This window comes from Stegostoma tigrinum, chromosome 45 (genome assembly GCF_030684315.1).
Source record: "Stegostoma tigrinum isolate sSteTig4 chromosome 45, sSteTig4.hap1, whole genome shotgun sequence".
NCBI lineage: Eukaryota > Metazoa > Chordata > Chondrichthyes > Orectolobiformes > Stegostomatidae > Stegostoma > Stegostoma tigrinum.
In genome coordinates this window covers 7,691,930-7,813,825 of record NC_081398.1, presented here as the reverse complement: position 1 = coordinate 7,813,825, position 121,896 = coordinate 7,691,930, and the positions used below count along the sequence as shown (strand labels likewise).

The 121,896-nt window shown below is 44.3% G+C and overlaps 3 protein-coding genes across 10 annotated transcripts; 2 read left to right on the top strand and 1 right to left on the bottom strand.

Moving 5' to 3' along the window:
* Positions 1 to 3,984: 3,984 nt before the first annotated feature.
* LOC125448780 (chloride channel protein ClC-Kb-like) lies at positions 3,985 to 71,082 on the top strand. Its single transcript, XM_048524311.2, has 23 exons — positions 3,985 to 4,301; positions 5,090 to 5,218; positions 20,448 to 20,576; positions 24,351 to 24,490; positions 25,862 to 25,939; positions 26,072 to 26,150; positions 27,789 to 27,914; positions 30,018 to 30,102; positions 31,830 to 31,931; positions 34,123 to 34,207; positions 36,147 to 36,326; positions 40,329 to 40,398; positions 40,948 to 41,058; positions 45,552 to 45,765; positions 46,648 to 46,781; positions 49,672 to 49,808; positions 50,957 to 50,990; positions 55,614 to 55,678; positions 56,105 to 56,173; positions 57,703 to 57,741; positions 60,081 to 60,185; positions 65,606 to 65,692; positions 70,368 to 71,082. The coding sequence occupies exons 1-23, from the start codon at positions 4,076 to 4,078 to the stop codon at positions 70,485 to 70,487; spliced, it is 2,544 nt and encodes an 847-aa protein (XP_048380268.1). The 5' UTR covers positions 3,985 to 4,075; the 3' UTR covers positions 70,488 to 71,082.
* Positions 71,083 to 84,291: 13,209 nt separating this feature from the next.
* On the top strand, positions 84,292 to 94,699 carry ufsp1 (UFM1-specific peptidase 1 (non-functional)). Of its 4 annotated transcripts, none has more exons than XM_059642712.1 (4): positions 84,326 to 84,404; positions 89,335 to 89,463; positions 91,046 to 91,112; positions 93,901 to 94,699. In XM_059642712.1, exon 4 carries the CDS (start codon positions 93,924 to 93,926, stop codon positions 94,572 to 94,574), a length of 651 nt encoding a protein of 216 aa, XP_059498695.1. In that variant the 5' UTR covers positions 84,326 to 84,404; positions 89,335 to 89,463; positions 91,046 to 91,112; positions 93,901 to 93,923; the 3' UTR covers positions 94,575 to 94,699. The 4 variants fall into 4 exon arrangements, with proteins under 4 accessions (XP_048380345.2, XP_059498695.1, XP_059498694.1 ...); XM_059642711.1 differs by having other exon boundaries at positions 91,040 to 91,112; XM_048524388.2 differs by lacking the exon at positions 89,335 to 89,463 and having other exon boundaries at positions 84,292 to 84,404; positions 91,040 to 91,112.
* A 4,661-nt stretch (positions 94,700 to 99,360) lies between these two features.
* On the bottom strand, positions 99,361 to 113,179 carry LOC125448746 (uncharacterized). 5 transcript variants are annotated; one of them, XM_059642709.1, is made up of 8 exons: positions 113,122 to 113,179; positions 111,060 to 111,263; positions 109,685 to 109,868; positions 107,806 to 107,918; positions 105,682 to 105,806; positions 104,310 to 104,529; positions 103,030 to 103,124; positions 99,361 to 101,029 (listed from the first exon to the last, which is right to left on the bottom strand). In XM_059642709.1, exons 2-8 carry the CDS (start codon positions 111,196 to 111,198, stop codon positions 100,373 to 100,375), a joined length of 1,533 nt encoding a protein of 510 aa, XP_059498692.1. In that variant the 5' UTR covers positions 111,199 to 111,263; positions 113,122 to 113,179; the 3' UTR covers positions 99,361 to 100,372. The 5 variants fall into 5 exon arrangements, with proteins under 5 accessions (XP_059498692.1, XP_048380201.2, XP_059498693.1 ...); XM_048524244.2 differs by lacking the exon at positions 113,122 to 113,179 and adding an exon at positions 112,932 to 112,973; XM_059642710.1 differs by lacking the exon at positions 113,122 to 113,179 and adding an exon at positions 112,882 to 112,901.
* Between the last annotated feature and the right edge of the window lie 8,717 nt (positions 113,180 to 121,896).

Sequence of the window (121,896 nt, the reverse complement as noted above, 5' to 3'; positions counted from 1 at the left end):
GATAAGCGCTGAGGTTAAAGGCTCTTTATGATCCAGCATCCATCTCATTTAATGTTCCGTTCCCAAATAGAAACATTTGATTGGTCAGACCTAGACTGATCTGTTTCAGTGCTATTTCCTGCAGCAGGACGGAGGAGTCAGCGTCTGTCCCACTTACTGGGGTGGACTGCCTGAAAGAGCATTGCAAAGTAATGGGACAGTCACCTCTGGAAAGGGAGTTTGAACCAGATGCTGCAGAATAGTGGCTCAGTGGGTAGCACCACTGCCTCGTGGTGCCAGGGACCCCGGTTCAATTTCAGCCTCAGGTGACGCCTTGTGTGCAATTTGCACATTCTCCCTGTGTTTCTTCTGGATGCTCTAGTTTCATCCCACAGTCCAAAGATGTATATGTTAGGGTGGGTTGGCCGTGCTAAATTGTCCCGTAGTGCCCAGGGATGTGCGGGTTAGGGTGTGTTGGCCGTGCTAAATTGTCCCGTAGTGCCCAGGGATGTGCGGGTTAGGGTGGATTGGCCGTGCCAAATTGTCCTGTAGTGCTCAGGGATGTGCGGGTTAGGGTGGATTGGCCGTGCTAAATTGTCCCGTAGTGCCCAGGGATGTGCGGGTTAGGGTGGATTGGCCGTGCTAAATTGTCCCGTAGTGCCCAGGGATGTGCGGGTTAGGGTGGATTGGCCGTGCTAAATTGTCCCGTAGTGCCCAGGGATGTGCGGGTTAGGGTGGATTGGCCGTGCTAAGTTGTCCCATAGTGCCCGGGGATGTGTGAGTTAGGGTGGATTGGCCGTGCTAAGTTGTCCCATAGTGCCCAGGGATGTGCGGGTTAGGGTGGATTGGCCGTGCTAAGTTGTCCCATAGTGCCCAGGGATGTGTGAGTTAGGTGGATGGGCCGTGCTAAATTGCCCAGTGTCCAGGGATGTGCAGGTTAGGTGGATTAGCCGTGGGATAGGGTGGCTCTGAGTGGAATACTCTTCCGATAATGGCTTTTGGACTCATTGGGCCGAATGGCCTGCTTCCACACTGTAGGGAGTGGCCACCTCTTATGCTAACATTTTGGTGGCCTCCAGTCTCATTATTCCTGTACTTGCGCTTTAAATCATCTCAATTTTATTACTTTCGCCTCCTCGATTTCCCTTGCCCCTACCATTGTCTTCAGCTGTTTGGGGATCCAAGCTCTGGGATTCCCTCCCTCTCTGCATTCTCTCAACCCTACTTTAAAATGCTGTTTAAAGCCTACCTGACGTGAGACCACATGTTGTAATATGTGGCTGATACAATTTTCGGTTTTCTTTGCGCCCTGTGAAATGCTTTTGGGATGGGTCACGTTGTTAAGGAGGCTACATAAATGTGGTTGTTGTTGACTGACCCTTGACTAATGTCTTTACTCTCTGCCATCGAGCTGGCTGATTGTGTGTATCTGGCCAATGGTTGGGTCTGTATAGATGCCACTGAGGCCCTCCTCTCATGGCAACAGCATTGACAGTAATGACTGGGTGCTGTTGTTCAAAATGGTTCCCAGTTGCCTATCAAGCTGCTTCATGCTTTTAAATCTGAAAGTCTTTAACGAGGAGGCAGAGTGGCAGTGGAAAAGGAAGGATAATCCTGAAATGCAGATCCCACCACCCCATCAGCCCAAAGACCCACAGGCCTGTTCTGTCACTTGAAGATACTCAACAGAGACCCGTGATCTCAAGTGGGTCTTAAATCAAGACATGGCTGATGGTAGATCAGCCAGCAGCATGTTCCAGCTCTGCCCATCCCCGCTTTGGTCAGGAGGCTCGCACACTCAGTGCTAGGACACGTTCTGCTTGGGTAAGGTGCAAAGTGGCACTGGCAGTAAACAGTTCCCGGGCCACGGGCAGAGGAGCAGGGGTCTCAGGATTTCAAGCATAACAAGTTTACAGGCGCTGCAGCTGCAGCCAGGAATTTGAAGATTAAATGGCTGGAATTTGTTCACTCAAATTCTGCAGGGTCTTAATCCTGCTTTCAATTTTCCCAGGTGTAATAAATTCGGAATTAAGTCTTGGCCAAAATTTCCCCTCTGACTCTCCACAAAAATCTCTCCGGCACTTAAATTTTTTCACTGTTTTAAGGACAGAGGTGTTTACTGTGAGTCTCTCTCTTTCTCTCTATTGCTGTCCCTATCTCTCCCCCTGCACTCCCCAATTCAAACACAGAGGGATACTGAGGCATGCTAACCCAGCTGGTTCGAGACAAAGTGAAAGGCAAAGCAAATCAGCCAGGGCTTTGAACCAGATCACCAGTGCAACAAATGTGTGTGTGTGTGTGTGTGAGAGAGAGAGAGACGGTGTGTGTGTGTGTGTGTGTGTGTGTGTGTGTGAGAGAGAGTGTGTGGGTGTGTGAGAGTGTGTGTGTGTGTTTGTGTGTGTGTGTGTGTGTGTGTGTGTGAGAGAGAGAGAGAGTGGAGCTGGAGCTGTCTCATCTCTTACCCAATGTTGTGTGTTCAAGTCTACTCCAGAAAGAAACACAGGTGCAGAGAAAATAGGAGCAGGAGTAGGCGATTCCTCCCTTCAAGCCTGCTTGTCCATTCAATATGATCATGCTGGATCATCCAACTCAATACCCTGTTCCTGCTTTCTCCCCATGACCTTTAATCCATTTAGCCCCAAGAATTATATCTCACCACTTCTTGAAAACATTCAGTGTTTTAGCCTCAACTGCTTTCTGTGTCAGAGAATTCCATAGGCTTCCCACTCTCTGGATGAAGACATTTCTCATTGTTTCAGTCCTAAATGGCCCACCGCCTATCCTTGAGTCATACAGTCCAGAAGCAGACCCTTCGGTCTAACCAGTTCATGCCAACAATAATCCCAAACTAAACTGTCCCACATGCCTGTGTTTGGTCCCTATCATTTCTTATTCAATTACTTATCCAATTGTTTTTTTAAACATTGTAACTGTACCCACATCCACCACTTCCTGTGGAAATTCATTCCACACACACAACACTCAAAACTCGCTAACACAATACTATGTGAAAAGAATTGCCTCCTGTCTTTTAAAAAACTTTCTGCCCTCACCTTAAAAATATGCTTCCTAGTCCCGAAAACCCCAACCGATCCAAAAGTCATCTGCCATTCAGCCTTACTATATTTCTCATGATTTTATGAACTTCTATAAGGTCACCCTTGATCCTTAGACCGTGACCCTCTGATTCTAGGCTAACACTACCAGTGGCAGAACCGAGGGAGCTCCACACTCAGGGTGGATTTGTAAGATCCTGTCCAGCAGAGGGTTTTTCCCAGGGTTCCTGTGCCAACATTCGTCCCCTTAAACGCGATGTCCGCCCCTCCCCCTCCCAGCCAACCAAGAGAACCCTCTTTGAGCTGTGTGTGAATCATCAGCCCGCTTCAGCAACACGTTGCTTGGTCATGTGGTACCTTGGACGTCCTGAAGAAGCAGGATGCAGGCTGGGGGGAAGGTGGAGGTGATGCTGTAAGTGTTACATTATTATGAACTCCTCGATTCCAGACAGAGGAGGTGGAGTGGGTGAGGCGATGGAAACAGGCTTAGGAGAAAGAAAAGTGGAGGCTGCGCTGTGTCACTGGGTACCATGGTGGTGGAGGGAGGAGAGGGGGTGTTTGGGGGAGAGGGCTAGGGGCAATGGTTACCATGTCACGGGCTCTGGGGAGGATCAACTCCTTCTTGTAATGCCGGCTGCTATTTGTGCAGGATTATCACGGTGGAGGGCTGTTTAGACGCCAAGGCAAAATTAATCAGAAGAGCTCAGGCATGTAGTTAATGTTCAGCAGTGACTCCTGACTTGTTCTAACTTCTGCACTGAAGCACTTTGTAATCGGACTAACTCTTGTGATAAAAACACACACACACACACAAACACACAGAGTCCTTGCAGCAACCTGTTTAAAAAAATCTAACCAATCAAGCGAGGCCAGGAGGTCAGAATGGGCTGGTTTGATCTGGAGTTTGATTACTGAGGCCAGGTTATATAAAAAAGGGATCAACCATTACACCCTTCTGCTGCAAAGACACCGAGAGGATTTCAGGCCCCAGGCCAATCACAGTCAGGAGTGTACTCCAAGACCGGAGTTCCAGTCTGGAGATGCCTCCTTATTCGGAGAAGAATGACCTGAACAAGGATGAGACGCAGGACGAGGTGGGGGAGCTCAGTAGCCCATGCCAGGCCGGTGGGCCAGAGAGGGAGGGTGAAAAGTTGGAGCAGGAGAATGCTGAGGAGGGCCACGACTCGTACAAACGCTACTTTACAGCTGATGAGAGGCACAGCGGGGCCAGGAGGGCAGTGCAGAGAATGCTCAAGATCTTGAAACGTAAGTTGGAAGGCTTCAGGAGGCATCAGTTAGGAGAATGGTGTCAGGCCCCATAACAGAGAGAGTGGTCATTCGGCCTGCCTTCTCTTTGTTGGCACCTGCAAAATCCAGAATGAAGCGCACTGGCTCCACTTTCTCCCTGTAGCTCTATATCAATTCCGAATCTAATCCCTTTGACCCACTCTCTCTCCATAGCCCGATATCAACCCCCAAACAAACCCCAGTCTCTGCCCATAGCTGTGTAATCCGCAAACCATTCCTACTTGCCCCTCTATCTCCGCATAATCCTGTATCAATCCCCAATCCAATCCCACTGCCCCACTCTCTCTATAACCCTGTATCAATCCAAAACTAATCCCACTGACCCATTCTCTCTATAACCCTGTATCAATCTCAAACTAATCCCACTCTTCTACTTTGTCCCTGTAGATGAGTTTCAATCCCAAAGCAATCCCACTTCCCCACTCTCGTCCATAGCCTTGTATCTCACTCTGTTGACAGTCCCTGCATATTCCTGCAATAGTGGAGGAGGTTGGTAAACTGATAGTTTCAAAGTTCTTCGAACCTGATCTGAGTCAGGGACTTGAAGTGATGTAAGGTATTGTGAACTGTTATGCAATTAGACTATCGTCTGATTCCTTGTCTCCAGTCTAAAGATGTATAACATGGCTTGAATCAATGAGTGATCCAAGCATTGCTCAATGCATTAATTTGAACTGACAAGAGCCCAGAGTTTGATCATGGTCTGGGAGCTGATCCTGGCTCTGATATGTCCTGTTTACTTACAGCATTCATACTGTCTGTACGGAAGCAGATCCTGAAATTCGGAGAGGATTGGATCTTTCTTTTCCTGCTGGGCATGTTCATGGCCACCATTAGCTTCAGTCTGGATGTGATCACTTCAAAGTTTCAGAGAGGTAATTGAGGACTTTCTTCTGGATGAGAAATTCCTCAAAGCCTTTACTTCCTGTCATTAAACAACAGCTCGGAAATGCTACGCTGAATGTTCATGTCAGGGATAAGTTAATTTAATTCTACCATCGAATCACACAGCACAGACAGAGGCCAATCAGGCAAGACTTCTTGTGACAGCTCAGACTGGTGCCAGCTCTGCCAGATCTCACCAATCAGTCCCACTCACCTTGCGCTATCCCTGGATCCTGAATTGTTTCCCTTTTTTCTAAATTATTTCTCTATCTCCTCTTCAGGCAGTGCATTCCAGATTATAACAACTCACTACTTTAGGAAAGAGAAATTGGCCTTACCTCAAATCTGGATTATTGGCCACTGATTGGAAACTGTGTCCCCGTGGCTATCAATCTCCTTGCAAGTGGAAGCAATTTCTCCTTGTTTATCCTATCAAGAGCCCTCACAATTTTAACACCTCTATTAAATCGCCTGTTAGCCTCCTCTACTCCAAGAACATAGAACAGTACAAGCGAGTTTTGAGAAGATTTGTAGCTCAGGTTGAGGTTCTGGATGTGAGTTTGCTCGCTGTGCTGGAAGGTTCGTTTTCAGACTGGAAGGTTCGTTTTCAGACGTTTCGTCACCATTCTAGGTAACATCATCAGTGAGCCCCCGACGAAGCGCAGGTGTTATGTCCCGCTTTCTATTTATTAATAGAAATATAAATAATATATAAATAAAATTATAAATATATAAATAGAAAGCGGGACATAACACCTACGCTTCGTCAGAGGCTCACTGATGATGTTACCTAGAATGGTGACGAAATGTCTGAAAACGAACCTTCCAGCTCAGCGAGCAAATTCACATCCATAGAACAGTACAGCACAGGAAGGGGCCCTTTGGACGACGATGTTGTACTTAGCATGAAGCCAAATTAAACCAATCCCTTCTGCCTACCATATCCCTCCATTCCTTGTATATTCACGTGCAAATCTAAAATTCCCTTAAAAGCTCTGATTGTGTATTTGCCTCTACCACTATTCCTGGCAGTGCATTCCAGATTCCTACCACTAAAAAACTCGCCTCTCACATCTCCCTCGAACTTGCCCCACTCACCTTAAATGCCTGCCCCCTACTTTTAGACATTTCAACTCTGGGAAAAATATTCTGACCGTGAACCCCATCTATGTATCTCATAATTTTATAGACTTCTATCAATTCTTCCCTCACCCTCAGCTGCTCTAGAGGAAATAACCTGAGTTTTTCAAGCCCCTCCATATAGCTTGTGCCCTCAAATCCAGGCAGCATCCTGGTAAACCTCTTCTGCACCCTGTCCAAAGCCTCCACATCTTTACTGTAATGTGGCAACCAGAATTGAATGCAATATTTTAAGTGTGGCCTAATCAAAGTCTTGTAAAGCTGCAACATGACATCCTGATTCTTGTACTCTGTTTCCTGATCAATAAAGGCAAGCATGCCATAAGCCTTCTTTACCACCCTACCTACTTGTTGTGGTCACTTTAAGGCAGCTCTAGACTTGAACCCCAAGATCCCTCTGTAAATCAATGCTGTTGTTCAGGGTCCTGCCCAAACCCAACTTCTGCAATTTCTCCACGTAGACAAAGACCCTCATTAATGGTATCTCTACCTCCAAAGGATTGGCATTCTTCCTAATGTATGGTGCTCAGATATGACCACAAAACTCTAGCTGCTTAGAAGTAGTAACAGTCCTCTATAATCAAGCATTTTAATTTGGGGGAGACAGTGTCATGGTGGGAGTGACACTGGGTTAGTAATCCACAGATCTAGACTTATACTGTGGAGATGTGAGTTCATAATCCCACCACAGCAGATAATGAAATTTAAATGCATTTCATAAAATCTAGCATGATGAGCCATGACAACTGTCATTAAAATATTCCAAAGTTTATTAACGTCCTTTAGGGACAGAAATCTGTCGCTTGGGTCACTTTTTCCGAGGAAGGATGCTCTTCCTCTTGAGGGAGTGCAGAGAAAGTTTTCCAGGCTGATTCCGGGGATGGCAGGTCTGACGTATGAGGAAAGATTGACTAGGTTAGGATTGTTTTTGCTGGAGTTCAGACGAATGAGTGGGGATCTCATAGAGACTTATAAAATTCTTACAAGACCAGACAGGGTAGATGACGGGGATGTTCCCGATGATGGGTGTGTCCAGAACCAGGGGTCACACTATGAAGATTCAGGGTAAACAATTTAGGATGGAGATGAAGAGACATTTCTTCACCCGAAGATTGCTGAGCCTGTGGAATTCATTGTCACAGGAAGTAGTTGATGCCAAAACATTGAATGTATTCAAGAGGTGGCTAGATATAGCACCTGGTGTGAATGGGCTCAAAGGCTATGGGGAGAAAGCAGGATTAGGCTATTGAGTTGGATGATCAGCCATGATTGTGATGAATAGCAGAGCAGCTTCAAAGGGCCGAATGGCATTTTCTTGCTCCTATCTTCTATGTTTTTATGACCTTACTTGGTCTGGCCAACACGTGACTTCAGACCCACAGCGATGTGGTGGTTAATGGTCGACACGTTCAAATGGCCGAAACTAAATGGTGAAACTAAATTTCAATTAAGCCATCTGGGAATTGCATGTAGCTAGTCTCGGTTATGGTGGGCATGACAACCTTCATGCCAACCACCACACAGAGGGTGGTGAGTGTCTGGAATGGGTTGCCAGAGGTAGTGGTGGAGGCAAGTACAATTTTGTCACATAAAAAAACATTTGGACAGGTACATGGATGGGATGGGTATGGAGGGATATGGGCCAAACGCAGGCAAATGGGACGAGTTTGATTGTGAAAACTGAGCAGCATGGGCAAGTTAGGCCAAAGGGTCTGTTTCCATGCTGGAGACCTCTGTGACCCTCAATCATCAACTTATAACCCATCTGGTTCACTAATGCCCTTTAGGGAAGGAAATCTACCTGCTCTGGCCTACGTGTTTCTCCAGGCCCACAGCAATTTGGTAAACTGTTTCTGTGATTTGGAAGGGCAACAAATATTGGCCTTGCCAGAGATGCCCAAATCTTGTGAAAGGACTTAAAAGAAAACTTTGGTCAAATCAACCCTGGTGGATCTCTAACGGGTCATCTGAAGGGCAGATCACACCAGTAAGATGACCTTGCGGTGTGGGTCATACTGGTTCTGCTGGATTTGAGTACTGGCAGTCATCCTGAAAGCTTTGTGCCAGGGCTTTCTCCTCTATTCTTCATGTGATATGGTCATGGACCAGCCTTTGTTGCCCATCCTTAACTGCCCCTTGAACTGAGGAGCAAACCAGGTCCACTTCAGTGAGCAGTTGACAGTCAAGCTCATCACTATGGGTCTGGTGTCACATGTAAGCCAGACCAGGTAAGGTTGATAGATTTCCATCCCTAATATTCTTCAGCGTAATAACCTGGGCCTCAGGGTTACTAACATTACCACAATACCAGTACTGCCACTTACCCTTTCCATGGTCAAGATATTAAGGGGAATAGATAGGGGAGGACAGGAATGAGGTTTTATTGTCACGTGTACTCAAGCACAGGGATGCAGGAGTACAGTGAAAAGTTTACAAAGTTGCCATTCCCAGTGCCATCTTAAGTACAAAGGTACCTAGGCACAAAGCAGAAAAAAGTTCAACAAGTAGTTAAAAGTTCAACAGTACAGTCGTTCTTTAGCCATGGTCCCATAGTCATGCAATGCTGGCTTTCCCCATAAGATCTCACTCTCCCCACGACAGCTAGATCTCTTCCCCCATGCTGTGCCCAAAGACATGGTTTTGGCTGTTTGGGGTGAGCAAGACTAGGGAAATGTAGCCTGAAACTTAGGATTAGACCCTTGAGATGTGAAATTGGAAACACTTCTGCTCACAATAAGTGTGTTAGGGGATATGACGCTCAAAATGCAGTGACCATCTGGCCATGGTCTGATTGAATGTGGTATAGATTCGAGGAGCTGAACGACCTCCTCCTGCCTCTATATTCCCGGTTTACAGCAATGAAGAACACCACACTTTTGGCTTTAGCTGTCAGGATAGGCAAATATTGGCCAGGAGCTGAGGATGAGGATTATAATGAGGGGAGTGTTGCTGGAAATAGGGCTGGGAACTCAACTTTTTACAATCTATTCCAGTCATTTGGATGAAGGGACTAAATGGTTGTTCAGTTTGTGGTTGGTACAAACTGGGCCACTGATGGAACCCCGTGAACAGGTGCAGAAAATAGAGAAGGAGGCTAACAGAATGCTGACCTTCATACTCTAAAGAGCTGGGGTGTAGGGATGCAGTCATTATGCTGCAATTATGCAGAAGATGGTTGTGGGAGGGGGCACTGTTGGCTGTAGGAATGAATTATGGTGTGGTGTTTGTAATAGTGGAAAGTGATATGTTCAGGGTGCTGCTTATAATGAAGCATGTTAGGTTATAAACCTAGATCGTAGAAGTAGGGTAGAGCATTTGGTGCTGGGAGCCTGCTCTGCCATTCAGAATGATCATGGCTGATTATCCAACTGAGTGCCGTCTGTAAAGACCAAACCCCCACGGTTTAATTTCCAATTAAATTCCTAACTTCTGTTAGGGCCTGATGATGTGGAAAGGGTTGGTTTGCATGCTGCTGACTGATACAAGAAGAAGCTAACAGAGACATGGGTTTCTCATGGGCAGGAATGGTTGCTGGATGTTCCAGGGTTTAGAACATTTAAAAAGAATAGGGAGGGGGGAAAAAGAGGAGGGGGTGTAGCACTACTAATCAGAGAGGGTATCACAGCTACAGAAGCTTCCATTGTCGAGGAAGATCTGCCTACTGAGTCAGTATGGGTGGAAATTAGGAGCAGCAAGGGAGTAGTCACCTCGTTAGGGGTTTACTACAGGCCCCCCAATAGCAGCAGGGAGATTGAAGAAAGCATAGGTCGACAGATTTTGGAGAAGTGTGCACGCAGTAGGGTTGTTGTAATGGGTGACTTTAACTTTCCTAATATTGATTGGAACCTCCTTCGAGCAGAAGATTTGAATGGAGCTGTTTTTGTAAGGTGTGTTCAGGAGGGTTTCCTAACGCAGTACGTTGACAGGCCGACGAGGGGAGAGGCCATTCTAGACTTGGTGCTCGGAAACGAGCCGGGGCAGGTATCAGATCTTGTGGTGGGAGAGCATTTTGGTGATAGTGACCATAACTGCCTCACATTCTACATAGCTATGGAGAAGGAGAGGATTAGGCAGAATGGGAGGATATTTAATTGGGGAAGAGGAAACTATGATGCGATTAGACATGAGTTAGGAAGCATGGACTGGGAGCAGTTGTTCCATGGTAAGGGAACTATAGACATGTGGAGACGGTTTAAGGAACAGTTGTTGGGAGTGATGAGTAAATATGTCCCTCTGAGACAGGCAAGAAGGGGTAAGATTAAGGAACCTTGGATGACGAGAGCGGTGGAGCTTCTAGTGAAAAGGAAGAAGGTAGCTTACATAAGGTGGAGGAAGCTAGGGTCAAGTTCAGCTAGAGAGGATTACATGCAGGCAAGGAAGGAGCTCAAAAATGGTCTGACGAGAGCCAGGAGGGGGCACGAGAAAGGCTTGGCAGAAGGAATCCGGGAAAACACAAAGGCATTTTACACTTACGTGAGGAATAAGAGAATGGTCAAAGAAAGAGTAGGGCCGATCAGGGATAGCATAGGGAACTTGTGTGTGGAGCCTAAGGAGGTAGGGGAAGCCCTAAATGAGTTTTTTGCTTCTGTCTTTACGAAAGAAACCAACTTTGTAGTGAATGAAACCTTTGAAGAGCAGGTGTGCATGCTGGAATGGATAGAGATAGACGAAGCTGATGTGCTGAAAATTTTGTCAAACATTAAGATTGACAAGTCGCCAGGCCCGGATCAGATTTGTCCTCGGCTGCTTTGGGAGGCGAGAAATGCAATTGCTTCGCCACTTGCGAAGATCTTTGCATCCTTGTTCTCCACTGGAGTCGTACCTGAGGACTGGAGAGAGGCAAATGTAATTCCTCTCTTCAAGAAAGGAAATAGGGAAATCCCCGGCAATTATAGACCGGTAAGTCTCACGTCTGTCGTCTGCAAGGTGTTAGAAAGGATTCTGAGGGATAAGATTTATGACCATCTGGAAGAGCATGGCTTGATCAAATACAGTCAACACAGCTTTGTGAGGGGTAGGTCATGCCTTACAAACCTTATCGAGTTTTTTGAGGATGTGACTAGAAAAGTTGATGAGGGTCGAGCTGTGGATGTGGTGTATATGGACTTCAGTAAGGCATTTGATAAGGTTCCCCATGGTAGGCTCATTCAGAAGGTCAGGAGGAATGGGATACAGGGGAACTTAGCTGCTTGGATACAGAATTGGCTGGCCAACAGAAGACAGCGAGTGGTAGTAGAAGGAAAATATTCTGCCTGGAAGTCAGTGGTGAGTGGAGTTCCACAGGGCTCTGTCCTTGGGCCTCTACTGTTTGTAATTTTTATTAATGACTTGGACGAGGGAATTGAAGGATGGGTCAGCAAGTTTGCAGACGACACAAAGGTCGGAGGTGTCGTTGACAGTGTAGAGGGCTGTTGTAGGCTGCAGCGGGACATTGACAGGATGCAGAGATGGGCTGAGAGGTGGCAGATGGAGTTCAACCTGGATAAATGCGAGGTGATGCATTTTGGAAGGTCGAATTTGAAAGCTGAGTACAGGATTAAGGCTAGGATTCTTGGCAGTGTGGAGGAACAGAGGGATCTTGGTGTGCAGATACATAGATCCCTTAAAATGGCCTCCCAAGTGGACAGGGTTGTTAAGAAAGCATATGGTGTTTTGGCTTTCATTAACAGGGGGATTGAGTTTAAGAGTCGTGAGATCTTGTTGCAGCTCTATAAAACTTTGGTTAGACCGCACTTGGAATACTGCGTCCAGTTCTGGGCGCCCTATTATAGGAAAGATGTGGATGCTTTGGAGAGGGTTCAGAGGAGGTTTACCAGGATGCTGCCTGGACTGGAGGGCTTATCTTATGAAGAGAGGTTGACTGAGCTCGGTCTCTTTTCATTGGAGAAAAGGAGGAGGAGAGGGGACCTAATTGAGGTATACAAGATAATGAGAGGCATAGATAGAGTTGATAGCCAGAGACTATTTCCCAGGGCAGAAATGGCTAGCACGAGGGGTCATAGTTTTAAGCTGGTTGGTGGAAAGTATAGAGGGGATGTCAGAGGCAGGTTCTTTACGCAGAGAGTTGTGAGAGCATGGAATGCGTTGCCAGCAGCAGTTGTGGAAGCAAGGTCATTGGGGTCATTTAAGAGACTGCTGGACATGTATATGGTCACAGAAATTTGAGGGTGCATACATGAGGATCAATGGTCGGCACAACATTGTGGGCTGAAGGGCCTGTTCTGTGCTGTACTGTTCTATGTTCTATGTTCTATGTTCTAAGCTTGGGGTATGCAAGAATTAATATGATCTTGCGTCCAGAAGGTTGCTGGTGCATTGTAACTGGGACTGCTGAAAGCTTCAGGTGCTCCGAGATTGCATCTGCTCAGTGGTCAGGTGATTTGATGTTTTGGAAACTTTCTCAAAGCAGCTACATCTTGCCAAAAATGTTGTGACAACAACAGTGGAACAGTAACAAGCTGCACAAGATAGCTTCACAAAATGTCTTTAGCAAGCTGTTGTCATAACAATCATAGAATCCCTAACGTGTGGAAGCAGGCCGTATTGCCCATTGAGTCCACACCAACCCTCCTATCCAGACCCATCCCAGTACCTGCGGAAGTTGGATAAAGGGGTGCCGATCCCTGGAACGTCCAGGATCCTGGAACCAACTGGATGGGGTTCCAGGAAACAGGCAGCTGGTCCGTGAGCACAAGGGGAGATGGAGTGATTTAGCATGGCCAATCCACCCTAAACTGCACATCTTTGGACTGAGGGAGGAAAACAGAGCACCTGGAGTAAACCCAGGCAGACATGGGGGCTGTCACCCAAGGCTGGATTCAAACCCAGGTCCCTGGTGCTGTGAGGCAGCAGTGCTAACCAATGTGCCACCTTGCCACCCAACAATGTGCATTGTCCAGTTATGGACACAATGAATATTCATTAATGACTGGTTAAAGCCTTTTTGTATAGAATATTTGTTTGCTAGCAGCTGTCTCATCCTGTGCATCAGAATGCAGGTACCAATGTACAAACAGTATCTCTATCCACAGGTAAAGGATGGTTTTTAGCTTAATGAAAAAATGCAAACCAGTCAGTGATTTGAATCTGAAACAAACAGTACTTAAAATATTGATCTGTGATTGGCCTCAGTGGTTTGCACCTTGGTTTTTTCATGCTTGGATGGCTTGCTCCCAATCCATTTCAGTGGGTTTTGAGATGGCTAATAAACCCAATGGGCAATGTACAGAGATAATGGGAACTGCGGATGCTGGAGAATCCAAGATAATAAAATGTGAGGCTGGATGAACACAGCAGGCCAAGCAGCATCTCAGGAGCACAAAAGCTGACGTTCCGGGCCTAGACCCTTCATCAGAGAGGGGGATGGGGTGAGGGTTCTGGAATAAATAGGGAGAGAGGGGGAGGCGGACCGAAGATGGAGAGAAAAGAAGATAGGTGGAGAGGAGAGTATAGGTGGGGAGGTAGGGAGGGGATAGGTCAGTCCAGGGAAGACGGACAGGTCAAGGAGGTGGGATGAGGTTAGTAGGTAGGAGATGGAGGTGCGGCTTGGGGTGGGAGGAAGGGATGGGTGAGAGGAAGAACAGGTTAGGGAGGCAGAGACAGGTTGGAATGGTTTTCGGGTGCAGTGGGTGGAGGGGAAGAGCTGGGCTGGTTGTGTGGTGCAGTGGGGGGAGGGGACGAACTGGGCTGGTTTTGGGATGCGGTGGGGGAAGGGGAGATTTTGAAGCTGGTGAAGTCCACATTGATACCATTGGGCTGCAGGGTTCCCAAGCGGAATATGAGTTGCTGTTCCTGCAACCTTCGGGTGGCATCATTGTGGCACTGCAGGAGGCCCATGATGGACATGTCATCTAAAGAATGGGAGGGGGAGTGGAAATGGTTTGCGACTGGGAGGTGCAGTTGTTTATTGCGAACCGAGCGGAGGTGTTCTGCAAAGCGGTCCCCAAGCCTCCGCTTAGTTTCCCCAATGTAGAGGAAGCCACACCGGGTACAATGTACAGACTCTGCTACCCACACAGCGTGCTTGATGGTTCAGGTGGACAGAGTATTTTGGGGGTAGGATATGTGCTCCTTCTAAGCTCCAGGCTTCTCTTCTGTACATTCCCGATGAGGTCTCTCTTTCCCGAATGAACCTCCTCCATCTCTTGTGGGCCTGCAACCAGAGTCTCCCATGAATCTGCTGCAGAAATGTTCATTTGGCCTCTTTGGGAAGATGGAATTTGAATTCAATTTTTTATTTTTAAAAATCTGGAATTAAGAGTGTAATGATGACCACAGAAACTGTTGTCAATTGTTGGAAAAACCCATCAGATTCACTAATGTCCTTTAGGGAAGGAGACTGCCATCTTTGCCAGGTCTGGCCTACATGTGACTCCAAACCCACAGCAATGTGGTTGACCCTGGGCAGTTAGGGATGGGGAATAAGTGTTGCCTGGCCAGTGATGCCCATATCTCATGAATGAATAAAAAAAAAGTTGGCTTGGGAGATGCCATTGCTGTTGAACTGTCTTTCTGGCAGATTTGGAAGGTCTTGTGAAAGCACTGTAGTGGGTTACCAGGTACCACTGACTCAGATCAGTGGCCTTTACAGGTCAGGCAAGTTAACTGGGAATCTCCACATCCATGATCCAAATGCTAGGCAACTTGTGAGCTCCTGTCTGGTGAAGAACCCAGCCTTACAAATGTGTTGATGAGGCACAAGAACATTTTTAAAAAATCTTCAATCTTTCACAGGATGTAGGCAATGCTGGCAAGTCCCGGATTTGTTGCCAATCTCTAATTGCCCTTGAACTGAGTAGTATGCTACAATCATTCCAGAGGGCAATTAAGAGTCAACTGCATTGCTGTGGGGCTGGAGTCACATGTAGGCCAGACTGGGTAAGGATGGCAGCTTTCCCTCCCTGACGGCATTAGCAAACCAGATGGGTTTTTACAACAATCGACTATCACCATCATTGAGACTTGCTTTGAATCTCAGATGTATTAACTGGATTAAAACTCCACCAGTTGCTATGGTGGGATTTAAACTCATGTCTCCATGACATCAGCCTGGGCTTCTGAATTACTCATTCACTGATGTTGTCATCACACTACCATTTCTCCTTGGCATGTTGGATGGATCAAGTATATCCGATTAAATTTAATGCTGCAAAGTGAATAGTCAAACATCTTGGTCTGAAGAAAGGGAAAGGCAATATAAAATGGAAGGTATAATTCTAAACGGGTTGTACAATCTGAGAGACCTCAGGATATATATACCCTGTTGCAAACCAATAAAACAAATTAACATATTAACTTTAAAAATTAGTCCTTAAAGGGGAACCGTGACAAAAATATTAAATCATTTCAGAAAACTTACAACTTTAAGTTAATGCATCAATGGTGCACTCTAGCCCCAGTGGTGCCTACTGAACGCAGAAGGCCTTGAGTGCGCTGCTCAGGGTCATCCGTGCATAGACATAGCATGGAAGAGAGACGTAGGCGCTGTGTTCCAGTAATCTTGCTCATGTGCTCATGAGCTTTTCCCTGGACTTATAACTTGGTCCACACCCAGAAACAGAACCTTGAGAAGGCCTTGTGACTTACCAGGCCCTTCACAGGGTGGTCAAAGATCAGAAGCATGCAGCTGATGCATGAACAAAATTTGTTAAGCACGCCCCTCCAAATAATGAGTAACGGGCTTTAGCCTAATGCACTGTGTATGCACACCAATGCTTCAAGGCTACAGGAGTTCCAGGTGGCCTTGAAGTCTGTGAACTATCCCCAACCTTCTTTAGCCCAGGGCTGCCCCAGGCTATACTCTCCACACCAGTTCACTGATGGTGAAGGGGAGATTTCCCAATTACAGAGCCACCCACTGGGGCCACCTCTAAGTAGCAGGATGAGCCTGGGGATAGATTATTCAAGGTGGCAAGACAGTCGAGAAAGTAGTTCATAAAACATATGGCGTCCTGGCCTTTTTCAAGAGATGCAAAGACGTAATTAGAAATCAAAACAGTGACGACTGGGAAGACCCACTTCCATTAGCAAAGTGGTCAATTATCAGCGGGTACAGATTAGTTCTGTTGAAGGATTGGAGGGTCACATTGAAAAAACTTTTAACCCAGAGGTTGGTGGTTATCTGGGATTTGCTGCAGAAACCCATAACTTATTTAATCGGACCCTGGGCCTGACCTGAAGCACTGAGTTTTGCAAGGCTATGGAGCAGTTGACAGAAGATGGGATCAGTTTCATTTCTTTTGACCACGCAACTTGATAGACTGAATGGCCATAATCTTCCTACAGTTTCTTAAGTTTCTATGAACTGTCAAAAGTCGATATAAATGCAAGTCTTTTTCTAATTTCCCTTCAAGGAGAGACTGATTGGAGCAAAATCTACCATGCCTGATTAATATATAACTTCAGTAATTGGTGTGATAAACAAGCCCAGAGTGACCAATTAACCATTGTAAAGATTGGGTAAACAGCTTGGTTTTTGCTAGGGTCAGAGAGCAGATAGATAGCAAAAACTATAAAGTCCACCACTGAAATCAACAACCAGGAAGGTGTTTTTTTTCACAGTTAGTTGGAGAGGTTGACAGAGAGAAAGGACAAAGCTACTGTCTAGTGTATAATTTGATTAGCTCTGTTATGAGGTTTGATCTGCAGGCTAGAAGCCCGTGCTAATTCTCTGGGTTTAATCCCACCCCAGGACTGGCAAAGTTTAAATTCACCTAATGTATGCATCGCTGGCAGGGCCAACATTTATTACTCAACCCGATAGCCTTTGAACTGGGTAACATGCTAGGCCATTTCAATTAATCGACTACATTGCTGTAAATGTGGAGTCACATGTAAGATAATCCTCCCTAAAGGACTTTACTGGACAAGATAGGTTTTCTGAAAATCAACAATGGTCATCATTACTGAGACGAGCCAGATTTTAATATCATTGGTAATTGTTAATCACTGTGGGATGTTGAAGAGGAGGAACAAAGGCCAATATTTAGCACTCTGTTTGTGGGATCCTGCTGTGCATTATTTGGTTGTCATCATTTCCACATTATAACAGTGACATCACTGGCCATAAGGCATTTTGGAATGCCCTGTTACAAATCCACTGCCCTTCCCCAGAAAGCACTAGAGTAGCAAGGCAACCTGTATTGAATTGATAGATGGGCTGGTTAAGCCGGTGCATGGGATACTTGTCTTTATTATTCAAGGCATTGAATACAAGAGCAATGAGGTTATGATGGAGCTCTATATAACATTAGATAGGCCACAGCTAGAGCACTGTGTGCAGTTCTGGTCACCACACTATAGGAAGGATGTGAGTGCACTAGAGAGGGTGCAGAAGAGAGGTCTGCTGTGTTCATCCAGCTCTACACCTTGTCTTCTCAGATTCTCCAGCATCTGCAGATCCTACTATCTCTGCAGAAGAGATTTATCAGGACCCTTCATCAGAAAGGGTCCAGACCCAAAACGTCAGCTTTCCTGCTCCTCCGATGCTGCCAGTCCTGCTGTATTCATCCAGCTCTATACCTTATTATCTCAGACTCCAGCATCAGCAGTTCCTACTATCTCTAGATAGACCGGTGTTGTTTTCCTTAGCGCAGAGAAAGCTGAGGGGGAACCTGATAGAGGTGTTCAAATGTCTGAGATGCATAGAAAGGGTAGATAGGGAGAAACATTTCCCCTTAGTATAGAGATCAATGACCGGGTGCACAGTTTTAAGATCATGAGATAGAGGAGCAGAATTAGGTCATTTGGCCCATCGAGTCTGCTGACATTCAATCATGGCTGATAGGATTAGCGTTGGGGTAATGTCCTAGGATTAGGGTTGGGGTAATATCCTGAAAGGTGAGGAGCAGGAAGCTTAGAGGGGATTTGAAGGAAAGGGTGGTGATTATCTGGAACTCACTGCCTAACGTGTGGTAGAGGCAGGAAACCTCAAGACATTTCAGAACGTTGCAGATGAAAACTTGCAGCACCATAACAAACTTGACCATGGGGCAACTGCTAGGAAAGGGGATTAGAGCAGATGAATGTTTGATGAACAATGTGGGGACTATGGATCAAACAGTCCCTTCCTCTTCAGTAAAATCTCAATGGCTATGTTGCAGGAAATATCATTTGGCAAGGTTGATAGCTGGTGGAGGAGGAGCAATACGATGTTGTGGCCATTTCGGAGACATGGATAGAGCAGGGACAGGAATGGTTGTTGCAGGTTCCGGGATTTAGATGTTTCAGTAAGAACAGAGAAGATGGTAAACGGGGTGGAGGTGTGGCATTGTTGGTCAAGAACAGTATTACAGTTGCAGAAAGGATGTTTGGGGACTCGTCAACTGAGGTAGTATGGGCTGAGGTTAGAAACAGGAAAGGAGAGGTCACTCTGTTGGGAGTTTTCTATAGGCCTCCGAATAGTTCCAGAGATATAGAGGAAAGGATAGCAAAGGTGATTCTTGATAGGAGTGAGAGAGACAGGGTAGTTGTCATGGGGGACTTCAACTTTCCAAATATTGACTGGGAACACTATAGTTCGAGTACTACAGATGGGTCAGTTTTTGTCCAGTGTGTGCAGGAGGGCTTCCTGACACAGTATGTAGATAGGCCAACAAGGGGCGAAGCTGTTTGTCATTTTTATAAATGACCGGGATGAGGGCGTAAAAGGATGGGTTAGTAAATTTGCAGACGACACTAAGGTCGGTGGAGTTGTGGATAGTGACGAAGGATGCTGTAGGTTGCAGAGAGACATAGATAAGCTGCAGAGCTGGGCTGAGAGGTGGCAAATGGAGTTTAATGCAGACAAGTGTGAGGTGATGCACTTTGGTAGGAATAACTGGAAGGCAAAGTACTGGGCCAATGGTAAGATTCTTAGTAGTATAGATGAGCAGAGAGATCTCGGTGTCCATGTACACAGATCCTTGAAAGTTGCCACCCAGGTTGACAGGGCTGTTAAGAAGGCATACAGTGTTTTAGCTTTTATTAATAGAGGGATCGAGTTCCGGAACCAAGAGGTTATGGTGAAGCTGTACAAAACTCTGGTGCGGCCACACTTGGAGTATTGTGTACAGTTCTGGTCATCGCATTATAAGAAGGATGTGGAAGCTTTGGAAAGGGTGCAGAGGAGATTTACTAGAATGTTACCTGGTATGGAGGGAAGGTCTTATGAGGAAAGGCTGAGGGACTTGAGGCTGTTTTCATTAGAGAGAAGAAGGTTGAGAGGTGACTTAATTGAAACATATAAAATAATCAGAGGGTTAGATAGTGTGGATAGGGAGAGCCTTTTTCCTAGGATGGTGACGGCGAGCACGAGGGGGCATAGCTTTAAATTGAGGGGTGAAAGATAGAGGACAGATGTCAGAGGTAGTTTCTTTACTCAGAGAGTAGTAAGGGAATGGAACGCTTTGCCTGCAACGGTAGTAGATTCGCCAACTTTAGGTACATTTAAGTCGTCATTGGATAAGCATATGGATGTACATGGAATAGTGTAGGTTAGATGGGCTTGAGATCGGTATGACAGGTCGATACAACATCGAGGGCCGAAGGGCCTGTACTGTGCTGTAATGTTCTATGTTCGATGTTCTATATAAAAGCTTGGGATAATCTATGAAAAGTGGATGGCTGGGCAAGTCTCAATCCAGAGGCAGTCTTCACTTTTGTTATGGTCTGATTGAGAGAGTTTACCTAGAAGGACTCCATGTGCAGTGTATTCACAAGGTTGTAACTCTACCTGCCAGTTAGTCTGCACACGCACTGGTAGTTGCAATGCCTACTTCATCACTGCTTTACAGTTTGAAATAAACTAGCCCACAGAGTTAATTGGACCCTGGTGAGCAATCGATTATCATCACTAACGGGAACAACTTCATGTAAAATTAGCCGCCAATTTTCACTGAGATAACAAAGTGTGGATCTGGATGAACATAGCAGGCCAAGCAGCATCAGAGGAGCACAATAGCTTTCCTGCTCCTAAGATGCTGCTTGGCCTGCTGTGTTCATCCAGCTCCACACTTTGTTATCTCGGATTCTCCAGCATCTACAGTTCCCATTATCTCTGTGCCAACTTTCACTTCCTCCTTCTTCTTTTCTCTGTATTAGCCAACCTGTGGGTCTATGACACACTGGAAAATTATCGGTACCTGCAGTACTTCTCCTGGGTCCTTTATCATGTCATTCTCACCATGGTGTCTGCTGGCGTGGCCAAGTACATCTCACCACAGGCCGCAGGTATGTGCTCTCTGCCAACATCCACGCCCCTGGGGGAATGGGCTGAGGGTCCATGAGTGGGCTCAGTGCGAAAGTGGACTTTGCCGAGCAGGACTGCTCAAGTTCCGCAGCCACTTGAATGGTCACCCCTGAGGCAAAGGGTCAGCAAATCTGACTGCCACTCCCTGTGCCTGATGAGGTGCTGTGTTCGGGATGAGACATTAAACAAAGGACCAGTCAGTGTCATTACAGGTGACTGTATAAGAGGCCGTATCACCATTTGCGAACGAATAAAGGTCTCAAATTTTTGTTGTGCCTCTCAAAACCACAAGACACGTCAAAGAGTTTCACAGCTAAGTCTACACTTTTTGAAGCAGTCACAGCTGCAGTGTAGGAAAATAGCAGCCAATTGGCATACAGCAATGTGATCATGTTTTTGCAGTATTGAGTGATCGGCCACAGCGTTGGTGGGATCTTTTAGAACCATCCAAGCAGGATTTTAGGTTATTCTTTCCCTCCACTTGGGTGGGTAAGGATGACCGATTTCCTTCTCTCAAGGGCATTAGTGAACCGGATAGGTTTTTAACAACAGTCAATCAGCCAATGTTAGTTGTCACTTGTCACCATTATCATTTGTACCAAAACACTAAAGTAGGCCTTCTCAAAAAAAGAGTCAAGTCCCTAAACATTTAGGTTCACCAGGATCAAGGTGATGATAATCGTCTTACTGACAGGACAGACCCAGCAGAGGGGGCGGCACAGTGGGATACAGTCGGGAGGGATTTGCTCGAGGAGTCCTCAACATTGACTCTGGGCCCCATGAAGTCTCGTGGTTTCAGGTTAAACATGGGCAAGGAAACCTCCTGCTGGTTACCATATACAGTCCTCCCTCAGCAAATGAATCATTACTCTTTAATGTTGAGCAACACTGAGAGAAAGCACAGAGGGTGGCAAGAGCACAAAATATACGCTGGGTGGGGATTTCAGTGTCCACCACCAAGACTGGTTCTGCAGCAGTACTACTGATCGAGTTGGTTGGGACCTAAAGGACATAACTGCTCGATTGGGTTTGCAGCAGGTGGTGAGGGAACCAACAAGAGGGAAAAACATACTTGACTTCATCCTTACTAATCTGCTGGCTGCAGTTGCATCTGCCCATGACAGTATCAGTAAGAGTGACCATCACACAGTCCTTGTGGAGACAAAGTCCTGCCTTCACATTGAGAAAATCTTCGATTGTGTTGTGTGGCACTATCACTGTGCTAAATGGGACAGACTTCACACGGATCTAGCAACTCAAAACTGGGTATCCATGAAGCACTGTGGGCCCATCAACAGCAGAATTGTACTCCAGCACAATCTGGAACCTCACGGCCCAGCATATTCCCCACTCAACCATTACTGTCAAGCCAGGGGATCAACCCTGGTTCAACGAAGAGTGCAGGGGGGCATGCCAGGAGCAGCACCAGGCATTCCTGAAGATGAGGTATCAACGCGGTGAAGTTACCAAACAGGACTACATACATACCAAACAGCAGAAGCAGCAAGTGATAGACAGAGCTAAGCGATCCAACAACCAAAGTATTAGATCTAAGCTCTGCAGTCCTGCCACATCCAACTGTGAATGGCGGTGGACAATTAAACAACTCACTGGAGGAGGAGACTTCACAAATATCCCCATCTTCATTGGTGGAAGAGCCCAGCACATCAGTGCAAAAGATAAGGCTGAAGCATTCGCAGCGATCTTCAGCCAGAAGTGCCGAGTAGATGATCCATCTCGACCTGCTGTAGTGGCCCCCAGCATTACAGGTACCAGTCCTTAGCCAATTCAGTTCACTCCATGTGATATCAAGAAATGGTTGGAGACACTGGATACTGCAAAGGCTATGGGCCCTGACAACATTCTGGCAATAGCACTGAAGACTTGTGCTCTAGAACTTTCTGCTCCCCTAACCAAGTTGTTCCAGAAGTGACAACCCTGATACCTACCCGACAATGTGAAAAATTGCCCAAGTATGTCCTGGACACAAAAAGCAGGACAAATCTAACACAACCCATCAGTAAAGTGATGGAAGGTATCATCAACAGTGCTATCAAGCAGCACCTGCTGAGAAATAACCTGCTCAGTGACCCCCAGTTTGGGTTCCGCCAGGGCCACTCAGCCCTTGATCTCATTACAGCTTTGGTTCAAACATGGACAAAGGAGCTGATTTCCAGAGGTGAGGTGAGAGTGACAGCCCTTGATATCAAATCTGCATTTGACCAAGTGTGGCATCAAGGACCCCCAGCAAAACTGGAATCAATGGGTATCGGGGAAAAATGCTCCGGTGGTTGGAGTCTTACCTGACACAGAGGAAGATGGTTGTGGTTGTTGGATGTCAATCATCTCAGCTTCAGGATATCTTTGCAGGAGTTCCTCAGGGTAGTGTCCTAGGCCCAACCATCTTCAGCTACTTCCCTCCATCATAAGGTCAGAAGTGGGGATGTTCGCTGATGATTGCACAATGTTCAGCACCATTCGTGGCTTCTCAGATACTGAAGCAGTCCATGTTCAAATGCAACAAGATCTGGACAATATCCAGGCTTGGGCTGACAAGTGGCAAGTGACATTCATGCCACACAAATGCCAGGTTATGACCATCACCAATAAGAGACAATTTAACCATTGCCCTTTGACATTCAATAGTATTACCATCTTTGAATGCCCACACTATCACATCCTGGGGGGTTTTCATTGACCATAAATTGAACTGGACTCACCACATAAACACAGTGGCTACAACAGTAGGTCAGGAGCTATGGATACTGCGGCAAGTAACTCACCTCCTGACTCCTCAAACCCTGTCCACTATCTACAAGGCACAAGTCAAAAGTGTGATAGAACACTCCCCACTTGCCTGGATGAGTGCAGCCCCAACAACACTCAAGAAGCTTGACACCATCCAGGAAAAAACAGCCCATTTGATTGGAACCACATCCACAAGCATCCACTCCCTCCACCACGGATGCTCAGTAGCAGCAGTGTGTACTATCTGCAAGATGCACTGCAGAAATGCACCAAAGATCCTCAGTCAGCACCTTCCAAACCCATGACCACTTCCATCTAGAAGGACAAAGGCATCAGACATATGGGAACACCATCACCTCCAAGTTCCCTTCCAAGCCACTTACCATCTTGACTTTGAAATATATTACCATGCCTTCAGTGTTGCTAGGTCAAAATCCTGGCACTCCCTTCACCCGGCGGGGGGTGACCCAAGGACTGCGGTGGTTTGGGAAAACAGCACGTCATCACCTTCTCAAGGGCAATTACGAATGGGCAACTAATGTTGGTCTTTCCAGCAATGTCCACACACCATGAAGTACAACTAAAATTGCTGGCATTTATATACAACATCACCTTCCTCCCATCCCTCATCATCAAACTCTCTCTCAGCAACCCTGAGACATGCTCCTTCTCCAGCACTGAAAGACTGAAAACTTGCCCTTTCAATCTTTCCTGATAGCTCTATCTAGTTTAGTCTCAAACAGGAAGACATTTGACCCAATAAGCCATGACACCAAACCTTTGACATTCGGCTCTTAATATAAACTGTAGTTCATTATTTCAGCCAAAGAGAATGCCTTAACACTAAATCAATCCACGGGTTAAAATTCAAACACATGTTAGAATAACTTTTGCTCACCTTCTCCAGACATGTATCAAGATAACTGACTGTTTTGTACATAGTGTCAATGCGGTTTTATTTTCCCTGAGCTGCTGGTATTTGTTTTTGGTTCTCGTTCTTGTGCCAGGGTCTGGCATTCCAGAGCTGAAGGTTACCTTGCGAGGCGTGGTGCTGGATGAGTTCTTTACCTTCAGGACCTTTGTAGCCAAACTCATCGGTGTCATCTGTACCCTGGCAGCTGGAAGTACCATTTTCTTAGGCAAAGTGGTAAGCGGGCACTACATTTCAACGGCATGTTAATTTCATTGCTAAGATACAGTGGCAAAGGGAATTGCTTAATTGAGTGCCTAGAAAACCTACAGAGGGTGACTGCTGGAAAATGGGAGGATAGAGATAGGAAATTGCTACATTTTCATGAATGAAAAACTATTATCAAGGAAAGCATTTGTCTCTCATTTCATGTTACATTGATTGGCTTGGTATTGAATTAACACTGATGGCTGGTATGCATTGTCCTTGCATTTTTGGAAGGGGTAGTTTATGATGTTGTGGTCATACCTCTATCTTATTGGGGTCAACCCATGTTGGTTAATGTTCCTTCCTCATCACACACTCATTATTATGGACTGGAAACTTAGTTGGACCACATTGGCTGAGTGTTAGCCATTTCCTCTTTTCCCAGAGAATAGTGAGCCTTGAGAATGTGTTGACAGCTATTTGGTTGGTATTGACGCACTGTCATAAGACCGTAAGACATAGAAACAGAAGTGGTCATTCAGTCTGTCAAGTCTTCTCTGCTGTCAGTGAGATCATGGCTCATCTGATCATCTTTGACTCCTGTGCCTTCTTCTGCCTTCTCTCCAAATTCTGATTCCCTTCCTGATTAAAAATGTGTCCATCTCAGTCTTGATTATACTCCCACTACAGCCTCTACAGCCCTTTGAGGTTAAAGCAGTAATGGGCCATTTGGAGAGTGGTAGGCCTGTCAATGGTGTATCTTCACTGCCCATGTCCAGACAGCCACCGTCTCACACAGCACTGACGCTGGACATCTTGTGCTTTTTTAAAAATCTCTTTATTGTTCAATGCAATTGGACATCCCTGGCAAGCCCAGCATTTGTTGCCTGTCTCAGGTAAGGAGTTACCAGGTAAGGATGGCAGATTTTCACCCCTAAAATCAATTTTGCAATGATTGCACCACCGTTGCTGAGAGGTAACTTTCAATTCTGGATGGTTTGTTAATTGAATTTAAATTCCACCAGCTGCCATGGTGGGATTTGACACCATGCCCCCAGAGCTTTAGCTGAGACCTCTGGATTTCTAATGATATTAACCACCACGGCACCATCTCCTCATGTAGTGTTGTGTTCCTATCTCTGGACCAGATGCCATACTGTGGGACTGGATGGACACAGGATGTGTGTCATAATCTGGCCAAACAGTCTGTGAATCCAAACAATAAGCTGCTGGCAGATAGTGGAGAGTTCTCCAGTCACGTAGAACCATGTTGTAGCGACCTCACCACAGCCTGCTCCTGTTAAAGGACACTAGGAGGAGTGTTTTACATGCAGTACAAAGCCTGACCGTATCATTGGCGAGTGGCAGTATTCACACTGACTGGCTTCTTGTTGTTTGCAGGGTCCCTTTGTTCACATGGCAACCATCCTCGCCACGTTGCTGGGAAAGGTCATGGTCAAATTCGCAGGAACCAAAGAGGTAACCCCAGACTAAGAAACATTAGCTAGTAAGAATTAGGTCGTAGATCAGCAACTGAGGAGCTGAATGGACTGTTCCTTGTTTCTGAGTCATGCAAGAGGCCCATGACTTTTCTTCCTGTCCTTTGTGCAGAATAAAGGACGCAAGTATGAAATGCTGATCGCTGGCGCAGCGGTGGGTGTCGCTTGTTGCTTTGTGGCACCCGTTGGAGGTAAGGACCTTCTGACTCAATTCCTCCCATTCTTTCCAACCATTGCCCTATGACAAAAGGATGTACAGGCTAGGCCTATATCTGCTGGAATTTAGAACAATAAGAGATGACCTGGTTCAACCCAATTAGAACAGATAAGATAGAAGCAGGGAGGCTGTTTCCACTGGCAGGTGAAAGTAGAACTAGGGGGCATAGCCTCAAAATAAGAGGGAAGCAGAGGACTCAGATGAGGAGGAACTTCTTCACCCAAAGGGTTATGTATCTGTGGAATCCCCTGCCTAGTGAAGCAGTTGAGTCTACCTTGAGACAGAGGCAGATTTTTGAGCAGTAGAGGAATTAAGGGCTATGGTGAGCGGGCGGGTTAAGTGAATTATGAAAAAGATCATCCCTGATCTTATTGAATGGTGGAGCAGGCTTGAGGGGTCAGATGACCTACTCCTGCTCCTATGTCTTACGTTCTTATGCTCAAACATCTTGATAGGGCAGCTGAGGAAGAGATGTTTTGTCCTCTAGAAGATCCTAGAACTAGGGCCACTGTGTTCAGTTTTGTAAACCTGGCCAGCATGGACAAGTTGGGCGAAAGTTCTGGTGAAGTCCAAAAACGAACATGCTGGAGAAACTCTGACTGCATCTACAGAGAGGGAGAGAAACCAAGTTCAGCTTTTGAGTCCAACATGACTCTTCTAGTGATGCCCTGCTCCACCATGTTTCTGCAAGTAGGATAATGGCCAATAAATGTTACTTCCTCACACCAACACAGTGTCTGCAAAAGACGCATGAAATTTATGCAGGTGATTGCAGGCAGCAGAGTCTGGAATCATACATAGATCTTCTCAGGAGAGGATGATCAGACTGGGTCTCTTTTCTTTTAGAATGACAAAGCTGAGGGCTGACCTCATACTGAGCATGCAAATGATGAAAGATTTTGATAGAGTGGATCTAGAAACAGAGTTTCCTTTTGAGCCTGAAAAGCAGAACTAGAGACCGTTAGGATAAGATAGTCCCCATTTGGGAATCAGGAGAAATGCGTCCTGCCACAGAATGTTACCACAAGGAGTACAGATGAGGAAGAGTTTATATAAGCGTGTGTGGGATAAGGGGAGTGTTCTCCAAACCTTTTCCCAGCATGACCCATTCTAATTCCCCAGAATTCACGTTATTGGGGGTGGAGGGGAGATCTGATAAGGTGGGGGGCATGCAGACATGACTTTGAGCTTTAGCCATTGAGCAGAGTGTTGGGGGGACCACAGGGAGGCTGTGCGAGTTTTAAGCTGGAGAGTGTTTTCACTGACCCTTGCTTTGCAGCAGCATTCAGGCGTCAAAAGGCTGTCTGTTGGGCCATGCCAGCTTGTAGGAAGGAAAACAAGGATTTTTTATTTGGCTGCCTCGGAGTTCACAGGCAGTAAGAGAAAGGGAGAGTTTCCTGGTCAGCCAAAACCGTGAAATACCCTCGGGGGGTTGGGGGGGGGGGGGGGGTAGAAAAGCTCCAAGTCCTGGATCAAACATTCCCCCCATACTCAGCCACTGTAAGAGAGAGATGCCTCTGTTAAGAAGTGTACTGTGTCCCTTCATTAGCTGTTGAATTGTTCCAATTGCTCCAGTGACGGACCTTTTTTTCCTCTCCTCTCCCTGCCCCAGGAGTCCTGTTCAGCGTGGAGACGACAGCCACTCACTTTGCCGTACGGAATTATTGGCGGGGATTCTTTGCTGCGACCTGTGCTGCTCTGATGTTCCGGGTGCTGGCAGTGGTAAACAATGAACATGGTACTGCTGTGGAGTTACTGGATATCTAGGCTTCAGATACAACGGAAGAAACGTGGTACCGGGTGGAAATGTCCCTGCTTCAGACCCTGGCCCATCTTGTTAAAAATACCTGTGGAGTGACCACTCACCCCATCTGGGGAAATACCCTCGACTCATCTTCAATCTTTAAATAATTGAATGTTGCTGCAAAAGACACATTTTGTCAAAGTTTTGCCCCTTGCACTATCAGGACAATTTGCAAGAGTATCATTTATGCTGAATGAGAGATGAGGGCTGATTGGTTGGTCAGTAAACCCCAACTGGTAGAGATGTTGCCTTGGAGAATGTACCAGTTAAAGATGACCGAGAGCCAAATACCTTTGTTTTAACACAACAAATTGGATGGCAGCCATTTGCGGGGTGCATTTCTCAGGGCATGCCTTAACCAAACAGAAGCAACTTTCTGCTTTAAAATTTAAACACAGCTTGGCAGTAAATTGTCAGTCATGCTTTGTCCAGGGCAACATCGCTACCAATCAGGGTTTATGAGCCAACCAATCAGCACTCTTCTCTGTCCTCTTGCAAATTATCCTGATCTGTGCAAGACAAAAAGCTTTGTTAAAATGTGTTCTTTTTCACCAATACTCAAATTCTACAACACCAAACAATTGTCTCTAATTCTTCATAATCAAAACAAAATGGGGGGAAATAGCACTCCAATTTTTTCATTCTTTCACATGTCACTTGCTGCAATGTGTATCAATTTGTAATTCCCGGAGATTATTTAAGACCTCTTTCTCAGACTCACACCATGTGTGCCATCTAAAATCCCACTATGAATGGACAATACCACTAAGGTCAGCAGTTGTTGCCCATCCCTAGTTTCTCTCAAATTTGGTGGCTCACTTGGCCATTGCAAAGGGCAGTTGAGTCAACCCCATCTCTGTGGGTCTGGAGTCATGTGTAGGCCGAATCTGCTAAGAACAGCAAATGCTCTTCCCTGAAGAACATTAGATGGGTATTTGCAAACATCAATGATAGTTGCATGGTTACCATTACTGAGATGGATTTTATATTCCAGATAATAGTGAGAGGTTTAAACCCATGTCTCCAGAACATTAGCCTGAGCCTGGAGATTCCTAGTCTGCTAGGCTTCCCACTAGACTGCCACCTCTGTGTAAAATTGAAAATATTTGGCTGTTTTACGAGAATTCCATATTTAATTGCCATTTGGAACCTGCTGACCCAGTTGGAAACATATTGGAAATAGGCCATTTGGATCATCTAGTCCATACAAATCCTCTAAAGAACATCCCACCCATCCCCATAATCCTGCATTTACCATTGGCCAATCCAACTAGCCTGTAGTTCACTGGACACTACAGGGCAACTTAGCATGGCCAAACTTCCTAACCCGCATATCTTTGGACTGTGGGAGGAAACTGGAACACCCAGAGGAAATCCACACAGACACAGGGAGAACATGCAAACTCCACATGGACAGTCACCTGAGGGTGGAATTGAACCCAGGACCCTGGTGCTGTGAGGCAGCAGTGCTAAACACTGAGCCACTGTGCCACCCAAGTGATGGGGACAGATTTTTAAATCTGACTTTACTTCCCCTTATTCATGGGGACAGGGCCTTGATAAGATGGTGGGGGGCAGTTTTCTTGAATCTCAGAGCCCTTGAGTTGTAGGTGCACACATACAGTTTTATTCTAATCCATTCTTCCATGGGACATGTGCACATGTCTAACAAGGAGAGCATTTGTTGCCCATCTCTAGTTGCCTTTGAACTGAGTGGCTTGCTGGATCATTTTAGAGTCAGCCGTTTTGCTGAGGGAGACAGATGTGGGATTTTTAACTGCATGAAGGTGAAAGAACGGTGATATATTTCCACCTCAGGATAGCATGTATGATTTTGAGGGAACTTTGTCTGGGGTTGGGGTTTCCCGGATGCTTGCTGCTCTAGTCTGCCTCAGTGGTGCAGACTGCAATGGACGCTTATTAGTGTCACCTTTGAAGCTGAATTACTTGTAACGCCCAGCGCTTGTCCTGAATTTTCCTTATAAAAACACACTGGTGAGACACTTTAAGTGGAATTCAACCTTCTTGTTCCCTCAGAAACGGTGGCCGTGCTTTTCACTACCAACTGGAAGGTGGAGTTCCCCTTTGACCTGCCAGAGTTCCTTTCCTTTGCCATTCTTGGGTAAGTTTGAAAAAGTTTCACTCTTCATTGAGAAAGCGGGTGGTCTTGTGCCATTGGGGGATCGCCCCTTCCTATGAGCCAGAGGCTGCAGATTCGAGTCCCACTCCAGGGCTTGATGGCCAAGGAAGGTGTATTCATAACACAGGCAAACAGCTCAATTATCAACCCATTAATCTTTCCAAGATGTGTATGGCAGGCACAAAGATTGGCTGACAACCTGTTCTGGCAAATATGAGCCAAAGAAACAGATATTCTGTCTTCCTGTGCAGATTTGGGAATTTTTAAAAATTCTTTCATGGGATGAGGGCGTTGCTGGCTAGGCCACTATTTATTGCCTATCCCAGAGTGCAATTAAGATCAACCACATTGCTGGGATCTGATAGAATCCCTACAATGTGGAAGCAGGCCCATGAGATTCACACTGATCATCTGAAGAGCATTCCACCCAGACCCACCCTATCCCTGTATTTCCCATGGCTAATTCTCCTAGCCCTGCACATCTCTAGACACTATGGGCAAATTAGCATGGCCAAGCCACCTAACCTGCACATCTTTGGACTGTGGGAGAACACCAGAGCACCCAGAGGAAACCAGAGCAGACACAGGGATACCGTGCAAACTCCACACAGACAGTCATTTGAGAGTAGAATTCAACTCAGGTCCCTGGTGCTGTGAGGCAGCAGCATCAACCACTGAGCTACCGTGCCACCCCACATTTACTCCAGGCCAGGTAAGGATGGCAGCTTCCTTCCCTAAAGGACGTTAGTGAACGAGATGTGTTTTTCTGACAATCGACAATGGCTTCATGGTCATCATTAGATTCTTAAATACAGATTCTTCGTTGAATTCAAATTCCACCACCTGCCGTGGTGGGATTCAAACCCGGGTCCCCAGAACATTATTTGGGTCTCTGGATTAACAGTCCTGTGATAATACCACTCGGTCATCACTTTCCCATTGTGCCAATGGGGAAATCCGTAAGGAAAGAGTCTGCATTTGCACCTCAGCTTTCACAAGCTCAGCATACTTCCAAAGCACTGTGCAGTAAAGAATTAGTTTGGATGGGTACCCTGAGCAGACATGGCAGCCAATTTGTGCACAGCAAAACTCCACACGCTGCAAACTACTACATTGCCTGTGTGTTTGCTGTTGGTTGAAGGGATGACCACCAGCCCAAAAACCAGGGGCAGCAGCAAAACTGATGTTTCGCAGAGAGGCTCTCTGATGAAGGGTCTAGGCCCGAAATGTCAGCTTTTGTGCTCCTAAGATGCTGCTTGGCCTGCTGTGTTCATCCAGCTCCACACTTTGTTCTCTCGGATTCTCCAGCATCTGCAGTTCCCATTATCTCCTCTCACATCTCCTTCCTCTTCCCTGAATAATGCTACGAGTTTTTATGCCACTCACCCCACCTGATAAGACTGATGGGGTTCTAGCATCACTGCCGGGGACCGGTGTGGGGGCATCATAATTCCCAAGGAATATCTAAAGCGAAGTGGAATTCACGACTGGATCAGGCTCAACTTTGATGCCCTTGTAGTTGAACAGTTAACTGACGCTAAGGCTAGGAGTGAAGTGTAAAATGAGATATTAACTCGGCATATGGAGTTGTCATTTTTTCTTTACCATGGGGTGCAGGGATGGAATTTTGGTGAGAAAATTGCTGCAGATAAAACAAAGCTGAAATATCCATGCTGTGAATTACCTGCTAAACTGAACATTTCCTATAGGGTCATCTGTGGATGCCTGTGCTGTGTCTACCTGTTTTGCCACCGGAACCTCACCATATTTATGACCAACCACAAAAAGATCTCCAGGTTCATGGCCGACAAGTAGGTAACCCAAGGAATGTCAAGACCCTGTGTTGATTTCACACTTGGCTCTCTGTAGAACCAGACCAGTCATTAGCACCATTCCTCTAACCCTGTTCATTTATCTCCTCAAATGGTCATCCAGTTTCATAGAACATAGAACAGTACAGCACAGAACAGGCCCTTCAGCCCACGATGTTGTGCCGACCATTGATCCTCATGTATGCACCCTCAAATTTCTGTGACCATATGCATGTCCAGCAGTCTCTTAAATGTCCCCAATGACCTTGCTTCCACAACTGCTGCTGGCAATGCATTCCATGCTCTCACAACTCTGTGTAAAGAACCCGCCTCTGACATCCCCTCTATACTTTCGTCCAACCAGCTTAAAACTATGACCCCTCGTGTTTGCCTTTTCTGCCCTGGGAAATAGTCTCTGGCTATCAACTCTATCTATGCCTCTCATTATCTTGTATACCTCAATTAGGTCCCCTCTCCTCCTCCTTTTCTCCAATGAAAAGAGTCCGAGCTCAGTCAACCTCTCTTCATAAGATAAGCCAGGCACCATCCTGGTAAACCTCCTCTGAACCCTCTCCAAAGCATCCACATCTTTCCTATAATAGGGAGACCAGAACTGGACGCAATGAAATCGTTCAATATCTCCACTTCCACACCGCTTAAGGCTAGCGAATTCCAGCTCATTCCTACTTTATACATAAAAGCATGTGTATCTGTTATGTGAAAGCTTAAATCCAGGCCCACCCATGTCCTTCAACTATCAACCAATGGGAAAACCTTTTCCACCTGATCTAAACCCATCATAATCTTCAATTGAATTGCTCCTTCACCCCAAGCAAACGACTGTGCCTTTTACAACCTGTAGTTAAAAGTCCTGAATCCTCTGGTAAATCTACCCTGCACCCTCTCAACTGCACCCACATCCTTCCCAAAGTAGGCTCAGTTGGAGGATTGCAAATTCTTGGGATTCCTTATCTCAGAGAGCTTGTTGATTCAAGGGTGAAATTGATAGACGTTGGACGCCAAGGTAATCAGAGGATGCGGAGCACAGATGAGAAGGCGGAGTTGAGATAGAAGTCCAGACCCGATCATATTGAATGGTGGAGTGGGCTTGGAGGGCTGAATTAAAACATGAGAAATAGTAGGAAGAGAAGGCTATTCAGCTCCAACAAGCCAACTCTGCCATTCAATGAGATTATGTCAGATTTTCTACTTTAACACTGTTTTATCCCATATCCCTTGATGCTTTCAGGTTTGATAAGTTTTTGATTAGTAAGGGAATCAAGATCTATGGAGAGAAGGCAGGAGTGGGGTTTAGAAACATATCAGCCATGATCGCATGGCGGAGCAGACTTGATGGGTTGAATTGCTTAATACAGCTCCTATATCTTATGGTCTTTTCATATATAAATATCTATCAATCTCAGTCTTGAACTTCTCAATAACTGTACCATTCACATCTCTCTGGAGTAAAGAGTTCCAAAGATTCACCACTGTCTGATTCATAGGGTCATACAGCAGAGAAACAGACCCTTTGGTCAAACCAGTCCATGCTGACTATGTTTCCAAACTAAAATAGTCCCACCTGCCTGTGCTTGGCCCATATCCTTCCAAAGCTTTGCTATTTATGAACTTATCCAAATGTCTTTTAAATATTGTAACTGTACCCACATTCACCATTTTTTCTGGCAGTTCATACCACACATGAATCACTCTGTCTGTAAAACGTTGTCTCTCATGCATTTTTTAAATCTTTCTCCTCTCACCTTAAAAAATACCTCCTTGTTTTGAACATCCCCAGAAGACCCTTGTCCTTCCATGACCCTCATGATTTTATAAACCTCTATAACACCACCTCACAAGCTCCTACACTCCAGTGAAAGAAGTCCCAGCCTATCCAGTCTAGGAAAAACATTCCTCTTCATCCTACTCCAAAATTGCCTGCTCCTGATTCTGAGACTGCGGCCCTAGTTCTAGACCCCCACCAACCAGTGGCAAACATCTATCATGTTAAACCCCTAAGAACTTTGTAAGTTTGATTGCAATCACCCCTCATTCTTCCATACTGCAGAGGCTCAACCTCCTCAATTGCTCCTTGGAGGAAAATCCTGCCCAGGAATTAGTTTGGTGAATCTTTGTTGCATTCACTTAATGTCTTAAATTGCAAAAGAAGACAGTATTTTTGTTTCTGCAGTAAGATTCTATTCGCTGGACTTGTGGCTCTTGTATTGGCAAGTGTAACCTTTCCCCATGGAGTGGGCCAGTACATTGGTTCAAGGGTAAGCAGTGAATACTTCTCCAACATAATACAGTAGACCTACTGCTTATTGCCCATGCACAGTTTCTATTCCTCTGTTTGCCTCTCCTTCATGTATCTATCAAGAAAGGCCTTAAACATGGCTGATGTGGCAGTTTCCACCAGCAGTGCGTTCCACACACACACCACCCTCTGTGTGAAAAATTATCCCTGCATTTCTCCCCCAAACTTTCCCCCTCTCACCTTGTATGCCCTGTTGTGGTTGACCTTTCCACTCTGGGAAGAAGCCTCTGACTATCCACCCCATCTCAGCCCCTCAGCATATGTCTTTCCAGCGAAAATAATCCAAGTTTATCCAACCTCTCCTCACAACTAAAACCCTCCAGACCCAGGCAACATCCTGGGAATCTTTCTCTGCACCTTCTCCAAAGCATCCATGTCCTTCTGGTAGCGTGGCAACCAGAACTGCATGCAATTCCAAATGTGGTCTACGTAAAGTTTTGTACAGCTGTAACTTAACTTGCCAACTGTTATATTCAATGCTGTTAGATTTTAGTGTGAAAATTCAGTGACATTTGAAAGCATTAGTTGCGTCCGAAACCAGGCGCTATAATGACTCAGTGCAGGTTTACATCCAAATCTGCCCCAAGACCAATTTTCTGTCGATCCTCACACCTCACTGATGACAGTCACACACAGGATCATACACCATCTCTGATTGCTCTGCCATAATCAGAAATTAAACTCTAACCTTCTTGAGCAAGCCTGGGCAAGAGTTTCAGGAGCAGTTCATTAAAATAAATTGTGTGCTGTTCTCAGTATTTTTCTGGATGGTTTTATTAGTTGATGGCGTTTTAGAACTTGAGGTGGGGAGAAGCAGATTAGCTGGTGTCAGAAACCCGGTACAGCCTCCAGGATTAGAGCCAACCACTAACAATTCCTGGGCACACAAGAGGAGCCTAAATGGCCTTAAAATCATACGAATGCAGCCACGCATAGAAACTGGTGTTATCGCAGTGTAACTCCAAGATATATATAATCAACAGGGAATCACACAGCTTCTTCCTTTGTTAAATTTGTTTAGCTTTTCAATTACGTGCACTTTTGATACTGCAATGTGATTATTTTAATCAAACTTTTAGCAACAGATTTGTAAAACTGCTGTTACACTGTATGTGGGGAATTACGGGTTGAAATTTCCTTGCCACTGTTCTCATCAATTTGCTGGAATTTCCTTCTTGTGAAATTTCAGTGGAGTGGGAGACAGACTGGGGAAAGCATCCCAGACTCCGGGTAAAGAGGACTGAAAGAGTGGCGCGTAATTGGACAAGTGTGGGCATGCATAATCTGTTTCTTATTCCATTATCAGGATTCCTGTGTTCCCATTACAAATTTCTATGTCTCCCTTTACAATGGGAAAGCTTATCATTGAATCACTACAGTGTGGAAGCAGGCCATTCGTCTCATCGAGTCTACACTGACACTCCAAACAGCATCCCACCCCAATCCCTGTAACCCTGTATTTCCCACCTAGCCTGCACATCCCTGGTCGCTATGGGTAATTCAACATGACCAATCCAAATAGCCTGCACATCTTTGGACTGTGGGAGGAAAACACAGCACCCAGAGGAAACCCATGCAGACACAGGGAGACTGTGCAGGTCCCTGGTGCCATGAGGCAGCAGTGCCAACCACTGAGCCACCATGCCATCCTATGATGCTGTGTTTACACTCTCTGGTCAGTGGTGGTGCAACAACGCCTCCAGTGAGTGGGTTGGTGAGTTGTGATGGCAACCTGGCAAGTTTACAGAGGTACTTTGCATTGTAGGGGGCATGTCAGAATTAAAAATGATTGGAAGGATACCCGCCAGCTGATCTGTACCTTAGTGTGGATAGATGCACATTTAGCGATCAAAGCTGACATAATCTCTCTATTTTAAGCACAAGTCCTTTGCTCACAGCTGTCCATGAAGGAACATTTGGAAACATTCTTTGACAACCGTACCTGGGGGTCTGATGAGCAGATGTTGCAGAACAATACCAGGCAGCCTCCTGCCCCAACCTACAACGCCAACTGGCTTCAGTGGACCCACATGAGACTTTCGTCTCTGGAAATGTTAACGTTCTTTATCATCCTTAAGGTAAATAAACAATTTCTGTTCCAGTGACAAAAAGTGCAGTTTGGAAGGAATGAGCTTTGAAGTTGCTTTAGTGTGAGGAATGGTCTGGTCTATACAGGAACACAAGATATTAGAACAGATGTAGACCATTCGTCCCATTGAACCCAATTGATATGATTCCCCCAATCAATGTGATCATGACTGATCTTCTGTCTCAACTATGACTTCCCATTTGCTCCCCATATCCCAAGATCCCCTTAGACACCTGTCCATCTCAGACATACACATTTTCAATGATGGAGCTTCTACAATCCTCTGGTGTAGACAATTCCAATAATTTATAATCTTCTAAGTAAAGAAATTTCTCCTCATCTCTATTTTGAATGATCAACCCATTATCCTCAGATTGCATCCCTGTGTTCTATTTTGCACAGTTTCTGTCACCCCTGTTGGAATATTTCAATCGGGGAGGTGATGGCCTAGTGGTATTATCACTGGATTGTTAATCCAGAGAAAACCAAAAGAACTGAGGTTCTGAGGAAGGGTCACTGGACCCTAAACATTAACTATGATTTTTCTCCACAGATGCTGCCAGATCTGCTGAGCTTTTCCAGCAACTTCTGTTTTTATGTGTGTTAACCCAGAGACCCAGGTAATGATCTGGAGACCCAGGTTCGAATCCTGCCACTACAGATGGTGTAATTTGAATTCAATAAAATATCTGGAATTAAAAACCTAATGATGATCACAAATCCATTGTTGGTTGTTGGGAAAAACCCATCTGGTTCACTAGTGTCCTTTAGGGAAGGAGTCTGCCATCCTTACCTGGTTCTGGCCTACATGTGACTCCAGACCCACTGCAATGTGGTTGACTCTTAACTGCCTTCTGGGCAATTAGGGATGGGTCATAAATGCTGCCTGGCCAGTGACATCCTCATCCTGTGAAAGAATAAAGGAAAAATAGATCAGAACACCTCTTACTCTTGAGCTCCAGACACCATCAAATCCTTTTATTCAGCCTCCCAATACCGGACAACTCTCCCTGATCCCAGGAACCAATCTAGAGAACCTTCACTGTATAGGGCAATACAAGTACATTATTTAATTGACCAAAAACCGAAACTGTGTACATCTTGCAGCTACAAGAGCAGATCAGAAGCTGGGATTCCTGTGCTGAGTAATTCACCTCCTGTCTCACATAGGAATTCCACCATTTACAAGGTATCAGTCAGGTGTGTGATGGGATACCCCACACTTGCCTGAATGGGAGCAACTCCAACAACGCACAAGAATTTCAACATGATTCGTCAAAGTAGCCACTAGTTTGGGCACCCCATCCGCTATTTTGAACATTCACTGCCTTTACCACTGACACAGTTACAATGTTTAGAAGACATTTGAATAGGTACGTGAATAGGAATAGTTTGGAGGGATATGGACCAAAAACAGGCACGTGGGACTATTTTAGTTTGGGAACATGGTTAGCATGGACAAGTTGTACTGAAAGGTCTGCTTCCATGCTGCATGACTCTATATCTCTATGACCCTCTGACACACAGTGACAGCAGTATGTATTATCTACAATATGCACTGCAACAACTCACCAGGATTACTTTGGGCAGCACCTTCCAAACCTGTGCCCTCTGTCACCCAGAGGGCTAAGGGAAAATGACACATAGGAACACCAGCCCTATGAGACCCCTCCAAGCTGCTCACCATCTTGACTTGGAAATATATTAATGTTCCATCAGTGTCGCTGGGTCAAAATCCTCGAACCCAGCCTCTAACAGCATTGTGGGTACATCTGCCACCATATGGACTGCAGTGGTTCAAGATGGTAGCACACCATCACCATGGGCAATAAATGATGGCCTGAGATGGTAGCCAATGCTTTTTTTCCTGAGAACCACTGACAGTTCTTGGGCACTCACCCATTCCCCATGCCACCCTTCATGCCTGCTTCTCTTCATACTGCAATGCTACTACTTCATACCCATATTTCTGCCTCCATACCAACTCTATTCCCTTTGCCAATTTCACAGCCATTCATGGAATATTTGCAATAGATGAACTGCAGGAGCCACATGGAGATGAAAAAAATAAATTTCTAACATCTTACTAGGGGGCATAATTTTAAGGCGATTGGAGGAAGGTATAGGGGAGATGTCAGAGGGAGGATCTTTACACAAAGAATGGTAGGTGTGTGAAATGCGCTGCTGGCAGTGGTAGTGGAGTCACATACAATAGGGACATTTAAGTGACTTTTGGATAGGCACATGGATGATAGTAAAACAAAAGGTATGCAGTGTAGCTTGATCTTAGAGTAAAATAATAGGTTGGCACAAAAACTTGGGCTGAAGGGCCTGTCCTGAGCTGTACTTATGATCTTCTATGTTCTACGTTTAAGGCAACTAGTTCTCACATGTGTTTGACACTGAAAAGAATGTCCCATTCACAAAACCCATTTAAAGGTTTTTAATGAAATATTCAATGAGTTATAAAAACAAAATTCTGTTCAGTAACCACATCAGGGGCAGATAATCCTTTAATAGCCACTTTAAATAAACAATCAAAATAATATCAACCCCACACGTCCTCACAAAGCTGAGCAAGTGGCTTTTTGAAATCCTGGAAAACATTCACAATGATGTCAACTATAAGCCCGTGAAAAATATCAAAAATGACTCAATTGAAACTGCAGGAGATAGAATTTCTTTTCTAAATGCCAGATGATTCACCAATCAAAGGAGTTTAGCAGGTAATATAAACTTACAGCTTCAGCCACTTTTTCAGTATTTACAGGGCTGGGAATTTAATAATTGTTAGAGTGTAAAACTTAAACAGACCTTATTTATCCATCACTAGTGTTTATTACTGCTCATGATCCCACACTGTGGGTTACTGGCTTGGAGGAGCAAAAATGGATGCACTTTGAATTCAGCACTAAATGGCCCTTCTGAGTTCAGATTTCCCACCTATGTGTTTTATATAATACATCTTTCATCCGATGGCTAAATGACATTCGGATCTGGGTCCTACCCACTATTTGTAAAAGTCCCAAGAGATGACCTGATTCTACAAAACATACAGCCCCTATATTCCAAATTAGCATAAAATCCAGCATAATTTCCAATGCTATTGTTGTCTGAGGGATAAATGTTAGCCAGAGTGTTCTGAGAGGCTTGACTCAATCCTGAGATGCGGACCCTCTCTGATGGAGAAAGGTTGAACAGTTTGGGTCTTTACCCGTGGAAGTTTAGAAGAATGAGAGCTGATCTTATTGAAACATATAAGATGCTGGATACCAGGAATATCTTTCATCTGCAGAATTGTCTCCCCAAAAGTCAGCAGAAGCTGGAATTTTTGAATAACGTAGAATCCCTATAGGCCACTCAGCCCACACAGACCCTCTGAAGAACATCCCACCCCAATAACCCTGCATTTCCCATGGCTACCTCACCCAGCCTGCACATTTTTGGGAAATTTAACCCGGCCAATCCACCTAGCTGCACAGTTTGGACTGTGGGAGGAAACTGGAGTACATGGAGAAAATCCATGCAAAGACAGGGAGAATGTGCAAACTCCACACAGTTACTGAAGGCTGGAATTGAACTTGGGTCTATGGCATTGTGAGGCAGCAGTGCTAACCATTGAGCCACCATGCAGCCCCAGCTAAGCTGGTTAGATCTCTGATAGGTAAGGGTGTGAATTTTCAGAGAGGAGCAGGAAGTTGAGGCTGCAACCAGATCAGTCATGATCTTAGCAAAGTACACCTGCTCCCGTAGCATTTCTACGTGCTGTTTTACATCTGCCTGAAAGGGCATGGATAAGGTCTCACCCAAAAACAAAAGGCATCACTGATGATGCAGCACTAACTCAGTGGAGTGCATCAGCCGAGATGATGTAGCATGTATCTGGAAGTGATACCTGAGGCCACTCTGTTGGAAGTGAGGGAGCCAGGGTTGACACCTCCTGAGGAAGGTAAGGTTTTGTGTTCTTAATATTTCTTTTACTTTTTCTTAGTTCTTCATGCTGCTGTTGGCCACGACCATGGTTGTTCCTGCCGGTTACTTTCTACCAGTTTTTGTTTATGGTAAGCACTCCAAAATCGAACATTTATTTAAAAAAAACCCCTGTACCACTGTGTGTAACTGCAGATCGTTATTTCAATAGTTTCCCCACGTGAGCTGTTTCAGTGAGGATCTGCACTTTCTGCATACTGTCACTGTGTCGATGTAAATGATAAGTTTTCTACAGCTTTATGAGAATATTGACAGGACTGTACTGTGTATCTAACCCATGCAACACCCAGGCTGATATGTCCACTGGGAGATTGAACTTTCCTCTGTATCTAACCCTATGTTGTCCCTATCCTGGCATTATTTGGTGGGGGATGGTGTAAAGTGAGCTTTACTTTGTATCAAATCCAATAATGTACCTTTTCAGAGAGTGTTTGATGGAGGGTAGTGTAGAGAGAGGTTTACTCTGTATCTAACCCCATGCTGTCCCTGTCCTGGGAGTGTTTGATTGGGGGCAGTGCAGAGAGAGCTTTACTCTGTATCTAACCCCGTGCTGTCCCTGTCCTGGGAGTGTTCGAATGGTCAGATTTCTATTAAAATTCTAAAACTCTCACTCTTCACAGGTGCAGGACTTGGGCGTCTGTATGGGGAGATTATGGCCAAGATCTTTCCGGAAGGAATCATTTCAGAAGGAATTCACATCAAAATTACTCCTTCAGGTTATGCGTTGGCAGGTGACTGGGCACATTTAATTTTGCACTTTCTTTTGGCGAAAATTGGGAGTTATAATCTGCCTCAGTGACTTTCACTGTGACAGTGATGTGGGAAATAATGAGGGAATTCTGAAACAGGAAATTAGGTTATTAGTCTCAGTGAATTCCTTCAGCCCCTTCCTCACACGGGAATTGCTTCAAATCGCCACTTTCTATATCGTGAATTGCACCAAGTCCCATTCACCCATGTTCTGACTGACCTCCATTGACTTCTTGTCAAGCGACTCTCATCCCTGTTTGTTTCATGGCCTCATCCCCTCTTTGCAATCTCATCCAGTACCACACCTTTCTGAAGTCCAACCTTTTTCAGGACCCCTACTTTAATCGCTGCATCTTTAGCTGGTTTGCTGCAGTGTGTCTTATTGGCACACACTGTTCCCATTGGTGGTGATGTTTCAATATGTTTTATATCATTGCATTTGTTTTGTTGCCACTGCTTAGAGTCCCAAATAGCCATGTTCTCTTATTCCCTTTGACAACAGGTGCCAAAGTTACTAACTGCTGTGGTGTTTCCATGATGCATGGACTAGTTCACACTGCTATCCTCCACAAATCTCGCAGCCATTAAATTACTGCTTCCTCATCCTAACATTTCCATCCCTCGCAGCATTGATTGACTGTAGAGCACAAACTTCCTCAGCCCTCAGGACTTTTGGAAGCATTCAACAATAAGTGGCTTCCTTGTGAAGTGTGGTCGCTGTGGGAAGCAGTGTTGTGGGTTCGGACTTCAATCAAGAGATTAGAGAACACCTTTCATAGAAATGTAGGTGCAAAAACAGGCCATTCAGCCCCTCAAGTCTGCTCTGTGATTCTAAATCATGGCCGATCATCTATTTTGTCACCACTTTCCTGCATTATCCCCATCTCCCTTGATATCATTAGTAACTACGAATTCATCAAATTTTGTCTTGAACTTACTCAATGTGTAACTAATGCAATAATTATGGTAACTATAACAAGCAATATAATGCAATTCGTATTCAGTCCTGGCTGACTGTTCCAGTGCAGCACTGAGGGATTGCTTCACTGCTGGAGGTCCATCTTTCAGCCAAGATGTTAGAGTTCCTAAGGTCTCAGAGAGATGTATAAAAATCATGACCATGACCCTCTTTCCTGACCCCTCCTACCACAGCCCCAAAATATTGGCAACTTGCCTTTGGTGGTTAAAGTAGCACTATAGTTCAGGCACCTCTTACAGATACCATCTTGATTATTTTCTGCATTGAGGATAGAACTAATTACCTATAACTTTGCCAAACCTGTTCCTTCAGACGACCTCCTACTGTCCCACAGTCTGGATTTACAGTTCAATATAAGAGTATAGATCTTCAGCACAGCCATCTTGGATCAGAACTCTCCTGGCCCCAATATTTTAACAGATAAATCTTACATCTAGAATTTTCTCTCTTTCGCTCACTCAGAGCTTGGTTATTGCAGAATCCAACTCACTGTTACATTTATCCAGACTTCTTCTTAACCCTTTCAACCTTCGTTCAGAATTTCAACCAAATTCTGGTGAAGAGATGTTCCTGGCATCCAGCTTGTTCTAAGAGTACAAAGTTGAAAGAAATAGTGTGGAAAGACGTAGTGTGGTGGCTCAGTGGTTAGCACTGCAGCCTCACAGCACCAGGGGACCCGAGTTCAGTTCCAGCTTTTGGAAACTGTCTGCGTGGAATTTGCACATTCACCACGCGTGGGTTTCCTCCGGGTGCTCCAGTTTCTCTCACAGCCCAAAGATGTGCAGGTTAGGTGGTTGGCCATTCTAAATTGCCCAGAGTGCCCAGGGATGTGTAGGTTAGGTGCATTAGCCACGGGAAATGCAGGGTTACAGGGGCGAGATGCTGTTCTAAGGGTTGGTGTGGACTTGTGAGGCCAAATGGTCTAAGTCAGAGGTAGCCCTGAACGCTTGGATAACTCCCAAATCAAGCAATAGTGGACTAAAAAGAGAGTAAAGGCCCAGAAAATAAACTGCATGGAAAACAAGCAAGAAATATGAAAACTGACAAGAAGAACTTCCTGAACAATATGAAGAGGAAGGTCAAAGTGAATATAGGCACCTTAGCAAATGAACCTGGGAGATGGATTTGGGGAACATCACAGAGGAGTTAAATAGATATTTTGCATCAGTCTTTATGGTGGAAGACACTTTGAACTTCTATTAATGCTAAAGAATATGGGGAAGAATTAAGTACCATCATTTGGATTAATTGATTGATTGGTTATTAGTTGTCACGTGTGCCAAAATACAATGAGAAGCTTTGTTTGTGAGCGGTACAGGCAAATCATAGTAAGCAAAGAATGTACAGATCAAAGAGACTTAGACAAAGGCATGCTGATTACATTGCACAGGGTGGGCTCTAGGTGAGATTAACGTTAGCAAGATCAGCATTATTTGAGGCTAGAGAAGCCATTCATCAGTCTGGTAATGGCCAGGAAGCAGCTGTTCCTGAACCTGCTGGTGCGTGTGTTCAGGTTTCCGTACCTCCTGCCTGATGGAAGACATTGTAGGAGATCATTACCAGGGTGCAATGGGTCATTGACGATGTTAGCAGCCTTTCCACATTAACGGGGCCCAAGGCAGATGAGTCCCCTGGCCCTGATAGCTTGTCTGGAAAAGATGTTAAAAGAAATAGCTACAGATATAGTGGAAGCATTTGTAGTAATTTTCCAAAAATTGTTGGATTCTGGAGAAGTACTGGAGGTGTTGACTTCTTCAGGTACCATGCTTCACAACATTGGCAGTTATAACCGTCTTAATTTCTCATGGTCTTTGATAGCAATCTCTATCTGGGTGCTCTCAAATCTTGTACCTGTTCTGCTTTTTAAATGGTCATTGTATTTCCTCCTTTTGCATTTGTTCCCACAGTTTCAGTAATTGCTACCAGATGCTGAGGCTGAATAGGCTGGGGCTATTTTCCCTGGAGCGTCACAGGCTGAGGGGTGACCCTGCAGAGGTTTATAAAATCATGAGGGGCATGGATTGGGTAAATAGGCAGGGTCTTTTTCCCAGCATAAAGTAGCCCAAAACCAGACGGCTTAAGGTGAGAAGTGAAAGATTTAAAAGGGACCGCAGGGGAAACTTTTTCATGCAGAAGGTGATGTGTGTATGGAACGAGCTGCCAGAGGAGGTGGTGGAGGCTGATACAATTACAACATTTGAAAGGCATCTGGGTGGGGACATGAACAGGAAGGGTTTAGAGGGATACGGGCCAAATGCTGGCAACTGGGATGAACAAGTCGGGTGGAAGGTTCTGTTTCTGTGCTGTACAGCTCTATGATTCTATGACTCTAAGACCGAACTGTTAGAAAGGGAACTACATCCAGGTATGTACTCCTTCCTTATAACCAACTTCCTGTTCTCCAAATTACATTGCCATTATCTCCCAGGCAGCTTGGACACATGCTCAATTATTGGAAACAAGCTACATTTATTTGAAGTATTTGCCTTTCAGAGAAATCTAGTTTTAAAGGACTATTGCCTCAACATAAACTAGAGATCATCCCCCAGAAACACATGGTCCAACAGTCCCAGCTGATAAAAGGAATAACTATCCCATTAAACCAAAATCCCAGATGAAAAAGTGAACAATGTCACTCGCCAGATTCCAACTATTCCAAGCAATCTCTCAGAGCCAGAATTCCTAAGATGTAACTGCCTTTAATTTCAGACAGTAATAGATGCTGCAGAACCTTTTCTCCTCATATGTAGCATTGTAACCTCCAGGGGTGCAGCCTCAGTGCTAACACATCTTTGCCTATAGTATTAATAAAACCATCTTTTGTGTATATTAGCTTCTGTCAACCGTGGGAAAATGAGTCAGGCCAGAAAAATGGCTCATTCGAGATTTCTAATGAGCTACGTATATTCATACAAATCGTCTGCAGGCAGAAGGAACATGTTCAGGAATTGCATTTTTTTAAATTAAACAGAAGTGTCGGGGCTATAGTTCCTCCCTCAAGTGCCTCAGCCAATCGGAGTTGACTTGCCAACCAATCAGCAACCTTTTCTCATGTAGTATAAATTGTTGCTCCCTTTGAAATTTGACATTCTTGCACCTGTCCTGATGACTAAAAGATGGAAAATGTTAACAACGTGTCAACAAAAAACAAAGAACTATGGATGCTGGAAAGTAGAATGCAAACAAATTGCTGGGAAAATGCAGCAGGTCTGGCAGAGTTTGTGGAGAGAGAGCAGAGTTAATGTTTCAGGAATTCTTAAAAAAGGCTTACTGGACCTGAAACGTTAACTCTGCTTTCTGTGCATAAACGCTGCCAGACCTGCTGAGTTTTCCCAGCAACTACTGTTTTTGTATCAACCACATGTTTTCAGAGGTGCCCAAGTGGGTTTGAAGCTCCTTCAGTTTGAATAAAAGAACATCTGAAGGGACAGAGCCCAGATAGTTTTCTCTGTCTTACTGTGTGTAATTTGTCTCTCTCTCTCTGCCTCTCTGTAGGGGCTGCAGCCTATTCTGGAGCAGTCACCCACACCATCTCCACCGCCGTGCTGGTTTTTGAGCTGACAGGGCAGATGTCCCACATCCTGCCAGTTCTCATCGCTGTGCTGGTCGCCAACGTGATCAGCCAGCGGTCCCAGCCATCTTTCTTTGACGGGATTGTCATCGTGAAGAAGCTCCCCTACCTGCCCAAGCTGACGGTAGGGAAGAGCGGGTGAGAGAAACAATTGACATACCTGGCCCTGTGTCACGCAGCAGCCTGGTCTCAGTGGGTCACACTCTCTGGGTCAGCCAAAACGTGTCAAATTTCAGATGGTCTGGTTGTGATCAAATTGCTGGAGCGGGAATCCTCCTGTGCACACATTGGCTGTTGTCGTTTCTTGCTTTACCGCAATGGTGACACCTCCAAAGCCCATCCTTGGTTGTAAAGCACTCCGGGATTTGGGAAAAGCACTGCAAGTCTTGCGGAGGATGGGAGGAGGTGAGGATTCAGCCGCCAGGATTGGGAAGGGTGGGGTGAAGTAGCATTGACTAGGGTCGGATCTGGCAAAAGGGAAGGTGAGTTGTGGGGTGCTGTCGGAGCCCAGTCATCTTAAGATATCACTTCACCCATTCTTCAGAATAGTGTCTGAAGTCTAACCGTATTCATCAAGCACCTTCCCTGCATCATTGGGAACTATTTGTTGATGATTGGGATAGGGCAGGAGTCTGGGTCTGAGTGGGCTGAATGGCCTCTTTCTGCACTGTAAGGATTCTATTACTCCATGATTGTATGATTGCATGATTGCTCAGTACTCAGCTTCACTCACAATTGTTTGAGTTTACCTGAGTGTGCATACACACACACATGGTGCCTGCACTCGCCTGTAGATAATTGGTGAGGACAGCGTACGAGTTGGCTGTGATGCACCTTGCTGGCAAATAGCCGGACCCTGCTGACCAGTTCAGATCAACAGCTATCTGTAGTATTGAAGTCCCATGGGACTCTGCATGAGTGATGGAGACAGAGTAAAGAAATGAGAAGCCAGGGAACAGCTTGTTGATGACTAGACTTTTACAGGATTGAGCACCTTGAACACGTGGGCTCTTATTTCAGGGCTCATGACATCTATGCAGAAGACTTTATGGTGACAGACCTCAAATATCTGGCAAAGGACCTGAAATACAAAGACATCCGAAACCTACTGAAGAACACAGAGCTGAAACAATTCCCTCTTGTTGACTCAACAGGTACCTCTGTACTTTTCCATCAAATGAGGAGCTCTCACAGTAGAAAGTCCATAGCCATGTAGACATCAAACAATTCTGTATCAATTGAAGATCTTCACTGTCAACAGTGAAGATCTCACTATCAGAACAAGGCAAATTCTATATCCCATTTCTGAAGAAGGGTCCAGACCCGAAACGTCAGCTTTCCTGCTCCTCTGATGCTGCTTGGCCTGATGTGTTCATCCAGCTCTACACCTTGTTATCTCAGATTCTCCTCCATCGGCAGTTCCTACTATCTCAGATTCTATATATATATATATGGATATATGCATTAAAAATTTCAAATTTGATTCTGATCAATTTTAATTGTGATTCTTTACTCTTTTGTGGAGTGTGAGCGTTACTGGCAAGGCCAGGATTGTTGCTCATCCCTAACTGTCCCTTGGTCTGAGTGACTCAGCCACTTCAGAAGGCAATTAAGAGTCAATCCCATTGCAAGTGGGTGTGGTGTCACATATAGATCAGACAGGGTAAGGTTTTTCCTGAAGAACTTGAATGAACTGGGTAGGTTCTTACAAGTAATTATTGTCGTCACAGTTGCCATTATTGAGACTTCCAGATTTATTGACATTCGATTCCACCAGCTGGGATTTGATCCCAGAGCATTAGCCCAGGCCTCTGGCTAGTCCAGTGACACTCCCACTAAGGGACCATCTCTTCCTACTGTGGAGCCAAGGAGGGAAAGTGGAATTAAACAACAATCTGATTGAATGGTCAAACAGGTTCAGGGAAAAGGTGTCCACTATAAAGACCCGTCACTTCAACACGCTACCCTGTTCCCTGGCCAACATCTCTGGCTAAGTGCAAACTGGAAGAACAGCACCTTAGATGACAACGTGTGGAGCTGGATGAAAAGAGCAGGCCAAGCAACATCAGAGGAGTATGGAGGCTGATGTTTCAGGCCTAGACCCTTCTTCAGAACAGCCCTTGTTTTCTGCTTGGGGTCTCTGCAGCCTTCTGGACTCAATGCCAAGTTCACCAACTTTGGAGCTTGAGCACTCCCATGTCCTTACCCCAATCCACCCACCAGGTCTTGTTATCACATAGACTAGTATTACACACCACCCATTGTTCACCACTAACTATCCCCATTAAAGGCTGTTCACCCTCCCAGCCGGATCATTATCCACTCCTTTGTTTTTCCAACTGTTCTTCTCTCTCTCTTTGTACCCTATCCCCATCTATTGTTTACTCCTTACCCTCTCCCTCCATCTTATCTCCTCCATAAAAATCAACATTTTCCTGCCTACCATCAGTTCTGAGGAAGGATCGTTCGATCTGGAGCGTTAACTTTCAATCTCTCTCCACAGATGCTGCCAGAATTGCTGAACTTTTCCAGCAATTTCTGTTCTTGTTTGTGGCTGAGGGGAAATGTGACCTCCTCCTACCCTCTTACGTTTTTTTTTACTCCCCATATGAAAAGAATATCAATTAATAGCGACGATGCAGGATAATCTGGGTGTACATCCATTATCTTTATTTGAGCTTTTGGTTGAATGTTTCTGCCGAAGGCTGGACACTAGTCCTTAGCGCTCAGTCTGAGGACCTACACACAATTTAGTGACCATATTTATCTGAAGGATAGAAAGGCACTAGAGGGGTGTAGCGGGCACTTACACAGGATAATATCAGAAGTACATGTGTATTCATATCAGAAAAGAATAGACAGGCTGGACATCTATGCACTTCAGAGAGGTCTTCTAGAAGAGGTCTTTGAAAAATCTTAAGTAGAGATAGAAAGAATGTTGCCTGTTGTGGGAAAGAGCAGAACCAGGGTCAGTCAGTATAAGATAACATCTGAGATATCCAGTCGGGCGTTCAGGAGAAACTTAAGCATCCAGAGTGTGGTAGCTACGTGAAACTCACTCCCATCATGGAGTGGTTGAAATGAACACCATAGATGCACTTAAGATGAAACCAACTAGGATTGTGAGGGAGGAGGGAATAGAGGAGGGATGGATTGATAGACGGAAAAATAGGTGGAAGCTCAAGTGGAGCAGTTACACTGGCATGGGCTGGTTGGGCTGAATGGCCTGTTTCTCTGCCATCTGCCCTACATATATAATTCTGTGTGATGTGGCTATTCCCAAGGACATTCTACATTAGCAGAAGACGGCCTGCCCTGATGCCTCAGACATTCCGCAGCATTGAGGGGATAATTTAATCTTTTTCCAGCAAGGGCAAGATTGACACGGGCTGCCATTTTGGAGGAATCCTACCCCAGCAGGCACTAATCTGTTCAGGGCAAACACTATGTGGTGTGAGTGTGAGACCCCGACCAAATTTTTAAAGAAGAAATGCATTGAGTTTAGGAGTTGGGAGGTCATGTTGCAGCTGTACTGGACATTGTTTAGGTCACTTTTAGAATACTATGTACAATTCTGATCTCCTTGCTATAGGAAAGATATTGTTAAACTTGAAAGCATGCAGAAAAGATTGACAAGGATATGCCAGGGTTGCAGAGTTTGAGCCCAAAACTACAGGGACTAGGTTTAAAGTGAGAGGGGAAAGATTCAAAAATGACCTAGGGGACAACCTTTTCACACAGAGGATGGTGTGTGTATGAAATGAGCTGCTAGAGGAAGTAGTGGAGGCTGGTACAATTACAACATTTATAAGGCATCTGGATGGGTACATGAACAGGAAGGGTTTAGAGGGATATGGGCCGAATGCTGGCGAAGGGGGCTAGATTAAAGTAGAATATCTGGTCAGTCTGGATGAGTTAGTCTGAAGGGTCTGTTTCCATGCTGTACAACTTTATGACTCTAAATGGTCGGGGAGGGGGACAGATCTGTGATTAGCACAAGATTGTAAAGGTGGTAAAATAAAATTTCATTTTAATTTATTCCAGAGTCCAAGGTTTTGTTGGGTTCCATTAAGCGTAAGAATCTCGCCAAGCTCCTGGGAGAGCAACTTAGCCCAGAGAGAAGGCTAAGATACATTCTAGAACAATCCAGGCAGCCTACAGGACTTTATTCAGGTCAGGAGGTGAGTAATTGAGGCAGGTGGCGGTGGAGTTGGTGATGGTGCTGGTGGTGGGTTGGGGGACATGTTCTGGAGAGAGACAGTCTTGTCATTTTCCAAAAATGAAAGCAACGACCAAGGCTGACAATTGACCATGCAGAGCTCACTCTGTTCGCAGTCTCAGCTTTGTGTCAAAAAAGAGGCCTCTTGGGCAAAGTATTTTGAAGGCTGTGCACATGGTAGAATGCCAGTTGGCTTGTTTCGGAGAGTAGGTGCTCTTCCATTAGGGATTCAACCCGTTTGTCTAAACCCAAAGAACAGAAGGTGACAGAAATAACATTATGGAAGCCTCTATCCACTCCCCATCTCTAGTATGTGTTAATGAGCTCCCCAACCAAACACACCCAACCAGGGTGTAACGTTGGCATTGTCTGAATTGTCTGAAGCTTTGCAAAACTTGGTGAGAGTTCCCATCACTACCTCACCTCCTGACTCCTCAAAAGAGGAACAAAACCTTTGACTAGGCACAAGTAAGGAGTGTGATGGAATACTCCCCACTTGCCTAGATGGGTGCAGCTCCAACAACACTCAAGAAGCTTGACATCATCGAGGACAAAGCAGTCCCCACTTGATTGGCACTATATCCACCACCTTCTCTCTGCTGCCAAAGCTCAGCAGCAGCAGTGTGTATGATCTGTGAGAAACACTGCAGCAATTTGCCAGAGCTGTCTCGACCGCACTTTCCAAACCCATGACCGCTACCATCTAGAAGGGCAAGGACAGCAGGTACATATAACACCAGCCTCTGCAAGCTCCCCTCTAATCCAGTCATCATGATGACTTAGAAATATATTGTTGTTGGTCCAGTATCACTGGGTTAAAACACTGACAAAGGGTTTTATTGACTATCCGCACAGTAATTCAATAGTGTCTATTTTGTCAGAGTTGGGTGTTTTTGATTTTAAAAAAGGTAAACTTATGAGGTTGAACAAATTTTGATTTGAATGTCATGGATTGACAAATTATTTTATAGTTCATAAGGGGCTAGGGATATCACAGTCACGAGTAAACTATCTGCAATTATACCTGTGTGTTTCATAAGAGAATTCCTGTCAGTCACAAAGATGTATCAAAATCAGCTAACATTTCTGCTAATGTTTTATTTAATTCAGAATAATTCATGTTCTGACAGAATTGGCTGTGAAGGTGAGTAACGTACATCTGTGTTTACACGTACATACATAACTATGAATATATCTGTATTCTTTCCTGGGTGCGTACTTGTGCAGCTGTGTCCACAGACTTGGGTTCCCACATAATTTTGTGTTTGTACCTGTATTATATACACATTTTTTACCTTATCTTCTGTGTATGTGTAGCTGTGTCTGTACTCCTTTGTGTGCCTGTGAGTGTATCTGTCTAAGGCATGATAGTATAGTGGCTATGTCACTTGACTTCTAATTCAGAGGCCTGAGCTAATAGCCTGCAGATGGGGGTTTGAACGCTATCACAATTGCTGGATGAGTTTATTTCATTTAATAAAAGCTGCAATTGAAAACCAGGTTAAAGTGCACCGCAACTGCTACAGTTTATTATTAAAAGGTTCTTTAGGGTGGCATGGTGGCTCAGTGGTTATCCCTGCTGCCTCATTCCACCAGGGACCCTGTTTGATTCCAACCTCGGGCAACTGTCTACGTGGAGTTTGCACATTGTCCCCATGTCTGCCTGGGTTTCCTCCGGGTGCTCCAGTTTCCTCCCACAGTCCAAAGATGTGAAGGTTAGGGTGGATTGGCCATGCTAAACTGTCCCGCAGTGTTCAGGGATGTGCAGGCTGGGTGCATTAGCCTTGGGAAATGCAGGTTTATAGGGATAGGGTAGGGGTATGGGTCTGGGTGGGATGTTCTTTGGAGGGTGGGTGTGGGCTCGATGGGCGAAATGGCCTGCTTCCGCACTGTAGGTATGCTATGATTCTATCTGGTTTACTAATGACCTTTAAGGATGGCATTCTATTTTCCTTACTCAGTCTGGCCTAAGTGTCACTCCAAAATACAGATGTAGCTGACTCTAGAATGGTGTGGCAAGAAACCTGTTCACCACCACCTGCCCCAGGGCATTTGGTGATGGGCAATAAATATCAAGCTTACCGTCAACATCGACCCCATGAACGAATGCAAGGGAAGTATTGAATCTATATAAGACGGTTGCCATTCAGTTGTACCTGATGACTTTCATGTTTTACCTGTGGAAGTTTTCGGAAACTGCTCTCATTTTAGTCACGTTCGCTTGCCTGTTCCCTGCATCCTTTGCATTTTTTTTTCAAATATTGTTAAAAGGTAGTTGTATTCTGCACATCCTCAACGTAGAATTCACCAGTTTCAACATCTCCCCACCCCCAGCCTCATCCCATGTCCAACCCTCCCTCTCATGCCCGCCTCCTTGACCTGACACTACCTGTCCATCTTCTCTCCCACCTATCCACCCCATCCTCCCACCCACCGATCCCCATTACATGCCACCTGCATCCACCTACCACCCCCCTCTCTATTTATTTCTATTTCCCCTCCCCTTACCCCATCCTGATGAGGGGTCCCGACCTGAAATGTCACTTTCCTGCCCCTCTGATGCTGCCTGACCTGCTGTGTTCCTCCAGCTCTATCCAAACTGATTCTGACTGCAGTATCTGCAGTTCTTGCTCTCTCCGCTATCCCTCCCTCAATGTTGGTGATCAAACATCTTAACAACCCTCGATGCAGGAAGCTCTTTCTAATTTATGACTCTCTTCCTCTTACACTGGTGGTCTCGACACCCTGACTTTGTGAGACTGTGGAAATTAATCTTCTCCACTTTTCATTTCCATGTCTGCTGAATCTGACTGAAACATAATCCCCATTGAGGGTTGGTCAGAGAGCCAGATGCTAAACAAAACCTCCTTTTCCATCCACGAATCTGTCTGCTTGTGGATAATCTCTTATTTTGAAGACTCGAATGGTGAGGTTTGGGACTCTTTAAATTCCTATCCTGGACCCTCTTTTCCTTTCCCATGCTCTTCCGGCCTCTCATGCTATCGCCAGTTACCTTCCAGCCCACCCCCTTGAAAGTTTTGATGTGCAAATGACTGTAACAATTCTCTGATTCTGCTCCCCACCTTCCCAGACCCTCATGACTCCAATTTGTCCTCCACCTTTGCTGTCATGCACCTCCAACAGTCCCTGGATTTTCTCTCCGCCCCCCAGCAAATCCCCACTGACCCTGTCCACATGCATCAGGCTCAGAACATGAAACCAACACACCAACCAACATATCGAGGCACTGGTGACTGAAAGCATGCACTCGAATGTACAGAAAGCTTACAACACAGAAGGGATCCATTTGGGGCATCATGGTAGTGACAGCTGTCCAAATGAGCACTTTACCGAATGCCCTTCCCCTGCCTCCCCCCCACCCCCACCACCGACTGAACCTGCCTTCATCATGCTCTCAGGCAGCACATTCCAGGCCCTAACAATCCACTGTGTGAAGAAGTTTCTCCTCCTATCACCATTGCTTCTGTTGCCAATGACCCTAAAGTGGTTCTTTCTCATTCTTGATCCTTCCACCAATGGGAAAAATTTTACCCTGTCCACACCCTGCATGATTTTGAACACCTTGAATCAATCCCCTCTCAGCGTTCCCATCTCCAAACAAAACTGACCCAACTTCTCCAATCAATTTATGTGAAAGAAATTCCTCATCCCTGGAACAATTTTTGTCAATATTTTCTATGCTCTCTCTAATTGCTTTGCATTTCTGCTGAAGTGTGATGCCCAAAACTGGAAACAGTACCCCAGCTGGACTAGTGTCTTTGACCAGTTCAACAGAACCTCCTTGCTTGTGAGCTCTATATCTCTATTAATAATGCCTGGGATACTGTATGCTTTACTGTGTGCTCTCTACCTGTCCTAGGACCTTCAATGATTTATACAAGTGCAGATCCTTCTGCTCATGCACCCGCTTCAGAGTTGTAGCCTTTAGTTTACTTTGTCATTCAAATGATGGGAAGAATTAAACTTCTGTGCACTAAATTACATCTATCACATCTCTACCCATTCGACCGACCCATTTATGTCTCTTTGAAGTCATAGAGTCATACAACGTGGAAAAAGACCCTTTGGTCCAATTTGGTCCATGCTGACCAGATATCCTAAATTAATCCAGTCCCATTTGCCAGCATTTGGCCCATATCCCTCTAAACCCTTATTATTCACGTACCCACCCAGATGCCTTTGAAACTGCAATTGTACCAAACTCCACCTCTTCCTCTGGTGGCTGGTTCCATACACACATCACCTTCTGTTTAAAAATGTTGCCCTTTAGATTCCTTTTATATCTTTACCCTCTCACCTTAAACCTATGCCCTCTAGTTTTGGACTTCACTACCCTGTGGAAAATACCTTGGATATTCACCCTATCCATGTCCCTCATGATTTTATGAAGTCAGCCCTCTGCCTCCAACACTCCAGGAAAAATATCCCCAGCCTTTTTAGCTTCTCCCGGCAACATCTTTCTAAATCTTTTCTGCATCCTTTCAAGTTTCACAACATCTTTCCTAGAGCAGGGAGACCAGAATTGAACATAGTATTCAAAAGCCTTTGATTGTCATTAAATGCTCAAAGTCCAAGCAATGTAGAGCCACGTCTCTTTGGGGTGGCATGGTCGCCCAGTGGTTAGCGCTGCTGCCTCACAGCGCCAGGGACCTGGGTTCAGTTCCACCCTCGGGTGACTGTCTGTCTGGAGTTTGCACATTCTCCCCGTGTCTGTGTGTGTGTTTCCTCTCACAGTCCAAAGATGCACAGGCTAGGTGGACTGGCTATGCTAGATTGCCTGTAGTGTTCAGGCATGTGAAGATTAGGTGGGTTATAGGGGGATGGGTCTGGGTGGGATGCTCTGAGGGTTGGTGTGGACTTGTTGGGCCAAAGGGTTCTACGGTTCTCTAGGGGCCCATGTTAAAGTAAAGTCACTGTTGTCCTACAGGACCACAGAAATGCTCTCTCATTAGAGAGAGGAATGACTGGTGGGGTTTTAACCTAAGGGTCAACACATCTCAGGTAGGGGGCAAAGTTAAGAAGTAGAGGCCTACTTGCTGGCATAGGAATTGAGCCAGCACTATTAGGGACACTCACCAGCTGTCCAGTCGATTAGTACTCACCAACCCCTGTATAGAAACCTGCTGGGCAAACTCTTAAGAAGAAAAACAGCTGCAATTACTCCTGTTCTCAATGAGAATGCCAGGACAGCAGGAGGACATTCCAGCCTGCTCTGTCATTCATTTGTCCCAGGGCTGATCGGTATTTTAGCTCCATGTATCTGCCTCACTTCTGTAACACTTACTATACCTTTTACCCAACTACATTCTAACAATCTCACAGAAGCAGGCCTTTCAGCCCATCATGCCTGAACCAGCTCTCCTGATGAGCGTCTCCATTTTGACATTTTCAGTTGACCCTCCAACATCCACACACATTAGAGCGGAAGCTCTAAATTCCCAATCCCTTCTGATTGAAAAACGGTTTTTTGACATCATCCCTGAGTGGTTTGGCTTCAGAATGTCTAGATGTTGCCTTATAGTCTGAACTGCCTCAAAGGGAGAAAGTAATTTCTCTCCATCCATCCTAGCAAATTCAATAATGACCCTAAATGCCCGAATTGGACACATGTGATCTTCAATGCTTGAGGGAACCTGTGTAACCTGTCCTCATTCATTAACCCTTTAAGCTTGCTGACCAGAACTAGACACAGTACTAAATTATTACAAAGGCCACCAACCCCACACTTGTTGGATCTTTATTGCAGATGTCCAACCTCCAGATACCCAGCAGTTCCACCGAGAAGACAACATCTACATTGAGAATGAAGAGGTATGGCACTGGGGGCTTTCCCCACACCCATCCAAGCAGCAACTTCCCATGCCATCTCTGCTGAGCCTCCTCAAAGGGTAACGGGGCTTTGAAGGGGGTGGCCTCCTGGGGCTGTGGTTGCACCTAACCTTGCTCCTGAGGGCTCAATGAGACAGAGCACCGGTCTTCTGTACATTGGCTTCCATTGAGTTACCAGGATGGGAAACCCTTTAAGGGATATGTAAGGGGAACCTGGAGGCTGAGTCTGCCCAGAACAAGCCCTCACCTGGAGGTTATCTCACACCTCGGCGATGGAAGTAATTGTCCCAATCTCCCTCTAAGCAGGGCCTTCTGACAAGGCACAGAAAGGAACAAAGGGCAAACAATATAAGGGAGAGCAGGAGGTTTTTTTAAAAAAAATTCCTCACAAGTCTTTATCTTTGACAGGCCAAAGTGATTCAAGAAATTCGCCCATCAAAATCAAGCAAGCAGAAGAGGTTTCGTTGCTTCACTGTGGTAATGAGGGAGGTTGTTAACTCAGATGGGACTACAGTTCAGGGAGGAATGAGTCTTAATTTCCATCTGGCAGGTCGATCTATTTCCTGCGAGGGGCAGTAACTGGGAGGAGCGCTGTCCTTTGAGTTAAGGGCAGGGAGCTAGTGGTCCACCTGCACTGCCCATTGAAGCCCTGGACTTCACTTGGCTGTGTTGACATTACTGGGGCTCAATGAAAGTTGGGAGACCAGTGGCCTGCAAGGATCTCTCCGTACTGGCCAATCAAACAAGGGCAAAGTAGGTGATTCCCTCGTGGTAGTCTTATGATGCTGGAGGGAGGACCACACTAGAAATTGAACCCACTGCTCCATGTGTCACACCAAGAGTGCAAATGTTTTATTCAGTTACCCAAATGGTCATTTTTTTTTTTGCCTTTATTGCCGTAAACTAGAATAACAGAGACTTTCACCAGACCTTTCCAATAAACTCAAAAGTAGCACATTTACTATAGGTCAGAACTAGTCTTCAAACGAGTGGCAAAACTGTGCAAAGAAGATTTACCAGAATGTTGCCTGGACTGGAGAATTTCAGTAATGAAGACAGATTGGACAATCTAGGGTTGTTTTTCATGGTGAAAAAGAGACAGGGGATCCTGTTTGAGATGTTGAGAATAATGAGGGGCAGAGACAGGGTAGATAAGAAGAGACATTTCACTTTGGTAGAGGGACCAATCCCAGGGGAATAGATTTAAAGTAAGGGGCAGGAGGTTTAGAGGGAGTGTGAGGAAATCATTGTCACCCAGATGATGATGGGAATCTAGAACTCACTGCCTGTCAAGAGTGGGAAAGGCAGAAACTTGTATAACACTTAAGAAGTATTTAGGGGAGGTAATGGCCTGGTTTTATTTTCACTGGACTATAATCCAGAGACTCAGACAACATTCTGGGGACCTGAATTTGAATCCCACTATGGCAGATGGTGGAATTTGAATTCAATAAATATCTGGAAATAAGAGTCTGATGATGACCATGAATTGATTGTCAGGAAAAACGCATCTGGTTCACTAATGCCCTTTAGGGAAGGAAACCTAATAACTATATAACTATAGCAGTGTGGTTGTCTCAGCTACCTTCTGGGCAATTAGGGATGGGCAATAAATGCTGACCAGTGACACCCACATCCATGGATGAATTTTTTAAAAAATGATGTGCACTTGCAATGCCAAGACATACAATACCGTGAGGCCAAGTGCTGGAAAATGAGGTGAGCATAGTTAGGTGATTGTTTTTGACCAGTGCATTCACATTGGGCCAAATGGCCATTTTCTGTGCTGTAGATGTCTATGACTAACCCATTAATGTCCAGAGGTCCATTTTCCAATTCTCATCATCCATAAAAATATGCATTGCTAATTAGTTTGGTCAATTAGTTTGTCCAAACTACGTGCCCCCCTAAAAGCCAGAGGTGAGGAATGGTTTTGAACCTCATAGTGAATGATTGAACAATACTCATTGTCCCAATAAATATTTTCAATTTAACTTCTGTTCCAGGATGGAGAAGAAGTTTTTGACACGATGACCACATGGGAGGTAATGGTGTTTGTATTCAGTAGTGAAGAAAGAGCTAACTTTTATGTAACTTCCATGTCTTTTGAAAACACTTCACAGCATTTTCCTTTTTGTTGTTTGAACTAAGTTGGAAGCAAATTTTGTACATAACAAGATCCAACAAGAATTGAGTGGGAAAGAGTGATGAATTTTGCTTTGATATTGAGTAATATTGTCCAGGAAAGTGGGAGGTCTCTCCCTCCAATAGAGTTTAGAGACTATATTATGCGCACATAGCCGATTTAACAGGGCCACAGTTTTAACAACTTGTCCAAAAGCAGCCACACAGTGCCTCCCCATAGTACCCTAGTGAAATGGCAGCTGAGTGAAACATGCTGAAGTCCTGAGATTTCAGACTCCCCTGACCCAGAGGTGTCAGTGATACTGACCAAGCCAAGAGGGCCACTCAATGGAAGAGAGACTGGACTAATATCAGCTTCACTTCCTGAAACAAAGGGTGTGATAAACCAGGGCCAGGTAGATCAGATCCATACTCACTGTGTGTTATAACTTACCAAACACTGTGAAATTTGAATGGGGAGAGATTCTTTATGGTTAATACTCAAAGGAATGTTCTTCAATCACCTAAACTGAAGAGAATTAATACATTGGTGAATAAGAAGGACGATTTAGGTGCTCCTGAGTGAGTTATTGGAGGTTAACCAGTTAATAACATTCTATTTAACCTCAAAAAGACAGATGGGCCCATTCTGCCTTTTGAGGGTGTTAGTGAGGTTATTGGGTTGAAGGAGTCTCCCACCCTCCTAGGTCTTACAGGCTGAATCAAGGATTTGTTCAGATCTAGTCTCAAACCTTCGTAGGAACAGGAGGCCATTTCGCCCTTCAACCTTTGTTCTGCATTCAGCTAGATCATGGCTGAGTGGTGTTCCAGACAATGTTTCTCTAGGCTGCACATGCTGGGAAGCTCTGTGTGTGTTGGATTCCACTTCTGGAAGCCGCTACCATGCACAAACCTCCAAGGAACATGTGAGGGAATGTTGGTCCTAGCTCCTGTCTCGGTATTGGAACCCTGAATCCTGCTACCCAGTGATAATCGATCAATCTCCGTTTTAACAATTTCAATCAACGCCCAGCCTCAATGTTTCATTTATGAGGACAGAGAGTTCCAGATTTCCATCACCTTTCGAATGCTTCCTTATCTTACCCCAGAATGGCCTGGCTTCAATTTTAAGGCGATTCCCCTTAATCTGGACCTCTTGCCCCACCCACCAGGGGGAGTAATTACCCTTCCTAACAGTACTGTGGCTGTACAGATGCCACAGTGCAAGACGCTGCTCATGCCAACCCAATGGTGCAGCCGTCAATGCCTGTGACAGATGAAAAAGAAATTTAAAATGAATTCCTTCATTTGTCTTAACCGCCATGATTAGGTCACTTTTGCATACAAGGGAATGCGATCCTTGTATTGTAACCCTCACACAATGCAGCCATTCTGTGAGCTGCTCCCTCTCGGGTGTTAACATATCCTTCCTGATGTATAGTGCCTGTTGTGTCCAGGTAACAACTGGCCACAACCAGGTGCCATCAACTCTATGCCTTGGCATTTCAACCTGCCTGAGATAAAGGCCAACAGTCCAATTCTCTTTTACTTTCCTGAATCTGCTCAGGAGCATTTGTGGATGGAGCTTTACTCTGTATCTAACCCTGTGCTATCGCTGTCCTGGGAGTGTTTGATGGGGGACAGTGTGGAAGCTTTACTCTGTATCTAACCCCGTGCTATCGTTGTCCTGGGAGTGTTTGATGGGGGGACAGTGTAGAGGAAGGTTTACTCAGTATCTAACCCCATGCTATTGCTGTCCTGGGAGTGTTTGATGGGGCACAGTGTGGAGGAAGCTTTACTCTGTATCTAACCCCATGCTATTGCTGTCCTGGGAGTGTTTGATGGGGGGGACAGTGTAGAGGAAGCTTTACTCTGTATCTAACCCCATGCTATTGCTGTCCTGGGAGTGTTTGATGGGAACAGTGTAGAGGGAGTTTTGCTCTGTATCTAACCCCGTGCTGTCCCTGTCCTGGGAGTGTTTGATGGGGTCAGTGTAGAGGGAGCTTCACTCTGTATCTAACCCTGTACTGTCCCTGCCCTGGTAGTGTGCTGACAGTGTACAAAGACCTTGAATCTAAGCCATTCCATTCCTGAACATTGATTTTTTTGGGGGATAAAATGCTCACCAATATATTTTTAACACATTGCTTTGATTGATTTAAATAGACTCGCCCCTCCAGTGCAGACTGGAGGCAGCAAACTCCCAGCTTGATTTTGTTTTTTCTAAAGCAAATGTGCAAATCTTCTTGTCTGGGTGCAGGTGGAGAATTGGGAATATGCTCAGCTTCAGGAGGTGCTGAAGTTGGATGAGTGTGTGATTGACCCAGCCCCGTTCAGACTCGTGGAAAAAGAAACCCTATATGAGGTAAGCGCTCATGAGACTGGATTGACCCGAACTGCCCACTGCTGCTCTGATGTCTTGGCTCCCCGTTGGCTCAGTGAGCAGTCATACTGTGTCCAAGTGGAACATGAGCCAACATGGTGCTGGATCCGATCCCCAATCCGCCTGCATGTTTGCCTCACCAACCTCAGTGGGATGCCCCTGGGAGGTATTGTCACATGTCACCACCCTGTGCCCAATTGCTCCTGTCCCTACTGTCCTGCCATTGGTCACCCAACAGGTCCATTCCTCATGGTGTCCCAAACACCCAACGCCTGTTAAAAGACCATGAGATCTCGGAGCAGATTTAGGCTAAATCAGCCCACCAATGGCCCATTTGACCACGGTTGATATGTTTCCCAACCCCATTCTCCTGCCTTCTTCCCGCAACCCTCAATCCCCCTTACTAATCAAGAAGCTATCCATCTCTGTCTTGAAGACAGTCAATGACTTGGCCTCCACAACCCTCTGCAGCAATGAGTTCCACAGAGGCATCCCCTCTGACCGAAGAAATTCCATCTCAACTTGGTTCTAAAGGGTCGGTCTTCACCCTGAGGCTGAGCCCTTAGGTCCTAGTCTCTCCTACTAGTGGAAACATCTCCTTGTCCGCTCTATCCAGGCCTCTAAGTATTCTGTAATTTTCAATGAGATATCTACCACCTTCAAAATTCACTCCCTCCACATCAATGCACAGTGCCAATGTGTGCACTATCTACAAGGTGCCCTCACCATCACTCTTTCGACAGTATCTTCCAAACCTATGATCCCTACTTAGAAGGACAAGGGAAGCAGATGCATGGGCCTGCATGTTTCTAAGCCACACACAATCCTGACTTGGAACTATATTCTTTCCCTTCACTGGGTCAGAATCCTTGAACTCCCTTACAAACAGCACTTAGCTATAACATATGGGCTGCAGTGGTTCATGGATGTGTCTCCCCACGATCTTCACAAGCTTAAACAGGAATGGGCAATAAATGTTAGCCAAGCTCGTGGCACACACATGCTGATTGGAAGGTGGGGTGGGTGAGTGGGTGGGCACAGTGCCTCAGTGGTTAGCACTGCAGCCTCACAGCACCGAGGACTCAAGTTCAATTCCACCTCTGAGAGACCTTGTGGAGTTGGCACATTCTCCCCGTGTCTGAACACAGCAGAAATGAAGAAGGGTCTAGGCTCGAAACGTCAGCTTTCCTGCTCCTCTGATGCTGCCTGGCCTGCTGTGTTCATCCAGCTCTACACCTTGTTATCTCAGATTCTCCAGCATCAGCAGTTCCTACTATCTCCCCGATCTGCATGTGTTTCTTCCAGGTGCTCTGTTTTCCTGTCACAGTCCAAAGATGTGCAGGTTAGGATGGATTGGCCATGCTAAATTGCCCCATAGTGTTCAGGGACGTGCAGAGTAGGTGGATTTGCCATGGGAAAAAGACAGGTTTGTATAATAGGGGATGAGTCTGGGTGGGTGCTCTTCCAAGGGTCAGTGTGGACTCAGTGGGCCAAATGGCTTGCTTCCATGTTGTACGAATTCTAATTATAATTCCGTGAGAAAATGAAATAAAACTTTCTTGGCCGTTCTAAAAGATTTTGATTTAACTGCCCAAACTTTTGTTGATAAAAAAAATCAATTGATTTTAATCTTCAATATACCAAATGACTGAGCATCCACGACCCCCCTGGACAGAGAATTCCAAAGGTTCATTAGTGAAGACGTTACTCCCCATCTTAGTCCAAAATGCCTAACCCTTTACCCCAAGATTGTAACCTTTTAGTTCAAGGTTCTTCAGTCAGAAGATGTATGCTACCTGCATCTGGCCCTCAAACAATTTGAGAAGTTTCCTAGTTTCTTGAGATTTGGAGAATCTCATTAGCTTCTTATCTTTCCAATTACAAGAGACAGCAACAGCATGATCAGGGATACCACTTTAACCAGATCAGCCTCAGGGAAGCAGAGGGTACACACTGCTTGAACAACTGCGCCATGCTTGAAGTGTTTGCCCCTTAGTTTGACTAACTGTCCCAATGCAGCTTAAGGAATCTCCAGGGTGAGCTGGAGCTGTTTTGAGTGCATGAGGGAGTCGCAGGGAAGAGAGATGATAATATTGCAATTCAATTTCATGAGCGCTATCGCTGCACCACCCCATGCCAACTGCGCTCATGGTCTCACATATTGAAATATCATGGTGTCCCTGTTTAATGGGCACGATGTTGAGAGGACTCTGCTTTCAGTTTCCTTTTAGTTCAAAGAGTGGAGGAGGCTTTACTCTATGTCTTACCCTGTGCTGTTCCTGTCCTGGGAGTGTTTGATTAGAGACAGTGTAGAGTCACCTTTACTCTGTATCTAACCCCGTGCTGTTCTTGTCCCTGGGAGTGTTTGATTGGAGACAGTGTAGAGTTAGCTTTACTCTGTATCTAACCCCATGCTGTTCCTGTCCCTAGGAGTGTTTGATGAGGGACAGTGTAGAGAGAGCTTTGTTCTGTATCTAACCCCGTGCTGTTCCTGACCTGGCAGTGTTTGATGGAGGGCAGTGTAGAGGAGGCTTTACTCTGTACCTAACTGCATACTTCCCTTTTCCTGGGAGTGTTTGATGGGGGACTGTGTAGAGGAAGCTTTACTTCCACTTTACATTTAGTTGAAAAGAGTGGAACTATCATGGCAGGTTCTAGATGCTTTTGACAGACAAGGTCTGGCAACCAGAACTGGTATGAGCGAATGAATATTTATTTACTGTTTACACGAGTTACAGTGAGATGGTACAGTGTGACTCCTTCAGAATCTTCTTCTCTGAAATCTCTGTACCACACGATGAGGCATCATCAGATACTGAGGCTGATACACTCTGACTGTTACAGTACAAGGTCATGCTCTGCAAGCCTTGATTTAAATCCCCAAGCCTCACATGTGGGAGTGACAACTTACCACACATAAAATGCCCCTCGTTTTATCTCAAAACAGTCGACCACCTTGGGTTCATTGACTGCTCTCATCAGTAGTATATTGGACCTCAGCATTTTGTTATTCCCAGCATGGGAAGTGCAAATATCAAGACTCGATCCTGCTGGGTGGTTCCCTGGGCAGACTGTGGAAGTCATTTGGCAGAATGCCTCATCAACAGAACTTTCCAACAAGCAACAAGACATCACTTGGCTGGTGGTGAGAAGGGCACTGTCTGTGAGATTCTTCGTGCACATTTGGACTCTCTGTGCCACTGCATGCTATCCTCAAAGTGGCTGCAGGCCTAGCGGAAGAGACAGTCACACAAAGAGACCTTGGGTTGCAGGTTCATAGTTCCTTGAAGGTGGATTCCCAGGTAGACAGGTGAGTGAAGAAGAGAGTTCTGAGGAAGGGTCAACGGACCTGAAATGTTAACTCCGATCTTTTCTTCACAGGTGCTGCCAGACCTGCTGAGCTTTTCCAGCAACTTCTGTTTTTGTTGCCAGTGAAGAAGGCATTTGGTACACTTGCCTTTACTGATTGGTGCATTGAGTATAGCAGTTGGGATGCCATGTTATGGCTGTGCAGGACATTCATTAGGCAACGTCTGGAATACTGCATTCTGGTCTCCCGGCTATAGGGAGGATGTTGTTAAAATTCTGAAGCATTCAAAGGATGTTGCCAGGGTTGGAGGGTTGGAGCTGCAGGGAGAGGATGCGTAGACTGGGGCTATTTTCCAAGGAGTGTTGGAGGCTGAGGGGTGACCTTGTAGAGGTTTATAAAATTATGAGGGGCACGGATAGGGTAAATAGACATGTTTTTTTTCCCCAGGATGGGGTAGGGGAGTCCAAATCTAGAGGGCATAGGTTTAAGGTGAGAGGGGAAAGATTTAAAAGGGGCCTAAGGGCAACTTTCCCACACAGAGGGTGGTGAGAGTATGGAATGAGCTGCCAGAGGAAGTGGTGGAGGCTGGTACAATACAATTTAAACGGCATCTGGATGCGTACATGAATAGGAAGGGTTTAGAGGGATATGGGCCAAATGCTGCCAAATGGGTCTCGATTACTTTAGGATATCTGTTTGGTACGGACTGATGGGTCTGTTTTTGTACTGTACAGCTCTATGACTCTATCTCCATCTGGAATGTGTCTTTGCAAGGAAGGTCAGGACAGAGATTCAGTCGAGGTTTTTGTCAAGGTTTGTCCCAAGCAGCTCCACGATGCAGAGCTCTGTGCTTTACGGTCTGTTCCTTGGGACACACATGGAGACAACTACTGGCTGCACTCAGACAGCCATTCAGTGGGTGAAAGGCACTCTGTGATCTTCCTGAAATTTTTTGGTCTCCAACTGTGAGAAGCTGTCCAGGAACAAGTGTTGCAGGCTGGCAGTTTCCTAGGCCAGGACTTTATTCTGAGGGACCCACTGACCCTTAGGGTAGTCACTGCCAAGGTGTGATGGAGAAAGATCACTTTGAGCCCTAATGTACCTGAGGGGCTGGTAACTTATAGAATCCCTAATGAATGCATATTTTTAATGTACAATTGTATAGCTGGATCACAGCACAATAGACTGCACTCTGCTCAACTCAGGAAAGCATAATTTTATTGTATTTTCCACAATGTCCAAATTGATATGTTTTGAACTGTACTTACAGAAATTTCATGAATGAAGTATATTTTTGCGAAAAAGAGTTATTTTACAATGTACCTCACAGTGGAGCCTGCACCCCTGCGTGTGTCTTTTTCAGGCCAGTCTACAACATCACTGTAACTATGGGATAAAGGTGATGGATTTTTGTCAGGGTATACATTAAGAATGTAGGAGCAGGTGTTGGCAATTCAGTCCCTCGAGCCTGTTCTGCTGTTTAATACAGTCATCACTGATCTCACCTTGGCCCCAATTCCACTTTCCCACTTGCTCCCCATAGCTCTTCAATCTGTTACTAATTAATCGAGGGCACAGCGTTGCCAACTTGCATCAATATGTTGTGAAACTAGCGTCCAGGTGCTTTACTCAAGTGCTACCTACCAAAACAGTTGGGAAAGATGGTGAAAAACTGGAGGTTTCAAGAAGAAGAGAGAGTTGGAAGAGTTTCGAAAGGAAATTCCAGAGTCCAGGGCCCCAGGCAGCTGAAGGCATGGCTGCCAACAGTGGAACGAGAATGGCTGTGAGGCTAGAACCGGAGAGATTTCGTCAGGGGAAGTGGCTTTTGTGGAGGTGGGAGAAATTGCGGAGATAGCAAGGTGATTAAGTGAAGGTCGGAGTAAGCCAATCCAGGTCGGTTGGGGGTGATGGATGAAAGGGACTTGATATGAACACAGTGTAGCAGCAGAGATGTGGAAGTTATGGTTTATATAAGGTGGAAGCTACAAAAGTGTTGGAGACGCAAACATCAAGACTCAACTTGTGTGACACCAAGCTCTGTTTATCTGTTCTTTTTAAAATGAAATGAATAAAATTACACCTTTACTTGCAGTGTTACGACCTCTTCAATCTGCTGGGACTGCGGATAGCTTATGTGACATCAACTGGAAGACTTGTTGGTGTCGTTGCTCTGAAAGAGGTAAGGGAAGGCTGAAATCTGTATGCTGCATTTCTCAGGGACTTTCCTCTCATCCAGTTGGTTCAAAATCATTGGGATTCGCAAAAATCAAATACTTGCATTTATATATCACCTTTCACAATCTCTGGAGCCCCCGGAGGGCTTTACAGTGGCCACCCATGAGGTGCTTCATTGCTGCAGTGTGTGAAGCAGAGCAGGCAGTTTACACACAGCAAGATCTCAGAAACAACTGTGCAATATTGACAAGATCAGTCATGACTGATGCTGATACAGAAGTATAGGATTGGCCACTTATTTGCTCTTCTTTCAACTAGCAGCTAGAAGATTGTTTATTTATGACTATCTCAGAGACTAGGCAGGGCTCTCCATTTAACATCTTAGGCAGGAGCAGCAATTCCACAACAGGACTGTCAGCCTTGATGTTGTGCTCAAGTCATAGAGTCAGACAGCATGGAAACAGATCCTGTGGTCCAACCAGTCCATGCTGAATATAATCCCAAACTAAACTAGTACCATTTGCCTGCATTTGGCCCACATCCCGCTGAACCTTTCCAATCCATGTGTCTGTTTTAAATATTGTAACTATACTCACATCCACCACTTCCTCTGGCATTGCACATAGAGTCAGGGAGATGTACAGCATGGAAACAGACCCTTTGATCCAATTCATCCATGCCGACCAGGTATCCTAAATTAATCAAATCCCATTTGATTGCATTTGGCCCCTATCCCTCTAGACCCTTCTGATTCATATACCCATCCAGATGCCTTTTAAATGTTTTAATTGTACCAGCCTCCACCACTTCCTAGTTCATTCCATACACGCACCACTCTCTGCATGAAAAAATTACCCCTTAGGTCCCTTTTAAATCTTTCCCCTCTCACCTTAAACCTATGTCCCCTAGTTCTGGACTGCCCCACCCTGGGAAAAAGACCTTGACTATTCAACCTACCCATGACCCACATGATTTTATAAACCTTGAAAAGATCACCTCTCAGCCGCCGATGCTCCAGATAAAATCCTCCATGCCTATTCAGCCCCTCCCTAAAGTTCAAACCCTCCAGTCCTGGCAACATATGAATCAGAGATAGTGAATCACTCAGTGTAAAAAAAATTGCCTCTCTTTCTCCTCCCACCTTAAAAAGATGCCCCTAGTTTTGAACTCCCCCACCCTGGGGAAATACACTTGCTATTCACCTTACCAATTGCCCTCATTTTATAAACCTCTAAAATCACCCCTCCAATGCTCCAGTGACAAAAGTCCCAGCCTATTTTTATAACTCAAACCCTCCATTCCTGGCAACATTCTGGTAAATTTTCTCTGAAACCTCTCCAATTTAATAATATCCTTCCCACAGAAGGGCGACCAGAACTGAGTCTTTGGAGTGGGACTCAAACACAACCACCTGCCTCAGAGGGAAATGTGTTACCCGCTTAAATACAGCTAAGATCCTAAGACAGGCAGAACACAGTCCAATATACTGCTAGAAGCTGTGGACATTCCTACACAGGGACCAATGCTCTGCAGGCAAAATGACCACGTCCAGGTGCCTCCTCTGGATTAAACAAAAGTGTGGGTGACAGTATTCACCCAGTATGTTCTCAATGGGTATTGCCTCAATCAATCAGAGTTAACCCGCCAAACCAATCAGCATCCTTTTCTCATGCAGTAGAAATTGTTTCTCCCTGTGAAATTTTGCATTCTTACATTTGTCCTGAGTACAAGTTTCATATTTGAATCAAATCTTTGGGAGACAGATCAGAATTGTTTTGAGATGACCTTAGGGTTGGTGATAGCGAATTGATCAGGACTGACATTCACAACATAATTTCAAAACCAAATGACAGGCTTGCACTGTGGGATAGTTGTGACTGCATCTAGATATATTGCAGTTAATTTAAATTACACACAGTTCTGCAGCCTGCTCTCTGATCTTCCCACAGCACTCCCTGTGAGGAGATGTGCAGGAGTGTCACACAACCTGGGATCAAGCTATCCCGTCCCTGAAAATTGATCATTCAAGGTCAGCCCAATATTACCAGCTAATATTACAGCTATAAAATACCAAATGGCTTTTGTTCAACCTTCTTTCCATGTCATGTCCAGCATAGTTCATAAATCCACAGAAACTAATCAGGTATTTCGTGACAGACCTGTCCCCAGTAATACTGTACCCCAGTGTAATACAGTGACAGACCTGCCCCATTAGTATTGTACCCCCGTGTTATACAGTGACAGACCTGCCCCATTAGTACTGTACCCCAGTGTTATACAGTGACAGACCTATCCCCAGTAGTACTGTAACCTAGTGTTATACAATGACAGACCTGTCCCAGTAATACTGTACCCCAGTGTAATACAGTGACAGACCTGCCCCATTAGTATTGTACCCCCGTGTTATACAGTGACAGACCTGCCCCATTAGTACTGTACCCCAGTGTTATACAGTGACAGACCTGTCCCCAGTAATACTGTACCCCAGTGTTATACAGTGACAGACCTGCCCCATTAGTACTGTACCACAGTGTAATACAGTGACAGACCTGCCCCATTAGTACTGCACCACAGTGTAATACAGTGACAGACCTGCCCCATTAGTACTGTATTCCCAGTGTTATACAGTGACAGACCTGTCCCCAGTAATACTGTATCCCAGTGTTATACAGTGACAGACCTGCCCCATTAGTACTGTACCACAGTGTAATACAGTGACAGACCTGCCCCATTAGTACTGTATTCCCAGTGTTATACAGTGACAGACCTGCCCCATTAGTACTGTACCCCAGTGTAATACAGTGACAGACCTGCCCCATTAGTACTGTAACCCAGTGTTATACAGTGACAGACCCTGTCTCCACCGGTACTGTACCCCAGTGTTATACAGTGACAGACCTGCCCCATTAGTACTGTACCCCAGTGTTATACAGTGACAGACCTGTCCCCAGTAATACTGTACCCCAGTGTTATACAGTGACAGACCTGCCCCATTAGTACTGTACCCCAGTGTAATACAGTGACAGACCTGCCCCATTAGTACTGTATCCCAGTGTTATACAGTGACAGACCTGCCCCATTAGTACTGTACCCCAGTGTAATACAGTGACAGACCCTGTCCCCACCAGTACTGTAACCCAGTGTTATACAGTGACAGACCCTGTCCCCCACCGGTACTGTACCCCAGTGTAATACAGTGACAGACCTGCCCCATTAGTACTGTACCCCAGTGTAATACAGTGACAGACCTGTCCCCAGTAATACTGTACCCCAGTGTAATACAGTGACAGACCCTGTCCCCACCAGTACTGTAACCTAGTGTTATACAGTGACAGATCCTGTCCCCCACCGGTACTGTACCCCAGTGTAATACAGTGACAGACCTGCCCCATTAGTACTGTACCCCAGTGTAATACAGTGACAGACCTGTCCCCAGTAATACTGTACCCCAGTGTTACACAGTGACAGACCTGTCCCCACCAGCACTGTACCCCAGTGTTATACAGTGACAGACCTGTCCCCCACCGGTACTGTACCCCAGTGTAATACAGTGACAGACCTGTCCCCAGTAATACTGTACCCCAGTGTTATACAGTGACAGACCTGCCCCATTAGTACTGTACCCCAGTGTAATACAGTGACAGACCTGCCCCATTAGTACTGTATCCCAGTGTTATACAGTGACAGACCGGTCCCCAGTAATACTGTAACCCAGTGCTATACAGTGACAGACCCTGTCCCCACCAGTACTGTACCCCAGTGTAATACAGTGACAGACCTGCCCCATTAGTACTGTATCCCAGTGTTATACAGTGACAGACCGGTCCCCAGTAATACTGTACCCCAGTGTAATACAGTGACAGACCTCTCCCACCAGTACTGTACCCCAGTGTTATACAGTGACAGACCTGTCCCAGTAATATTGTACCCCAGTGTTATACAGTGACAGACCTGCCCCATTAGTACTGTACCCCAGTGTAATACAGTGACAGACCTGCCCCATTAGTACTGTATCCCAGTGTTATACAGTGACAGACCTGTCCCCAGTAATACTGTAACCCAGTGTTATACAGTGACAGACCCTGTCCCCACCAGTATTGTACCCCAGTGTTATACAGTGACAGACCTGTCCCCCACCGGTACTGTACCCCAGTGTAATACAGTGACAGACCTGCCCCATTAGTACTGTACCCCAGTGTAATACAGTGACAGACCTGTCCCCAGTAATACTGTACCCCAGTGTTATACAGTGACAGACCTGTCCCCACCAGCACTGTACCCCAGTGTTATACAGTGACAGACCTGTCCCCCACCGGTAATGTACCCCAGTGTAATACAGTGACAGACCTGTCCCCAGTAATACTGTAACCCAGTGTTACACAGTGACAACCTGTCCCCAGTAGTACTGTACCCCAGTGTTATACAGTGACAGACCTGTCCCCAGTAGTACTGTACCCCAGTGTTATACAGTGACAGACCTGTCCCACCAGTACTATACCCCAGTGTTATACAGTGACAGACCTGTCCCCACCGTTACTGTACCCCAGTGTTTAAGGATGACAGACCTGTCCCCACCAGTACTCTATCCCCGGTGTTATACAGTGACAGACCTGTCCCCACCGGTACTGTACTATGTAGACTGCTGCTACTTGCTGTGACTCTCTTGTGCTTCCATACAGCTGAAAGCAGCAGTTGAAAGCTGTGTCAAGGGGACTTCCACCCGGGGGAGCTCGTCCAAGGAGGAGGACCTGTCTCAGAACGTCACCCTCATTCACAACGAAGGTGCCAAGGAGTGCTGAAGGTCAAATGAACTTGTCAATGAACCGATGTTGGAATCTCCCTCCAAGCCATGCCTCAATGTGAACACTGCTTGAGTGATAACTGTGCTTCCCCATTGACAGAAGCCACTGCCAAAACAGCTAAAGAAAACCATGTGTAAATGGATCCACCACTTGCCTGTTGCATTCCACCCAACTACCATCTCCCCATCCGTGATTCCCCCAGTGCAGGGGTCTGGAATAGAATCATAGATTCTTTACAGTGTGGAAGCAGGCGATTCGATCCATCAAGTCCAAAGAGCATCCCACCCAGACCCACCCCTCTATCCTATCCAAGTAACTGTGCATTTCCCATTGCTAACCCATCTAGCCTACATATCCCTGGACACTATGGGCAATTTAGCATGATCAATCCGCCCTAACCTATACATTGTTGGACTGTGAGAGGAAGCTGGAGCACCTGGAGCAAACCCATGCAGACTCCACACAGGCAGTTGCCCGAGCGTGGAATTGAACCCAGGTCCCTGGCAGTGAGACAGCAGAACTAACCACTGAACCAACATGTCACCAATGCTGCATCTCCCATTTCAGTCCTCGGCTCACAACAAACATGCCTCCAGCCGGCGCAGTCTGAGTGCTGATGCTTTCCTCTCTGCATGACACGAGAGATGCTTTATTAAGATAATAAAATGTGAGGCTGGATGAACGTCAGCTTTTGTGCTCCTGAGATGCTGCTGGGCCTGCTGTGTTCATCCAGCCTCACATTTTATTATCTTGGATTCTCCAGCATCTGCAGTTCCCATTATCACGGATGCTTTATTAAGATGCTTTTGTGGTGCCTGCTGTTCTCAGTTCTGCCACACGGTGACACTGTTTCTCCATTCGGCTCTTGATTCACTGCTGCAGAAAGCACAGCTAAATTATATCATTGAATTCAGTGGCCAATGGGGCAAAGACTCTCCGCTGGATGGTGCCACACTTTGCACCAAAGGAAAACGGTTGTGGTCTTTGGAGGTCAGTTGTCTCCGTCCCATTGCTGCAGGAGTTGCTCAGGTTAGAGTCCCATCTTCAGCTTCTCCATCAGTGACCTTCCTACCAGTTCTGAGGGTGGGTGTCTTCAGCAGACGATCATACACAGTGTTCAGTTCAAAATCCCAGTTATAGAAACAGTCCACGCATGACAAGACGCAATCAATATCCAGGCCTGGGCCAACAGGAAGCCAATAACATTTGTGCCACACAAGTGCTTGGCAATGACCATCTCCAACAGAGAATCTAATCATTGCCCCCTTGACGTTCAATGGCATTGTTGTCATTGAATCCTCCATTATCAGCATCCTGGGGGTTACCATTGACCAGAAGCTGAACTGGACGAACCATATACATACTACAGCTACAGGAACAGATCAGAAGCTGGTGAGTGTGCACTGAATAATTTACCTTCTGATTCTCAGTCCACCATCCGAGCATCACACTGACATTCTCACACGGGTAAAAATCACCCACACAGAAAGTTGGGAATATAGACTGTGTTTTTGGAGAGGGGCAGTTGGAGGGTTTCCTTGATTCTCTAAGAGTCCAGGGTTCAGGACAGAATTTCCAAATGAAGGCATTGTGAATTGCATGTCCAGGTTGTGTGGGACTGAGCTACAAGCAGTTATGGTGCAATCATTTAGCATGGCAGGAAGCCATTTGGTCTATCGTGCCTGTACTGGCCCTTTGCAAGATCTTTCTAATTGCACTGAAGGCAGTTTGGCAAAAGTTCATTTGGCTGCCTGCTGGGGTGAAGGGCTACACGGAACTGTTGTGTAGGGTTGGGCCTGTACACATTGGGGTTTAGAAAAGTGGGAGACGGTCCTTTGAAACACACAAGATTCTGAGTGAGCTTGACAGGATAGGTGCTGTCTCCCCTTCGTTGCATGAGAGTAGGACACAGTTTTCAAAACAAGGGCTCTCTCACTTTTGCGATGGAGATAGAAGAAATTTCTTCACAACGGGTGGTTAATATTTTTGTTTCATTTGTTCAGGAGATGTGGCCAACGCTAGCTATGCCTGCACTTATTCCCATCCAATTGCTGTCTTCTTAGTCGTCTGCAGTCCTTAAAGGGGTAGGGACACTCACATAGTGTTGTTAGGGAGAGAGTTCCTGTTTGACACAACAGTAAACAAGCACTGAAATGGTTCCAAACTTCTCTTCTGTAGAGCTTTCTACAGACCAGTCGAGGCTGAGTCATGGGTTATATTCAAAGCCGAGTTAAACAGATTGTTGCTGGACGGGGGAGTTAAGGATTAATGTGGGACCAACAAGACAGTGGAGTTGAGGCCACAACCAGATGAGCCACAGTCAGAAAGAACAGTGGAACAAGGCACTGCATTAATTATTGTGACTGCCAAAATAGCCAATACAATGCTCACCAACTCCTTTTTCAGTGAATTGAGGACCAGCTCACCAGTGCACCTGTTGACAACAGTGTGCCAACTAATGACTTAGAAACAGGTTGGGTTTTGCAGAAAAGCTCCATAGCAATCAGTCTACTTATTTTCCAGAAGGGAATTCCAGGACTTGTCACCCAGTGACACTGAAGGACCGTGTATGGCTTGGAGGGGAACCTGCAGTTGTGGTACATCTGCTGCTCTTGTCTTTCTAGGTTATAAGAGGTTGCATGTTTGGAATTTGGTGATGAAGGAGCCACTGTGAATTTCAGCAGTGCATGCTGGAAGTGGTACACACTGCTGGTACTGTGCATCGGTGGTGGGGGGACTGGATGTGGTGCTAATCAAGTGGGCTGCTTCATCCTCAACAGAGTTGTATAGAACAGAAACAGACCCTTCGGTCCAACTCATCCATGCCAACCAGATAGCCTAAATTTATCTAGTCCCATTGTCAGCATTTAGCCCACATTCATGTCTCCGCCTCTTCCTCTGGCAGCTCATTCCATACATGCACCACCCTCTACATGAGAAAGTTGTCCTTTAGGTCTCTTTAAAATCTTTTCCCTCTATCCTTAAACCTACACTGTCTAGTTTTGGACTACCCCACTCTGGGGAAAAGGTCCTTGGCTATTTATAATAACCATGCCCCTCATGATTTTATAGATGTCTAATAAGGTCAGCCCTCCAATGCTCCGGGGAAAATAGCCCCAGCGTATTTGGCCTCTCCCTATAGCTCAAACCCTCCAGTCCTGGTAACATCCAGGCAAGTGGGGATTATTCCATCATATTCCTGACATTGTCTCGTAGATGGTGGGCTTTTGGGAAGACACGTAGTTTACACACAGCAGGATTCCCAACCTCTGACCTGCACTTATTGTCACAGTATCTGTACTGAATGTTTAGTTAGGTTTCTGACCAATACTAAACTCAGTCCGACCCCCAGGATGCCAACAGTTGGAGATCAAGTAATGGTAATACGTTTGAACATTAAGAGGATGTGACTTGTGTTGACAGAGCTGTCCTTACCTGGTCTGGCCTGACATAACACGCAGCAGTGTGGTTGACCAAAATTGGTGGTACAGTGGACAATGAAGAACGTTATCTAAGATTACAAAGAGATGGTGGTTGCTCAGGTCAGTGGGCTGAGGAGTGGCAGATGGAGTTTAATTTGGATAAATGTGAGGTATTGCATTTTGGTAAAACAAACCAGGGCAGGATTTATACAATAGGTAGGTAGTTTTGTAGAACATGGAGACTCAGGGGTTCAGGTACATAATTCTTTGAAATTTGTGTTGCAGGTAGACAGGTTGATTAAGAAGAAGCACTCTTGCCTGCATTGCTTAGACCTTTGAGTATAGGAGTTGGGACCTCTTGTTGGGGTTGTACAAGATTTTGGTGAGGCCACTTCTGGAGTACTGTGTACATTTCTGGTCACTCTGTTACAAGAGGATATTATTAAATTGGAGAGGCTTCAGAAAAGCTGGGGGGATGGGGGGTTTGAGTATAAAAGTAGGCTGGGACTTTTTTTTTACTGGAGCATAAAACATTGAGGTGTGACCTTATAAAGGTTTATAACATCATGAAGGGCATAGATAAGGTGAACAGCAAGGGTCTTTTAACTATGGTGGGGTGTTCAAAAGTAGGTGGAATATTTTTAGGGTAAGATGAGAAAGTTTTAAAAAGGACTTTTTAACACAGAAAGCAGTTTATAAAATGAACTGCCAGAGGAAGTGGTGGATGCAGGTACAGTTAAAACATTTAAAAGAGATTTGGGTAAGTACATGAACGAGGAATGGTTCAAAAGGATATGGGCCAAATGCAGGCAAGTGGGTCTAATTGAATAGTGAACGTGGATTAGATGGACTGAAGGGTCTGTTTCCATGCTGTATGACTTCGTGACTCCTGACAGTCCTTTCAAATGACCCAGCCAGCCACTCAGTTAGAGGTCATCTAGGAACCAGCTGACCTTACCAGTGATGTTCACATCCTAAAAGAATTAAAGACAAGTCACGTGGCCTTTTCTTTTGGGTGTGGGCATATTTGGAGGCCAAGTTGACTGTGGTGATTCCTTTTCAGTCTTGTTTAGGAAAGACACAAATCTCCAGATGTGTGTCAGGCAGTTCCGGGGTACAGGTTTCAGTTCCTTGCTCTCCTCCTGGATTTGACTGTTTTGAGTTGTCACATAGTGTGGGTGCTTTAAAAAATGTGTCGCTGATCTCAAAGAGCCTTCAGGAAGGTATTGGGCATTGTCCTCTCTGGGTGTGAGCAGGAAGGCATATGGGAACATAACTGATCAATCAGACTTACCTTCAAAGCCCTCGATAAAGCCCAAGGCCAGAAATAAGTGCTGCCGGTTGAAGCAGAGCCTGGGTCATTCCACTGATGCCCTTGTCTGCGCTCTAAATGTGGAGGCAAGCTACATTAAGCACTGACCTGAAGGAATGTCATTGCATTTGTCCACAACTGCCAGAGGCAGTCATGTGCTGGCACTCTGCCAATTGATAATGGGGACGAAGGTGTACTGTTAATCTTGGGAGTCAGCAGGAATTATAACCCTGAGGCTCATTAAAAGTCCCAAGAGTGTGCCCTCCTCTCCAAAAAAAGAATCTGCTATTGATGCTGCCATTGATAGCATCACCCTCATCTTAAGTGATAAGCTGCCACTTGGACTGCTGTTAGAAGGTGTGCTCCATGTCTAGATGCAGTCATTCTTATCTCACTGCAGATGTCCAAGGGTTTTGCCACTTCACAGTGAGTTAGATAGAATCCACCGTTGCTTTGAACTTGCCATCACAATGTGAAGGAATACTTTGCATCGAAGAGGCTAAAAGGCTCCAGAATCCGACTGGATTGTGGAGATACAAGAAGGGTTTGGAGTCCGTCTGTAACCTGAGTCAGACGCTATTGCAGTGTTAATGTGTCAACTCTGTCATGAGAGATAGCTGAGGCTTTAAATCAGTCAAAGACCTGACCAGTTATTCTCCTGTATTATGTTACCTAGCTGAGCAACTTGGTTGAGTTCTGTATGTGTTTATGTTCTGAAGCTCTGTGCTTCCAATGAGGCTTCAGGAATGAAACTGGGTCTCTAATTCTGTCCGCAAACCTCAGAAAATTCTCTTTACAGATTTGTTGCTTTCTTCTGTCTATCCTTGTCTCTCTCCCCATCTGCCTGTTGGTCTCAAAGAGGCCTACAGCACTGAAAAAGACCCTTCAGCCCATTGTAAACTGCCTGCCTGTCTTTGTGCGTCTCTCTCTGTGTTTCTCCAGCTATGTATCTCTCTGCTTCTCAGTCTAGCTTGCTACCATTTCCTTTTCTCAGCATTTCTCCCTTCACTATGCTTATCTTTCTCTAGCTCAATCTCACTCTGCCCCCTCTGTCAATTCTCTCTCTCCTTTATCTGTCTTGCATTTTTTCCCTGTCTTCCATTGAAACTTACACTGTCTTTTCCTATCGCTATATTTCACTGTAAGTTTATTTCGCGCTGTGCAGATTGATGAATCAGCACATAGGGGCTGTTTAACCAGATACCACTTGTCGACTCTGTCCTTGGGCCTCTACTGTTTGTAATTTTTATTAATGACTTGGACGAGGGAATTGAAGGATGGGTCAGCAAGTTTGCAGACGACACAAAGGTCGGAGGTGTCGTTGACAGTGTAGAGGGCTGTTGTAGGCTGCAGCGGGACATTGACAGGATGCAGAGATGGCCTGAGAGGTGGCAGATGGAGTTCAACCTGGATAAATGCGAGGTGATGCATTTTGGAAGGTCGAATTTGAAAGCTGAGTACAGGATTAAGGATAGGATTCTTGGCAGCGTGGAGGAACAGAGGGATCTTGGTGTGCAGATACATAGATCCCTTAAAATGGCCACCCAAGTGGACAGGGTTGTTAAGAAAGCATATGGTGTTTTGGCTTTCATTAACAGGGGGATTGAGTTTAAGAGTCGTGAGATCTTGTTGCAGCTCTATAAAACTTTGGTTAGACCGCACTTGGAATACTGCGTCCAGTTCTGGGCGCCCTATTATAGGAAAGATGTGGATGCTTTGGAGAGGGTTCAGAGGAGGTTTACCAGGATGCTGCCTGGACTGGAGGGCTTATCTTATGAAGAGAGGTTGACTGAGCTCGGTCTCTTTTCATTGGAGAAAAGGAGGAGGAGAGGGGACCTAATTGAGGTATACAAGATAATGAGAGGCATAGATAGAGTCGATAGCCAGAGACTATTTCCCAGGGCAGAAATGGCTAGCACGAGGGGTCATAGTTTTAAGCTGGTTGGTGGAAAGTATAGAGGGGATGTCAGAGGCAGGTTCTTTACGCAGAGAGTTGTGAGAGCATGGAATGCGTTGCCAGCAGCAGTTGTGGAAGCAAGGTCATTGGGGTCATTTAAGAGACTGCTGGACATGCATATGGTCACAGAAATTTGAGGGTGCATCCATGAGGATCAATGGTCGGCACAACATTGTGGGCTGAAGGGCCTGTTCTGTGCTGTACTGTTCTATGTTCTATGTTCTATATAGAGTCAGAGAGGTCAGCAGTACAGAGGAAGATGTTTTGGCCCATCGGGTCTGCAGTAGTGACAAACAAAACCATGTGTTAGAACAGTTGAATGTAACTGCAGCAAAGCCATCCAGTGAAAGGATCATTTTCCAGCAAAATGCAGTAGGGAATAGTTACATAATACAAAGTTCAAGTGTAGAGTCAATCCCATTCCCTTTGGCAGTGGAGTTCCAGGCATGGTGGATGCTGAAGAGCACAATCTATCATCATAATTATTTTACCGTTTTGCAACCTCGAGATGTACAAGACCTTGATTGGTTAATAAAAATATATTTAAATATGTAAAATGATATTGGTTTAGCTGTCATTAAAGAAGACGAACATTATTTAATTTTTCATTAAATAATAATTGCTGAATTAGGCGCAACATCAAGGGAAAAAGGGCCTGTTCTGCACTGTATTGTTCTATGTTCTATAAAATGGTAATCTGTAATAGTGTGAAATAAAATGGACAAGAAGGACCTCTTTCCCTTAGCAGGGAAAATCATTAGCCAGTAAACCTTTAACAGCACGATAGTCACTGGCTGGGCCAGCATCTATTGCCTATTAATCTGTGATTGCTCTTCAGAAGGTGATGATGAAGTGCCTTCTTAAAAAGCTGTGGCCCATTTGATAATAGGAACACATACAATGCTGCCAGGGAGAGAGTTCCAGGATTTTGACCCAGTCACAGTGAAGGAACAGCAACGTATTTCCAAGTCAGGATGATGTGGCTCAGAGGGGAACCTGCAGGGGGTGGTGTTCCTATGCATCTGCTGCCCTTGTCCTTCTAGATGGTAGAAGTCATGGACTGGAAAGTGCTGTCAAATGAGCCTGGGTAAGTTGCTAAATGCATCATTTTGACGGCACACACTACTGCCACCATATGTCAATGGTGGAGCGGATGTTTGTGGATGTGGTGCAATAAAGCGGGGGCTGCTTTGTCCCTGGATGGTGTGTGCCTTCTAAAGTGTTGTTGGAGCTGTGTTCACCCAGGCAAGTGGAGAGTATCCCATCACACTCCTGACTTACACCTTGTGGATGTTGACCAGGCTTCAAGGAGTCAGAAGGTGAATCAGCTCAGGATTATGAGAGTTTGGTAGCCTCAGTATTTATGTTGGTGGACCAATTCAGTTTTGGTGATAGATTTAAAGTAATTAGAGTAAACATTAGAGGAGATTTGAGGAGAAATGTTGCTCCTGGAGGTTGTTAGGGATCTGGAACACAATGTCCAAAAAGGTGACTGAGGCAGGAACCCTCCATTTAAAAAGTGCTTGGATATTTACTTTCGCTGTTATAACCTAAAGGGATATGGGAACAAGACTGGGAGTTGGGTCAGGTTGGATAGCCTCTGTACCTTGGACTTTCTGCGTTTCCATATTACAACCAGAAAATAACGGACAGAAACAACAACACAGGAGGGAATGGGTGGTGTGGGATAGGATGGTTGCAGGTAGCAAAGTAAGTTTTATCAGAGTGGATTTAATAAAAGAATCCCTCTCAAAGCAAGATGTTTATCTGATAATCATGTTCTCAGTAATCCGGATTCCACTGCAGCATTTTCTAAACCTGTGCAAATCATGTTTTATTAACCTTTTGCAGATATTGCATTTATCTGCCTCCTATCAGCTTGACCACAGGACCAGGAGTAACCTCTCAAACCTGTTCCCCCATTCACTGGTTGATCTGCCACTAACATTATTAACCTAAGTTAGCTCCTCGTACCACAAAAATCTATCATAGTTTTACAGGAACTTCAGCAGCAGAGCAGGCCATTCAGCCCATGGTGTCCCTCCCGTTTTTTTATGCTCCATTTGAGCCTCCTCCCAGCTTCACACATCTAAATCTATCACCCTAATTCTAATCACATGCTTGACTCCTTTTCCACTGAAATGCAACTAAGCTATTTGCCTCAACCACTTCCTGTGGGAGTGAGCGTCACATTTTGACTGGTCTCTGGGGTATTGTTTATTTCCAAAATATACTTTATTCATAAAAATATCTTGATATATATACACATACACATAGTTACTGAAGCAATTCGGTTCTGTTACAGTAGCACATGAGGAAACAAACAAACATTGTGGTTTGTCTATCTTGCAAACAAACCTAAGGCATTTCTTACTTGTACAAGATTATATTTACTTACGTTTGAGGCCCCAGGAATTGAGGGGTGTAGTGATAGTGGTGGAGGAGGTTCTCCATAACTGAATGGACTCCCATTTGTCTTTGGCAGAAAGTCCTTAGACAATGGTCTTTCGCCACTGCGCCTTGCTGGCAGCTGCCCCACAGCTTACCACATCAATGGAGCTGAGGTGGAGATGGTCAAAAGCATCAGGTTCCTAGGAGTGATGATCATCAACAATTTGTCCTGGACCACCCATGTTGATGCAATGGTCAAGGAGGCACATCAACACTCTTCTTCCCCAGGAGCTAAGGAAATTCAACGTGTCTCACCAATTTTTACAGAAAGCATTCTATCTGGATGCATAATGGCTTGGTACTGCAGCTGCTCTGCCTAGGACTGTTAGAAACTTCAGAGAGTTGTGAACACAGCCCCGACCATCACACAGGCCAACCTTTCATCAGTTGACCACATCTACACTTCCCGTTGCCACAGAAAGGCAGTGAATATAATCAAAGACCCCTCCCACCCCAGTTATAATCTCTTCAAGTCTCTTCTGTCAGGCAGAAGATACAAAAGTTTAAGCATTGGTACCAACAGATTCAAGAACAGCTTCTTCCCCGCAGTTATTAGAATGGACCTCTCAAATTTCAAGTCTAATGTTGATCTTGCTTTTAGTACACCTTCTTTGCAGCTGTAACTTTGTAGCCCTTGCCCTGTTCAATCACCCTATCATCTTCGTATCTTTGTATTGTATGATCTCCCTGTACTGTATGCAAAACAAAACTTTTCACTATACTTAGGTACATATGACAATTATGAATCAAATCAAACCTTACAGCAACCCTCAGCACATAGTCCTGGACCTTGGAATGTGCCAGTCCACAAAACTTGGTCGAGATCAATTCCTTGCTCTAGAAGACCAACAAGTTTCAGGTAGACCAAAGAGTATCTTTCACAAAGTTGATAGTCTTCCAGGCGCAGTTGATGTTTGGTTCAATGTGCACTGAAGAGACGGTACAGCACAGAGTCCTGCTTGGGACGAACCACTGCATCTCTCTCCAGACTTCCTTTGCAAAGGCACATTCCAGAGAAGGTGTATAGCTGTCTCTAACTACTCCCACCCCCAACACAGCTGTTTTGAGGGCAGCATGTGGTGGTGCAGAGAGTTGGGGTGTAAAAGAAGGGCCACACAGGTAATGCCCTTCACACCACCTACCAAGCGATGTCTTGGTGCTTATTGGAAAGCTCTGCTAATGAGGCATTCTGCCAAATGACCTTGACAATCTGCTCAAAAAAGCAACCCAGAAGATCCACCCTCTCCTTTTCTTGCAAGGTCTCAAGAATGCTGCATGCTGACCACTTCCTAATGGAATAGTGGTCAAAGTTGTTTTTCTTTACAAATTTCTCCACGAAAGACAGGTGATACAGGACAGTTCAACTATTTGGGCCGTTCCACAGCAACAAGGTCAAATCCAACCTTGTAACACCAGCTACAGATAGAACCTCAGTACATTTAGATGCTTGGTTTTTGCGTATAGAGGGTTTATGCACAGCTTGATGCAGCCGCACACAATGGTGGCCATCATGAGTTTTATTAGTCTCCAGGTAAAAAGGTTCCCTCTGAATTACCCAATGAAGCAGTATGGTAGTGCAGTGGTAATGTCCTTGGGCTACTAAAACCACTGGTCCAGGCTAAAGTTCTATGGTATTGTAAATCTTCCACGTACATTTTCCAGTGGCTCTTTAACTTTTCATAAGATGGTGTTATAGACCTGACCAGACCCCTTTCAAGGTATTTTAAGAAAGGAACCTGGACCCTAACTTTTTCTCATTTTTAAAAGCAAATATGAAGTTCCTATTCCAAATGTAATGTGACTGGTCAAACTGCTCGACATTAAGCAAAACTCAATTTATGTAAACACTATAGTTAAAATACAACAGAAGAAAGAGGAATTTAGAATAACAACTCTGTGGGAAAACTTAACAGAATAATAGACAGAGTAACCATTAATAATTAATTGTTCCAATACAGTAACACCCCATAAACACACCCCTCAGCAAAAAGGACAATTCAGACACAGATTCCCACATGCAGTTCTCCAATCCAGGAGGGAAAAAGTTATCAAGAGAAAATTCAGAGAGAGTGGCAGGCAGGAGACATTCACTGAAGCTTCCAACTCTGTTGAGACCTCAACAGCTTCTGATTAGATTAGATTCCCTACAGTGTGGAAACAAGCCCTTTGGCCCAATAAGTCCACACTGCCCCTTGGAGCATCCCACCCAGACTCATCCCCCTATAACCCATACACCCCTGAACACTATGGGCAATTTAGCATGGCCAATCCACCTAGCCGGCACATCTTTGGACTGTGGGAGGAAACCGGAGCACCTGGAGAAAACCCACGCAGACACGGGGAAAATGTGCAAACTCTGCACAGTCACCTGAGGCTGGAATCGAACCTGGGTCCTTTGTGCTGTGAGGCTGCAGTGCTAACCACTGAGCCACCATGCCGTCCCAAGCCACTGCGCTGCCCCTGATGCTACTGAAATCTAGATCTGTGAGAATTGGCCATACCCTTTCAGGCTGTTTAAAAAAAAAACCAAGGCTTCCCAAACTAACAAAGTGTGAAGCTGGATGAACACAGCAGGCCACACAGCATCTCAGGAGCACAAAAGCTGACGTTTCGGGCCTAGATCCTTCATCAGATCCCCAGCTGCTGACTCTAGTCATTCTGGTAGACTGCTCTGTACTTCTGCCTTAAAACCACCCTTCAAAGAAAAACTCACAGTGTCCTGTTCTTAAAGTCACAGTATGGATGAACCAAGGCTTGATACTGGTTTAGCACAGCTTTCCTAATTTTCAATTCTGTCCCTCTGGAAATAAAGTATGGATTTTGGTTTGCTCATTCTATTTATGCCCTTACCAGCCTGTATGCATGTTTATACCTGAAACTAAACACAGATTTAAAATGATTAATTGAGCTAAAATCTACTTCTTTCATGTGTTCTGCATTGTCAACACCCAACAAGTGAAGAGGTGTTATATAACTTGTCTATTTTGGCTTTAAGATCTTCAGACTTGATGTCTGATTGTGCTAAGTTAGCCAATCTTTGTTAGCAAGGCTGTCTGCAGTGTAAATTCTGAAATTCCCTCCACACCTTTGGAATTCTCAAATCCATCTGTGCTGAGAAGCAAATATAAAGGCTGTAGTGAAAGCAGAATGCTGTGGATGCTGGAAATCTTAAATAAAAACAGAATGTGCTATAAAATCTCAGCAATACTCCAAATCAGATCTGCCTCTTCTTCTGAACTTCTGTTCTTCACGTTTTCCAAGTTTAACATTTGGTTTAAATTATGGTCCCTCCCTTGGTGGTATGTTGATGCGTTCAGTTTGATGTTAGACTGATGCATTGGCAAAGAACTGGGTCAGTCATTTGATGTGGCAACAACTCATCCATTCCTTGCATATTTAAGTGGATAGATTCTTGGTCAGTTGGAAAATCAAGGAAAGTGGATATGAGGAGTGTCAGATCAGCCATGATTTTATTGAATGGTGGAGCAGGTTGGAGTGCCTGAATAGCCGCCTCTGGCTCCTATTTCTCAGCGACTCATCACACCTCGAGTCCAAACGTCTTAATGGCAGCAAAATCCCAGTGTTTCCATTGTTTCAAGGAGCATCCTGCTCCTACGACCCCTGGCTTGTACAGGCCAACAACTGGCATGAAGATCTCAAGTGGATGCTGTCCTTAAGTCGTGGACTGGCTTCTGGGTTAATATGCGGAAGAACTAGGTCAGTGGTCGGTGGGGATTTTGGGGTTGGTTTGGTCAGTGTTTCACCCATTACAGTGTTACCCCTTGCACTCCTCTGAGGTGCCACACCACAGCACCTTGACATTCAATGATGTTACCATCACTGAAACTTCCACTATTGACATCCTGGGGGGGTACCATTCACTAGAAATTCAACTGGAAGAGCAGGTCAGAGGCTATAAATACTACAGCAGGTAACTCACCACTGGGGTCCGCAAAGCCTGTCCACCATCGAAAAGACACAAGTCAGGAGTGTGATGGACTACTCCCTACTTGCCTGAATCGGTACAGCTCCAACAACACTCAAAAAGCTTGACACCATCCAGGATAAAGCACCTCTTTCAACTGGCACCACATCCACTCCCTCCATCACCAAAGCACACCAGCTGCAGTGTGTAGCATCTACAAGATACACTACAGAAATTCACCAAAGATCCCAGACAGCATCTTCCAAATCCACAACCACTTTCATCTAGGAGGACAAGGGCATCAGCCATATGGGAACAACACCACCTCCAGTATCCCTTCCAAGGCACTCACCGTCCTGACTTGGAAATATATTGCCGTTCCTTCACTGTCAATGGGTCAAAAGCCTGAAATTGCCTCCAAATTGGCATTGTGGGTCAATTCACAGCAGGAGAACTGCAGCAGTTCAAGAAGGCAGCTCACCACCACCTTCTCAACAGTGACTAGTGATCGGCAAGAAATGCTGGCCAGCCTGCGATGCCCACATCTCACAAATGAAGAGAAAAATAAGCCCCTGGCATCTCTCCCCACTGCCAGGCCAGTCAAGGAGATGCGAGCACCATGAGCAAGTGAAGTGGTGGTGGTGGGTGATAAGAGGGTAAAGGGAAGAGAGGCAAAGTCGCGGAAAACAGCTACCAACAGTCACGTGGTACTCACGGCTGGGAGTTGTGGGTGACGTGGCGCCGGTGCCACGTGACGGCGAGGGGCGGGGCGGAGGTAGAGTCACGTGGGCGTGTCGCTGCCATTTTGTAAGCGGCACCGGTGGAGGCTTGAAGCTGGAAATGTGAGGTAAAGGAGCTGAGGATAGTCCGGGGGAGTCGATCGATACCTAGATAGGGAGAGAGAGATTCGCGCTCCGAGTTGCGGACACCCCGAGGGGATTTGATAGATAGATAGAGAGAGCTTTCCGAGCTGGGGGTACACCCCGTAGAGAGAGCGCTCCGAGCTGGAGCCGCTTCGTGAGGGGAAGAGAAGGCGAGAGCTCCGTGTTGGGGCCGCCTCGTGGGGGATAGAGAAGGAGAGAGCTCCGTGCTGAGGACACCCCGAGGGGGATAGATAGAGAGAGCGCTCCGTGCTGGGAATACCCCGAAGGGCATAGATAGACAGAGCTCCGAGTTGGGGACACACCGAAGCACATAGAGAAGGAGAGAGAGCTCCGAGCTGGGGACGTCTGTGTGGGTGTTGTGGGCTCCGAGCTGGGGATGCTTGCTCAATGTTACCTGAAACGGCTGGGGGAACAAGCATGAGCTGTTGAGGATCTCCCTCGAAAACAAGTAACTCCCCACTGTCATTAATGTTTCAGCTGCCCTCATTAGCTGGAGTGAGGGGACAGGGAATTAATCCAAAAACTGATGTTATCTGTTTTGAAATTTTTGAATCCATGGCCTCCTCTGCTCGCTCATATCCTTTAAGACTGGACCAGCCAGTCCATCAGAGTGTCATATTCACTTAGTCACGTTCGTGTCAGCCTTTCAGATTAAGCTGAAGTTATAATTTACTGGGAATTTGGTTTAGTTACACTGATTAGGTGAGAAACCTTTATACTGTATTTTTGAGGAAATGGAGATGAGGTGGAGCTCAGTCTTGAATACACTGAACAACTGATTGCAGTTCTCTACTCAAGGGTTAGACAAGTATTCATGTTTCTGTAAGTGACAAAATTAGTGACAGTATCGAGAATTAAATGGCCATCCCCTTATCCCAAAGCTGTGACCACATTGATCGAGATATTGCAGGCAAGGAGCTGGACTAGGGAGGAAGCTGCACTTTTGCAACTCTGTCACCGTGTCGAGGTCCTCCAAGCTTAATGAGATTGTTCTTTAACTTGAAAGTATCTGCCCATCCTCTCCTGATCTGTCAGCCCCCTAATCTCAGGAATCAAACCTCATGATTAACCCAGAAACAGAACCTACAGTCCAACTAGTCCATGCTGACCATAATCCCAAACTAATTAGTCCCATCTGCCTGCACCATCCAAACTGTTCCTTTTCATACATCCATCCAAATGTCTTTGAAACATTGTAATTTTACCTGCATCCACCACTTCATCAGGAACCACCCTCTTTTTAAAAAAAATTGTCTCAAGTCTTTTTAAAATCTCTGTCCTCTCACCTTTAAAAATATGCCCACTAGTCTTGAAATTTCCCATCCTGGGGAAAAAAAACAACTGCCATCAACTCTGCCTATACCTGTCATTATTTTATAAACTTCTATTTGGTCACTTCTCAACCTCCTGTGTTGCAGTGGAAAAAAATGTCCCAGCCTATCTAATATTTCCTTTATAGCTTGAATTCTCCATACCCAGCAACATCCTGGTAAATCTATTCTGAACCCTCTCCAGTTTAACAATATCCTTCCTATAACTGGGCGAGCAGAACTGGACACATGATTCCAAAGGGTTCCACCAATGTCCTGTACAACCTCAACATAACGTCCCAGCTACTATACTCAAAGGACTGAGCAGTGAAGGCAAGCATGCTAAAGCCTTTTTAACCATCCTGTCTATAAAGACACCTCTAGGTCCCTCTGTTCCACAATACTACCCAAGGCCCTGCCATTAATTGTATAAGCTGTACCCTTGTTTGTTGCACCAAAATGCAATACCTCGCATTTATCCAGGTTGAACTTCACCTGCCGTTTTTCAGCCCATTGACCCATTTAATCAAGATCCCATTGTAATCTTAAAAAACCTTCTTCACTTCTACAATGACACCAATTTTGGTGTCATCTGCCACCTTACTAACCATGCCTTCGATATTCTCATCCAAATCATTTGTATAAATGATAAACAAAGGAGATCCAGAACTGATCCCTTTAGAACACGGCTGGTCGCAGACCTCCAGACTGAAAAGCAACCCTCCACCACGACTGAGATAACAAGGTGTAGAGCTGGATGAACACAGCAGACCAAGCGGCATCAGAGGAACAGGAAAGCTGATGTTTCGGGCCTAGACCCTCCTCCACCGCTACAATCTGTTTCCTGCTGTTAAGCCAAATATGTATTCAATTGGCAAGCTCATCCTGAATCACGTGACCTAACATCATTAATAAGTTTACTGTGCAGCATCTTGTCAAAGGCTTTACTAAGATCCAAATAAACAACGTCTACTGCTCTACCTTCATCAACTTTCTTGTTAACTTCCTCAAAAAAACTCAATTAAGTTTGTGAGACAGGATTTTCCTTGCACAAAACCATGCTGACTATCCCTATTCAATCTTTGCCTCGCTAAATCCTATCTTTTATAATCACCTCCAACAATTTACCCACAACTGAAATCAGACTTCCAGATCTGTAGTTCCCTGGTTTTTCGTTACAAATTTTCTTTAAAAAGGTACAACGTTAGCCATCTTCTAGTCATTGGGCATCTCACCTGTAGTTATAGATGATGCAGACATTTCTGCAAGGGTTCTCTTAATTTCCTTCCTTACTTTCCACAACATAATCAGGTCATGGAGATTTATCCACCTTTATAATCTCTAAGACCTCCCGAATGTCCTCTTCTGTAAAGTGAACTGTTTTCAAAGCATCAAGGTTTATTTCTCTGCATTTTCTAGACACTATTTCTTTCTCCACAGTAAAAACTGATGCAAAATATTCATTGAGTATCTCTCCCATCCCCTGCAGTTCAACACAAAGGTGACCTCTTTGATCTTTAAGAGGCCCAATCCCCCCTCTAATTACCCTCTTGCTGTTAATTTATTTGTAAGATCTCTTTGGATTATCCTTAACCTTATCTGCCAATGCTATCTCATATCCCCTCTTTGACTTGGTGATTTCTCTCTTAAGAAAGCCCCTACAGTCTTTATATTGGTTAAGAGATTCAATTGAACCAAGTTGTCTATATCTTTAAAAAAATCTTTTATTCTTGACTAGAACCTCACATCTTTGTTCATTCATTGTTCCTTAACCTTACCAGCCTTACCCTTCACTTTAACAGGAACATAATGCCTCTGAATTCTTGTCATCACACTACTGAACGCCTCCCAATTGTCAGACATCCTTTTACCTGCAAAGTCTACTTCAATCAACTTTTGAAAGTTCTTGACTCCTGCTATTAAAATTTGCCTTACTCCAGTTAAAACCTTTAACTTTCATGGAAGGCTTATCCTTATCCATAACCATTTTGAAACTAATAGAATTGTGATTGATAGACCCAAAGTGTTCCCTCACTTTTACTTGAGTCACCTGCCTTTTGCCCAAAAGAACGTCTAGTTTTGCTCCTTTTCTATTAGGAGCATCCACATATTGATAAAGAAAATTGTCATGAGCACATTTGACAAATTCTTCGCCTTTTACACCATGGTAGTCCTAGTCACTGTTTGGAAAATTAAAATCCCACATTATTACAACCTTGTTATACTTACATATATCTGAGATCTCCCTACATGTTTGTTTTTCAATATCTGTCTTACTGTTGAGGGGCCTAAAGTACAATCCCATCAAAGTAATTTCTCTTATTTGTAATTTCTACCCATATACTTTCCCTAGTTAGAGCAATCCCTAGTTAGAGCAATAACGTGTCCCTTAATCAAAAATGCCACCCCTCCGCCTTTCTTGCCTACTTTTCTATCCTTCCTATCGCATCTAAAACTGGGAACATTGAGCTGCTGGTCTTGTCCATCTCTCAGCCAAGTTTCTGTAATAACTATGATGTCTCAATCGCATGCTCTTAAAATGCCCTTATAAGACCCCTTGCATTGAACTAAATGCAGTTTAGTTCTTCAGGGTTACCACTTTGACCGTCTCTTGTCTTCCTTTTTCTAATTGACATGGCTGTCCTCACATTCAGAACCTATCCCATCAATCCTTTCATTTACACTGCTACTTAGAATTCCTCCACTTGCCTTCTCTGTCAGTATAAAAGTCTCACTTGATAGAATGAGCAAATTGACCTATTGGTCCCTTTCCAGTTTAGGTTAGACCCATCCTTTTCGAACAGGTGTTTTCTATCCCAAAAGACATTCCAATTGTCCAAAAACCTGAATCCCTGAACAGTACACCAGCTGTTCAGCCAGTGACTTATCTCCTTTAACCTTTTCTTTGTTCCCTTGTTAGAGTTTGGCATTGTAAACCAGAAATTACTACTTTTAAGGTTTTAATTTTTAATCTTCTACTAGTGCTTTAATCTTTTCCCTAAAAGTGCCATTAGATTAGATTAGGTTCCCTCATTTCTACCAATGTGTACAGTAATTTGTGGCTTCTCAATCTCACCTTTAGCAATATGCTTGAAATATTTAGAAACGTTTATTCCTAGCACCAGGAAAGCGATAAACCATCTGAAATTTACGCTCACCGCCACAGAATCACCTGTCTATTCCCCTGACAGCAGAGTACCCTATAACAATAATTCTATTAAATCTTGTCAAACGCTGCCTAACATAAGAATCATTCCACGTGTCCAGTAACTGACTGTCCCTTTCATTTTTCTCAGAGAGGCTATCTCCTTCATCTTTCATTTCTACCAATGTGTACAGTAATTTGTGGCTTCTCAATCTCACCTTTAGCAATATGCTTGAAATATTTAGAAACGTTTATTCCTAGCACCAGGAAAGCGATAAACCATCTGAAATTTACGCTCACCGCCACAGAATCACCTGTCTATTCCCCTGACAGCAGAGTACCCTATAACAATAATTCTATTAAATCTTGTCAAACGCTGCCTAACATAAGAATCATTCCACGTGTCCAGTAACTGACTGTCCCTTTCATTTTTCTCAGAGAGGCTATCTCCTTCATCTGTTCCAAAAACTGAACATCTATTAGGTAGAGGAATGGCCACTGGAGACTTTTTGAACGACTGTCTTACCTTTCCTGACAGTCATCCATCTATCTGACTGATCCTGCTGGGTAATAACTTTTCTAAAACTTATAGCCATCTCATTCTGTACCTTATATATGGTCTTAATAACTAAACCTAAAAAAAGGATGTTTCAATAACACCTTTATATATAAAATAAACTACCTTTCATTACCTCCAGAAAATGATGTTAAAGTGGGAAAAAGAATTAAAAATATATATCATACATATAAGAATTAAATAAAATCAATGACTTAGCTGAACAAAAAATGACTCCTCTTCAATAAATTCATTCAGGAAAAGAAATCTTCTCTGGAGCTGACCAGGTGTAGGACTCACTGGAATGAAAGCACAACTCCTTATTTAAACAAAAACTTTGGTTTTTTCAAAGAAGAGTCTTTGCAGTGTTAAAAACAAAACCTCTAAAACATATAAGATAACAAAGTGTGGGGCTGGATGAACACAGCAGGCCAAGCAGCATCTCAGGAGCACCAAAGCTGACGTTTCAGGCCTCGACCCCTAGGTCTATACGTATATAGACATATATACACTTCTTAAATTTGTGAATTAAGAATAAAATAAAAACTCAGCCATTCACTGTAGACCCTTAACAAAAGTTTAAAAAACTGTCCTTTTGAATAAAATATTGTGATTTTTTTGTATGGTTATTTTGTATTTTTGTAATAATAAAAAATGGAAAAGCATCTTCTATTTATAGGCTATAATGACTATAATTATTATTTTTAAAAAGCTATAATAAATCTTTAACTAAGCCTGTAATCCCAGGAGCAGCTGCAGGTTCCATAATTCTCACATTAACGTGCATGACCAACAGTTTTTGTCTGAAAACAGTGATACTCGAGACTTTAATTTGGCTTGAAATAGCTCATTTTGTGCTTCACTCCTCGGAAGGTCAGTCGCACCACGATTTACTGAGTCAAGGAGACCAGTCTTGCTCAATAACCTAGTAGGTGTCCTTGAGAAGTACAGGCCTGCTGTGTAGCTGCCCCACTGTCAGTGCCCTGTGACAGATCCAGGTGTTGGTACCTGTTCTGTATGCACAGTTGAAGATTAGTGGAAGTTAAGCTCATTTTTATAAGGACTATGCTGTTATTCTTGACTAACAAGAAAATTGAAGGGTGTTGCGGACAGACAAGAAAGTAGATTGGCGGTCACAACAGGCTCAACCATGGTCTTATCAGGCTTGAGGGACGGAATAACTGATTTGCACAGTACACGGCAGGGTGTTCCACATTGATTTACTTAGTGCTGCCCAATACCCTAAAAAAACTTCCAACAAGCAAAAAAAAACTCTTGTCTTCTGCTTTTCCCTTAATTTTACTGGTAAGGCATAGAAATCTATTGAGCATCTGATGGCCAGCATTGAGGTCTGTAGCTAATCATTCTTTTTCTAGTTGTAAAGGAAATTCGAGGATCCCTAATTAGCTCCATGCATAGCATCAATTTACTCACTCATGTAACTTCTCTCATTTCACATTGGATGCCAGCAAAGCAAATACTGACCGCATTGTATATCGTGTACTCAGTTGCTGAGGTGTGGCTGTAGGTGTTTAATTGTTTGTTTACTTTCTCTTTTTAATGGCCCATTAATCGCCTCTTGCCAAGGATCAGAGGGAACAAGACTTCATGGCTCCGAACAGAGTAATCCTGACCAACTACTTCCACCAGCATCTGATTTGTGAGTAAATGTGGACTGTTTTTTTGTGGTGTGAGTGTATGAGAGGTGTGAAGGAGAAAGGGACAGTGGAGTCTTTAGTTCCTATTCCCTTGGTTCCCACTCACTTCTCCTCGGAAGCACTGCAGAATAGCGTGTAACTGCTGTTTGGTCTCTATTTTGTGTCTTTGCCTGACTGTTGAATTTGCAGTTTTGTTCAGTAAACAGGGAGAACCTGTTACTGTTTCTCATTGCCAGCAGGAAGCCACTGTTTTGGAGGATTTTCCCCCATCGTAGTTCACTGATATTCAAAAGAATTTAGTGATCAGCCACAGAGAGAACTGACATGAACTGGGAACAATGTCTATACGGTTATGACCTGAAATGTGCTGCCTGAATTGGAGGTGGGGGTAGATTCATGACTCAGTCGTTAAATTACGATGTTGGATAAATGCTTCGGGGAGAAGTATTGGAATGAGCCAGGAGTGTGGAACTAATTTTCAAAAAGCTGATTATCCTCCCCCTGTCATAGAATCGTATGATCTCTATAATGTGGAGGCAGCCCGTTCAGCCCCATGCGTGCACACCGACCCTCTGAAGATCATCCCTTCCTGACCCTGATATTACTTTTATCTCTATTTTTGTCCCTGTACCTTCCCATTTGAGGGCTGATTGGATTAACCAGTGAGAGGCATGGATAGAGTCAATAGCCAGACACTTTTCCCCAGGGCAGGATTGACAGCCACGAAGGGTCATAGTTTTAAGGTGTTAGGAGGAAGGTACAGAGGAGACGTCAGAGGGAGGTTCTTCACCCAGAGTGTTGGAGCGCATGGAATGGTTTGCCAGTGGTAGTCGTGGAAGTGGAGTCATTAGTCACATTTAAGCGACTGCTGGACATGCACATAGACAGCAGTGAATTGAGGGGAATGTAATTTAGGTTATTTTATTTTTGGATTAGGGTTATTCCACGGCACAACATTGTGGGCCAAAGGGCTTGTACTATGCTGTACTTTTCTATGTTTTATGTTCTAACCAAATATTGTGTTGGTTTATGTCACTGGAAATTAATTGAGCCATGTTAATTGTTTTCAAGCTTATAATCATCGCTTGCATGATGGGGTGGTCACCTGTAAATATTGATGCTGTACAGAGGACTGCCCTGTCTCTTTCTTCATGAGCAGGTGGAATAGGGACAGTAGCGGTTGCATTATACTTAAATATAATGGCACACTTCCTGGGACTCTCCATCCACCTTTCTGCTGTGCAATGAGAGTGGGTTACTTTTCTTGTTTAAAAGAAAACAAAATGTACTATTGCCTCAAATCTGGTGCATCCGGGCTGGGGTCAAGAGTTTGTGGAACTATGTTGGTATATTTTAATCTACACTTCATAAAATCTTTAAAACCCCTCTGTAATCTCTGGCAAGCCATCTTTTTCCAGTGTAGGCATAGATCACATATGTAGCCTTTCTAGGGCTTATTGGTTTGTTGTTTAGTTTGTATATCGGTTTGCCTTTCTATGTCCCTTGCCCTATGTACATTGTGGTATAGTGAGAACATTGCCACTTGTAAATTTCCCTCCAAGCCTCATGCCTTCCTGACTTAGAGTCATAGAGATGTACAGCATGGGAACAGACCTGTGACTCCAACTCATCTTTACAACCTGATATCCTAAATTAGTCTAAGATAACTAAGTGTGGAGCTGGAGAAGCACAGCAGGCCAGGCAGCATCAGAGGAGTAGGAAAGTTGACATTTCAGGTTGGGAAATTTCTGAAGAAGAATCCTGACCCAAAACGTCAACTTTCCTGCACTTCTGATGCTGCCTGGCCTGCTGTGCTCCTGTACCAGCATTTTGCCCAAATCCCTCTAAACCCTTCCTATTTATATACCCATCCAGATGCCTATTAAATGTCTCCACCACTTCCTCTGGCAGCTCATTCCGAACACCACACCACCCTCTGTGCGCCAGCTTCGTCCCTTAGGTCCCTTTTAAATCTTTACACTGTCACCTTAAACCTATGCCCTTTAAATTTGGACTCCACTACCCTGGGAAAAAGACTATGGTTGTTAACCCTGTCCATGTCCCTGACTTGATCCAACATAGCAGTTCCTTCCCTGCCACTGGTTCAAAAGTCAGGAGCTCCTTCCCTGTCTGCCTGTGGGTGTATCTACACCAACAACAAGTACAAAGTTTTCAGATGGTGTCTCCCCACCACCTGCGGAGCAATTAGGGATGGGTGGTGAATGCTGACCCAGCCAACAATGCCCATGCACAAGAAGTGATAAAAGAAGTGACTTGAATTACAACATGCGGATTAGCTGCAGCTAATGCTTACGGTGTAACTAGGGTTAGCCTCTCGAGCTAGTGCTGTTTCACTCTGGCCTTCAAGGTGTCGCCTTCCTGTCTTGTTGCTGCCAGACACACTGATCATTTATATTCTGTTTAATTGTTTCTGCCGCTGCATAGACCTCTGAGGTCTGTGTGTGTGTGGGGGGTAACAGCTTCAGGAATCGGATGTCACTGAGTCTGTGCACTGATCAGCATATTAGACCCTCTAAGCAGTTGCATAGCTGATGATTGCTGAAAGTCTGTCTTGCATTGCCACAGCTCTGTATATTACAACAATACCCAGTCCTTTCATTGAATTATTTACATAGGTTTGAGGGTTTCCTATGAATTGGAAGTCTTTGCAAACTGCTATTAGGTTTTTTAAAATTTCTGGGAGCCACTTTAATGCTTTTGATGTTCTTAATTGCAGGATTTGTGTGAATGTTTATAAATAACATGCAGGTTTTTTTTTCCCCTTTCAAGCTTGACCTGTTTGAGGACCAAACATGGAGTTGGTGAAGAACGTTCACTCTGGCCTTCCTCTTCCTGAGCCAGACTCTGAAATCCAGCGGCTCTCTCTGGTCCGTGGCGATTACCTCTACTATCATTATGGCTGTGATGGGACAGATGACTGTGGCTGGGGCTGTGGCTACCGAACGATGCAGACACTCTCCTCCTGGATTATTCTGCAGCAGACAAACATAAAGAACCACCGGGTGCCCACCCTGAACGAGGTGCAGGAGGCACTGGTGGAGATGGAGGATAAGCCCCAAAACTTCATTGGCTCTAAGACCTGGATTGGCTCCTTTGAGATCGCACTGTGCATCGATAAGTTCTACGATGTCCCATGCAAACTGATCCATGTGCGCCGAGGGGGTGAGCTCCTGCAGAAAGTCGATGAGCTCTATCTGCACTTTGACACGCTGGGTTCTCCTGTCATGATGGGTGGTGATAATGACAATGCTTCTAAGGGGATTCTGGGCATGTGCACGGGCATGGAGAACCACTACCTCCTCGTCCTCGATCCCCATTATTCTGGGAATATCTTAGACAAGGAATATGCCCAAAGGAAAGGCTGGGTTGCTTGGAAGAGGCTGGACTTGTTTGACCAGAATTCGTTCTATAACTTCTGCCTCCCTCAGTGCAAAGGTGTGTAACAATGCAACATCACTGCAACACATATCCGTCTGCTCTTGCATTGTGATCTGTTTATTGAACAGCCGTGATAATTGGTTGAAATGAAGCTTCAATTAAAACATGCTCCTGTACAAGGTTAATGTAACATGGTTTTGTGTCCCATGTGATGAAGAGTTGGGATTTGGGAGGAGCAGTCCTTTCTAAGTGAAAGGGTGAATGTGGAATAATGTCCAAGGAATGTCTTATTGCTATTTGTGAGGGCACAGCCAGCATTTGTTGCCTGTCCCTACATGTCCTTGAACTGAATGGCTTGCTGGGCCATTTCAGAGGGCATTTAAGATTGCTGACAATCTGGAGTCACGTGTAGGTCAAACAGGATGAGGATGGTGAATCACCTTCCCTCAAGGCTATCAGTGATCCAAAGGGTTTTTGCAATGCTCAACGATTACCATTACTGAAGTCACTTTCATATTTCAGATTTTATTATTTGAAACAGTCCATATGCTCCCCATAAACCCATGATGCCAGTGCTTTGCCTGGGCCTCTGAGTTACCTCCGCTTAGAGTCATATGAGATATTCAGCACAGAAACAGACCCTTTGGTTCAAGTCATCCATGCCGACCAGATATCCTAAACAAATTAGACCTTATTGCCAGCATTTGGCCCATATACTTCTCAACCCTTCCTATGCATGTACTCATCAAGATGCCTTTTAAATTTTGTATTGTACCAGCCTCCACCACTTCCTCTGGCAGCTCATTCCATACATGCTTTACCCTCTGCGTGAGCATAGTCCTGTTCCAGATATGTTCTGGTCTGTCACTGTAGATTATCAATATTTTTAAACACTTGTGTAGCCTTTTTAGCAAAGCATGTGAAAAGACGCCTAATGGGGAGGCGATGGCCTACAGGTATTACCACTAACCTGTTAATCCAGAGGCTCGGGTAATGTTCTGGGTACCCAGGTTCAAATCCCGCCACAGCAGATGGTGGAATTTGAATTCAGATTTTAAAAATCTGTAATTAAGAGTATAATGATGATCACGAAACTGTTATCAATTATTGGAAAAACCTGTCTGGTTCACTAATATCCTTTGGGGAAGGAAACTGTCATCTTCACCTGGTCTAGCTTACATGCGACTCCAGATCCACAGCAATATGGTTGATTCTTAAACTGCCATCTGGGCAATCATAAATGGACAATAAATGATGCCAGCCAGTGATGTCCTCATCACATGAAAGAATTTTTAAAAAAGCAACGGTACCAGGCAGCAGTTTGAGGTGCCACATTATAGGAATGAATCTAAAGGCATGATCTCAGACAGTGCTTCATGGATGTTTTTGGCTAAAGGACTGCTTTGCAGAAAAGTGTGATCCAAGAGAATACACGGTGTGAAGCTGGATGAACACAGCAAGCCAAGCAGCATCAGAGGAGCATGAAAGTTTGTTGTTTCGGGTCAAGACCCTTCTTCAGAAATGGGGGAGGGGAAGGGAATTCTGAAATAAATAGGGAGACGGACAGAAGATGGATAAAGGAGAAGATTGGGTAAGAGGAGACAGATAGGTCAAAGAGGTGGGGTTAGAGCCAGTGAAGGTGAATGTAGGTGGGCAGTTAGGGAGGGGATAGGTCAGTCCAGGGAGGACAGACAGGTCAAGGAGGTGGGATGAGGGACCTTGATTATGCTATAATTCTCATTCAGTGTGCTGGAAACGAAGTGTTTGAAAGCACTGTATGGCAGAGACAGCTTACTTATTGTCATAGCCCTGAGATGGAGGTACCCACATCTTACTGTCCAGTCAGGAGATAGTAAAAACGCCTGATGCTGGACTCAGACTTAACACTGTGGGGCTGGAGAAGCACAGCAGGCCAGTCCCAAAACATCAACTTTCCTGCTCCTCTGATGCTGCCTGGCCTGCTGTGCTCCTCCAGCTCCACACTGTGTTATCACTGTCCAGTCTATCTGTCTTTTGCTATGCTTTGCTGCTGCTTTCAGTATCAGCCTCATTGACTTGAGTGTATGTGGAGTCAGATAGTTGTGGGTTTGAGTTCCACTTCAGCCATTTTGGGGCAAGACTGTAGGTTGGTGGAGCATTGTACCAGCTGAAATGCTGTTTTCTAGGTGAAAGACTTAATTGAGAGCCCAGAGGCGAGTAAAAGAACCCATGGCAGTATTGTGAAGGGGGGTGGGCTGATGGCATGGACATGGGTGGGGGAGTGGAGTTCTTATTTTCTACTTACTATCATAATCATGGGAGTTTACAATGTAAGTTTACTGCCACGTTCCATTATTCTCCAGCCCCCTTTTCTATAGGAACAATGCTCATTTTGTTAACTGTAGAAATATTTATAGAAGTTCTTGCTGATTGTTTTTATATTTCTGGCTCATTTACCCTCGTATTAAGTTTTTTTTTTAAAAATTCTGTCCAATCTTCTAGCATATCACCTGTCTTTGCAGCATCATATATTTTCCTTCTAAGTCTGAAATTGTCTTCAATCTTTCTCGTCTGCCACCGGTAGTGAGTCTGTCCCTTGGGATTTCCTTTCTTGTTATAATGTATACATGCAGCATATTCTGAAATATTCCCTTAAAGTGTAGAGACTCTGATCCATTCTCTTCTCCTTCAAACGGAATGTAAAATTAAATCATATCTGGGAATCTCACTGACATCACGAATTAATCCTATCTCATTACACAATACCAGATCTAATATAGCCTGCTCCCTGGGATCAGAAGCAAAATAGGCTCTAAGAAACTATCCCGAAAGGATTCTCTGAATTCATCTATGTAGATCAAAATCTCCCATGTGGCTTTCTGACACATTAGCATCGTATCATCTTTTATACCTCAGACTACTGTTAAAGGGCCCTGTATACCACATGACTTCTTCCCTTTATCATTTCATATTCCTATTCAAACTGTCTCCACACCTTGGTTTCCTGAATTTAGGTCATCTGTATCTATTGTAATCATGCCATCATTAGCCTACACTTTACATTTCCTAGCTGCCTGTTCTATTAAATACATGCCTTCAATATTCTGGCCCTAATCCATGTCAACCTGTAGCCAGGTCAATGTAATGGTTACCTGATCACATTCATACTTATCTTTTGTTTTAAATACTATATACATTCACATACAGAGTCTTTAGCTTTATTCTTCTATTCCTTTTGTTTTCCTCTAATCTTACCTGTGTGTTTTTCTATTGGACTTGCACTGGTTAATCATTTCCCCTATTATCATTTTCTCTGTTGCCATGACTCTAATTTACATCTTCCCAAATTTATTCTCATTTCAGTATTATTAGTTTAAAATTCGCTTCACTTCCCAAGTTATACAGTCCCCTAGAACTAGCATGGTTCAGGTGTAGACTGTCCCAAAAGTACAGATCTCATTTTTCTCAGACCTGGAGCCTACTTTTCCCACACTAATCTTGGAGCCACACATTCATTCCTTTGGTTTACTCCATTGGTAGTTTGTGCATGGCTGAGGTAATAGCTCAGATGAATATCTTTGAGGTCCTAGCTACTCATTCTGTCTATGCAGAAACTTTTTGTTCATCCTTTGTTGTTGGACTCTCAAATCACATTCCTGCCACGTTCTGTTTGCATGCTCTCAACCTTAGCAGCTGCTAACTTGAGTTGCCGTTTGTCTGCAAACCCACCTATCCTTGAATGGGGATATGGTTACTCTGATTAGAACTTGAGACAAGGTTCTACCTTCTCTTGGTGTCTGGTTGTAACTTGCACTTCTAGGACAGGATCAGGCTTAACTGCACTTGATACTTCAGTCAAGTACCTAACAACACTTACTAGCCATGACTGCGAGTGACCGTTTAAGATTGTGAAAGGTATCCTGAACCTATAGGAGAAGACCCAGGAGGACAAAATAAAATTGCATTGTCAATAAGTTTAAACATGTTTATTTGTAGATACTGATCACTGTCAAACTGTTTGGTCTCAACTTGCAAACTTGTTACTCCTGAACGTGCAAAGGGTTCTGCATAGGCATAATAAGAGATGAGATTTCACTTGCATTCATGTTTAGCTTTACACAATGTGTGACAATACCAAGGGAACCTAGGTTACATAATTGGTTGCGCTCCTGTCTCTGAGCTGGAAGGCCCAAGTTCAAGTCTTAAACCAATACTGAAAACTTTAGCCACTGGTGTGGGTAAACCAGTCTACATCAATGCTGGTCCTCAGCCTGGATAATTGAGGGGCAAGTAGTTGGAATTATCCATACTCCCCACTTGCTGCTGTGTGCACTTACAGTTAGCATAGTTTCCTCATGAATCCTCTGACGTGTACACTACATAAAAGATGCAAACATTTACACCAAAATAATGTGTTGTAAGTGGAATGAAATATTTGTCAGGCATACAATCTCAATATTATCATTTCTCCCTGTAGCCTTACTGCCCAACCTTGAGAAGCACAAATCAAAAATTTAACATCACTTGCGCGATCCTGAGATTACAATGCAAAATTGCAGACATGTGACTGAAGGATGTTATGCTAAACAAGCCACCCCTGCAAAACTGTGACCCAATTTTAGTTGAAAATTGTTGCAGTCTCAGTAAGAACTGAATGACATCCAGTGGGAACAGGAGCTATTATAACTTGATCTGAACTACACACCATTTTGCTTTGGATCTTGCAATTCCAAAATTTTAGCTTGTAGCCTTGCTTGGGATCTTTGGAAGCTCTGATATGTCTTGTACACAGATTTGTTATGTATGAATAAAGTACCTACACACTTAACACAAAATTAAATCTCATCAATATTGCAGTTGGTTTACCATGGCTAGAGGATTGAAATTCCATTTTTATTAAAATAATTTTGCAGAACAAATAGCATTTTGGGAAATATGTTCCATTCTTTTGTCCAATTTTGTTTAAAACCTGCAGTTCAGTGATCTAGACCACAAGGATGTTTTGCCTGGTAATCTTAACATTACAAATGCTTTGCACCAAACGTTGGCACTATTTACTTCAACACTTCCTCCATCCACAGTTTAACCTTGAATAAACTTCCAAGTTTACAAAATCCCTCAATTCAAAATAATTTTTGAAGTCATCTGCACTTTTCAGCATGTTAAAACTTTGGATTGTAATCCAAACGTAGCTCACATAAACATGGATTCAGGACTTCCCTAGATTCCACTGGTGAAGTCCTGGCATTTTTTCCACATTGTTATGTAGCTCTGTTGTTAGAAACTTGTGCGTTGCTGTTCATCTGCTCACTATTGGTTATGGAGCCATTCAAAAAGCCTAACCAACACAAGACAAGGTAACTCAAAACCAAATCGCCCACTGCTTCACATTCCTCAGGGACGTAAACTCTTTAAAAACAGAACTCAATACCATAAATAATTTCTACTGACCATCTAATTTTCACTTTCTGATCCATTTCCTTTCATAAATATTGAATTCTCAGACATTAAGCCAGTAGAATTTATTTCAGTGCAATTATAGTTTACCAACTACTGTTTGTTGTACCTGATCCCTTCTGAAAGAACTCAGTTTTAATACCTCTCAGCTGTGTCACAGATTAATTCTGAATATAGCTGTTCCATTTCCTGACCAATACTCACGTGGGAGCTGTGAGGGACAACTTGACAAACTGGGCAGAATGAACTTTACTGTGTTGATTTTCTACAGTTGAATTAAAACTATTGTCAAAGTGGGGTAAAATCTTTGGCTGACGAACCTTTTCCTCTGTCTGCCATTGCTGTCCTACTTGGGCTTGATAACTTAACCAAGTATCTATTTGTGGCCCAACTTTTTACAAGATCCTCATGCTTTGACATGGCTGTACTAAGTAGGGAAGTCACAACTGCTGACTTCAGTTTCCTGAGCAACCTCTGTGGGCATTGTGCCAAAGTCTACAGATTCTGTCCCGATACATAGCAACTTTTCAGTTCTAATCTTGGTGTCCGAGGAAGTGCTTGATGGTCTACCTTCAGATTTTGTGGATGATTTAGTGGAATCAGTGTATTTAAGATGTCCAGGGGAGTGTTCACATTTATGCTCAGCTAGGTGTTTGATTTTATAAAGCTCTGTGGTTGGAGAAGATTCCATTGAGGCCTTACTCCAGTTGTTAAGAAACAGGTGGTGTTTTTGTTTGGGGTCAGCACAGTCCTTTATACTAGAGTCTCCTAGGTTGGGTGGTAACTTAATACCATTTGTTCCTACATCTTCATGATCCTCTGACTCGTGAATACATTTGTTCTTCAGTGTGCAGTGCATTGTTCCTGTCCTTGTTTTATCAGTGTGCTCAAACTGGCTAAGGTCCAATGAGGTGCTGATGGCATCACATTCTGCTCTAGATACAGGGCAGTTCTGTTGTTGGCATCTATCCAGAGAGTGAGAAGCATGACTGACTGGGGTGCGATTGTCTCTCTGGACGCTTGGTGGAGCCACACTTGCAGACATGATGGGCGAAGGAGTGTTGAGCCGTAAACCTTGAAGCACCTGCAGAATCAATTGGATTTTAATTGTTAAGTCACGATTAATTCTTTACCGAATCCAGTCACAGGAGAAAACAATCCTCTGTGGTTCTTGCTAAGGATAGCGGGTGAAGATGGGTTTCAGATTCCCTGAAGCAGTTTGTTTCAAAATTACATCCCAACGCTAAAAGTCCAGACTTAGCAGAGTCCTTACTGTGAAAAAGAATTGGTAACTGCAGGATAGGAGAGAGGAAAATCATGTAACTTCCCTCCTATGTTAATAGAATTCAATGAATTGAACAGGCATCTGCAGCTGGAAGTACATTTCAGTTACATTAATGTTCTGCTTAGAGAAAAGTAGTTAAGGAGAGATTTAACTGAATTAATTGAAATGCTAAAAATTGTAGCAGTTTTTGGAGTGTACAGGGAGAAAATTTCCACTGGCAGGAGGGTCAGTCACCAAAGTACACCGCTTTAAAAAGAAGGCAGTCCAGAACTTTTATTTTAGTGAGTTGTGATCTCTAACATGGTGCCCACAAAGGTGGTGAAAGCAGATTAAATGACAGCTGTGCAAAGGGAATTGGATAAATATCTGAAAGGGCTGCAGGGAGCTTTTTCCAAAAAGAGTTGACCCAGATACAACGGCCTGAATGGTCTTTCCCTGGGCTGAGAGATTCTCATACAGTAAATACTACTTAGCAAAAATGCAAAAAAAAGAAACAAACAGATGGTAGAGCCATACCAAGGCAATAAAATAACCTTAAGATATTTAAACATCACGATCAACGTTTATCCTAGAGCTGTGTAGATCACATCAAAATTGCTGAAGCATGTGCTCTTATCCAAAATTGGAATTCTGCCTATTGATCAAGGAGATGATTGTAGTAAAACAAAAGCCATGCACAAATGACTTTCTAAATTCAAACTAAAAAAGTATCTTTTGAAAACCACATTTCTGCTTCTGCATTTTGATTCAATAGTTTAAGAGGTAACTACACTGTGGTGGTATCTTTCAATGCAACCAGTTGGGCAATAGGGAGTTGATGTTGTCTTGGACGAATTGTTGAGGTTCCCTCCTCATGTACATTAACCAGGTGAGCTGCCAGCTACAATCTCCTGCAGAGCCTGCCAGACTGAACAATGGGATGCAGGCTGAAGGGATTCCTAGCAAGGCCAGCAGCATACGACAGGACTCCTGAATGCCTGAGGCCTGGGTTATTTTTGTTGACCTTGGATTTGGGAATATCTTCAGATACTTAAAATGGCGACTGATGTACATTTTACATCATAAGATCCTAATTTCCACATTAGGATAGGACCCATCAGCAAGTGGGTACTTTTAGACACTGTGGTCATTCTCTTCTAAATTGATAGCCACATGGCTAGTGTAAAGGGGACAAATGAGTTACAGACTTCATTATAAAAAGGTGGCTACTATCTAGCCAAAACACTCAAAGCCAATCCCAAATAGCTGAAGTGAGAACAATATACTGAAGAAACTCAGTAGATCTGACAGCATTTATGAATACTAGAACACCGTTCATGTTTCAAATCCAATATTTCTACTTTGGTACTGCAGAGTTCTGAAGGATCATATTGGACTTGGAAACATTAATTGTTTCTCTCTCCTTAGATGCCACATACACCCAGTTTCTTCAGCACATTCTGGTTTTTATCTCAAACAGCATTACTGGAGCATTCAACACATCAACAGCTCGCACTTCTATAGCACCTTTAATGTAGTCAAATGCCCAAGGTGCTTCACACGTATTATCAAACAAACTTTAATATCTCTGTCCTGATGTTAACACTAGAAACTGAAAGCTAGGTCAAAGAGATCATATTAAGGAATACCTTAAATAGAGGAGGAGTTCAGGGAAGGAATTTCAGAGCTGAGCCCAGAGGATGCTGAAGACAGAGCCAATAAATTAATGAATATTAGGGATGTACTAGAGTTCAAGAAGAAACCCTTTGCAAAAGTGTTGCATTTGAACCACCTACATGTTCCAAGGGTTGCAACATTACCTGGCGTGTGGGAAGTGAAAGATGATTGTAAACCCGATAACCAGATGGCAGCATTGGGTCAGTGTAGAAAAACTCACATTGATGGATGGCAGGCACTGAAACACAATAGCAGAAAGTTGATGAGACACTGAGTTAGATGTTCCCTTTTATTTAAGCTTCACCAACAATGTGCATTTAGATAACATCTTCCATGTAATATCACATCCCAAAGTTGTAAGATAAAAATGGTACCAATGAAAATCAAACACTTTTAAAACAAACAAACAGTCCTCCATACCAATATTTATTGTCTATCTCAAATTGCCCTGTGAAAGTGGTGGTGAATCGCCTTCTTCAATGGGATTTATTAGACTGTGTCAGAGGTAATCAGAGTGTCAACTGGTGTAGGTCTGGAGTCACTTGTAGGCCTGACTGGGTAACAACAGCAGCTTTCCTTCCCAAGAAGGACACAAACTGCTGGTTTGTTGGTAAGAAGCCATCTGGTTCATTTAAGTTGCCTTTACTGAGCTCAGCTTTTGAAGCACTGGTTTAATTAATGGAATTTGAAATCCCCAGCTAATTGAAATTTTAAAACAGAGTTGAGCATTCTGGGGCAAAATTGTCAGAGGTACTTGATATGAACATCCAGTATCCAAACAGGATAATTATTTGTTCACAGCAGCTCACTACATCAGTTTGCTTGCAACAGTCTCCTCTAGAGCACTAACTACTGTTGGGGTGATGGTGATGTAGCAGCAGTGTCACTGGACCAGACGCCTAGACTGGTACTTTTGGAATTTAAATGCAATTAAGAAAATTTGGAATTAAAAACTACTCTTGCTGGTGACAACCAAGGACATCATTAATCAATTGTTACAAAAATCCATCAGGTTAACATATGTCCCTTTAGAAAGGGAATTTTCTAACCTGTTCTGGCTGACATTTGACTCTAGATCCATTGCAGTGGGTTGACTTTTTAAATTGGCCTCTAATGGATAAGCAAGTCAATAACTTCAAGGGCAGTGAGGAATGGGAAATAATAACGCACTTAAAGTAACTTACTGATTTTGAACAGCTTAGGACTTTCCCTGTGGAAGAAGTGAAAACTTCCATTTAAATGCTCTTTATGCCTTCTGGCATTCAAATGAGGAAGGTGGAAATGTTAAGCAAAGAGTTCGACAAGAGAGGTCTTCAGTTGCACAATTGAAAGTTGCTTGACAATGCCTTGTACTGGGATCTTAAAAGCATGTAACGTCTGTATCACTGTTTTGGATTAGATTACTACAGAGCTCTTTACTTACTGTGAATCTCTTGGGAACGGAGGACGCTGGCTTCAGATTTTATTGAGAGGTCAGGCTTAGAGTGGGAATCGGTGGAATCTTTGTTGTGAAATCTGGAGTCATCGAGTTCAGCAAGGAAGCTCTGTGACTGCTGAGATGAAACAGCAGCGTAAAAGGAGTGAAAAGATGGGTGTGATAGAGTCCTGTTGGAGAATGGAGCAACAACACCTGAATGGGTCACCTGAACAAAAAGAAAAGGTATGCCTGTGAGTACTCAAACTTCTGTGCATTGACTTAAAAATTGACCCATGGAGATTAATTAATGACTCAAGGTCCAGAAAAGATCTATGTTTCTGAAATTCAGAATCTATTCTGTGCTGCCATGATTCAATACGAAGTGTAAGAGCAGTATGAATTCAGTTCAAAAGTTTCCCAAAATAGTATTACGCATTGATGTTCTGCCTGATTTTTCAAAGAAACTGGATGTTGGATCAGAAGGGTCGGATTGTTAACAGCTGCAGTCAGCCAAATAATCTTACAGGCCTCAAAGTACATTCTCCCAGGACCCAACAAAATAATTCAAAGTTATTCTTTGAATGGCCTTTTCTACTCTCCCCAAACGGAGTTGAGAACAAACAACCCACATGATATTGGCTGTTTTGCATAATCTGACAGGACAACATTGGAAAGTTCAGCACCACAATGGCATCTCGCCATAATTGTGTCTTCGGAAGGGTTAGTTTAAGTTTCCCATCAATAGCCTAATCCACAGGTGGCAGTACATTAAAAGGGAGAAGAAAGCCCAAAACTGACAATTAATGGTTGTGCCTACCTGCAACTTGGATGCACCTACATCAACAGGAGACTGTCTCTCACTGGAAACCTCAAAAGCTCGTGGCCCCAGTTCATTGTAACTGACTGTTGACTCTCAACATCCTGCTTAGCCAGGCAATCAACAGACTAGGAATATTAAATACTGGGAATATGCAAGTCGATTAGCATTCCACAAAAGGATGACATGGCATTTCAAGTGTCTGCCATGGAAACAAACAGTGGCATCCCCACTGACTCCACATACTCAAGTGTAATTAATAATGGAGATCTATGGCAGACACTCCAGGATCAGTGTGAATTTTTCGGGGTTAGATTGCCACAGAACATGCAGAAAATTTTAGACAAAGACAAATTCCTTTCCTTTAGGAGAGAATGGCTGTGAAACAGGAGACTTCCCGAGAAAGGGAGGGAGGAACAGCCATCCAACTGCTTTCATTCACTTTTAAGGTTGAATTCAAAGTGATATTCATGTAGGCCTGAAAACCTGAGCTGAGTTGAAACAAATGCGCCAGTAAGCCACGGAAGTGGGAGAAATGATACCAGAAAGTAAGGTTCAAACCTTCCTGTATTGCGAAACGTTCCCTGAACTGGATGTGCCTGCATCTCCAACGTTGTTAAACGATGAGGATTTATCGCTGTCCGATGACAACACAGAAAACTGATCGTGGACTGTCTCTCCGTCTCCTAGGTGAGGAAGAAGCATTATTACCAGGAGTTCTGTTCAGCCTTTAAGTACAGAATGATAAAGTATTGGGCATATACATCAAGTTAGTCAGATGTCAACATCTGAAGAAAATATACAAGTGACAGCACTGGAGGAGGCCTTTCAGCCCCTTCAGTCCATTCCACAAGATCATGGCTTATCTGACTGCAATCTCAGCTTCACCTTTCCATGAACCCGTGATAATCTTAAGTTACGACCAACAGGAGAATCAGCCTACCTCTGCTTTAAAAATATTAAATGACCCTGTTTCCACTGCAGTCTGGGGAAGTGTTCTAAAGACTCAAAAAAAAAATCCTCTTCATCTGATTTAAGTGGAAGGCTCCTGATTTTTAAATTGTTTCCCCTAGTCCTATCCTCTCCCACAAGGGCAAGTATCTTTTCAGCATCCACTCAGTCAAGTCTTTAAATAAAAAAAAGTACCTGATTGCATTGACATTTCTAAGTGCTCTGCTTGAAAAAGATGTGTTAAAATTAAAGAGATTTACTGATATAATAATTGATCATATATACAGGATTTATGACCATCTGGAGGAGCATGGCTTGATTAAATGCAGTCAACAAGGCTTTGAGAGGGGCAGGTCATGCCTCACAAACCTTAGAGTTCTGAGGATGTGACTAGAAAAGTTGATGAGGGTCGAGCTGTGGATGTGGTGTATATGGACTTCAGCAAGGCATTTGATAAGGTTCCCCATGGTAGGCTCATTCAGAAGGTCAGGAGGAATGGGATACAGGGGAACTTAGCTGTCTGGATACAGAATTGGCTGATCAACAGAAGACCGCGAGTGGTAGTAGAAGGAAAATATTCTGCCTGGAAGTCAGTGGTGTTCCACAGGGCTCTGTCCTTGGGCCTCTACTGTTCGTAATTTTTATTAATGACTTGGATGAGGGGATTGAAGGACGGGTCAGCAAGATTGCAGACGACACAAAGGTTGGAGGTGTCGTTGACAGTATAGAGGGCTGTTGTAGGCTGCATCGGGACATTGACAGGATGCAGAGATGGGCTGAGAGGTGGCAGATGGAGTTCAACCTGGATAAATGCGAGGTGATGCATTTTGGAAGGTTGAATTTGAAAGCTGAGTACAGGATTAAGGCTAGGATTCTTGGCAGTGTGGAGGAACAGAGGGATCTTGGTGTGCAGATACATAGATCCCTTAAAATGGCCTCCCAAGTGGACAGGGTTGTTAAGAAAGCATATGGTGTTTTGGCTTTCATTAACAGGGGGATTGAGTTTAAGAGTCGTGAGATCTTGTTGCAGCTCTGTAAAACTTTGGTTAGACCGCACTTGGAATACTACGTCCAGTTCTGGTCGCCCTATTATAGGAAAGATGTGGATGCTTTGGAGACGGTTCAGAAGAGGTTTACCAGGATGCTGCCTGGACTGGAGGGCTTATCTTATGAAGAGAGGTTGACTGAGCTCGGACTTTTCTCATTGGAGAAAAGGAGGAAGAGAGGGGACCTAAGTGAGGTATACAAGATAACGAGAGGCATAGATAGAGTTGATAGCCAGAGACTATTTCTCAGGCCAGAAATGGCTAACATGAGGGGTCATAGTTTTAAGCTGGTTGGAGGAAAGTATAGAGGGGATGTCAGAGGCGGGTTCTTTACACAGAGAGTTGTGAGAGCATGGAATGCGTTGCCAGCAGCAGTTGTGGAAGCAAGGTCAGCGTTGCCAGCAGCAGTTGTGGAAACAAGGTCATTGGGGACATTTAAGAGACTGCTGGGCATGCATATGGTCACAGAAATTTGAGGGTGCATACATGAGGATCAATGGTCGGCACAACATCATGGGCTGAAGGGCCTGTTCTGTGCTATGTTCTATATGTTCTAATTGGGAAACACACTGACTTCCCTGTAATAACAAGGTGTAGAGCTGGATGAACACAGCAGGCCAAGCAGCAGAGGAGCAGGAAAGCTGACATTTCAGGCCTAGACCTTTCTTAATCTTATCAATTCTCTTACCTTCAGTATGTAGGTATGAGAAAGAACTCTTTATTCCAGGACTATTCATAGCATTCTCAAACTCCCTGTAATACTGAAATGGGGGAGGTTCCCCAATGATCTGCAACAGGGACCTATATCAAAAATAAATAATGACCAGTCACAGGCTCAGATTAGGTTTCATCCCTCCAAAACACCAACCTTATCCTTAGTCGATCTGGCAACTGAATCAGTGGCCCAATTGCTTTGTTCATCAGTCCCTTCCACAGTGAGGCACTAGGTAACAATACCCATTAAGCTTCTCTTGTTTCATTGCTTGGCTGGTTTCATCATAGCCAGAGTTTAATTGGTCTTCAGACAGATAAATGACTGACCCAACTGGAGTAACTTCCAGCATTTTGATCTTTTTATCGTTTCTGTTTCTTTACTTAGACAGCAATGACAATGTGGCACTCACTGCTACAGGGACTGGGTCAAACATACAGCATTTTATGCAGATAAACATGTAGGAGAAAGGAACAGAAGGGTATACTGATAGTGTGACATAAAACGTGGGCAGGAGCAGGCTCCTTTAAATCAAGAACACCAGCACGGTGCAGACATCAAGTCAACTGTTTCTGTTCTACACAATCTGTGTAATAAAAATTAGATTTTCAGCAACCATAGTTTTATTTTTGTTTGTTGTTTATCAAGCACAGATGTTTCTTGTACTTTCTTTCAAAACTTGTCTATATTAAGCTTCCGTTTAACGCAAACCTTTCTTATCAGACCTGGACAGCATCCTCCAAGTCCAATGCCTCTCCCCCACTCCTTGTTCTCCGTTCAAAGCTTGGTCTCACCTGAAAATTTAACTAATGTCGCACTGAAGCTTTGTAAATTTAGAGTCAAATGGTTTTCTCTTATTGTTAATAACAAAATATTGATGAGTGGTGAAGAGAGAAATACCAATTCTAACTGTACTACAACTCTCCAGGGTACTTTTCCCAACTCCCACCCTGTTCTTCAGTACTATACTGAAAAATTGGGAGCTGGCAAGCTAATAGAGGGCTCACCCAGAATTTTCTTTGTAAGCAGGGACAATGGAGTGGAACCAAAGTAGACAGTTCATCCACCCTCAATTCATGATCATGGAACTCAATTGTAATAAGGTTTCATGCTTTTATGCAACTGAATCAATTCTTTGTGGATCAGTGAATTTGAAACTTTACCCTATTGCACTGTTCATAATCAGAATCCCTACAGTATGGAAGCAGGGTATTTGGCCCATCAAGTCGACACTAATCCTCAAAAGATCCTCCCACCCAGGCACACTGCATGGACTGTTTCAATATTTAAGGAATTGCTAGGCTATTTCAGAGGGCAGCTAAGATCAGCTGCATTGTTGAGCATCTGGTATTACATGGAGGTCAGACAAGGTAAAGGTGACAAATTTCCTTCCTTAAATAGAACATTAGTGAACCAGATGGGATTTTATGACAGGTTGCATTCATGTCATTAGGCCAACCTTTTTTATTCCAAGTATTTATTGAATTTGAATTCAAATCCATGGCTACAGAACATTAACATGGCATTTTGGATTACTGGTCTGGTGACATCGTCACTACACCATCACTTAAAGGCCATTAGTGAACCTATAGATTTTTAAGAGTATAGATGATACTTTCATGGTCACCATTGCTGAGATTAGTTTTTTTCTGAATCAAATAAATTTAAATCCACCAACTAATACAGTGAGTCCCATGGCTCTACAGATTTTGACTGGGGCCTCTGGATTACAGGTTTAGCATTGTTAATACAACTCCAATGTTTCCTTAACACAACTCGACTCTACATTTCTCTCCAAAGAAAGAGAACACAGATTTAGGGAGCACTTTGGAAGCCAGCAGTATGTGGTGAGTACCTGAGATAGTCGTGTTCTCCAGTTAATTCCTCATCAGACAGCATATTGTCAAAATCGGAAACGTAGTCATCCGAATCAGAAGATGTGGATTCTGGGCAATCCCAGCTTTGATTACCCCTGCTCCCTGAATGTTGGTCATTTCCTTCACCCATTGCTGGTTCACAACTCCACAGTCCTTCCTCCTCTACAGTTACAGGAATAAAGAAATTACAATTAAGTTAATTTGTGCTGAAAAAAGTGTAGGCAGAGAATTTAAAATGTAGTAAAAAAGATAAGTGCAGATGTGACTCAGCTAGAAACCCTAGAACTGTAAGGAGGAATCTTGTTTCACAAGTGTGTACTTTATGCAATGGTACAGCTCCCACCTTGTGATAGAACAGGCATTAAAATCTGAATGTAGAATATCACTGACTAAATGTCCCCCCACTTATTAGCCAATAGTACCCATGGGGCAGAAATACTAGAATTTTCAAATGATAGAATCCCTACAGTGTGGAAACAGGCCCTTCAGTCCAACAAGTCCACACTGACCCTCAGAACATCCCATCCAGACCCATCCCCCTATCCTTCCCCTGAACCTAGCTAATCTACACATGCCTGAACACTACAGGCAATTTAGCATGGCCAATCCACCTAGCCTGCACATCTTTGGACTGTGGGAGGAAACCAAAGCACCCAGCAGAAACACACACAGACAGGGGGAGAATGTCTGTTCGAGTTTGTACAGTCACCTAAAGGTAGAATCGAACCTGGGTCCCTAGTGCTGTGAGGCAGCACAGCTAGCAACTGAGCCACTGCGCCAATGTAGGTGAGTAAACTCTTCCTGTACGTCTTTCAATTGGACAGAATCATCTCCCCTGTGTATAGCTGTAATGCAAACAGATGCAAAGTTGTTCATACACTAACACGACAATTCTAAGTGTGAAAGTACCCACTCATATAATAGTGAGTTGTACGGACCTGGTGACTGTGCTGAGTCACTCACCATCAGGTGATCAGTTCTACAATTTGGAATCAGTGCCCAAGCAATTCAGAATGGATTCCCACTCCAAATTGCTATTTAGTGCCCCTGCTTGAAAGGGCAAGTAAAGGAGAGGATCAGGTGCGATGCCTTCTATAGTCGAATAGGCTGGCAACACATTCTTTCATGCTCATTCTTGAAGAACGGCCAAGTTACTGGTGCCCATGGAAACAACATGAGCCACTGCCATTAAGGAGAGGACAAACACTCCAGGAAGCAAAATAAAAAGAGAAAAGAACATGCTGGGGAGAAAAAAAAGCAGTGATTTTATTTTTCCAGCTGTCGAGCTCCAGTTTGCAAACCTTGCTGTTCTTCCCACAGCCATCGTTGATAAAAAAAATTGGAATTACTTGCCTCTAGTGCATGCAGAATTGAGGCCTGCTCCTGTCTTGGATGGGCTACAACTGTCTCTGCTTGGAGTGGCATAGCTGGCCACAACACAGTCCGAAACTCTAATGTCGGCCTCGACTACGGCATTATCGGTGTCTTCCATCTCTTGGTCAAAATGTCAGCAAAACCAGGAGTTGCATCATCAGAGGAGGTACCAGCACCAGGAGTCTAAAGGACAATGGCAAGTTACCAATCTCCACCCACATCCTAAATACATTTGCCAAGTAGCACATGGTACAGTGATCTGCAGGTAGGACCAGCTGGACTTAAACTGGCTTTGGACCAACTCTGAAGGAAGTCTCCCCCCCCCCCCCCCCCGCAAGAAGCAAGTGTGGTTTAATGTAAAAGTGATGTAGAACACTCAGATGACAGTGCACCCACACTGTTTTATTGCAGCACACAGACAAAGTTCAATTCCCAGTCTGTGTTAATAGAAGCACCTGCAAGGGTGGCATTCATTGTTAATCCAATGGACACCAGCTCCAGTGGCTACAATAACGGGGTAATTCCTACCCCCACCATTGGAAAACAGAGTGGATGTTACACAAGGACAGGATCAGGTTTGACTGGGGTACCTCTTATGGACTAATCGTGACAAATACATTCAAACATAAGGAACATCTACATGAGTCCTAGCTACCAGCAGAGTGTCAATAATTGGGAAGGGGGGGGGGGGTTGCCAAAGGGCACAAGATGATATTGCTTAAACTCACTAGAGACTTAGTTCCTCACCATTTTTCTCAAAGAGAGAAGAAAATGGCTGAAGATTGAGGTAAACACAATCCCTGGAGCGAGGCACTGAGTTTGATGTGGGGAAATAAAGGGATACAATGTCCAGCCGGAAAACGGGTGAGTGCATGCACCTGATATGCGGAAGATAGATGGGACAGGCCTGAAGGGTGAAGGGGGAGCTTTGTGGAGAAGGCAGGGCCGATATAGATTAGGAAATGGGCCTGAAATTGGCTTGATATGGGTCACAAAGGGTATGGATGAGGAAGGCAGAGGCCTAGTGTTGGCGAGAAAGGGTGTGGATCACAATGTTGTGCATATGGTCTGATATGTACAGTAGCCGGACTGAAGCAGGCGAGAAAGGGCATGGATCACAACCTACGCGCGTGTCTGTGTGTAGGGTCTGATATGGACGAGTAGCTGCCCTGAAACAGGCGATAAAGGGTGTATATGGTTGCGGAGCGGGGAGCAGTGGGAAAACTGATATGGATGGGGAGTAGGGTGGATTAGCCGCCGGGGCGAGCAGCCGGCCCGAAAGGATGTAGCCTGATGTAGGCGAACACTACGCCTGTTTTGTGCAAAAAGGCTTGAGCGGGGACGGTCCCGAAGGTGGATCTACTTGGTCTATGATATTTTTTGGGGGGGGGGGGGGGGGTGGGGGGAAGAAGAGAGGTGAAGTCGGCCTGTCACCGGCTTATAGCTGGAGGAGGGGCCGGATTTCAGCGCCGGGCCTGAAACGGGCGGCCGCCGGATCCTGCGCAATGTTGTGAACGCTTGCGGGGGGCGGGGGGGGAAGACGACCGTTAGCCCCAAACCGCCGGCTCTCGCGCAGCTGTTAGAATTCACCCGCGCGGGGTGGGGGGGGCAATGCGCAGGCGCACGGCCGGCCTAGGGTCCGAATGCGGACCGTGTCGGGTGAAGGCGGCCGACAACGTAGGGTGAAGGCAAGATGTCGTAACCTGCCGGACTCGGTAGGAAAAACAACTGTGGCGTCTTTCGTACACGAACGTACGCTCGTTAACACCACACCCCTCCTGCCCTCAGCTCTTCTTCTCACCGGCCAGCTCCCGAGGGGGGGGGGGGAAGGCTGCCTCCTGCCCTCCTTACCGCGGCTCTAGAGTTGTGGCGAAGTGCCCCTCTAAACTTGTCCCAGTCCCTCAAGAGCAGAATAAACACATTCACACTGGTCCCCAAATTTTGGAGCCCTTATAATTTTATTTCCGTCAGGAACCCCGTGACCCTGATGGGCAATGCTTCCAAACCCCCCCCCCAAAAAAAACACATTAATGGCAGTCACCTGAGGATTGGTCTTGGAGGCATCTTGATGTGGTCAGCCCCTTCACAACCCCCCCCCCCCCCCCGCGGGACAACGTTTGGACGCCTAAGTGCCTTACTTCAGTAATAAAGCACACGGACACACGTGCCCTCAATCAAAACCTAAGCTTTAACAGAAGAGAGAAAGTCCGTTCAGCCCATCAAGCTTGTTCTACACAGAATCCAGGATTAATTTTAGGCACTTTAAAGGCATAAATATGGAGGATTGGCACCAACGGATTACCCTGTATGGAGTTCAGTCCTTTTTAAAACAGTAGGGTCAAGTTCTTTCTCAAACTCTCCCCTCGCTTGAGGCATGGTGACCCTGAGGTCAAAACATCACCAGTCGTTTCTGTCTAATAAGAGGTTAGGACGATGGCAACCTTTCTCTCCCCCCCCCAAGCACCACACACACACACACACACACAAACTCAGTTGGACTAAAAGATGCCTCCTGTGCTGTGAAATTGTGTGATTGTACAGATATAGTGTTCTTAAAGTGGAAACCACTGGAGTCAAAGTCATTACAGTCCATTGAAAACATGTTACCAGAAAAAAAAGTTATCCAGCCTAATTCCATTTTTCAGCTCATGGTCCTGTAAATTATTAGCACTTCAAGGGTGCATGTTTAAGTACTTTTAAAATGGCTGAGGGCTTCTGCCTTTTCTGTACTTTTCGCATGGAATGTTACAGATCCCCTACAGCTGAAAAGCTATTCTGAACTTCACCTTTATACCAATTTTTTCAAATCAGCAAAAGCAAAATGCTGTGGATACCAGATATCTGAAATAAAACAAAGTTCTGGAGAAATTCAGCAAATCTAGCAGTGTCTGTGGAGAGAGAGAGAAACAGGGTTAAGGTTTGTGTCTAATCTGATCATATGTTGGTTGATATTGGACTCAAAGCATTGATTCTGTTCCTTTCAGCTTTCAGAAACTACCAGATCTACTGAGTTTCTCTCACATATTTTGGCTTTATAGCTTTAAATCTCTGGCTAATGATCTCTCTGCTGAGGGGAAGTAGGTCTTCCCTATCCACTTATGCCTTGTGTGCTATCAGTTAGTAAACAGTGAAGATTGAAAACCTTATTTTTTAATTTTATCAAAAAAGTGTTGCTGTTTAAAAAAAGAGACGTAGTGACAAGGTAGCAGTCAGTAATGAGAAAAAGTTTCTAAAGCCAACCACTAAATAAACTACTAATTAACATCAAAACTAAGCACTGATTCTAGGCCCAAAATGTCAGCTCTCCTATGAGAGATAATGGGAACTGCAGATGCTGGAGAATTCCAAGATAATAAAATGTGAGGCTGGATGAACACAGCAGGCCAAGCAGCATCTCAGGTGCTCCTGAGATGCTGCTTGGCCTGCTGTGTTCATCCAGCCTCACATTTTATTATCTTGGAGCTCTCCTATGATGCTGCTTCGCCTGCTGTGTTCATCCAACACTGTACCTTGTTATCACTATTCTGACCACTAACTCTAACCTCAATCTCCATTCTCAATTCTGTCATCTAACCACTCACTAATTTTTATCTCAATCCCAAGTACTAAACTTCACCTTAATCCCCACTGTCAGGTAATAACTCAAACCTTAAGCACTGCTCCTCATCCTAAATGGGTTGGGGTTCATCCTGCTGTTAATAGTCTTGCCACAAAATAAATGGGCTATAACAATGGCTAAGAAAAATTCAGGTGACTGCTTTAATATTAATATTCTAGTGTGGCACAGTGTGATTTCAGGGCCTAAATTCCTTCAGTTTCAAAACAAAGGAAGCCAGTCAGTCTATTGTCACTCTCTTTAACCTCCAGTGCTTCTTCTGAACACTTACTGATCTTTCCCTGATAATGGGAACTGCAGATGCTGGAGAATCCACAATAACAAACTGTGTTCACCCAGCTTCACACTTTGTTATACTGATCTTTCCTGCCTTTAAAGGCATAAAAATTACTTTTCAGTCTGTCATTATCGAAGTGTGGTCCTCACACCATTGGATCTTCCTGTGGTCCACAGACTGGAACATAGTGAAACAGGAACATAGGATTTAGGATCAAGAATAGGCCATTCTGCTGGGATGATTTTGTTAGATTGTTGCAAGTAAAGGTGTTCTCTTGTAGAATTAATATCTGCAATATGAAAATATCTACATTTTTATGGCAAGAATAATTTACTTAGAGTCATTGAATTATACACATGGAAACAGACCCTTAAGTCCAACCAGTCCATGCTGAAACATATTCCCAAAATGAATTTGTCCCACTTGCCTGCATTTGGCTGATATCCCTCCAAACCCCTTCTATTCATTTACTTAGCAAAACGTCTTTCAAACATTTGTACACCATGTCCTCTGGCAGTTCATTCTGCTCAAGCCACTGTGTAATATAGCTGCCCCTCATGACCTTAGTAAAACTTTCTCCTCTCACCATAAAAATATGTCCCCTAGTTTTAAACCCCGACTCCCACCACCCTAGGGAAAAGATCGTTGCTCTTCACCTTTATTATTCCCCACATGGTTTTATAAACCTCAATAAAGGTAATCTCTTGACCTCCTATGCTCCAGTGAAAAAAAAGTCCCAGCCTATTTTTGTAACTCAAATCCTCCATTCTCAGTAACATCCTGGTGAATCATTTCTGAACCCTCTTCAATTTAATAATATCCTTCCTGTAGCAGGGCGAACAGAACTGTACACACTACTCCAGAAGAGGCCTCACTAATGTCCTGTACAACCTGAACAAGACATCCCACAACTCCTTTACACAAATGTCTGAGCAATGAAGACAGGTGTGTTATATGCCCTTTTAACAACCTTGCCTGCCTGTGACAAAAATTTCAAAAAATTATATATCTGAATCCCTAGGATTCTTTCTTCTACAACATTACCCAGGGCCTTGAGTAATTGTATAATTCCTGCATTTGCTTGCTTTGCCAAAACGCAGTGCCTCATATTTATCCAAATTAAACTGCATCTGCCACTCTTCAGTCCATTTACTCAATTGATCAAGATCTCTTTGTAATATTAGATAACCTTCTTCACTGTCCATGAAACCACCAATCTTGATGTCATTTGCAAATTTACCAACAGTGCTTCCTATATTCTTATTCAGATCGTTTATATTTACCCTATCCGTCAAGCCACTTTGTATCCAGTTGGCAAGCTCACCTGAATCCTTTGTGATCTAACTTTACTATGCCTACCATGCAGAACCTTGTTAAAGGCTTGACTAAAATCCATGTAAACAATGCCTACTGCTCTGCCCTCAATCTTTTTGGTTTTTTGTCAAAAAAACTCAATCAAGTCTGAGAGACACAATTTCCCTGGCACAAAGCATGCTGACTATCCTGAATCAGTCCTTGCCACTTCGAATGCATGTAAATTCTATCTTTCAGAATCACCTCCATCAACGACGTGGAATTAATTTAGTTTGGGATTATGGTCAGCATGGACTGGTTGGACCGAAAGGTTTGTTTCTGTGCTGAATGACTCTGACTGTTAACTTACGCACCAACGTCAGCCTCATAGGTCCATAGTTCCTAGGCTCCTCCTTACACCGTTTCTTAAAACAGTGGTTGGACTCGATGGGCCGAATGGCCTTACTTCCACTCCTGTGTCTTAAATAAAGGCGCAACATTAGCCATCCTCCAGTCCTCTGACACCTCACCCTTGGTTATTGATGATGCAGATCTTTCTGTTAAGGGGCTTTCAATTTCTTCCCTAATTTCCCACAACATCCTGGGATACACTTGATCAGGTCCGAAAGACTTATCTACCTTTTATGTTTTCTAAGACTTCTAGCAGTTACTCTTCTGAATGTGAACTGTTTCCAAACTATCAGTATTTATTTCACAGAGTTCTCTAGCCTCCATTTCTTTATCCACAGTTAAAATCAGACACCAAATATTTATTTAGTATCTCTCTCATAACCTGAAGTTCAACACATAGATGACCTCATTGATCTTTAAGTGGCACTATTCTCTCTGTAGTTGCTCTTAATGTACTTTTAGAATTTCTTTAGATTATGCTTAACCTTCTCTCCAAGGCTCTCATATTCCCTCTTTGCCCACCTGATTTCTGTCTTAGTAATGCCCCTACACTCTTTATATTCTTAGAGAGATTAATTTGATCCCAGTTGTTTGTCTCTAATATAATTCCTTCTTATTCTTGACTATAACCTCATATATCTTTATTCATCCATTGTTCCCTAGTCTTACCAGCCTCATACTTCACTATAACAGGAACATAAAGCCTCTGAACACTCATTACCACACTTGTGAAAGCCTCCCACTTTTCAGTCATGCCTTTACCTATGAATAGTGCACTCCAAATCAACTTTTGCAAGTTCTTGTCTCATAACCATTAAAATTTGCCTTACTCCAATTAAGAACTTCAACTTTTATGAAGGGCTTTCCATGATCTTTTTCCACAACTATTTTAAAACTGATAGAATTATGGTCACTAGTCACAAAGTATTCCTCCACAAACAGTCACTTGCCCTGCTTTATTTCCCAAGAGGTCAAGTTTTGCTCCTTCTCTAGCACATTTACATATTGATAAATAAAATTTTCTTGAACACATTTCTCACCATCCAAGCCTTTAAAATTATGACAGTTGCAGTCAATGTTTGTACTATACAATCCTATTATTCTTACATATATTGACATCTCTACATTTTTGCTCCTCAGATTCTCTGTCACAGTCTAAAGATATGGGTAGATCATTTAGAACTGAGATGAGAAATTTCTTTGCCCAGAGTGTGGTGAGCCAATGGAATTCTCTGCCATTGCAGTTGAGGCCAAAACACAGAAAGTTTTCAAGAAGGAACAAGATATATTTCTAAGGCTAAAGGGATCAAAAGATATGGGGAGAACGTAGGAAGAGGATACTGAGTAGGATGATCAACTATGATCATACTGAATGGTGGAGCAGCATTGAAGGGCTGAATGACCTCTTTCTGTATTTACTTTCTATGTCTCTAAGTGGACACAGAAGTCACGAATAAGTCCCTTGGTGACAAACCACCATCTGTTGAAATGAGGCAGACTTTGAACTACCACAGTATGAGTTATCTCTGGTAGACAGTTTCAGGATAAGCCAGGGCCCTATGTAGCTAAACTCTATTGCTGGGCTCTCACATATGAACCTGTGGAGAGACACAAACAATGCTGCACATTACCTAGGAGTGACCTCTCTTCCGACTAAGTGGTAAACTAATCAGCTTAACCTCAGCAAAAAGGCTGTGCCTTCACCGCCTTCTGAGGCAGGAGGTCCAAAACTGTACGACCGTCTGAGGAAAATAAAATCCCTAATTTTAAAACTGTGTCCCCAAGTTCTGGAATTATTTGGCCAAGGTTAGATCACTGCCTGTGGAGTCTTGCTGTACGTAGACTAGCCAGCATTCTGCTCACAGACATGACACTTCTAAACATTCTTCATTGACTGCATACTCCCAGAGGCATCTTGAGGTTAAGACAGGAACTGGATAAGAGAAGCCTCTCTCAAATAAATCTCCTGTAATCTTATCATTATCTGATTTGAATGATGTGTATGTTGTCAGATGAGAATCACTTCAGCTGTACCTCAGGGAATTGTAATGAGCCTTCAAAAAAGGAGGTCACATGGCATGTTTACTTTCCTGCTCAATGCTCAGATAGAGTGAAACACACAATTTGAGTCAAAGGCTACAGGGTCCTTTTTTCCCCCAAATGTTCAGCCACTTCCAGCTTCATTCTTCCCACAATCCCATCTGAATTGGGCGGGTTATTAATTATTACTGTTGCCAGTTGCTGCCCAGGCCTTGATTTTAACCTTCAATCCCTGCCCACCCTTTCTCAACTGCCATGTGCAGCATTGATGCCACGGTATATCTATACATGTGTGTTTGCTTGTGCTAGGACTATTACTTGTCATAGTGCCTTATAAGTCCATGGCAGGGAAAGAAGAACTTATGTTCAGATTGTGTTTTCCACAACCTTGGGACATCCCAAAGCACTTCATAGCCAAGGGCTTACTTCTGCAGTGTAGTCACTGTCATAGGAACGCAGTAGCCATATTGTGTGCAGAGATCTTCCGTAGTAAGTAATGGCTAGATGATCTGTTTTAGTAAAACTGGCTGAGGACATATGACATGAGATCGATTACCACCTATTCCCTTTGAAGTATTGCCACAGGATCATCTTATGTCTTACCCAAAAGGTGCCTTGGCTTCGTAGCTCATACAAAAAGACACCCCCCCCCCCAGTGCTTTCATGGAGAATAACAGCCTAGGTTATGAGATATGAACCCTGGACCGAAGAGGCTTGATAATTAAGTACGTTCAAGACAGAGATTTTTAAAAATCAGTGAAAGTCAAAAGGCTATGGGGAAAAGGAAGGTGGAGTTGAGGATTAAGAGATAACCCATGATCTTATTGAATGGCAGAGCAGACTCAATGGGCTAAATGGCTTACTTCTGCTCCTGGGTTTTACAGTTATGTGGACCTTTGGCAGAGAAAGCAAAAACAAGCATAGAGACAGAAATGCATAAAGTTCTGAGTCTTCATGCCCATTAGTTTGCTTCCAGAGAGACGACACCGACATGACGGGCTCAGTAGCCTCCTTCTGTGGTATAACTATTCAATGATGTCTGACTTTGTTGTCAATGACAGGACTACTGTGTCATTATCATCCATAGCTCTCCCATACATTGTAAGTGGCTATACTTGATCGAAACACTTAATTGTTCATAATTCATATAAGGGGACAGTACAGGAAAAATTATGTAAAACCATAAGACTTAGGAGCAGAAGTAGGTCATTCAGCCCATGATGATCTCATTAAATTCAGTTCTATTTTCTTGCCTTTCTCCATAGCCCTTGATCACCTCACTGATTAAAAATTTGCCTGTATCAGCCTTGAACATACAATGCAGTATATTTTACCTGTGATCTAGATGAATGGTGAGGCAGCTCAGGGGCCACATTGCTCATTCTTACTCCTGTTTCTAATAAATGCAAGTCCAATTTCTTCGAAGTAATATTCCAAGATAAGGGTTATCACTGGTTTGTGATGTTTCACAGAACAAAAAGAGGATTTTTCCCCAAAAGAACATAGGCAAAATAAATAAATGCTCTAGTACTTTTTGGTGAAAGTTATAATTACCTATTGTGATCTGACAGAGAACTGGTGCAGACATGGTGGGCCGAATGGCCCTCTTCTGTACCATAACCTTTCTATGAATCTGATGAGTCACATAAAAGCTGTTTGCAATTTGTAGAGATCACTACAGGCTTAAGGCTTGGGCCTGACAATTAGGAAATAGGAGTCTGAGCCAGTTCTATCATTCAATAAGATCATGACTAATCTGATGGTGGCCTTAACTCAACTTTCCCACCTCCTCCAACTTGTCAATCAAAAATTCAATAAGGCAATGTTGGACAGGCTGGAATTTTTTCCCTGGAAGATAGGAGGTTGAGGGGTGACATTATAGAGATTTGTAATAAATAGAGATATGAAGGGCATTGATAATGCGAATAGCAAAGATCTTTTCCCTAGGGTTAGGGAGTTCAAAACTTGTTAGGTCTAAGGTGGGACCCAAGAGGCAGCTTTTTCACACAGAGGGTGCCGTGTATATGGAATGAACTGCCAGAAGAAGTGGTAGATACAGGTGCAATTACAACATTTAAAAGGTATTTAGACAGGTACATGAATAGGAAGGGTTTAAAAGGATAGGGCCAATTTCAGGCAAATGAGACTAGTCTAGTTTGGGAAATAAAAACTGAAAACTGCAGATGCTGTGAATCAGGAACAAAACAAAGTTGCTGGAAAAGCTCAGCAGGTCTGGCAGCATCTGCGAAGGGAAAAACAGTTAACATTTCGGGTCCAGTGACCCTTCCTCAGAACTTGCTCGAAACACTAACTCTGTTTTTCCTTCACAGATGCTGCCAGACGTGCTGAGCTTTTCCAGCAACTTTGTTTTTGTTCTAATTTGGGAAACTTGGTCAAACGGATAAGTTGGACTGGACGGTCTGTTTCCGTGATGTATGAGTCTGTGACAGTATAATATTGTGGATACTGAAGAAACTCAGCAGGTCTGGCAACATCTGTGGAGGAGAGTCAGAGTTAATATTTCATATCAAACTTAAAACATTGTCTATTTTTCTGTCTCCACAGATGCTGCGTCCGTCCAGCATTCTGTTTTATTCTTGACATTTGTCTTAACTCTACCTTTGAGTAAGCCGGCCTTTACTGCTTTCTGGAGGACACAATTACAAACATTGATGACCCACTGAAAGAACTTCCTTCACATCTCCATCCTAAATAGAACACTGCTTATTTTGAAACTATGCCCTTTTCCCCCCCAGATTCTTCCGCAAGGAGAAACATCCTGTAAACAACTATCTGATGCAACTTCAACATCTTATATGTTTCAATGAGAGCACCTCTCATTCTCAGCCTCAAACTCCAACCAGTATAGATTCAACATGCTGAATTTTTCTTCCTAAAACAAATGCTCAAATCGCTGGAAGGAACCGAGTGAACCCTATCTTAGCTGCTTCCAATACGAATACATCCTTTTTTTAAAAGGAGTTATGCAACCCAAATTGAACACAGTACTCTAGACTTCCTTTGCTCTCTTGTATAAGTTAGCAGTCTGGTCTGCTCACATGCCTACTGTGACTGCATCTGAAGTAATGTTTCACTGATGTGAAACACTTTTAAGACATCACAAGGGTGTGTTGAAGAATTTAATTCATGCTATATCATTCACAAGTCAAAGCATTCAG

Excerpts from the sequence above, each read along its gene's own strand:
- ufsp1 (XM_048524388.2), top strand. The coding sequence starts at position 93,924 with ATGGAGTTGGTGAAGAACGTTCACTCTGGCCTTCCTCTTCCTGAGCCA.
- LOC125448746 (XM_059642709.1), bottom strand. The coding sequence starts at position 111,198 with ATGGAAGACACCGATAATGCCGTAGTCGAGGCCGACATTAGAGTTTCG. Across the intron at positions 103,125-104,309 it reads CCGTTCCCAAGAGATTCACA|TGCCTGCCATCCATCAATGT; the intron begins GTAAGTAAAGAG and ends ATTGTGTTTCAG. Across the intron at positions 101,030-103,029 it reads TTTCACTTCCCACACGCCAG|GTGCTTCAAGGTTTACGGCT; the intron begins GTAATGTTGCAA and ends TTGATTCTGCAG.
- LOC125448780 (XM_048524311.2), top strand. The coding sequence starts at position 4,076 with ATGCCTCCTTATTCGGAGAAGAATGACCTGAACAAGGATGAGACGCAG. Across the intron at positions 31,932-34,122 it reads TCCAGGTTCATGGCCGACAA|TAAGATTCTATTCGCTGGAC; the intron begins GTAGGTAACCCA and ends TTGTTTCTGCAG. Across the intron at positions 41,059-45,551 it reads TTCAGGTTATGCGTTGGCAG|GGGCTGCAGCCTATTCTGGA; the intron begins GTGACTGGGCAC and ends GCCTCTCTGTAG.